Below are 104,920 nucleotides of genomic sequence, written 5' to 3'. Positions count from 1 at the left end.
ATAATCCAATATCTAGGATTTTTAACTCACTTTATAAAGTGAATAATATCAAGTATTTATAAATAAATTAAATGTAGATATTATAAGTATATTGTAAAAAGGAAAAAGCTTAGTGGTGCGAGATAATTGCCGACGAATAGCAACGAATGATGCAAAGCCGTTGGATTGTATTTTGTTTTTGATCTTGTTTTACTTTTTATTTATTTTAATGGTATAATAACACTACCCACCGTTTATCGTGTAAAGCCGCACTTAGATTTTTTCGCACTATATAGACATGCTCTTATAAAAAACTGTTAGTTTTTTACGGCAACAAATTTTAATGTTACTCACTTTAAAAGATCCAAGTTGAAAGTTTACAAATAAAATAACATATTGATATATTGTTCGAATTAAATCTTATAAAAAACTGTTAGTTTTTTACGGCAACAAATTTTAATGTTACTCACTTTAAAAGATCCAAATTGAAAGTTTACAAATAAAATAACATATTGATATATTGTTCGAATTAAACGTGGTTTGAATTGCATTAGTCCATTTATTTAATGACAAATATGGGAATTAGTCACTTTAGTCCCTGAATGGGAAAGGAGTAGTCACTTTAGTCCTTGAATGCAGAGAAATTGCAAAACAGTCCCTGAATGTAGACTCTGTTAGTCAATTTCAGGGACTAAAATGACTAACAGAGTCTACATTCAGGGACTAAATTGACTAACGTAATCTGCATTCAGGGACTAAATTGACTAACAGAGTATACATTCAGGGACTATTTTGCAATTTATCTGCAATCAGGGACTAAAGTGACGACTCATTTCTTATTCAAGGACTAAAGTGACTAATCTCCCTGACAAATATTACCAATTTTTAGATTAATATTTACTCATTCATTCTAGATTTGAACTTAGGATCTTCACCTTTTTTTCTTTTAGCTTAAATCAGTTGATTTACCTATTTTCTTGATTAGATTTGATTTTTACTATTCGTAATTGTATATTATATTATATAGGGTCTTGTTAACCAGTGCCCCCGGGGCACTGGTTAAGGAACCTAAAAAGGGAAATTTTAAAGTAAAAATAACACTTTTTATGCTTTTGAGGAGTTGACAGCACAAGTTCCAATGTAATACTTTCTACATTTGATTCCTTAACCAGTGCCACGGGGGCACCGGTTAACATTTCCCTATTATATATTATATTATATCAAACAATATAATACAAGTTAAATAGCATCGATATATATCTCAATATATTATACATACACATATTTATTCTTGTAAGTACACTTGTAAATGACCCAAAAATATTTGATATATTGAATCACAAGGTTAATCCTACAATTTTCACTTCTCCATGATTAATTAACATGTCTTTCGCCGTTACACTATTTTAAATGAAAAAATGGTAATAGTCATTTTGGTCTTTGAATATGTAACAAATTGTTACAATAGTCCATCAATATATCAAAATTGGAAAATAGTTCTTAATTATGCACTTTACTAGTCAAAATAGTCTATGACGCTTAAATAGTCTCTTAATACTCACAATGATTTTTTTTGATATAAGGACTGAAATGACAATAATTAAGTATATTGGAAGACTAATATGACAATATTAACGAAGTATTTTAATGTTGGGGACAATTTTGACTAACGAAGTGCACAATCATAAATTATTTTAAAATTTCGATACATTGAAAAACTATTATGATTACTCGTTACACATTCAAAGACCAAACAACATAAAAAAATAAAAAAAAAACATCAACCCATAATGTTTAAGATGCTTAAAGTCAACACTATAAAATAACAAAAATTATTTATAAAAAAAAACAAAAAGGAATTCTGTTTGAAACATATTAAATAGTAAAACGTACTACAATTATAATAATTAATATTAAAAAATATATTTCAATAAATAAAAAAATAATACAACATAATTTGAAAAATCATATTTGCATTTAGGAAACACATTGGGACTTGCTGTGATACAAAAATAACAAGAATCATTCTCTTTAGAGGAATAAGAATCATGTTATCTTTTAACAATTTTTAGGATAAAAAATAACCAAAAATAACTTTTTTTTTTTTTTTTAGATGTTACTATAATGTTATCCCTTTGACTTTTGGGTGAGATTTTGCAATAAATTGGTTTGGGCCGAATCTGGGCTTGTAGCTGAATCTTTGGCTTTGGATTTAGGTTTTGAAAATTTCTTTTTAAGCACTTAACAATTGCTTACAAGCTTCTCAAACTTCCATAAACACCCTAATAGTAATCAAGTACCGTTCGTCTGAACGGTAGTTAACTACCGCTTGAAATCAGTCATATTTGAGAATGGTAGTTGTTCAAATCACTATTTTCATTACCTGGTTCTATGTCTAATAATATCTTGATATTATTAGAAGTTAGAACTATTGAATTACCAACTTAATTTTCATTACCTGGTTTTATATTCATGTCCTTATTCTCAAAGTAATCAACTGATCCTGGAAATGTTATTTTAGGGACACATCTCGATTTTTTTTTGACACAATTATTTTTATTTGTTGTATTGTAGAATGTATCATTTTTCCTCCCATTAATCTATTTTTCTTCCTTTTAATCAGCTAATCCCTCGATATTATTTTGAGAAATTTGAAGTGTTTATTCTGCATGCTTATTTCCGATACTAAATATCCATTCCTAAATATGAGATATAGAACCAGGTAATTCAATAGTGATTCGAACAACTACCGTTCCTAAATATAGTTGGTTGAGTCTCCAACAATAATTAACTACCGTTCATAGGTGAATCTTAGTATAACTACCGTTTAAGGCATTTTCAAAAGTTTGAGGTATTTGTGAGCAATTGTTAGGTGTATAAAGAGCAATTTTCATAGGTTTTTAAACCTATAATGAAATGTATCCATTTGACAAAAAACCAAAAGAGTGGTTATGTAGAGTATTTAAGGTTTATATATCTTGACAAATAAAAACACTTCCGTTTATATGTTTTTTTTTTTACAAAAACAAAACGATATTCATTCATTCAAATCGATGGATTACATTATTCAACACCGCTAAAAATGTAAAGGATGAATCTGCGAACAAACTCACAGCATCCGAGTTAATAGCATATAACGGCATAATGCTACAAAAATATATGATAAAATAAAAGTGACCGGAATACTCATATGCCTCCGGATCTGCAACATTGATGCCCAAATCTTTAATTGAATAGTTGATCTTTCTATATGAATCAAATGAACACCGCAACAAGATGGGAAATCAAACAATGCCGCACAAGACGACGAACAACACACCACCACACTCAGATGGCGAAATCACGAAGAAAAAACCTAGATCTATGTAAAAATCACTTATTTAAATTGAAATAGAGAGAAAAAGATGAAGAGGGGTGATTTCAAGTCAAAAATTGACCCAAAACCACCCCTCAATGAAGAAGTTGGAAGAGAAAACCTAGAGAGAAAAACTAGGGCCGGTTTGTTGGAGATGGAGAGAGCTTGTTATCAAACAATGGAAAGTTAGAGATGTTGTTTATATACTTGTTTTATCTAAGATGGACTTATATACTTGTTTTTTGTCACTAGTAATGTTTACCCTCTCAATTCTAAACAAACTCACATATTCGGGGAAGTACACTTTCAGTTGATATACATTGTTAAAAATATACTTTAAGACAGTGCCTAGATTAGGTTTTTCTTCTATGTTAGAGGTAAAAATTGAAAATCATGTCATAATAATTTTGTTTTCAAATATGGAAAACAATATATGAAAACGAAACTATTATGACATAGCTTAATTTTGGTTCACATACATTTTGAATCATTTCACTCATTTTTTAAACGTATTTATGATTTTTCCTCATGTTATGTACAAGTTTTGAGTAGAAACATAAACTAGGTACTGGCTTAGTGTTTAAATTGTTTCACTCAATAGAAATGGTGGTTGATTTGTGTTCAGGAAATTATTTTGAGCTTGGATTTAGGTCAATAGCTACTTACTTTGGGTGATTATTATTTTTGGGTCCAATTAATAGTTGTTTAGTGTACACTTTTGTTAGGTTTTTGAAGTGCTTCTGGTAGGATTTGATTAAAATCTATATGATTTCGTGTAGGTGTAAGTTAACTTTGTTGGTCCATTAACATTTAACATCATCCTTGTTTCTTTAGTTATTTTCCTCGACCTTTATTTTTGTGAATTAAGGTTTGAAACGACCATAATAACCTAAGTTTATGATAAAAATTTGGAAAATGCTAACAAGTGTCCTAAGGGCATTGTTTAAGCATCTAAAAGTAGCAATTTTTGCATTGAAAATTGTACGGTTATGACTTTAAAAAGTGTTTGACTTGTATTTTCAAGACATAGTTTCTTGTTTTGGGTTCCTTAAACAATGCCCTTAGGGCACTTGTTAGCAAAACCCTAAAAATTTATGTCATTTTAGTCTCGGATGATTGAGGAGTCATGTGTAGATATAATTGGGTGTGTCCCAAACACTTAACGTTCAAAATCATTAACTCTATTGATGCTTGTAGACTATGGCTAATAATGATCAGGGGCAAACCCATGTTAGGTCTACTGTGATCACATGCACCCACTCAAATTTTGAAATTTTCGCTTATCATCTTACATGATTTGTCCTCTCAATTCTATAGATATTTGGTTGGATTTTTTCTTTCATTTTTACCATTCATTTAAATTATTTTATCATTTGTATAATATTATTTAAATTATCAATTAAAAAATTAGTTAAATCTCTCTTTAAAAAAAATTAAATCTCAATAAAATAGGAACAATCCACAACATGCTAGACACTATAAAAAGCATTATGTTGATCTTATATAAAAAAATAATGTGTTTTGGTGTAACATCTTTTCTTTCAATTTTAATTACTCTTCGCTTAATTATTTTTTTACCATTTTATCGTTCCTAATCAATAAAAGTGGAAAGATAGAAATATTAGTGTCCAACTTAAATTGTTAATGTGTATGTCTTACTAATTATAAAAGGGATGCATAGTTTTAGGGTGACTTTTTTTGTTTCATTTTTACCCTTTTTCTGAACTATTTTATTTAATATTTTTATTTTTTTATAATATTATTTAAATTATTCATTAAAAATAATAGTTACATTTCATTAAAATACGAACTATCCCACTACAATAGAAACAATATTGAACACTATAATAATAGCTTATTTAGTCTTATTTACGAAAAAATATTCGATCATAGTATATACCAATATATATTATTTTTTTAAAGAAGTATATACCAATATTGATATCCCTTTTGTATACAATTAAGCGCGGTAAAAGTGGTTATATGAGTAAGTTAGTGCTCGTTTTTTCCGTATTATTGTATAACAATACGTATGTAACTTTAGTATTATTATCAAAGTTTCTCACAACGTTGCGAATCAAAGTTCAAATCCTAACTAGAATATATTTTTGGTAAAAGTATATACCAATATTGATATCCCTTTTATATAGAATTAAGCGCAGTAAAAGTGGATATATGAGTAGTTGGTTAATGCTCATTTCTCCGTTATTATTGTATAATATGTATGTAGCTTCAGTATTATTATCAAAGTTTTTCGCAATGTTGTGAATCAAAATTCAAATCCTGACTAGATCAAGTGTCACATTTGGTGTCCAATAATTTTTTTTTTCTCTCGAATAATATTGCCTTTAGGAAGATAAAACCAACGGGAAAAAAAAAAAAGTTAACTGTGACATTAATTATTTTTTTTTTTTTTACAAGTACGCAGTTTTTTTTTTTATTTAGAAAACATGTTATCTATTATTTGTTTTATGGACTCATTTTGCTCATTTGACCCAAAGACTAGGGTTTCATGCATTGAAAATTGCTGTTTACACTCTTTTGAAGGTTAAAAAACACCATAAAATGACAAATTTAACCACAATTTTCTTCGACAGTTAACTACCACCAATTAAGATCTATCTGCAGTTAACTGCTGATAAGGTTATTTTGGTATTTTAGCGGTGTTTCCCAACATCCTTTGATGTGGGAACAACATTATTCTCATGCATTTATCCCAATCTCACTTAGAATATCCGATAATAAATAATGATTGATCATTAGACATTTTAAAATTGCTCGATTGATTACAAAAAGTTGATCAAAAGTTACAACCGGATAAAAAAATTCACAAAAAAATAACCAATTGAAAGTTACGACTCTATCAAAAACGAAATCAAGGTGCTATTGAGCAAATTTCTAACAAAATTGGCCAAAAGGGTTCCTGACAACTCACCATGTACAGCAAAGGGGATCTCATTCCTAATCTTCACATGAGAATATTTGTTCACTGTACTACCATTGCAGTTTACAGTGTGGCTCTTATTAAGATACTTTTGGAGGATGAAAAGTAAAATGAAAATCATTATTTATTATACTAACATTTACCACTATTTAATTAAATTAAAGTAGAAAACTAGTGAAGGGCATGAGTGCCCTGATGTGTAGAAAATAAATCAAAAAATAAATGTATGAAATTTCACCACGTGTCATTAGAGGAAGAATTTGTTCAAAATAGATAGATTAGTTAACTAGTTAATAGACTAAGAATGGATCCTTGAGTCACATAACAACAAACCCTATTTAAAAAATTACGAGTAGCCTAAATAAGTATAACTCTAATTTTTTATATTAAATAAAAGATTGTAAATCAGTTGGTGATGAGTAAGCAACTTATTCACTGATGTATACTAAAAATATAATGGGTAGCCTAAATTATAATTTTATTTTTGGTACAGGAAGCCTAATTGTTTTTTAGTTATGGTGAAAAGAATTTGAAGTCCTTTCTAGTAAAAAGTATGATTCCATTCTCAATCATTAAAATGAATCTCATTCTCTAACATGCTGCTGTCATACAGTATGATGAAAATTGTAAACAAAGAAAAATTATACTTCCACCACTTGGATTAGTCCCCCACATGAAGGGCATAAAAACCATTTCTTGAAAAAAAAATCTTGTAATAGTAAAACTAAAAATAAAAATGTCATATAATGACTAAAAAGAAACAAGTGATGTAAAATACAAGTGCAATAATCAATAAATAAAGTGAACATTTTGCACAGATGCTTTTTTTGCATGATTAACACTAACACATTTGTTGGTTGGCAAGAAAAAGAGGTTCAACCACCTATTCATCTCAACATCAAGGTGATAATAATAAGTGTATAAAAAAGATATACCAAGAACTGTGAAACATTAAATAGTGGGTTGCAAACACATAGGACAAAAGAAACTTATAGGGTAATGAAGAATGGTCCCAATTGAATTAATCTTCCTGATTAAAGGAAGAGAAATCATTTTAAGGTCATATTGTATATAAAGTGAATACCACATAAATAGGTAAATGAAAATCAGACATTAATCTATGAAGTACGGTTGGATGGATGGACAAGGTACCCAAACACATTATAGACCTTGAGGGGACCTCTTCTAAAAAAACTAATCAAAAGATAACACAGACAAAATCATTTCAAAACAGTTGTGACTTTGTTTTCACTTATGGTTGCAATCTAACATTCAGTTTTAAGCCAAATGAGGTCATAGATTGGATTTGAAACAATCAAAATATTATGCAATCAGTTAGCATATCTCAGTCGTTGAATCTAAGATCAGATAATTCAAATTCCAAGTTTCTGTTTGAAATATGATACGTAAAGTCAGAATATGAACCACCCGGTATTTACATTTACTCAACGACCCTAGTGACTGCAGTGACTGTAAACAATCCAAATCCCTACAAGCTCTAGTTAGATGAAAAATTTATGGATAATGACATGAACATCAACACACACAGACAATCTAAGCAACAAATTGTGACAAACATATTACAGGGAGAATGCAGACAACAACAAGCATTAAACAATGAAAATTCCTTGATTTATTGGTTTACATAGTTGGCTAAGAAAAATAAAACACAACATTTCTGTGTAAGACTACTAAGTAATCTCAAAAGAAATTTAAAATTATGAACCATGAAAGTAAGAAGTACATTCAAATAAACCATGTTAAAAAGATGACACTAAATTCTCAGCTGGGGGAAGCCATCCCAAATAACAATTAACTCGGTAAATGAAGCGACGGCGGAACATGGAAGCACCCTTCAAGGCAAAGTCAGATTGTGCATATTAGCATCTTCTGTTGAGTTAATTGAAAATTATCTCAAATTCCCTCAACAGCTCATAACAGCACAATTATACACGAACACCCCGACATGCTCCTTCAAACCGAGTACCTGCCAATCAATGATGCCATCCCTGACACCGGATTTAGGACACCATGAATTCAGCACGATAGCTTCACCTTCTGGACCCCTTTGTCCACCCACAACCAAAAGTTTATCTCCACAAGCCTTGAAAGCAAGGCCCCAGCCATTTGAAGAATCAGCCCGAACTGGGAGCCTCCCCAATTCATTCCAAGTGTTCTTTTGCTTGTTATACATCTTCACCATGTTAGTTAAGTGCTCAACTGCATACAACTGATTATCCACAACTGCCACAAGTGGAGGTGCTTGAGCACCCACATTAACATATGGATACATACCCTCTATTTTCCTCCAACTTCTTGTTGAAAGATCATATTCTTCTCCACAAGTTAATGAAACAGTTGTGCTCGACATTCCACCGATAACATAGAATTTACCATCCATAAAAAAACTAGAGCACAATCTACGCGGTGTGTGCATGTTTGGTAAAAGTTCCCATGTACATGATGCAGAGTCATACAACTCAGCAGACTTCAGAACATTTCCATATTTATCACTTCCACCGGCTACAATAGCAATTGAACCAAGACTACTAGATCCAAACAAACAGCGAGGTTGGTTCATCTCTGGACACTTCAACCAACGACGGCAAATCAAGCTATACTTCCAAATGGCGAACTCCATCAATTCCCTACCAAAAACCAAGAGTTCACAACCCACAGCCAAGGACTCTTTGTCCGCGTGGTTAAAACACTCATCGCACGGTATCTTAGGCAACGCCATCCATCTACCTATGGTAGGGTCAAACGCCACCCATCCTCTTGGATCGCAAACCAAATAAACCAAATGTTCCACAACTCCCAATTCTTTCCGCAATCCATATAAATAACCACTACTGATCAACCTACTATACCTTTTATTAATACAAGACAGTGACGCGTGATCGGATCTACCAACCCAAGCGAGACAATTGAGGGCAACGTCATCGATCAGACCAGGGAGAAGCGAATCATTTGGTCTATGTCTAGGAAAACCATCATTCACTCCTTCCCTCTGATCCATTTTAAGAAAACTATTCACTTTCTACTCATCATCCTGCAAACAACAATCCAAAACACAATTCCTTTATCATCTCAAGGAATCATCAACCAATCCAAAACAAAATCACCACACCATATGAAAAATCAATCTTAACAAACAAAAAAAAACCTTTTTATCCAATTAATTAAATCTATATCAGCATGCAACCAGTATCTATATAACTATATATCAATATCAATTATTTCCATCAATTAGATAGGAATCTAAAATTGACTTATTAATAAAAATCACCCCTTTTTAATAACTAATTTCAATTTATCCCAATTTAGTGATACATAAACATAAAAATCGTAATTTTGGGGAAAAGATAAACAGAAAAAAAAGATTTCAATACCAAATTGAATCACAAACAAGAATCAAAGCTCATCCAGCAAAGTTGCATGTATGATTTACAGCTCCGAGGAGACAGAATCATCTGCAAAAATGAACCAAAATAACAATAAATTAAACAACTTTGATTAAAAGGGTTAAAATTGGATTAAGAAAAATGAAATCGGGTCAAAAGGGTATTCGCTGATCCAATTAAAAACTGAATTTGGATCCAAATAAAAAAAAATGAGTTTTTTCTTCTTCTGTTGAAATTAAAAAAAAAATAAATAGAAAATATTGATTGATTGGTTGAACAGAATGTGTACCTGGAGGTGAAAGAGATCTGAGAAATTGAAGGAATTGGGTCAAAGCATGTTGAGGAAGAAGAAGAAGAAGAACAGAGAAAGTAGATAGCTTGCAAGTTTGGACAGAAAATGAAACTGTGGTACTTTTATTATTTGTGATTGTGATAACAGAACAGAACAGAGAGAGAGAGAGAGAGAAAGAGGTACACCTTCTTATATATATAATCTAAATTAAATATATAAGTCAAAATTGCATTAGTGCTTAATTTGACAAGTCGTTAACTTAATTTTTTTTGGTTACAAAAAGTTTAGGTGGATTCGGCTCCGGTCACCACCAGGGTCAGGGCACGCCTCCGGGCCCAAAGGGCACTTATAGAGGTACTTACAGATCACTCACTAACACTGCCCTCACATTGGCTAGAGGTACTTACAGATCACCCACCAACACTGCCCTCACATCGGCAGAGGGAATCGAACACACAACCTTCTGCAAGGAAGTGGCCCGTTCCTTACCAACTGAGCCAACATGTGTTGGTAGTCGTTAACTTAATTTAAGTTTTAAGTTTCAATATTAGTATTTTTTTTTTTAAGAATATTAGTATTTCTTTTATTAGTATTTTTTAATATTAGTATTTTTTTTTCCAATGTTATTGATATGAACTTTTGATCGTGATTAATCAGGTCGATGAGTTTTACCAAAATATGAATTGTTCTAGATAATTTAGTTTAATTTTTGAATGAAACAATTGTACTTACTTAAAGTCTAAATTCACGAATTATCAACAAAAAAAATTCTAAAAAAAACAAAGGATTAACACAAAATAGAAGATAATGTTGGCCGGGAGATAGGCAACGGTGCACATACTTTATTTTGGTGGGATCCTTGGATTGATGGGTTAGTTTTGAAGAATAGTTTTACCCGCCTTTTTGATCTTGCTATTAATAAAATGGCAACGGTGGCTGAAATGTATTCGCTTGGCTGGGGAGAAGAGGGGGAGGCTTGGAAGTGGCGTCGTTGTTTGTTTGCTTGGGAGGAGGAGAAGGTGCGAGAGTGTTGTGATATTTTAACTAATATTGTTTTGCAGCCTAATCATTCTGACAGGTGGATTTGGCACTTACATGCTTCAAGCAATTATAATGTCACAAGTGCTTATAACTTTCTGTTAACACCAACCAGCAACAACTTGTCAGCAACTCAAACGCCAGAAATCTGGAACAAGGAAGTGCCCCTCAAAATTAGTCTCTTTGCTTGGCGTCTGTTTCGAAATAGATTACCAACAACAGACAATCTAATTAAAAGACACATTTTACTTCCAAATGCTCAGTTATGCGTGGGTGGATGCGGTATGATGGAGGATGCAAAACACTTATTTCTCTCTTGTGATTTTTTTGGTAAACTTTGGTATGGTATCTCTCATTGGCTTAGTTACCACATTGTGTACCCTGAACATATGCCAGACCATTTTTATCAATTTGGCACCTTAGGAGGCTTCTCTAAAAACAATCGCTCTGCTTTTCATCTTATATGGTTATCTTGTGTGTGGGTGATTTGGCTTGAAAGGAATACTCGCTCTTTTCACCAAACAGAAGCTACAATTAACCAATTGCTAGATAAAGTTAAGCTTCAATCTTACTGGTGGCTGAAAGCAAATCGTCCTAGTTTTGTCTTCTCCTACCATTCTTGGTGGATAAATCCTTTGCCTTGCTTGGGAATTAATTTGTAACAGGGTAGCTCTTTTTTTTGGTTTTTTTCCTGTTTTGTTCCCCTATTTTATGATTGTATTTGATACTATTTCAGCTGAGTTTTTGGCACTCCTTGTGCTGAAATATTCAGGTGTTCAGTAATTAATTCCATTTTAGCTTCTTCAAAAAAAAAAACACAAAATAGAAGTTTGCATGATGATTTAACGATGTTTTTTCTTATGTACAAGACAAATTATTCGACGGAGATGATTTCTCCTCAACTAAGTGATTTTTTTTTCTATGCAATAGTGGTGGATGATACAATTACTCAAGATTAGTATTTGAAGGACTGGTTTTGACAAAAATATGTGGGGGTGGGGGTGGGGGTGTGAATATAACTAAAAAATTGAACTGAACGGTTGAACTTAACGGAACCATCACTAGCAATTTTTGAAATTGAACTGAAACAATTCAGTTCGATTCGAAACAGTTCGATTCAATTTTAAAATTTTTAAAATTTGATTTTGTTTGATTTTTATATTTTTTTTTTATGGTACCAATGATAACATTTCAGTTCAGATCAAATAGTCAGTTATTTTAAATTTAGTAAACAGTTCATTTTTCATCCCGAACCAAACCATGCTCGCTCTTACTCTTTACATACTATGTTTTACTTTGCTGTTGTGACCCTTCTTTTTAGTCTAATTACAATTTATTCTTTTTCTTTTTTGGTTGTTTTTTCATTCTTATTGCTTTGTCGTGTAGTTAAGAAGACCACCATGACATGAGTTTTTTCTAATCGATGATGACATGAGTTTGTTTTGCAAGTAGAATTATGGTGTTCTCTCATAACACCTCATATTTTTATTTTTAATAAAGAAGTAAATATAAAATTTATTTCTACACAAAGTAATACTTTTTTTTTTTTGAACAAGCCAAAATGAGATATATATTAACACACAAAAGTTTTGTTCCCTAGCACAAGGAGTGCAGAAGGAGACAAAACAAAGTTACAAAGTTACAACGTGCACAACGACAAGCCGTCCGTAGACAAAACTTAGATGCGGAAAAAACCTCAGCCTATCCCTAAACAAACAAGGGGGTACTGCCACCATAAGTGATAACCAAAAGGAAAGCACATATTTTTAGCTTTTAACCAACGCAGAGAATACATCTTAACCTTCTCCAAAAGCTGAATCATTGTGTTTGCTTTGTTAGCAAAAATTCGCTTGTTTCTTTCATTCCAAATAACCCAAATGCAACAAAGCCAAATCAAATGTAAGAATGACCGACGGGGGGCAAAACCACCTGAAGAAAAAACAAATTGATTGAAATGATCCGTAACCCGGAGAGGATCGACAGAATAAACACCAATCCAACACTTTATGAGCTTCCAAAGATCACCAAATATATTACAATGAATTATCAAGTGATCTATTGTTTCTTGTTGACCACATCCTGAAATGCATAGATGATTGTCATTATTGATAACACCTCGGCGCAACAAGTTGTCCTTTGTCGGCCATCTGTTGCGAATGAGACGCCAAGCGCAAATAGAGACTTTCAAAGGTACATATTTATGCCAAGGTGCAACCGAAGCAACATCAGTAGCATGTATCTCCTGCCTCGTAAGCATTTGATACGCTCCACGAACCGTGTAACCAACTACAGAGTCCGGGCGCCAAAGCCAAGCATCTGACTCAGATTCCTGCAAGGTAATGTTAGACAACAAATTCCTAATCTGCACCACTAATTCTTCCTCCCAGGCAAACAAACGACGTCTCCAACTCCAAGCCTCCCCATCCTCACCCCAACCTAAGGCATGCATGGCTCCTACCGACAGATCCTTATGAATTGATAAATCAAATAATCTCCTAAATCTCTCCATCAACGACACAGACCCCACCCAACAATCCGACCAAAAATAAGAGTTAAGACCATTACCAAGACGAATTGTAATATTCTCTTCAAACCGACTGCATCCTTCTACACCTAACCCCTCACGAATTTTGACAATATCCTTCCACCACGCTGACCCCAACCTTCCTCCCTCTCTAAGCCGCCCTCTCTCCACCCCATAACGGGACACTAGAACCTTAAACCACAACCCGTCTCTATCCACTAAGCACCTCCAACACCATTTGGTAAGAAGAGCAATGTTAAATTCTCTTAATCTCCTAACCCCCAAACCACCATCATCCTTATTCATACAAATAGAGTTCCAACTGACCCAAGCAATTTTTCTATTAACCTCACTCCCACCCCAAAAAAAATTAATAAGCAAAGATTCAATGGAAGAGATTGTACCTGCGGGAGCTCTGAAAAAGGAAAGTGCGTAGACAGGCAGTGAAGACAAGACGGTTTTGAGGAGAATCAAGCGGCCCCCAATAGACAAATTTCTGCTTTTCCACTCAGACAGTCTCGCTTTAATGCGATGGATAACCGGATCCCAAAAAGTTAAACGCCTTGGGTCTCCCCCAATAGGCAGGCCAAGATACAAGAAAGGAATACAACCCACTTTGCAAGACAAAATAGAAGCAGCTTCTAACATCCACGAGTTGTCAATGTTAATGCCAAACAAACTACTCTTATTATAATTAACCTTCAGGCCTGACATGTTTTCAAAGAGAGTCAGAACAGCCCTCAATGCTCGGACATTCGCCCAATTCTTGACACCTATCAACAACGTATCATCAGCGAATTGCAAATGAGAAAGATGAGTGGGATTCTGCACCCCTACTGAGTACCCGGTAAATAGATTCAAAGAGACCGCCGTCGTCATCAAAACATTCAAACCTTCTGCTGCGAGAAGGAAAAGAAAAGGGGACAGAGGATCACCCTGACGTAAACCCCTTTTCAAATGAAACTCATTCGTTGGGCTACCATTCACCAAAACCGAGGCTGTTGCTGTAGAAACACATTCCTTCATCCACTTCCTCCACAAGGTAGGGAAAGACATTCTCCCCATAACATCATCCAGATATCCCCAATCTACTGAGTCATAAGCTTTTTCAAAATCAACCTTAAACAATAACATCTCTTTCTTCAATTTGCGAGCTTCATCAACGGCTTCGTTAGCAATAAGAATACCATCAAGAATTTGCCTATCCTTAACAAAAGCAGTCTGGGTTTCAGAAACTACCTTGCCCATCACTTGTTTCAAGCGGTTAGCCAGCAATTTTGCCAAGATTTTATACAAACAACCGATTAATGCAATGGGTCTAAAATCATTCAGACGTTGGGGGCAATCGATCTTGGGGATAAGAGCAATAAAGGTGCTATTTATACCTTTTGATAAGCGACCATTTCGATGAAAATCAGAAATGAATCTCATGATGTCAAGCTTCAAGTCTAACCAGAAATCTTTGATGAAACCAAGATGAATTCCGTCAGGTCCAGGACTCTTGTAACTGTCACAATCCCACACAGCCGTCTTAACCTCTTCTTCACGGAACGGGCATGTCAAAAAGATACTATCATTTACGGATAGTCCACGAAAATGTAAGTCGGTCACCCTTGGTCTATTAATCAGAGGTGCTTGAAAATGAGACTGAAAATGATCAAACACAGCTTCCCGAACACTGTCAACACCCTCTACTAAATTTCCATTCACTACAACCGAAGAGATGGTATTACAACGACGTCTTCCAGACATGATCGCATGAAAATATTTAGAATTTGCATCCCCTTCCCGAAGCCATAATAACCGCGATTGTTGCCAAGAAATACTAGCATTAGTCCGAGATAAGGAGTGTAGTTCAGAAGATAATTCACGCAAAACATTCACTTCTTCGTCAGATAAAACATCTATCTCACCTTTAGAATCCAACAAATCAATCTGATTTTTTAAAGAAGACATTTTACCAGGTATATTGTGAGAATGAGATAAATGCCAATCTTTGAGGTCACCTTTGATCCTTTTCAATTTTTCCTTTAAGATGTAGCCCCCCCAACCATCCACCGGATAAGATTGTAATTTTGAACGAACAAACTGATTATACCCTGGGACATCTGCCCAACATTTCAACATCCTCACTGGTTTCGGACCCCAATTAAGATCGTCAACCGACAATACCAAAGGACAATGATCAGATAAGCCACGCAAAGCAGCAACTTGAAGGCAATTAGGCCACTTTGCACACCATTCCTCAGATAATAAAAATCTATCAATACGACTCATGGAATTTCCGTCCCCTTTATACCACGTGAAGCCACGACCATGTAAAGGTAAATCAATCAAAAAATTATTATCAATGAAAGCATTGAAAGGTGCACAATCCAATGTCTGAACCGCGGCCCCCCTAGACCTTCTTTCTTCCACATTCCGAACCGCATTGAAATCACCACACAAACAGATATTATATTCCCCCAAACGATGGAGATAATCAGATAAAGAGTTCCAAAGTAATTGTTTCGCACCATTATCACACGGTGCATAAATATTAAACAGATAGAATTCATCATTAGAATCAATAAACCGACCATGAATGAATATCACGTGATCAAAGCTAACCGACGACCATACCTCAACAATGTTGGTGTCCCACAGAATTAACAAGCCACCAGACGCCCCCACGGAAGGTCGAAAAGAATAAGAATGGGAAACAGAACCCCATAAGGATAAACTCAAAGCATCATCAACAACTGACAATTTCGTTTCTTGCAGACAAACAATCGAAGGATTCTTTTCAGCTATTAGTTTGCGAACTTCCGGTCTTTTTGCAAACCCACCCAGGCCCCTAACATTCCAAGATAGAATCTTCATTACAACCTCGTCCTCCCTTGAAAAAACCCCACCGCCCCCTACATTACTCAATCGACGACTCTGCTTTTTCCTTCCCCCCCCTTTTCTCCTTCTACACAAAGTAATACTAATAATGAATTTAATAGATCTCCGTAACTATAACTAAGTTGATATAAATAAATATTATAATATGTATGAGTGAAATTTTAATTTTTTATTTATTCATTTTGAGAGGTGAAGTTTTGTCTAATAGACAACTTGACAAAAGTAATAATAATAATAAAAAAAATGAATTTTCCTACCTTATGGCGTAAGTGGATTATGGAATGCGTCAGTACAGCCTCAACTTCTGTTCTGGTTAATGGTAGCCCAACAGATGAATTCAAATTTGAACGGGGGTTGAGAGAAGGTGACCCACTTTCACTTTTTCTATTTTTAATAGCAGCTGAAGGGCTAAATGTCATGATGAAGGCTCTAGTAGAGGCTGGCCTGTTCTCTGCCTACAAGGTTGGAGAAAATAATCATGTCTCCATCACTGATCTGCAATTTGCTGATGACACATTGTTGATTGGGGAGCGAAGCTGAGCCAATATTAGAGCTCTGAAAGCTATGCTTCTTCTCTTTGAGGTGACATCTGGTCTTAAGGTGAACTTCCACAAAAGTATGTTAGTTGGCGTTAATATTCATGATTCTTGGTTGGCAGATGCAGTCTCTGTTCTTAATTGTAAATTGGGCAGAGCCCCCTTCCTTTATCTGGGGTTGCCTATAAGTGGTGATCCTCGAAAACTAAAATTTTGGCAACCGTTGATTGACCGTATTAAGTCAAGATTATCAGGTTGGAAGAGTAGAAATCTTTCGTTGGATGGCCGTTTAGTTCTCCTAAAGTCTGTCTTGTCCTCTCTTCCGGTCTACTTTCTTTCCTTCTTCAAAGCTCCCGTAGGTATCGTTTCTTCCATTGAATCTATATTTAATTGTTTTTTTTTTTGGGTTGTGAGGAGGTTAGGAAAATTTCTTGGATTAACTGGGACACTATTTGTTCCAAAAAGGAGGAGGGAGGTTTAGGAGTGCGAAGGATTCGGGAATTTAATTTAGCATTACTTGGTAAATGGTGTTGGCGGATGCGGGTTGAAAATAGGAGTTTGTGGTATAGAGTTTTATTAGCTAGATACGGAGAGGTAGGAGGTAAAATCGCTGAGGAGGGGCGGTTTAACTCTGTTTGGTGGAATAATTTGATAAGTGTTAAAAATAGGGCTGGTGTGGGAGGTGGGAGTTGGTTTGATGATAATGTTGGGCGGGAGGTAGGAGATGGTGCCCAGACTTTATTTTGGTGGGATCCTTGGATTGACGGGCTAGTTTTGAAGAATAGTTTCAGCCGCCTTTTTGATCTTGCTACTAATAAAATGGCAACGGTGGCTTAAATGTATTCTTTTGGGTGGGGGGTTGAGGGTGAAGCTTGGCAGTGGCGGCGTCGTTTGTTGGCTTGGGAGGAAGAGAAAGTGCGGGAATGTTGTGATATTTTATCTAATATTGTTTTGCAGCCTACTAATTCAGACAGGTGGATTTGGCACTTGCATGCCTCCAACAGTTATAACGTCACAAGTGCTTATAATCATATGATGACATTCACCGGTAACAACTTGACAATTACACACATGACTGAAATTCGGAATAAGGAAGTGCCTCTGAAAATCAGCCTCTTCGCTTGGCGCTTGTTACGTGATAGATTACCAACAACAGACAATTTAATCAAAAGACATATTTTACATCCGAATGCGCATTTATGCGTGGGTGGATGCGGCATGGTAGAGAATGCAAAACACTTATTCCTCTCTTGTGATTTTTTTGGCAAACTTTGGTATGGTATTTCTCACTGGCTTGGTTACCACTTAGTGTTTCCTGAAAATGTGTCAGATCATTTATATCAATTTGGCACCTTTAGCGGATTCTCTAACAGCAAACGCTCAACTCTTAATCTTATTTAGCTATCTTGTGTATGGGTGATCTGGCTTGAAAGGAATGCTCGAATATTCCACCAAAAAGAAGCTTCTTTTAATCAATTGTTAGATAAAGTTAAGCTTCAATCATACTAATGACTGAAAGCGAACCACCCAAGTTTTGTTTTCTCCTACCATTCTTGGTGGTTGAACCCTTTACCTTGCTTGGGAATATTTATGTAAAAGGGTAGCTTTTTTTGTTCCTGTTTTGGCCGTTTTGGCATTCTTGTAATTGACTCTTTCAGCTGGGGTTTTGGCACTCCTTGTGCTGAAATCTCCGGCTTTCAGTAAAATAATCCATTTTAGTTTCTTAAAAAAAATAAATAATATAACCATCGTTATTAAGGTTAAATTTGGCGGGAAAACTATACTCTTACGGTGATTGAGATCTGAGAGGTGTCAACCATACATGTTTAATAATATCGTTAACATGAATATTTCAGGTGGCGAGAACCAAAGAAAAATAACTAAAATTATGCCAACAAATTTCCTATTGTGTCACTGGTTTATAAATTTAACATTGTTGAGTAATATTTAAATGGAATGAAATTGAATTTAACATTGTTGATTCATCAAAATTTTAAACGTAAATTAAACAAATTATCTAATCAATTGAATTAATCATATTTGTTTAACTGATGCCACGAGTGTATCATAAAGTTAGTGTCGATCAAACATTTTTGTTGTAGGGTAATTGTTTTTTTAAGCATGTCTCAATTGCCTGATTACTACAATTTAGGACCATGCAATTTCATATTTCCCCCTTAAGAAAATCCCACTAGGAGCTATCGTGATTAACGTTGATAGAAAAATTTGGTTTGAGGGCTTAGTCCATTTGTCAGCAAATTTGCAAGGAGTTAATATTCAGAGACACATATTTTATTTAAATGGACTTACGGTTAGAAACAATGGTTTCGGTAGGTTAATCTATACACAGTTTTGTTCTACTTTTAAATAGACCTTACAAGTAGACGGGTAAGATTGTACATTTCAAATCAGTCAATTATTAGATCAAATATTGAGTTAAAAAAAAAAGAAACAATCACAATATTGGTGTATTCAATTATTAAACTACTTATGTATGGTTATTGAAAGCTATTTTATAGTCATTTGTGATAGATTCTTGGTACTTTTTGTCGTTGTACATAGTGTACATAACAATGCTTTTAGAATATAAAGTAACATATAATTGAGAGTGATGCGAATAATATTATTATCACCGGAAAAAAATAGTTAAATGATCATTCATATTAGTCAAACCTTTTTAACATATAGATATAAATAAACAACTCATGGTAAATGGAGAAGTAATTAAATAGGCCTAATATATAAGGCATGAGTTGATAAAGAAAAAAAGGAAGATTAAGATTTTTTTGATCAAAAGATTAAGATTGAAAATTGAAAACTTGAATCCAACATCAGCACCAAAGATTTGACCTAGTCTACTCGTACTTATATCACTTTCTATCCTCTTTGAATAGTAATAGATGGAGTCTCACCTTTATCCAATGACTCATCTTCCTCCAAACCTACCTTATTTCTTTTTCGAATTGAATAATGGAAAACCTATGTAAGGTCTTCATAAAATCAACCTCAAGTTCCCACGTTTTCGTAGAAAATGGCTAATTAACGAAGGTGGATACATACTTAATTTACACTATAATTGGTTGGATAAAGAAAGCAATAATAGGAAATCAAAAGGAAAAAATGAGTGTGAAAAGTTAAATAATTTTTTAGTTGTTTGGTATAAAAGAAGAACAAAGAGTACATCTGATCTATGGTTGCTGGATTAAGATAAGATGATCTAAATTTCAAGCACGGTAATTATATTTCAAATAAAATTAAAATAAAGATAAAGATATTGTTTTTAAACTTTGTATTTTGATTTTAACTATTATTATTTAATTATAATTTCAAACGTTGGATCATTAAAAATAATTGACTTTGATTCTATGTGTTTTAAGTCATACAAATGATGGTTGGTTGATAGTGTAAATTATTTTACACAGACACTAATGTATCAACAATAATCTCATTATAATATTATTAATTTACTAAAATTGTTATACAAATTTCTTTTTTTTTTTGACAGATTGTTATACAAATTTCTAAATGTTAAAGTTTGACTGAATGTGTGATTGTGAATAGTACAAGTGTGATAGTTAGTGCTGATTTACCTCGACCCCAATAATTGATCTTGTGGTGAAGGTTTGGGATCTAATAATGTGTTTCTCTTTAGGTCTTGGGTTTGAATACATATATGCCCACATAATTTCTCTCTAGAGTCAATTTATACATAGTTTTATCCTGACTTCAATTAGACTCTCCGCTAGTGTACGATGACATTGGTCTTTAGGATAGTCGGTTATTAAACTGGATACTAAGTTTAAAAAAATATTGATATATTGATCCCTCCTAAAATTTAATGACTATACAGTGACGCAAGAAGTCATCATCTTGGCATGTAACCAAAATTTGTAACCGTCTTTTAAATATAAGTATAACTCCTAGTAAATACTTTTTTTTGTGCTAACTCTACTTCTAAATACTTTATTTTTATTAGACGTCAAACAATGAATATCATTTTTCTTTTAATAAATAATATATATGAATATGAAAAATATTTGATAAACACCCCAATAGATGCATGTATACACCTTACAAGAAAAAAGATAATTAAGAGAGCGATGCGATAAATCTAATAGATTGGTGATATGATGGAAAGAGGAAGATAAAAAAAGGGCAACCCGGTGCACTAGAGCTCCCGCATATGCAGGGTCCGGGAAGGGGTCCCACCATTTGGTGTATTGTACGCAGCCTTACCCTGTTTTACACAAGAGGCTGTTTCCAGGACTTGAACCCGTGACCTTTCAGTCACATGACAACAACTTTACCAGTTGCGCCAAGGTTACCCCTCGGAAAGAGGAAGATAAAGAAAAAATAAAATGTTGAACGAATGTTGTAAAAATTTAGGTGTCTATATATCATCGAAGAATGAACTGCATCACTACCTGCTCTTCAATGTTTCCACATGTTACTACAACCAACTACTATTACTTTTTAATCTTATCTAATCTACTGTATAATTCTTTGCTTTCACTAAAAAATAAATAAGTCGATCTTATGTGCACGTTTAGTATATGTAAATTAACCAAAGAAAAACATAAACGGCAGAGGTACAAACAAACATGGAAGACCTGATCAAGATTATATTTATATTAATAGAAATTGTTTAACATAATACTATATATTCATATTTCAGGAAATGCCAAAATATAGAGGGAGGAATTGGTAAAACCAAAAGCAATTAAGATGAGAAGGTGGATGCATGAGAATCTAATACGTTTTCTTTATTCCAAAATAGGAGAGTGATCGATCATCATGTGAATGTGTTTGTTTGTTTGTTAATGCCACTTGTCGACCCTCAAAAGCCTAAATAGTTTCTTTTTTGCAATATATATTACAGAAATAATTTATATTTATATTATATATACTGAAAATGCAAGTAATAAAAACAATGGAATCAAACTGAAAACCTTCTAAGGAAGGAGTATTTATGCCCCCTCTCTCTTTTTAAAGGACAATGAAGCATTTATTTCACTGGCGTATATAGCAGCAGACTACAGCTAAGATTGTGATTCATCATTCATCAACTCAACTATAGTCTATATTAAGTTCTCATAGCAAAGAGGTTTTCATTATTTTTGATTCAAGGGTCTATTTGATTTTCTACATAAATTTTTTCAATGATTTATTTTTATTTTTTTTTATTTTTAAAATGGCAGTTTCATTTTTTTTTTTATCCCAGTTTCATTATTCTTTTATTTTTAAAAATTAATATACAAGGAAGTAGTTTAAATATTAATATTAGTGTCATAGAGCATTGGTTCATTGTTGCGACTAACATTCTCCTAAACTCCTCAACACAATCCAACTACATGTTGACAAATCATTAAGATTGAGAGAATGTTGAATTTAATGACGGCCTCTAACGCATCCGAGCAAACACATGCAAACTTGAAACAAACTAAAAAAAACAAATAAAACACAAACTAAGAATCACAATGAGAAAAACATGAAACACTCTCAAACTAGGCTTTGATGGAGTTATCAAAACATAAAGTTGTCATGGCGGCTTTCAAGGGACGTTTGGAGGTCATTTCTGCAATTTTTTTTTTTTTAAAATCAAATTTTACTTAAAAACCATATCCGTGTTTAAGACGAACAAAGACCGGTAATTCAGAGAATACAAACTAAAAACGCCGTATATAGGCGGAATACCCAAAATAAACACCATAAAAAAAAACCTACACACAACACCTAGTCAAACCCTACATTCAACATCCCATGATGACAACACCCACCGAAATAAACATCACCTAAAACAAACTCCTTCGCGAATCGACCGCTGAAAAGCGATATCTATAACCACCTATCGCCACTACTCGTACTCCAAAAGAAAACACCTCTCTAAATTGAAGTTGAAACTACAAGTACCGAATTTAGAGGTTGTGGCTGAGGTGGAAGACGATTAACGGTAAAAAGCATGGATTAGTGGTTGGTGATTTGGTAGCAGAGACTAGAAAAGGGAAAGAAAAACAATGTTTTCGGACTCACCCAATATAAAAAGCATGCATGCATGTATGTATGAATTATTTTTTTATTTTTTTGAATCATGTATGTATGAAAGTTTGTTTCTACTATTTGTTTTTTCATTCAAACAAGACAAATGAAATTTGTTTTTCTCTTTCTTTAATCCAAAACAATAAGTAAAATTTACTTACTTTTTGTTTTCTTTTTTAATCTAATTTTATTTGTTTCTTTACCCCCACTTTTTTTCTCCCAAACTAATTGTTTATATGCTGCATCATCCTTTTATCTCATGTCAATTGCCAAGTGATATATACTTATATGGTCTAAAATGAAAACTTAATACATCATTAACTAATCTAATTAGAACATTTACATGCCACACATTTCATTTTTTGTCCATTTTGTTCAAACTTCATTTTCATTGCCAACACCACTCCAGTTCATCAATAAACAACATTATTTTTTTCCCAATAAATAAACAATTTTATGAAGATCAAGGCAAAAGTGTGATGCTACAAAGACTCCTAGATTTGACGGATAGTCAATTAAATTTGACATCTTAAATTTATTGCATGTCGTTTTTTATTTTGTTGATAAATTTATTTATTGCATGTCGTTCATAACCTTGGTGCTCTACAAACAAAAGACTGAATGAGCTATCAGTTATCTTTTGCTTTTAGACAGGAAATTTTGTTCACATATTTATGTTTTGAGGAAAATTTGGTACATATATTTTCATCATACTTATGTGTAATATCAGATTTCCATCATTGGAGCCCTAAACCTAATTAACACTTATAAGGAGTTTATGCTTAAAAACTTAAATTATTAAATAGTATGAAACATGTGTACAAAATTCTACCTAAATTACATCAATAAATGACATCAATTTGATGGTTTACTCTACTGGTTAAAAGGGAGAAATCATCCTGTAAATATAGCTAGTAGTCGGTTAGTAACTAATAATTTATAGAGATTGGTTTTCAGACATTAAATTTCTCACTTCTTCGTATTTCAAAGTGTGTGAATCTAACTATTAAAATACTTAAAAAAAAAATACTACTCCCTCCGTCCCAGAATATCTGACTCATTTACTAAAAAAATGTCCCAAAATAACTGAGCCATTTCAATTTTCAATACAACTTTCATCATTCCCAATACAATATAACTCTAATTAATACTACTTTCATCATTCTCAATTCAATATATTCAACTTTCCCCTTTATTTATACATTTTTCTTAATCTGTGTGAAAAACCAAACTGGCTCAGATAAACCGGGACGGAGGGAGTACAAACTATAGTTGACACACATGTTTAAACCCTTTGATCATCTAAATTTTTTGTTTATATATTAAAAAAGAGGAATGATATTTTGACAACCATTTTTAACAACTTTGGTGACAACTCTCTCTCTCATACTTTCATTGTACTTTTATTCTCTCTCTTCTGTTTTCTCTCTCTATTGTTACTGTCCAATAAGAATGGAGGAAAAAAGTTGTCTAAAAAAAGTGGTGATTTCGGCTAACATAGGTCCAGTCGGTCCGTCACTGATTGACATGATTCTTTATTTCTCTCAATGATACTTGCACCTTATCTCGACAACATCAAATCCTATACACTATTACTATTATTTACTCCCTCCGTTTTAAAATGAGTGTCGCTTTAGGCTTTGACACACAGATTAAGAAATAGAATGAAATAATCATTGGATATAACGCTTTTACTAAACTGCCCTTACTTTATAAGAAAAAGACAATTAAAGTTGCATTGAAAATTGTGTGAGAGAAAAGTTGGAGAGGGTAAAGTTGGAAGAAAAAAATTAAAGTTGTATTGGAAATGTAAAGCGACACTCATTTTGAAACAAACTTTTTTGGCTAAAGCGACACTCATTTTGAAACGGAGGGAGTATGATTTTTCATACTGTTCTCCCGTTACCAACGGCTTCTATTCTACTCTGGTACAGTAAAAAAATTCCTTATACTACTTTTAAAAAAAAAACAAAATGAGTAATGGTATTTTGGCATGCTTGGATTCAACATGAAAGCTCAATCAAACTATCCAAATTTTTACGCGTAACAGTATGACTTTGTCTCATTTGCATAAACAAAACGGATTCAACATGCTTGGATAGTTGGATGTCTAAAATGAATTTTTTTTTCTTCTACCCCTATCAACAAAAAAAATAATATGTCTGCCCCTAGTTGAAAACAATTGATCAAAATGCCCCTATTCTTCATTTTGGATGGCGAGCAGAACCAATTTTCAACAATCCCTGCAAGTTTGCAGGCTTTTTTTCTGAACAAACTGTATGTTCTCCGTTTCAAATGGAGAGCAAGGATTTTTATTTATTTTTTTTCTGTTCTTCTTTTCAAATGGCGAGCAAGCCATTTTTAGTTTTTTTTTTGTGTGTTGTATTTTTAAAATGGCAACCAAGCCATTGATTTTTTTTTTTGGGTACAACTTTTTGTTTTTGTTTTTTAGGTACATTTTTTTTGTTTTATCTAGGGGAATTAGCCACTTTAGTCCCTGAATAGGAAATGAGTCGTCACTTTAGTCCATGAATGCAGATAAATTGCAAAATAGTCCCTGAATGTAGACTATGTTAGTCAATTTAGTCCCTGAATGCAGAATCCGTTAATCAATTTAGTCCCTGAATGTAGACTCCGTTAGTCACTTTTGTCCCTGAAATTGATCAACAGAGTCTACATTCTGGGACTGTTTTGCAATTTCTCTGCATTCAGGGACTAAAGTGACTAAATGTCATTCTTAACTTTTTAATATGATTAAGATTTCTAGGAATAATGTTCCGGAAAATTTTATTCCTGCAATTGTAAATTTAATCCTTGAAACAAACACACCTAAAAAAATCAATGGCTTGGTTGCCATTTTAAAAATATAACACAAAAAAAAAAACTAAAAATGGCTTGCTCGCCATTTGAAAAGAAGAAGGGAAAAAAAATAAATAAAAATCCTTGCTCTCCATTTGAAATGGAGAACATACAGTTTGTTCAGAAAAAAACCTGCAAACTTGCAGGGATTGTTGAAAATTGGTTCTGCTCGCCATCCAAAATGAAGAATAGGGGCATTTTGATCAATTGTTTTCAACTAGGGGCAGACATATCATTTTTTTTGGTGATAGGGGTAGAAGAAAAAAAAATCGTCTAAAATAAACTTATAATCATACCTTTTAAAATTAAAATAGAAAATAATGATATCTTGTGTTTTAAGGACGCAAGTTAAAAATTCAAATGTAAAAAAAGAAATGCTTGTGTTCCAAGCGTACAAAAAGATAATTAAATTGTTATGGCCATCGTTCAAATTATTTTTTTGTTATAGCCTAGGTTTGAACCATATCAAGTAGGATATGAGACATTCATCATGATCAATTGACCTTAACAAATATTTATAATTAGTATGTCATATCATATATTTTTAATCACCGGTTCTTTTAGGCTTTTCTTGGCTCAAAGTTTTGAAGCCTAAAACCTTAGCTTTAGTTGCCTGACCTTATAGAGCCAAATCTGCATGATTAAGATAATGTTGCACGACTCATAAATTTGTGTTTTCTCATTGAATCAATAAATCTGATCATATATCATTTAATTTAAGGGTGAAATATATTTATCTATCGATGAAAATTAACAAGTGCATGATGTATGATTTACTTCACTTGTATATTATAAAACTAGTTTAATACTTAATATACCATATACTAGTACTAGTTAATAATTTCATTATATTCTATCATTTTTTTATCCCCTCTATGATGAAGACGAAAGACCAAAAACGACAACCAAACTAACAAAGATTTGCATATAATATCAGATCAGATACTATACTAAATACAATAATGATATTTTGACATCCATTTGATGACAACTTTGTTGACAACCTTGTTTTCTCATTTTTTATTGGTCAAAAACAATGGAGAGAGAAAAAGGAAGAGAGAGGATAACAATATCATGTGAATATGAGAGATAAAGTTGTCCAAAAGTTGTCAAAAAATGGTTGTCAAAATATCATTTCTCAATACAATATTTGAAAGTGTAAGTCTACACCTTATGTATACTGTTGACATTGTTGTGTAGTGCCGTACGAAACTTAAAAATGAATAAAAATGGAGAGAAGGAAAATAGTTGGTATTTGCAAAAGAAACCTTTCCCTTTCACCAAAACACACGTTTTGCTTTTTCCTCATGCACCGTTTGTTTCGTGCTGGCTAATAGCTAGAGAGCCGTGGAGAATTGGATATGTTAGTTAAAGTTGAGCAACTTGTAATGGTTAGTCAAATAATGGTAAAATTTCTAATACATTTTTTCAAATAAATATTTAGGTGAGATAGATTCTGAAACTTCATCAAAGTCAAGACAGACTTCAAGATTCAAAAACTATTCACAAATTACTCATCAAACATGTCTTCATATTGATAATAAGAGTTGAATTCACAACATTAAATGAATTAACTTCTTATCAACCGAATCAATTTTCATCAACTCTAATATATTTATTTGAAGATTAGAGTACAACTATAATGCATGATGGCATATATATTCATTAGAGTACAATATTCAACATCAAAATTTTGATATCAAATATGATTCTATCCGACTCGAGATATTAATAGTAGAGGATATCTAATACACACCGAACAAAATTTGACGTTTGACAATAAATTCTCTGCGTAAAAACATGGTTGAGCAGTGTGATGATTATTGATGATGACGAATAACACAGCCAAAAACTGCCTCCATTCTTGTCTTTTTCCATGGATGAGCAAAGACTTTTCTTTGAGAGTACAACACGTATACGACAACAACAACTTTATCTTATTATTATTATAGTACTCGTTGCAAATTGTTATAGTATCTTTTTGAGTTGGAAGTCCTCAGTACCAATCTCACGTATTTTGGGTAAAGAAGGCTAAAAGTAAGTACATTGCTAGAATTCAAAATTGAAAAATGTTTGTGGTCATTACCATGCTTAGTTATTATTATTATTATCTTTAAGAAGGAAAATAATATGGAAGAGTGCATTTGGTTTGAGAGGAATGGGTGGAGTAGCATTTGGATTGGGTTCGTGGAGGTTTGGCAAGAATGCACTCTATGAAAAATACCATATACTACTAGTATTATGAGACTTACACTAAGTGGATAAAAAGACTCAACATGCTACTTTGAGTCATGAGATTCTCTTGCTAAATAATGTACTTGTAATTTGGATTAGACTCTTTCTCATAAGCTTAAGTCAACAATTGGTAGGAGTCATAAGGTAATTTGGTGGTTTGGAGTAAGAACACAGGAATTTGAGTCATAAGAAGATAAAAAAAAAATCACAACAATTGGTGCATTTGTTAAAAGTTGGAATATGAAAAGAGTTGCATATAGGCTGAATTAAGCACCAAATACTAATGGACTAGTGAAACCGACAAGAGAGAAATAGGTTTACCATAGAGCGAAAGCCATCACATATAACGTTAGGGTCTTGTTCTTCTCCCATCTGTTTTTCCTCATTCCCGTCAAATAGCCGAGAGTAAGTTAACTCACATAGGACGGGAATGAGCAAAACAGATGGGAGAAGAACAATTCTCATAACGTTAAAAGTTTTATTTTATTATAAGAAATCTCAATTTTACCATACCAAAATGCTATTTTTACAATTGATCTAACAGTTTTTTTATTTTTGGTGTGAAATTTCTTTAATAGTTTAATGTTTAATTATTATTTTTTTGTTGGTAGAACTATTGTTTAATGGGTTGGATGTCCGAAAGACAACATAATGGTAATTTGGTGATCTACTAAAGGTATTTATAAAGGGATCTCCAAGAAGATTATATGTACTTGTACCAAATGTAATAAAAATTTAAAATTAAATTATGGGATTAAGATTTTTTTATTGAGAGCATGATATAAAGATTTTTGTTGCGAGAAACAACTTCAATTTATTTTTCAGATGTTAATGATTAAATTACTTAATACATAAAGTTTTTTTCATTGATAAAATGGAGTTAAGTTAAACATGAGTGATTGAAATATGCATGCACGTGACGTGACAAAAATCACATTTCAATATTGTACAAATCTAAGTACTTAAAATAGCAAATAAAAGCAGTACTTAAAAACCATGTTTAAGTGTATTTTAAGGGTCAACTGTCTAAATAGCAAATAAAACCAGTACACTTGCATGATTGTTTCTGTTCTTCATGTAGCTCCAAACAAACATTGACCCAAAAACAACAAAGTACAACATATGCTTCGTTGTTTATATGCAGCAAAAAGCGTACACGTAGAAGACCAAATACAATCAAAAGCATATAACAGAACACTCCATGTGATGATTTATACATATACTATTATGAATATAGTATAAATAAAGTAAACACAACTCAGCACATGCTCGAGAAAAAGCTCATTCTATGCAAGAGGACAAGACTCCTCTATTTTAGAGAATTGATCTCTTAACTACTATCTCCCTAAACACCAATTTCCAAATTCATAACACAAACAAAAGAGAGAAATATGAACCATATTTTCTGTAATTCCGAGGATTCTTTCGCGACTCTAATAATCATAACATACCAACTTAGGGTCAAATGGGATATAAAAAAGAAATAAGATTAATGGGCTTTGCCACTGTACATTGAGAAATCAACTTAAGTTAAATAATTTAGTGATAGAATCAATCATGCGCATTGCTCTCCTAGAAGTCTTCACTCACCACACTCTTGCGTTTGCACCAACACGAGTACTCACCAATTGGCCCGTCATTTCCAATAACCCAGACATGCTCGGCAACTTCAGCTAACGTCATTCTTTGTTCTGGATCTGCATAACACAAAATTCAAGTGAGAACCATAAAGATAATGTGCCACAAAAAATAAAACCAGGTCGGTAAAAATGTGTAGGAAGAGTGAAACAGTGCAAATTGATATATATAGAATGTGGATAAGAAGTTCAATTAAGTGCTGATGTATAATTATTTCTATACATACAAGTTTTTTAATTAAGTTCTGATATGTAGGATGAGTTTTCATATGCTATAATAGAAAAATTTATTGTAACAAGCTGAAAATAGTTTACAAACATATGATAAGTTGTTTTTATAAACACTCCAAAACATTTCGATGAACACTAATGTCAGTAAAAAATTTGAATAGAATGTTCATAAGCCAATCAAAACGCAGCATATATAGTTATATAGTTATGATATGCCCCTGTTGATAGGAGCTAACAGAAATTGAATGCCATGTACCTTTGCAAAGCAATCCTTCTATTAAGTTCTTTAACTGCGGGTTTATGTCATCCGGGATTTCTATAGGATTATTGACTATCTGGAAAAGTAAGAAAACATCAAGTTTAGATTTCTTTAGTATAGGCTGAAAATATGTAACATTAAGTTTATCTGTTTATGTAATAATATTAGAGGGTGGGAAGTTAATATAAATCTTACTCTGTCGTATGTATCTTGAAGCGTGTCTCCGAGAAATGGGTATTCACCCAATATCATACAGTATAAAGTAACTCCTACTGCCCATGTGTCTGATAATTTACCATGATAAGTAAGACCTAAATAACATCAACAAACAAAACTGAAATGAGAATATGTGTTTTCATAGGTTTCACAAGGCGAAGTATCTTGCAAGCTTGAAAAAAGATGTAACCTAAACAACATTCTGGTGCAGTGAAAACAGGAGTGCCAGGTGATCGACGAAGTTCATCGTTACCATTCTGCAAAATGAATACAAGCATGAGTTTTATCTTAGTTGGCACGATATATCTTAAGTAACATTAAATGTCACCAATATATCTTAGGAGGAAAAATGTCGAAGGGTTAGGGTGCATGAATATGCTTGAGGATGTAAAAAAGTAAATCATGCTAACATATATACCGTGATTGATTAATCCTTTTGAGGAAGAAAAATCATAACTTCATATAGGAACTACACCCATCATAAGATTAGCTAAACTGTTCTATTATATCTTTTTATATCAGTGTATTAGAAATTAACAGCACAAGAGGCTTGTATAAATTATGCAATTGGCACAATAATGAATTTCTAGTTTCAAGTGAAATATTCATCAGCTTTCATATCTTTCAACCAATGATTTTCAATTTCAATCACACAGGAAAAGGTTAATGTGGGTCCCGACTTCGATACTGTGACTTTCATTCGAGTTTCATACATAAAATAATGCTAAAGACTAAGAGTAAACTTATCATCTTTCATATCTTTCAAGAATCATTTAGTTCAGTTCAGTATTACCTCAAAAGCCTGGCTAACACTGAAATCCCCTATCTTTACAGTCCCATTGCGAGTAATCAACAGATTATCAGGTTTTATATCTCCATGCACAATATTCTGCGTCTCAAACAGTAAAATAGTTACCACCATGATTACACAGTCAAATTATTTCAAAGCATATAAAATGAATGAGTGTAACCATCTACAAATAAGAAGTTTTTCATGCATGCATATCTAATAACATGTATTTCTTTCTATTAGGATGCGAACAAATGTAACTGCAGACAACTTTAGACTTGAATGTCAAATTTAAGTTTCATACAGACAAACAACTAATTAGAAAAGCATTAAGGATAATGTGCATACAAAGTAAAGAAATTGCAACAGTATCTAGTTCTGTTATCCAATCCATTAAAAATGTTATTTTTATAAAAAAAAACCGCTAAAATGTGAAATGCATGAACTAAACAAGCTGAGATTGGGAAAACAACAAGCACTGCGTGAGCGTGTGTCTTAGAGAGAGAGATGAGTCAACATTAACACACGAAATGATCGGTTGAGAGATAATACATGAGCATGAAGATATGTTAATCCCGAGACTATATCGCGCATGTATTTCCTAGCGGTTTCTTCACCTATGGCACATTGTCGACCAGAACCCTCACAAACCCATTTGCCTTCCACATATTCAAGTACTGTACAAGTAAACATTAGCAGTTAAGCACAGAACATTACTCACTACAAAGCAAAATCAATAAGAAATGAATTGTGAGTACCCATGTAGAAGTCATCCGACTCTGGGTCATCAATCACCTCGATGAGATTGACTATATTAGGATGTTCTAGCATTTTCATGATAAGAACCTGAAAATAAAGCAAGCATGCATCTTGAACTACTGAAGGGACACTAAACAATGACTAAAACAATAGAGTTAACAAAGGTAATAAATCATAAGATGCATAAAACAGGAAGCAAATAAATCATAAAACCTTGGCAAAAAACTAGTATATAGACATGCTACTGTTCAATCAGAAAACCAAATGACAATATATTCCACAAGAAAATTAATGAACGTATAGAAGATGCCAACATTTATATTTTCTGAGATTGACCTATATGCATCCTACTGTATAAAAAGAACAAGTGACAATAAATTCCACAATAATGGACATCTAAGAGCTGAAATTAAGTAGTATTTTCCATATACTCTTAGTAGATATAAACTGGAAAATGAAGCAGTTGCCCCTCTAGGTGATAAGCAACTAGTTGACCAGATTCGGTATATATTCACACTTAAAACACATTTCTAACATACATTATGATTGAGTGTATTAATAAGAAGCCAATGCCCCAACCATGTAATGGGGATACCTCCAGTCTTGATTAAAAGAAAGATACTAGAAGAAATATACCTCACGTAGTACATCAGTCATGGCAGTCTCGGATGGAGCAACTCGAAGCTTCCGTAAGTGAGACTTATGAAAAGACTGCAGTTCAAAACAATTAACTTCAATAAATCATCAGCAATGCTCTTATCTTGATAATAACAATACAAACATGCATGTTGCCATTGATTGTTTTATGGGTTCTTTTCAATCTCTTACTATAACACGTCCTCAATTACTCAGTCACACTAGCTAGTCCAACTATATACCTCTGTCACACTTCCCTATTATCAGGAAAACTGACTTCTGCTCTGTTAAAAAAACTTTCAATCATAAAGTGGTCTGCCTGTTAACACTAAAAGTTTCCTTACCTTAATAGCATAATGCTGTCCATCAACGCTACTTTGATAAAGAGCCTGCAATGCATATCAGGGAAGGGAGTCAGGAAAGCAAGCTCATTGAGAAAAGAGAAAGAGTAATTCCACAAACACTTCACTTACCACTTTGCCATAGCTACCGGAACCAATCTTATACTCTCGAACATACTCATTTAACATCTTGTTCCCGTTTTCATCCTAAAAGAGTGACATAATTTAAATAAAGGTGAGTTATGACCGAAAATATATCCAATACCAATACAATAGATAAGTTTTGCCTCAATACAAATAACCATGTGACTCAAAGCAAAACTAACATACAGGATAAAAAACTTATCTATACTAGTCAACCTTAACATGAGTACAGTTTAAAGTCCAACATGAAGTCAAGTTACCAAACTTTGCTAAAAATAGTGTCAAACAATAGTATCAAACAAATTTAACACAGTTCAGCTAAGGCTCTGGAAACCTTTTAGAGAAATCAAAACACATGACAACAGTTTTCACTAATATTGAACTGAAAATCATTCGTGCATCCACACCCGTCAATCTAGTTTAGATGTTTCATTACCACTAAAGATTGAAAGAAACTTCAGAGCAAAAACAGAAAAGCAATTCCGACAGTTACCTCTGATCGAACAAGCTTGACAGTCTCCTTAACAGGAAAAGGCCTACAAATCATGCCATTCTCCGCTCTAAAGTTCAAAATTTCCTCGGAACGATTGGGTAAATTTTGCGGCTCACTGTCATCTCCGCTGGTTGTATTACTAGTATAATCACCACTATAGGACACCTCATCATACTCAGTTTCTCCATCCGTCAAAAGCCCTTGGGAGAGAAATTTTTTGATGCCGCGTTTCGTCCGTCCACGTCTCGGTTGTTTTTTTATCAACCCAAAGCAACTCCAGCAGCCAATCATTTTCGTAAATGAAAAACTCCTATAATCTGCCATCACAGCATCAACCTAACTCACTCACCCCAAATGGCCAAATCAAATATCTTCCTAACAACTAACTTTTCTTCTGACCCTGCAACACATAAATCTCTCATCAAAAGGGGGTTTTCAACATAAGAAAGAAAAAATACAACTATATTGGGCTCTAGTAATTAATGAGCTCACAAATCGTTGTGGAGAACCCGAGTTCAATTCCAGGGTGGAACAATTCTTGGCCAGACTTTACTTAACTTCCGGCCGAACTCCGGATTACCAAGTCCCTGAACTCCGGATTACCAAGTCCCTTCCCTCAGGAACCGGAGGGTTAACGCAAAACATATGAAAGCAAAATAGGATTTTACCATAACTATACACAAAATATGATCATGATGATGATTACCTTAAAGGAAAAGGAAGGGCTTCAAGCCCAATAGAACATGGCTATTCTAAGGGGTGCCATTCAGCTAGATGGAGAAAACCACTAGAGAAATTGTAACAACAACGATTGACACCCAACATTGTGATAGCTCCAGTTTCTAACGAAGGTTGTAGGCTCAGCCCACAACTCACCACCAATAATTCGTTGACCTTTTTCTCTGAACAGAAACAAGAAAAAAAAATTAAAAAATATAAACAAAAGTCACACATTTTTATTAAATAACAATGTTTAAAGAGACAAAATTTGTACAAATAAAAGGTTAAATAAATTCATACATCATCAAAATGAAACATCAATGATATAAGATATCATAAGATAATAAAAATGATTAAAAATTACATTTTTATTTTTTGTTGATTGGTTTTTGATGGAAAATGACAGAAATGGAAGAACCCTTTTGACCCAGAAGCTCCAAAAGCCTGAAATTGCAGCAACAATGGACGGCCTTTGGAGTAAAACGCGAAACCCTAATTTGAAAATTCAATCGAGAATTGATGAAATTGTACCCTAGAAACGAATCGGTGAAGAAAAAAAATGGTGAATTGGAATTGAAATTGGGAATGAGGAGGAGAAGAAAATGGTGGAATGGAAGGAGAGAAACCCAAACCCTATGTGTAAAGAAACCAATTTGGGATCAGAAAAAATGGTTAAATACAGCGAAATATATCAAATTGCAAAGCTAAAGAGGGGTGTAATTACAATTTTTAATTTTTTTTTCCTTTAAAAAAAACAATTTTAATTTTTTTTATCTTATCATTTAAAAAAAAAACAAATGATATTCGATCATTCAAATTGATATAGTACATCGATACAATTCAAATTCGATAAAACAAAAATGATGATTTGTAAACAAACTTATAACATCCATGTTAATAGCATAAAACACGACATAGTACAAAAGCCTACACATATGAATATACTAAAGTCTTCGAAATACTCATGTCTCCGAATCTGCAACGTGAACGACGCCAAAATAATTGATTGGATCTGCACTGGATCGAAGCTGATATGACAATCTGAACTGAACAAATACTTGAACGAAATAAGAAAGACAAACAACGCCACACAAAGACGACGAACAAAATAACATCGCACTAAGACGACGAAATCACAAAATAAAAACGTCATGGATGTGAAAATCACTTATTTCAATAAAAGGGAAAGAAAAAAAAACGAGTTTTTTTAGAGGTTATTAGAGAAATATATTTGTAGAGTAAAATACCGATATTGTTATACGGAACAACATACATCTTATGTTGTGTTTCAAATTTGAATTCGAGATTTTTCATTTGGTGTATTTATTTATAATAGTGGTTATTCACAAACAAAATTTTGTGTATACACACAATTTAATACCCGACATAGTATAAACGTATAGTTTATTTTAAAAATATGATTTTGGTCGGAAATAAAGTGATAAGCACCATAAAAAAGATACACATTGAAAAAGAATGATTTCGGCTCGAAACCCAGTATCCAAAAAAATGTCTAAAACAAATTATCTTGGAATTGTCAATTAGATTAGGTTTTATAGACAAATCATCATTTTTTTTCTAATTCAATGAAAAACAAACTAGATTGACAAGTATTTTGTAGGATTATTCAAAAAAAAATTGTGTCATTATTCGTTCAAATTTAGGAGGAGAAAAGTAGCAATGGAAAAAGGTTGTAACAGGTTGGCCACGATGGGATACCTCGTTATCAGTCTCAATAAAGGGCACCCATGTTATTTCATTATCAGACTATAAAATACATTTAATTACAAGAAATGAACTTTTTTTGTTCTTTAAGTTAAGATGATTAACTTATTCAAAAGTTAATAACAATCTTTTTATTATAATATAGTATCAAAGTAGCAACTATTCATCATTTGGACTTACAATATTAGAGCTGTTAATCTCAGTTTGGTCCAATGTGCTCGTATTTTAAAATCTAATGCCAATTTTTGTCACAAATTTGTGTACTGAAAAAAGTGAAATTTATATTTCGGACAAGTCAAATTTTAAGTTTGTCGGTTCAAAAAAAAAAAAATACTGCAAAGAAATTTGAAGAAATACTTAATTGAACTCACATGAATTTTTTTAAAGAGTAGCTCATAAATTTGCGTTTGAAAGTACACGAAAAAAAAAAAAGGCAAAGTAATTTTGATTCAAGAAATCAATATGCTACATTAAGGTTTCGTTTATTAAGCATCAAAATAACAACTTTTTTTCTTTCTTTAATATGCAACAAACAGACTCTAAATAGTAGTGTATTTTGTGTATCCAAGACCTATGAAGCACGAACACCTCTTAGATTAGACGTGTTCCAGTGTCGGACACGTGTCGTATCCGACACCGACACGACACTGACACTTGTAATTACACTGAATTATGTGATTTTTTTCCAAATTATTAGCTGTGTTGGCTTGTCAGTGTCCGTGTCGTGTCCGGTGTCCGTGTCCGTATCCGTGCTTCATAGTTCAAGACTAATAAAAGCCAACCATATTGTTTCCTACGACAACCCATTTTCTTAAATCACAGTGTGCTTGCTATAAGTTTCTGAAATTTCATGTAGTTTCTTAAACCTACCACAATGTGCTATAATTTTTTTGCTTTTGTACTCCAAAATGTGCACTTATATTCCTCAATAGTGGAAGGTTCAATTTATCCAAAAGTTCACAACATTCTAATGACAGTTGGACATATTAAAGATTGAAAATTTCAAATACATTATTTTCCAACTAATAATCCAACTTGGTTCATACTCCAAAAGTCCAAATTTTCTACTTTTCACTGTTCAGGTTCCTCACACTGAGTGCAACTTGTATTACAAGTATATGGGACCATTACCATCCTTTTCACTACTACAACAACAAAAGAACACCATTTTATCACGTATCAAACATCATATGGACCACATTTTTGTTTCTTTTATTGCAAGTGGTACTACACTATTCTAGGTGAAAAATAAGAAATTGGGATGTTCCTAGAATACAATTCTAATTTAGATAGGGAAGAAGAATTGAAGACAAGAGTGGAAGACAATTGAGGAGTGCTCTTGGAGCAACATGTTACATGTTTGTCTATGCACAAGTAGCTTCAACAGCTAAACTCTTTGGCACTCCTCTACAAGGGTCTCCAAATGTATTAGTTGATACTCCAATACTACAACTTCTTGATCCAATGCAGGCCTGTTAATTAGATGATTTTAGTATGTTACAACAACTCTGGTTCAAAAGAAAACATATATGAAAAACACAAACAAAGAACACAAGCGATTGTCCCGTGAGTATAACTCAGGTGGTAAAATGTTTTAGGGACATTTGATGTGTTGGAACGCAGGTTCGAACCCACAATTCTCCACTTCTCAGAACAAGGTGTGTGTGTGTGAGTTTCGCCGCTAACCAGCTTAAAACCAACAACAACAAAAACAAAAAAAAACAAGATTTGATCGTGAAGTTCGGCCAATTGTGCCTACATCTACAGCTGCAAAGTGGTTACATATTACTGCTTGTGTTTAAATACTATGAGTTGATTAGTTGATTTTCTATTATTCTCACCAGCTCAAGCAACCTACTCACATATCAGTAAACTATGAGCCATACCCAACATAGTCAATCTAAACCACAGTGAAACATAACAAATTAGAAAGGGAACAAGAATCCAGATAAACACCTTCTTTACAATTGACAGCGCCTTATTGCTGCTGCAGCGTCCGTGGTAGAAGTTTCCACACGTCCCTAGTGGTGTTCCATAGCTTGCAAATTTGATGGAAGAGATTACCTGATTATGATTAGGACAGTTGAGTAACAGTGCAGGCCCTACTTTTCCCCCTGATGCTGTATCATGGTTCCACAAGTCTATTTGAGGTGGGTGAGAATCAGATACATGTGAACACACACTTTCTAGCTGTTTTGTAGCAAAAGATATTTGTGTTGGATCGCCTCCATTTTCCTCAAACAATACAAGAGTGTTGCCGTTTGGTTTCAAAAACGATCGTGGTACATGGTATCTGCGAGATGGGATTCTTGTCTCAGTAACATCATTGATCAAGATTATTTTCATGTTTAAACTTTTTTTCATTGAAAATTTGCAACACTTACAATGTCTGTGATGGTTTTCCACAATTCTTGCGACATTTGGAGGAAGTATAAGGTCCTCTATAGTTGCATGAGTCTGTGCAACCGGCATTTGAAGCGACATATGTAGGCCAGTACCGCCCAATGCTTTGTCCATTTACCCAAGCCTCACCTTTTCCCATTCCCGTGAAGTCAATCGCAACTGGATTACTGCCGGATGGAGCATCAAAGTTTGTCTAGTGCAACATGTATTACATTGGTTAGTACTTAGTAGTAAAAAAACATTTTTCATATAGTAGCATTCCCTTAATATGAAATTCCCAAACTTATATCAAGGGAAACAAAAAATTGAAAATAAAATTACCTTGTACCAAACCAATGGTTGGTTCTTAGGGAAAGTAGACTGTGAATTCCACCCTCCGGAACTTCCACTAGACAGACCTAAATCTTCACCTTTTAGGCCAATCTGTATAGAAAAAATTAACTCCATTATCCGTTAAAGTGATTCAATAAAGAAAGAACAAAAAATAGTCTTTGAACAAAAGTTAAGAGTGACCTGGTATGTCCACTTCTGAGAGGAGAGATCAAGAGTGTTGTTGCCATTCTTCAAACCTTTCAATATCACGGGACCGGTGATCCCTGCTCCCACTGTGTCAAAAAAGGCTCCATAGTTCTGATGTGTATATAGTTCATATTAGATATCGTAATGAGAGAAATCATTGGAGGAGCAAGCCAGTCTATGCACGGTTGAATATAATGAGCAAATGCATGATTAGAAACTAAAAACAAAAAAAGCTGAACCTGAAGTCCAACTGTTATACTCAGTAGATCAATTTTGTTCTTTCCAGAAACTAGTGCGATCGGGATGTCCACATTAAGCTTAGCTTTGTCACTGTTTCCTGCTTGACTCCCTGAAAAGTTGTCAATAATATCATAGAATAGTTAATTTTTTTTTTTGGTTACACGAGCTAAAGGAAAAGAAAAAGGAAAAAAGAAGAAGCTAGACTAGTTCCTTATGAAGGACACTCCTAAGAAATCTGCTAAAATAGCAGATGATAGTAGAAGAACTTCTATGAGAAACTGATATTCATAACTTGATTTAACATCAACCTTGGTTTTTGTTGGATTATGGCACAGGCCCAATTGGAGTGTAGGAACATAGTTGGTTAGTTTGTGATTATAGTGTGGAGGCCCATGGTCCAAAAGTTCGAACCAGTGGTCTCAAACTTTCCAACACCTATAAACACCTTAACTTTTCTTTATCCTCCTATGTGGGAAGTTTTTTTTAATTTCCAACAGTTTTGTTTGAGATTCAATAAAACAAAGGCTCTCTGATACATCCAGATATTTACCTGCAAGCTTGCCGTTTATGAATGCATGAAGGGCATGGCCAAGTGATTCAATGTGCAGGACAGTTTGAGAACCAGGATCATCCGCAAGATCAAGGCTTTAAAAAATACAAGAGAAGTGTTATCAAGAAGTACATAATCATCGGTCAGAGCAAATATCTTTCAAATTTGGAGGCTTGTGTGTACCTTAATGAGTACCACAAATAGTCACTTCTATCAGCTGTGGTATTTATTTGCTCAAGTAATCCAGTTTTAGACAATATATCATCCTTCGAGATACCCACAGGTTCGTTTATCCAACTCCATTTTGAACTAGAAGTTTCTAAAGAACCGATATCTTCAGTTACGAAGTTTGAAATTGCAGATACAGAATTAATCTGCCATAAAAAACATGTTATTTTTATTACATCCTACTTACTTTGGACTAACAAATAAGAGAAAACACTTTGGCTATAGATCGAATTATTAGAATATAAAATATTCATTGTATAATTATACAATGAATATTTTATATTCTAGTAAGAATAATCAAAAAAATGAATATTAATCACACTTTTTTAGCAACTCTAGTCAATTAAACTATCTATTTTGACTGCGATAACCATCATTATTGAAGCAACTTAACACAAATGAAGGTATGACCAACCTTTGCAGTATTAAGCACTACATTCTTGCAATCTGGTAAGATGCTCACAGACCATGCAGGCAAGTCATATGAATTGCCACTGAAATTTACAGTTTTATCATTTTTAGTGTCCACGTTGGCGAGAAAGGCAGCACATACAGATCCTGTCTTATAAACTGCCGCCTGTGGTTTAAATAGTAAAAGACTGTTAGATCTAATCTAGTTAGTGCCCCAGATAGTGATTGTAGAAAAATTGCACTCAATGCAGGGAATTTTCAAGAGGAATAAACTTACAAGATTGGCAAACCAGATGAATTTTAGTTACAGAATAAATTCTATCGTGAGACGCGGAATAAGATATTTCAAACGGACAAATATTTCAATACATACCACCTATACCTCTAGGTTTTGACCAAGAGATGAAATCTTGGGATCTGTAGCTATTAGTGCTTCTTCACAAAGCTTTATGGCCTTGTGTACATCTTTAAGATGACCCCACTTTCGCTGCCTAATAATTCCTGCAGCATATAGTAGAGATATTAAACACACACACAAAATTGTCCAGTGCAATTTCTCTTCTACATAAAAGAAATAAACTATATGCATGTAATATTATTAATTTATCTTCGATGTATTACCAGTGGTGCATTTGTGATGGCTGATAATAATATAGAGTTTCAATAGATTAACAAAGAAACGGCTAGGGTTTCAATATTGTATCAATGGCATAACATTACAAAAGAATACTATAGAGTATATATAAAACCTAATGGACTCTAAACTAACAGGCCGAATAGCATAGCCTACTTTATTATCTAACAATGACTACAACATGAACAATAGATATTCGGTATGAAGGTTGAAGGTGTCATACCATACTCATCAATCGGTGCATCATAATCATAACTTGTAGCTATAAAAGGTCCGCCGGTACTTCGGTCAAAGTTGGTTCCTCCATGGTACTGTTTTTGAGCAAGCAATAAAAATGACAGTATCAGCGAATTCCTCCTAGAGCTAATTTTTTCCCTGAAGTACTACTATCATCTAAAATTGAACTTGTGAACAACGTTTCAGGTTGCAATACCATATAGTAATTTTGAAATGTTCCACCACGTTGGAAAAAGCGTGCCACAGCAAATGCAAGATCTTCCACAGGTCTAAAAGGAACAGCACCACCAAATGAAAGAAACCTACCATTCCAAATAATTCAAAAGATTGAGAAGATAACAAAAAGAACTACTAGAACAAGAAAGGAGATACACAATCCATTATACACATTTGGAGGAACATATTTCATTGAAATGATTTATATAAAAAGGACAGTAAGTCGCTAACCATCCACTCCAATTCTCAGTCCACATTTTCGGCTTTGTATTAGAGTTTGGTGTGAATTGATCACAGTAAAATCCATTGCATGTATTAATCTGCGAGTGGTTAGCAAACTAAGATTACTCTTTTCCAAAAGATAGACAATCTAGTAAACCATAAACCGAAAAATAAGTTGGCATATTAAAACGTAAAACTTACGATTGGATCAGGAGCATCTCCTTGCTGACACATGACCCAAGGAACACCTGTATCAAGAGATGTGGCCATTTTTGCAGCCCAGTTGACGTATGATTTACCAGCAGAACCATAGTGACTTTCAACGTTTCCATACTCATTTTCAATCTGGCATTAGAAAGCACAAATACTCTCACATTAACAATATAAGCTTTGACCTTAATGTCTACAAAAATATATTAACTATACTTCAAAAAGACCATGTATTTAATGATAAAAAACCTGTGATAAAATTATAGGTCCTCCTTGTGATGCATACAGTTTCTCTTGCTTCATGAGATCGACAATCTTAGCAGTGAATCGCTTCATTTCGGCCTGAAGACAAAGTTTCCAGGCAAGTGAACCCAGATTTAAGGAAAAAAGCATGAAGCAGCAGGGTGAAGGTTACCTTACCTTAAATGGTTCATTGTCAGTTCGGAACTTAATCCCTGGAATGAAGTGAAGCCAAAGAGGGAAACCACTGTTAAGAAGTTAAAGCCCTCAATTAGACATGAACAACCGAGAAAAATAATACACAGAAAGGACCAAACTTTACCCATAGTTCCATTCAGCACACGCATATGGACCGATCCGGAGATGCACATATAGTCCTGCCTCAGCCACTGCCTTTACAAATTTCACTAAATCCTTCCTCCCATCAAAATCATACTGCAAAAATCCATTTCATTTCAATGAATCATAATAGTCTTTCTAACCTTAATCTATGTCTTTTCATTCAAAACTAGATCAAGACCATGTTTAGATAAACAACTTAAATTAAGCACTTATACCATATAAGTTCTTGTATATAAGTTATTTTTATTGACAAAACATAAATAAGTCAAATTACTTTCATACAAATAAGTTGTTTTCATAGTCTTTCTTAAACAGTCTTAGAAGTGTTTATGTCAGTACATAAGCTCAGATAAGTCAATTCAAACACGTCCCAAAAAGGTGTTCAACATTTTATGCGTTCAACAATTAGAAATTCTGCTTAACATATAGTCATATACATTTTTTAAACTACTAATTATATCTGCAATACAAACTTTTTTTCACACATTAACATATGCAATGCTGAAAGCAAGTGGAATAAGAAAGAAAGTGGTAAGAATGTGAGAGAAGAAATGAAGCAAAGAGAACCTGGCCTTTAACAGGTTCATGTAAGTTCCAGAAAACATAGGTTTCAATGACATCAAGTCCTCCATCTTTAGATTTCTGAATAAGGTCTGGCCACATCTGTAATAACAGCAACAACAAATTTAAGACTGTTTAAAATCAAATACAACGCAAAAACACACAAACAGGATGAAAGAGAGACATATATAAAACCTGTGGAGTACTACGAGGGTAGTGAATAGAACCAGAAATCAAGACCCTACGTTTACCATCAATGACCAATGCTCTATGATCATAATCCACATTGGTGCAATACATTGTTGGTAGGAGCCAGAGCAGAACCAACACAATTTCAGTGGCTCTCATGATAATTATTTTGGAAGAATGAATGATCCAAAAAGAGAAAATGAAACTCACTAGTGAAGGAAAGAATGAATGGACTTTGGTTTGGTTTGGATTATATGTTACACATGTGTTTGTGTTTTTCTGTCACGTGGGTGTGAAATGTAAGTGATAATGGTTTGAAAGAAGAACAAGAGTAAGGTGCTACAGGTACTGTATAACATGTGTAATGTGCATTCTATGAGGAGAAGGTAATGCCAGGTGTAAGCTGTTTGTTGACAAAACAAAAAAGGTTGTCGGTGGTGACATTGTTGTCTTCCTAGGCTACAATCATGTCGTGTCTTTTTTACTGCATTAACAAAAATTGTTTATATTAATCTATGTTGTAACAGTTTCTATTATTGTTTAACCAACTCTACACATCACATTAATTATTTTTTTCTTTCTTCCTGATCACAGAAAATGGCTAGCATTTGTTTTTTGATAAGCAAATTGGCTGGCATATTAATTGTGAGAAAAAAGAACTAATTAAGGGGCAGTTGAGCGTCCAAGTGAGCAACCTAACTAACTCACCAGCATGATTACCAAGAATTAATACCATCATCTCCTAAAAATAAATAAATTAATACCATCAAGTTAGCGGGAAAAAAATACATGCATAAAATAATTTTATACCGTAGTTTAATAGCACCGTATACTTCACTTTAATGGTATGATGTGAAGAAATAGTTGATTCTTATTGATTGTAAGTGTCGGTCCAACATAATACGAGATCTTTTTTGTTGCAATATTATGAGATTTTTTTTTTTTTGAGGAAACTCATTGTTGCAATATTATGAGATGTTTTAATAATTAAATGAAAAAAAAAGGAAATCGTTAAATCATTTTCTGGTCCTGATGCATAAAGGGACACGACTATTATTGGATGGTGACATTTTGTTAGAGTAAGCAAAGCTGAATTCAGCGGTTGATAACTTGCTTCAATTGTACCCCCACATCTAATCTAATTCGCACCTAAATCTGACAAATGAGTACTTCCTTTTCTTTATTTTTCTCTAACTTTGATAGGGAGAAATACTTAGTTAGACACAACACTAAATTTTACATGTTAGACACACATTCATGAAACTAAAAAAAATAAAAGAAAATTATTAAAGTGATATTGATTGGTGATATTGATTGATGTGACTATTTTATTTATCTTTTAATTTTTTTTATTTACGTATATGCGTCTAAATTTTATGCCAAAATACTTGTGCCTACATAAGATTATCTCCTTTGATAGGTCCATTGCTTTAATACTTTGCTTATTTCCTTTCTTTCTATTTGTTCTCTTTTTCTATGCAAATTAAACTGACTTTTTTGTTGATATTTATTGGTTGTTACACCCATTTCAATAATGATGACCTCGGAGGCATGATCAATATAAGTGAAATATACAAAATTTATATAATTTGAGTACTTTATAAGAAACAATTGAGTTATATTTTCCCAAGCTGGAAGGGAAATCCTTATTAAATCAATATTGCAGTCTATTTCTTCATATGTGATGAGTGTTTTTCTCCTCCCATGATCACTCAATAATGAAATTGAGAGAATGTTAAACTCTTTTGGTGGGGTCGTAATTCAGCAAATTCTCGAGGCTTGCACTGGCTATCTTGGGAAAGACTTTCCACTCCTTATTAGATGTTCGATGGAATGGGTTTTAAAAGTTTTAAGGCATTTAATATGGCTATGGTTGGCAAGCAGGCTTGGAAGTTGGTTTCTAATCCAGAGTCTTTATTCACACGTTTACTCAAAGCTAAATACTTTCCTATAGGTGATTACTTTGGAGATGGTATTGGCCATAATCCTAGTTATGTTTGGCGTAGTATCTGGAGTGTGAAAGATGTAATTCGGAGGAATTTGCATTGGAGTATTGGTACAAGAGAACGAATACTAGTCTGGGACTATCCTTGACTTTGGACCGTATTTTGCCGACCACTCCTCAACATTTGGAGTGACCATATATCATTGTTGCGGACTTGATGGTTACACATCCGAAGCAAGAGAACATGGAACTAATTAATATTTTTTTTATAATAATACAACCAAAAGTATTTTGAATACTCCATTGTTGGCTTCAATGATTAATGATGTGCCTACTTGGAAATTAGAGAAGGATGGTGGTTACACAGTTAGGAGTGCATACAAGGACATTATGAATCACAATGTGGCAGCTTTACAACATCGTGTGCCGGGAACTGGAATTGTGTTTGGAAGCTTAAATTGCCACCAAAGGTTAAAAATTTCTTGTGAAGAGCATGTCGTAATTGTTTGCCTACAAGAGTTCGGTTGCAATCAAAAGGTGTTCAGTGTCCTGATCAATGCGCAGTGTGTGAAGAAAGTGTTGAAGATAGTACTCATTTGATTTTCATATGTAGTAAAAGTATGCTTTGTTGGCAGCACACCAGATTATGGAGTCTCTTGATGGCTTTCTTTGATCCAGATACAAATTTCGTGACAAATTTGTTTGCTATTTTAACCCATCTGGATCAACAACAAAAACAAGTCTTTAGTGTGACCCTATGGAGTATCTGGAAGCATAGAAATAACTATATGTGAATGTGCAAGATCTTTTCTTACTAGTTGGATGAATGTCCAACATATTCGAAATCATACTACCACGCATCCCACTCCTCAAAGGAGATCTGCAGTAGCATAAACCAAGTCTAGGTAGGTATAAATGTAATGTAGATGCTTCATTTTCCCATTCTTTGAATCAGGTTGGCCTTGGTATGTGTATTCGAGATGATGAAGGTAGGTTTGTGTTGGCTAAAACTGAATGGATGACTCCACTCCTTGAAGTGGATTTGGGCGAGGCTTTAGGTTTATTATCAGCAATGTATTGGGTGCGTGATCTGCAATTGGGTATTGTGGATTTTGAGCTTGGTTCCAAAACTGTGGTGGATAGTCTTTATGGTAGTAAAAGCGGCGTTTCTAATTACAGTGCAATGATCAATCGCTATAAACGCCTGTTAGCTTCTGATTTAGCAACCTCTAATGTTAGGTTTATTAGGAGACAAGCCAACGAAGTCGCTCATAGTTTTGCTAAAGTGGCTCCGCGTCATGCCAGTTTCCATATTCATATTAAGATGCCATCTTGTATCTCTCCTATTATTATGGATGAAATGCAATAAGTTTCTTTTGTAAAAAAAAAATGAGTTATATTTTCCCCTAAAAATAATTGAGTTATATTTTGTCCCGTAAAAAAAATAACTCACTTCTGTGCTTTAATTCTAAGAAATATTAATAATTTTTCAGGATTATGAATTGTTATTATATCCTCTTGTTTAATTCCTATAAATATTCTTCCCTATATTTTTTCAACAAATATTCTTCTTAGTTAAAAAAACACAAATATTCTTCCTTTTTTTTTTTTTTTAAGGATTTGGTGATTTTTATTTTTATAGAAAAATATCATTGGTAGTATAAATAAATAAATGGGTCAAATATGTTTTTTTTTTCTCTCTTTAAATATGTCAAATTTTCATTTTAGTTCCTCTAAAAAATTTCTTCAACTTTTAGTCCCCAAAAAGTTTTCCATCTTCACTTGGGGTCCTTTCTTTATAGTAAACTCATATGCAAAAAAAAAAATGAATAAAATTTTGCAGAAAAATTTAATATATTATAAGAATCTCTCCCAAAAATATTAGAATTTTTTTAACAAAACATGAATTAAATATAATTTTTTATATTTTTGTAGTTAAAAATTCATATTTAATTTATGTTTTGTTAAAAAATTCTAAATTTTTTTGGGAGATATTTTTACAATACTCTACACAATTTTGCACAATTTCATTAAAAAAAAATACAAAATTAACTTAAAAATAAGGACCAAAAGTAGTGATTGAAAATTTTATAGGGACTAAAAGTTGAAGGAAATTTTTAAAGGGACTAAAACGAAAAATTGATATATTTATAGGGACAAAAAACACATTTAATCCACATTCTTAAAGGGACCAACATATGATAAAACATTAATATATTGGTTTACGCTTGAAGTCATTCATGCAATAATAGAGGTATGTGTCTCGTTGGAACATGAAGATTTGTTAAATCCTTAACATCTTCAGGCTATTCTATTGTTAGACGCCCTGTAAATGCATGACCTTCCATTCTATTAGGTAGCATGTGGTTGTGAACTCCACATTTAACCTTAACTTTTCATCCCATACCATTTTTCAACGGTGTTGATCTAATTTTGATTGGGCAACCACACTTTTTAGAAGCACTTTATGTTGAGGTTTCAACTTGCTTATTCCTTCGACCTTATCACAATTCAAATGATTTGTTATTTCTTCCATTTTTTTTGTCTCTGTATCTGCACTACAAGAAAATTGCGTTTTAGAGTCATCATAAAAATGGATGCAAAAAGACAAATTATGGACGCTAATAGCCTTTTAGCATCAATATAGAGGCCAAAAAATTAATGACAATAAAAGCTTGAATGCAAAACACTAGCTTCCTACCGATGCTAACTAACATCTACTAAAGTGGACGCTAAAATTGAAGCTAAATGCCTATTAAAAGTGTATATAACTGTGACGTTACTTAGCATTTGGAAACCGTTGACGCAAAATTTAGCGTAATGTAAATGGTAAGAATAAATTTAAAATACTTAGTTATGCTAGGTTTAGAGTTGATTTTGTGGATGTTACTAACCCAAAAACTTAATTTTGAAATTAGTTATATTAACGATTTAAAAACTTCTCTAGGTGATTGATGAGATATTTATGGTCCAAGTTTGAGTTATTCATAAGCTAGAATTGTGATGATGTGCCACGTTTAAAAAAGATCCACACATTCTTTATGTGTTTATCTATGAATCATAAAATTCAATGCATTCATTTTTATCACATTAACCTTTGAACTACTATTATATTTTTTTTTATTCCATAACTCTTTTTTTTTTTTTTTTTAACTATGACCATTCACTCACACATTATACATAGAACCACTAATATGATCTCAATATTTAAAGTTTCTACTAATTAGACTATTTGTCCTACATTAAAAAAGATTGTGTATAATCCCCGTGAGCTTAGCTCAGTTGGTATGGATATCACATTTTATATGCAGGGGCCGGGGTTCGAACCTCGGACACTCCACTTCTCCACAATTAAATTGTGTGAGCTCTAGCCACTAGGCTACTTGACCAAAAAAAAAAAAAAGATTGTGTATAAGTATGTAATTTCTTTCACCAAATTTTGGGTTTTGTTCTTCACCACTTTCAAGCAATAATTGGATAGTTCATCTTCAATTTTGTATTACTCTTATTCCACTCACTTTTACTCTTCATCTCTTTATTATTCTACTCACTTTTACTCTTCATCTCTTGATTATTATTTGGTTTCTATGACATTATCGGGAGTCAAGTTACTCTTAGATTGGTCAACTATTTAATCAATATTTTTTTCATCGATATGATGTTTGTTTGTCTATTTGCCAGACTTTCTTTTATTCCTTAATGTGTATGTGGGAATTTTTTTATGTGAATTAGGAAAATAGGATAAATGATGCTTCTTTTTTCATTTTGTTGCATCCTTGCTGTTCATGAAGAAGTTTATGAAAAATGGTTGTTCATCATCACTTGCTATTTTAGTTTTTCTTCATTTTTTCACTCTTCATCTCTTGGCTATTTATTGGTTTTTATGACATTAAAAAGATTCAAGTTACTTTTAGGATGACGAAATAGTTTAACCCTACTTTTTTTTTCGTCGTAGATATAATGTTGGTTAGTCTATTTTTTATTTTATTTTATGTTGTTCCTTAATGCAGATTTGACAATTTTTTCATTTGAATTGGGAAGTCTATGAAAGATGAAGCTCATAAGTATTTATTTATTTTTCTTAAAAAAAAGTATTTATTCATTTTGTAAACAAAAAGTATTTATTCATAAGTATATGTTTTTAATCCTAACTAATAATGAGCTGAGGATCCTCTTTTGTAAAAAAAAAAAAAAACAAGAAGAAGAAGAGCGGATAGAGAAAGAATGGGTGAAGAGAAAGGGAAATTGGAAAACTTAGAGGCGAAGATAGAAGAAATGGGTGAAGAGAAAGGGAAATTGGAAAACCAAAACCTAGCGTTGGTGACTGAGAGAGAAGAAATGGGTGAAGAGAAAGGGAAAGGGAGAGGGAAATCGGAAGAAGTTGCGTTAGAGGCTGAGATAGAAGAAAAGGGTGAAGATAGAGGGAAATTGGAAAACCTAGGGTTAGAGGCTAAGATAGAAGAATTGGGTGAAGAGAAGGAGAAATTAGAAAACCAGGGTTAGAGGCTAATATAGAAGAATTGGGCGAAGAGAAAGAGAAATTGGAAAACCTAGGGTTAGAGGCTAATATAGAAGAATTGGGCGAAGAGAAGGAGAAATTAGAAAACCTAGGGTTAGAGGCTAATATAGAAGAATTGGTCGAAGAGAAAGAGAAATTGGAAAACCTAGGGTTAGAGGCTAATATAGAAGAATTGCGTGAAGATAAAGCGAAATTGGAAAACCTAGGGTTAGAGGCTAATAAAGAAGAATTGCGTGAAGATAAAGGGAAATCAGAAAAACTAGGGTTAGAGGCTGAGATAGAAGAGAAAGGGAAATTGAAAGAAGGTCCACCATCGAAATTTGTATGTTCAAAATGTCACGTAAAATTCCAGATAATATGTCAAGCTACATGCTCTCATTGGTTTTGTAGAACCTGTACAATGGTTGATTGGGAACAATCTCCAGACATTGAACCATGTAAATGTCCACAGTGTCATCGACCCATTACCCTTTTGGTTCCTACTGAAAACAACAACTACTACGATTATGGCAACAAGTATCGTCATGACCCTGAAGTTCTGATTGGAATTCAGACTTATAACTGTATTTTTAGTGATCAATCTAAAGCTCCTATTACTCAGAGACTCCTTGATCTTCCTTTTCTCTTGCGTACGCTTTTCAAGGATTTCGTTGAGCCTAACACGTCTCTTCCTTTTCTTTTCAGAGCTCGTGTCTTCGTTACTATGATACTGATTGTTATATACATCCTTAGCCCCATTGACATCATCTCAGAAGGAATATTCGGAATAGTTGGTCTCTTGGATGATCTCATAATTACATTAATCTTCTTCCTACATGTTGCTGCCCTTTATAGATCAATACTATGCCTCCGTCATGGGCGTAATTTTCGTTTTGAATAGGCTGTTGCACCTGCAAATCAAGAGTTGGTGGAAAGGCAGACACCAACAAACAAAAAAGGCGGACTGAAATAGGGTAGCCTTGGAGGCTTGGACAATGAGAAAGAAATCCTTGTATCTGCTGTTTTTTCTTCTGAGAAATATTATGAGCAATCTATTAGGATACAAAGAAATATGCTTATTATTTCTATATGATCATTCTTGTAATGAACTTGTTAGCTTAGAGGCAGTTTTTCATTCTTCAAAATCCTTAATGGTCTACTTGAAACCTTTATCCCATTTATAATTGTTTTGTTTGAGTTATATCTCTCTTCCGTTATGCTCTTGTATATGTTCTTTTGCGTCCATTCCAAAAACTATACATGAGGCACTTTCTCATTAAGGATAGAGCCAAGCTATGATTCATGAGATGAACTCTAGAATCCAACCATACTTGGAATCTTGTCCCCTCTTCTCCAAAGAAATCTATAGTTTGTTGTCGGTGGGTATTCACAATCAACGTCTGAGAACCCATCACTTAATAGTATTTAATCTGGGGCTGTATATTTTATTCTTACTTTAGATGAGGGAAATTCAAGAAGTTGTGCTTCAACAGTTGAGGCAACGTTGTGGTTTTGTCCCTGAGTTTTTTTTTTGTCTTCTCGTCACATCCCAAAGGAAGAGCAAAAACGAAACCATAGTATGTTAATTAAAACAGGCATCCGTCGCGTTCTTTACCGAGAAGTTGGATAACCTAAAATATTAAGACTTATGTAAATTTTATCTACAACTTGCGACAAAATATTTTAAAACAAATTTGTGACCGTGCAACGTGCGGGTCTAAGTCTAGTTCGGTTTTAATAGACATTCATCTACTAACCAAAGAGGTATTCATGATATCAAGCAACATTTGTTTCAACACTTTCAAAACAAGGACTTGGGTCGACTAAAATATTTTCTTAGAATTGAAGTAGATCGGACAAAATCACATATTACCATCTCTCAGAGAAAGTATGTTCTTGACATCTTGGAGGAGACTCAGATGTTTGATTGCAAATCCAGTGACACATCTATTGATCCAAATACTAAACTTATGCAAAATCAGGGTAGTCTTTCTGAGACAATTTGCAACAACGAAGGGTCAACCATAATGTCATAATAAAAAAAAAATTGCAACCAAGTCAAAATTTGAGTTTGACATGACACAAAAATTAAGCCAATTCGGTTCATGAAATTAACATGCTGTATTCAGGTTTCTACTTTATAGTATTATATTTTGTGTATCCAAGACTAAGAAGAGTCCACCATAATGTTTCCAATTACAACCATTTTCTTAAATCTCAATGTGCTATAAACTTATCACAATGTGAGTTTTTTGTATTTGTATTCCTAAATTGCACTTGTCCAAATGGTCACAATATAATGATGCCAGTATTTGTTTCTTTTATTACAAGTGGTACTAAACTATTCTAATTGAAAAATAAAAAGAAATTGGGATGGTCCTAGAATACAATTCTAATTTAGATAAGGAAGAAGAATTTAAGATATGAGTTGAAGATAATCGAGGAGTACTTCGACCAACATGTTACATGTCTGTATGGCTATAAGCACAAGTAGCTTCAACAGCTAAACTCTTTGGCACTCCTCTACAAGGGTCTCCAAATGTATCAGTTGATACTCCAACACTACAACTTCTTGATCCAATGCAGGCCTGTCAATAAGATAATTTTAGTATGTTACAACAACTCTGGTTCAAAAGAAAACATATATGAAAAACACAAACAAATAACACAAAAGATTGTCCCGTAAGTACAACTTAGACTGTAAAACGCTGTAGGGACATTTGATATGTTGGAGCGCAGGTTTGAACCTACAATTCTCCACTTCTCTGCACATAGTGTGTATGAGTTTCGCCGCTAACCACTTTAAAACCAACGGAAAAAACTAAGATTTGATAACAGAGTTTGGCCAATTGTGTCTATGTCTACAAATGCACAGTGGTTGTAGTGGTTTTCTATTGTTCAAGCATAGGGTTACATATTAGTGCTTGTGTTTAAATACTATTAGTTGATTAGTTGATTTTCTATTATTCTCACCAGCTCAAGCAACCTACTCACATATCAGTAAACTATGAGCCATACCCAACATAGTCGATCTAAACCAAAGTGAAACATAACAAATTAGCAAGGGAACAGGAATCCAGATAAACACCTTCTTTACAATTGACATCGCCTTATTGCTTCTGCAGCGTCCGTGGTAGAAGTTTCCACATGTCCCTAGTGGTGTTCCATAGCTTGCAAATTTAATGGAAGAGATTACCTGATTATGATTAGGACACTTGAGGAACAGTGCAGGCCCTACTTTTTCCCCTGATTCTGTATCTTGGTTCCACAAGTCTATTTGAGGTGGGTGTGAATCAGATACATGTGCACACAAACTTTCTAGCTGTTTTGTAGCAAAAGCTATTTGCGTTGGATCACCACCACTTTCCTCAAACAATACAAGAGTGTTGCCGTTTGGTTTCAAAAACGATCGTGGTACATGGTATCTGTGAGATGGGATTAATGTCTCAGTCACATCATAGATCAAGATTTTTTTTCATGTTTATGCTCTATTTCATTTAAAATTTGCAACACTTACAATGTCTGTGATGGTTTTCCACAATTCATGTGACATTTGGTTTGAGTAAAAGGTCCTCTGTAGTTGCATGAGTCTGTGCAATCGGCATTTGAAGCAACATATGTAGGCCAGTATCGCCCAATGCTTTGTCCATTTACCCAAGCCTCACCTTTTCCCATCCCCGTGAAGTCAATCGCAACTGGATTACTGCCGGATGGAGCATCAAAGTTTGTCTAATGCAACACGTATGACTTTGGTTAGTAGCAAAAAACATTTTTCATATAGTGGCATTCTTTTAATTTGAGATTCCATAACTTATATCAAGTGAAAAAATAAATTGAAAATAAAATTACCTTGTACCAAATCAATGGTTGGTTCTTAGGGAAAGTAGTCTGTGAATTCCACGCTCCGGAACTTCCACTAGAGAGACCTAAATCTTCACCTTTTAGGCCAATCTGTATCAATAGAATTAACTCCATTAACAATGAATCCCCATTAAGACTAATATAGTCTTTGATCAAAAGTTAAGACTGACCTGGTATGTCCACTTCCGATAGGAGAGATCAAGAGTGTTGTTGCCATTCTTCAAACCTTTCAATATCACGGGACCGGTGATCCCCGCTCCCCATGTGTCAAAAAAAGCTCCATAGTTCTGATGTGCATATGGTTCATGTTAGCTTAGATATAGTAATGAGAGAAATCATTGGAGGACTAAGCTATTCTATGCATAATTGGAAACTAAAAACAAGAAAAGCTGAACCTGAAGTCCAACTGTTAAACTCAGCAGATCAATTTTATTCTTTCCAGAAATTACTGTGATTGGGATGTCCACATTAAGCTTAGGTTTGTCTTTGTTTCCGGTTTGACTCCCTAAGAATTCATCAATAATATCATAGAAAGTTATTATTTAATAATTCAAGAACTTAATTGAAACAATAGATTTGAACATTTTTGGACGGAACATCCATGATCAACTATCCCTCGAAAAAAAAATCCATGATCAACTCATATTTTTAACTTGTTTTAAAATCAACCTTGACTTCATTTGAGTTTCAAAATATAAAAACCATAAAATCCTAATGAATAATTACCTGCAAGCTTGCCGTTTACGAAGGCATGAAGGGCATGGCCGAGCGATTCAATGTGAAGGAAAGTTTGAGAACCAGGATCATCCTTAAGATCAACGCTTCAAAAGAATACAATAGAAGTGTTATCAAGAAGTACAGAATCATCTATCAGGGCAAATATCTTTCGAACGTGAAGGCTCGTGTACCTTAATGAGTACCACAAGTAGTCACTTCTATCAGCGGTGATATTTATTTGCTCAAGTAATCCAGTTTTTGAAAATATATCATCCTTCGAAATACCCACAGGTTCTTTTATCCAACTCCATTTTGAACTTGAAGTTTCTAAAGAACTGATATCTTCTTTTGAAGATTCAGTTACGAAGTTTGAAATCACAGATGCAGAATTAATCTGCCATAATAAAAATGTTATTTTTATTACATCCTACTTACTTTGGACTAATAAATAAGAGAAAACACCCTGTTTATAGATAGGTTAATCACACAATGAATAATAATCACACTTTTTAGCAACTCTATTGAATTAAACTATCTATTTTGATTGCGATAATCGTAGTTATTGAAGCAACTTAATATAAATGAAGGCAAGACAAACCTTTGCAGTATTAAGCACTACATTCTTGCAATCTGGTAAGATGCTCACAGACCATGCAGGCAAGTGATATGAATTGCCTCTGAAATTTACAGTTTTATCAGATTTAGTGTCCACGTTGGCGAGAAAGGCAGCACATACAGATCCTGTCTTATAAATTGCCGCCTGCGGTTTAAATAGTAAAAGACTGTTAAGACCTAATCTGGTTAGTGCCTAAAATAGTGGTTGTGGCAAAATTGCACTCAATCCAGGGAATTTTCCAGAGAAAGAAACTTACAAGATTGACAAACCAGATGAATTTTAGTTACAAAATATATTCTATCCTAAGACGCGAAATAAGATGTTTCAAACCGACAAAAATTTCAATATAAACCACCTATACCTCTAGGTTTGGACCAAGAGAAGTAATCTTGGGTTCTGTAGCTATTAATGCTTCTTCACAAAGCTTTATGGCCTTGTGCAAATCTTTAAGATGACTCCACTTCGGCTGCCTAATAATTCCTGCAGCATATAGCAAAGAAATTAAAAAGTACAAAATTGTCCGTAATTTCTATTCTTCATATAAGAAATAAACTATGCATGTGATACTATTAATTTATCTTCTTTGATGTATTACCAGTGTTGCATTTGTGACGGCTACAACATGAACAATAGATTTCAGTATGAAGGTTGAAGGACATACCATACTCATCAATTGGGGCATCAAAATCATAACTTGTAGCAATGAATGGTCCGCCAGTACTTCGGTCAAAGTTGGTTCCTCCATGGTACTGTTTTTAGTCAAGCAATGAAAAATGATACAGTATCAGCTAATTCCTCTTAGAGCCAATTTTTCCGTGAAGTAATATTATCATATTAAATTGAACTTGTGAACAACGTTTCAGGTTGCAATACCATATAGTAATTTTGAAATGTACCGCCTCGTTGGAAAAAGCGTGCGACAGCAAATGCGAGATCTTCCACAGGTCTGTGAGGAAATCCACCACCAAATAAAAGATACCTACCATTCCAAAGAATTCAAGTAAGATTTGGAAAATAACAAAAACAATTCGATTAAATTATTTATATAAAAAAGGATGCTAAGTTGCTAACCATGCACTCCAATTTTCAGTCCACATTTTTGGCTTTGTTTTAGAGTTTGGTGTGAATTGATCGCAGTAAAATCCATTGCAGGTATTAATCTTCATGCAGTTCAAGTAAAAATCAAGTAAGATGAATGCAGACAGCATACTAAGATTGCTCTTTTCTGGAAGACAGGCAACCTAGTAAACCATAAACCAAAAAACAATTAACGTAGACATATCAAAACATGAAACTTACGATTGGATCAGGAGCATCTTCTTGCTGACACATGACCCAAGGAACACCTGTATCAAGAGATGTAGCCATTTTTGCTGCCCAATTGATGTATGATTTACCAGCAGAACCATAGGCTGAATCGATGTCTCCATACTCATTTTCAATCTGGCATTAGAAAGCACAAATACTCTCACATTAACAAATATACACTTTGACCTTAATATCTGGAAAAATATATTCACTATACTTGTATTCAATGATAAAAAACCTGAGATAAAATTATAGGTCCTCCTTGTGGTGCATACAGTTTCTCTTGCTTCATGAGATCGACAATCTTAGCGGTGAATCGCTTCATTTCGGCCTGAAGACAAAGTTTCCTGGCAAGTGAACTCAGATTTAAGGACAAAAGCATGAAACACTAGGGTGAAGGTTACCTTACCTTAAATGGTTCATTGTCAGTTCGGAACTTAATCCCTGGAATGAAGTGAAGCCAAAGAGGGAAACCACTGTCAAGAAGTTAAAGCCCTCAATTAGACATGAATACCCCAGAAAAATATACACATAAATTACAAAACTTTACCCGTAGTTCCATTCAGCACAAACATATGGACCAATACGGAGATGCACATATAGACCTGCCTCAGCCACTGCTTTCACAAATTTCACCAAATCCTTCCTCCCATCAAAATCATACTGCAAAAATCCATTTCATTTCAATGTGTTAAGATAGTCTTTCTAAGCTTATAGTAGGTCTAGACCATGTTTGGATAAACTGATATTCTATTTACAAAAGATAAAACAAAGTCATATTGTTTTCATATAATTAATATGTTTCATTATCTATCTTGGAGATATTATGTCAGTAGATAAACTCAAATAAGTCAATCCAAACTTGTTGAGTCATGCTTTCAACAATTAGCAATTCGGCTTAACATAGACATTTGTTTTCTTTTCCTGCAAGCAATGAACAAATGCAATGCAATGCTCAAAGAAAATGGTAAGAATGTGAGAGAAGAAATGAAGCAAAGAGAACCTGGCCTTTAACAGGTTCATGTAAGTTCCAGAAAACATAGGTTTCAATGACATCAAGTCCTCCATCTTTAGATTTCTGAATAAGGTCTGGCCACATCTGTAATAACAGCAACAACAAATTCAACACTGTTTAAAATCAAATACAATGCAAAAACACACAAACAGGATGAAAGAGAGACATATATAAAACCTGTGGAGTACTACGAGGGTAGTGAATAGAACCAGAAATCAAGACCCTACGTTTACCATCAATGACCAATGCTCTATGATCATAATCCACATTGGTGCATAACATCGTTGGTAGGAACCAAAGCATGACCAACACAATTGTAGTGGCTTTCATGGTAATTGTTTTGGAATTAAGAATGAACCAAAAAGAGAAAAAAGAAACTCACTAGGGAAGGAAGGAAGGAACTTTGGTTTGGTTTGGTTTATTTGTTACACATGTGTTTGTGTTTTTTTGGTCACGTGGGTGTGAAATGTAAGTGATGATGCTTTGAAGAAGAACAAGAGTACTATAACGAATACTATATACCATAAGCATTGCATCATCGGAGCATTTTTTTTTTTCTCCTTCGTGGATAATGATATTGCCTTATCAATTTAACGAATTAATTTAAAAAACGAAATTGTTAAATAATCTTTTCCTTCTTATCCAAAAAGTGACAACGACTGTTATAGGACTTGCCATTTTGTTGGAGTAAACACACCAGAATTCAACAATTGATTACTTGCCTTAATTCTACCCGCAACTCTAATTCCCACCTAAATATGCCATCTTGATAGGTTCATTGCTTAGTTTCTTTCTATCTATTTGTTATTGAGTTATTTTTGCGCTTTAACGGTAAGAAGTATAAATAAATTTTCAAGATTATCAATCAACTGTTTAAATTCTCTTGTTTATGATAACTGAAATTCACATGCATATTTAGCGAGTTCTGTAGGTAATAAAATTAATTCCTATAAATATATAAATATTCTTCCCTTTAATTTTTCAACAAATATTCTTCGTTTTATTAAGGATTTGATCTTTTATTTTTATAGCTAAATAACATAGGTGGTATAATCCCTCAAAAAAAAAAAACATAGGTGGTATAAATAAATATATTCAGAATTACTAACAAATGATAAAGAAAAAATATATTGTTTTGGGCTTGAACTGTGCTATGTGAGGTTGGAAAATTACTCTTTAAACTTTCATTTTTTCTTCCGGTCATATCGAAAAGACCAAAATACCTCAAACGATAGTTTTTTTTTTTGAACAAGTCCTCTTACGAAAGTTAACTACGGCTGTTGACAACTAACAGCAGTTAACTTTGTTGGAAAATTTATTTTGGGCTCTGTTTGGTAAAAATAGTGGATAGCTAATAAGGAAGCTGATAACTATTATTCGATGACAGATGACTGATAGCTTATAGCTGATAGTTTATAGATGATGACTGATAATTGATAAGCTAACTGAAATATTTGATAAAATTAACGGTTCAACTAGTTGATAAATGTAAAATGACATAAAGGGTATTCTTAATTCATTATAAAAATTTATATCAATTAATATTTAAGTATTTGGTCGAAATTTTCCTTTAAAAAAATACGTTAAATTTATTAATTTAATATATCCTTTATATCATATATTAAATTAAATTTTATTCACTAAAATTTTATTTTATATTTATTATCATTTTAAGTGTTTCTACTTTATAAAACAATGAAATGTAACAATAAATAGTTACCAGAATGTATTATTATTATTTTTCTTGAAGGACCAGAATCTATTACTATTATATGTATTATTAACAACAATGAATATTTATACCGAATAATATCTTCTTGGAAAAAAAATATAAGTTATTCTATGCATGATAAATGGACGTAAAATAATTCCATTTAGTTCAAATAACGAAAGGTATAATTTCATTAAAATGTAACAACAATAAATAGTTATATTTTTGAAAGAATAATGAAAAATACACCGAAAGTATATTGTTCTGTCAAAATTAAAAGAAAAAAAAAACCTGAACGTATATTGTATATAGAAAATTACAACTAAAAGCAATCTGGTGTATTTATTTATTAGCAAGGGATAACAATGTTTTCCCAAAAAAAAGGGATAGTAGTATTTATCACGGAGCAATATTATAATAAATTGCAATGGATAAAAATGGAATTTAAATGAAATAATAAGGGTAAAAATTGAAAAAAAAAAAAAAAACGAGAAGCTATATGCTATAAATTCAAACATTACTTTTTTTTTTTTGAAGAAAGAAGAAATTCAAACATTACTTGAAATAGCGTTTGAAAAATAAGCTATAAACTCCTGAAATAAACTATAAATTCGTGAAAATATGACAATTATCAAACAGAGCTTTTTTAGACATACAAATTTATCTGTTATAAGCTAGTTTTTTGGCTTTATAAAACAGACCCTTAATAGTTCAATGGCACTTACGTGACCTTCACACCTTCTCTAGCAATAGAGATTTGCACCAAAGTGGTGGAACCAAGAGAGTAATTGTGTGGCTAGGGTTCAACAAGTGGACCAGTGGCCGAAGAAAGAAAGGCTATATTATATCAGGGAAGTTTGAGGTTTGTAATAGATTGGTTCTTTAAGTTATTTTAGTCACACATAAGTCATTTAAGTTTGAAATTTGTAACAAATTGATCCTTTTAAGTTATTTTGGTCACACATAAGTCCTTTAAGTTTGTAAACGTTTTCAATTTAGTCCTTCTGTCAACCAAACATTACAAAAACGATAATGTGTCAGAAGGACTAAATCGAAAATGTATACAAACTTAAAGGACTTATGTGTGATCAAAATAACTTAAAACCAATCAGTTACAAACCTCAATTATTTTTTTTAGCAAATAAACCTCAAACTTAAAGAACTTATGTGTGTGACCAAAATAACTTAAAAATCAATTTATTACAAACATCAACTTCCCCAATTTAATTTAGCCAAAAAGAAAGGATCACATATATAGTTGGCACATACACGAACTGTGCTTCTTTTGGACGACCATGATTCACTTGTACATCAAAACAAATCTAAGTTGTGAACCGCACTTAAGTGCCATTGAACTATTAAATGAAAATTCAAAGTGCCATTGAACTATTAAATGAAAATTCAACTATCAAGAATTGTGATTGTTTAGTAATTCACGTATAGGTTGAATGTTGGAAGCCCATTCACGTATCATGAATTGTGATTGATGAATAACAAGTTCTGTTCATATAGTAATCCTTTGACATCATCTAATTAGGATTAGGATTCCTTGTTAGCGTGGGAAATTGCTCTTTTGGCCCCTTATATGCTCACCCCCCCATCCCAAATTTCCTAATTTACCCTTATAAAATTATCGGGAGTTGTGTTTCGAAAGGCTCGGAAGATATACTCGTTTTAGTTGTTTTGAAACTTTACAAACCTAAACTTTGAGAAAGAAAACTCTATTCATCGTTCAATCCTTTATCATTGACGAACCAATGTTAAAGAAATCGTATTTGTTGACATATTTCTTCTAAAACCCAACAAGGGCGAACTTTCTTTGATATTAATTTTGTAGAAGTTTAGGTTTGTTTAGTTGTTGATGAAATAGAAATTGTTTTAGGTTTGATTAGCAAAATATTAGTAATAGGAATAATTGAACTATTGTTTATGTATAGATTGTTTGCAATTAGTGAAATGTTTTATTCAAATTTTGTTTAAGAATGTTAATGTAGTTTTTGTTCTCTAAGTGTTGGACAAAGTGCTTAAATGATAATTTTGTTTGAGTTTTTCTATCATGTGCAAATTTGCACATGTTAAGAAGTTTAAAATAGAAATTTTCATGTTGTTTGTTTTAGATATGACACATGGACAAGAGGCCTTGCATAGTTTCGTACGCACATACGCAGAGAGCATGTAGCAAATAATCCTCATGGTCATGGTAAGAGGGTACGAAACTCTGCCTAAATCTTTAGTTCTGGATATGTTGAGGTTGAAGTGTCATCACCACTGTCAAAGATGCCACCACCACCACCACAGGACCCTGACATGGGAGTAGCCGAGCATGGATTTGGTGGAGGATCACTTATTGATGTGAGATTTGAGTCCGAATTCACAACAATATTTATTCCTCTAAGAACCATTTATTTTAGATAATTTAAATAAACTTTAAATTAAAAAAAAAAAGAACTAACTCAAAAAGATTCTATAAAAGAAATTAAATACTTGTTATAACTTGGAGTCATCAGGTTGCATGAATGTTGAATTCTTCCAAAATTCATAGGAATAAATAAACACTAATATAATATGATTTGCACACAATAGGTATAATATGTATCTATATAAGGCTCTAATTTCAATTGATGTAATTTAAAAGTATAACCAATAAACATCAATACAAAATTAAAACTTATCTACATATTAAAGATAGAGAAAGAAGAATTGTATTCTCAATTCGTTAGAGTGTCGTGCTGATAACATGTTATAAAACTCAACCTACTTTGATTGGCCTGATAGCATTGACTTGGGACCTTGGAGTGTGCTCTTCCTCAAGGTCTCAAGTTTGATTCTCTCTTGTGTAAATTTGGGTGGACTTCAAAAAAAATGTTATAAAACTCCTAAATAAGAACAAGCGTAGAGATGAAGGAGAGAAAGTGTAATTATTCTCTTATGATATCTTTTCAATTATAAGTGAGCCCTATTTATAGAGGAATACAATGATATGGTCCATTAAGTAACGAGGATCTACCAACAATAAACAGGTATCCACGAGTATAATAAATACTCCCTCCGTCTCTAAATAATAGTCGTTTAAGGTTGATGCACGATTATTAAGGAAATGATTAAATGTGTTGATTTTGATGGTAAAATTAGTATCATTTACTAAAACACCATTATTAATTGTAGTTAGTGGAATAATTAAGTTGGATAAAGTTCAATAAATAAGGGTATTATAATGGAAAAAAAATAATAAATGCTGCATTGGTATTCTAAAGTGACAATTATTTTGAGAAGAAGAAAAATGGGTAAAGAGACAATTATTGTGAGACAGAGGGATTATGTATTTAACTACATGTTACTTTATGGATACAGACACAAATTTCATGATACCCGTGCCAGCAAGTACGCGTACCCGATAATAAATTAAGTAAATTATTAAAATATCCTTGTATGTATAAAAGTTTGATGTCTCAAAAAACCCTTGTTTACTGTACGACAACCCTTCTCTTCTAAGTTCTTTAAAAAAAGATCTTCTCTTCAAAGTGAAGTTATTGAAGTTTGGAATGCATATGAAATTTGGATGTTTTTATGCTTTTATTCTACTTCAAGAATTTGTATGGATTATGTAAGAATCACGAATTTTGTAAGAATTTATGGTATGATTTATGAATTTTGAATGGATTATGTATTATGTTTAAAAGTTGAAGTTTTTTGGTAATTAAAAAAAATGTTATTCTTTGTACCAAAAATATTCAATTTTTTATTGACATTCATCTACTAACCAAACATGTATTCATGATCTCAAGCAATATTTGTTTCGACACTTTCAAACCAAGGACTTGGGTCAACTAAAATATTTTCTTGGAGTTGAAGTAGCTCGGTCAAAATTAGGTATTGCCATCTCTTAGAGAAAGTATGCTTTTGACATCTTGGAGGAGATTGTGATGTTAGATTGCAAACCCATTGACACATCTATGGACCCAAATGTTAAGCTTATGCCAAAACGTGGTACTTTTAATCATACTCAAGTAGACACCGAAAATTGGTTAAACTACCTTATTGTGATTAGACCTAACATATCCTTATTGTGAACTCTCATGATATGTTAGGTCTAGTCAGTTCCTCAATTCTTCTTGTGACAATCATTGGTACGCAACGATTTAAATCATGATATATATACAAGGATCTCCATGAAGAGGAATAATTTATGAAGATAAATGTCACACTAATGATGTTGCATAAACATACGCGTTTTGGGTTGGTTGTCCTAGTGATCAATGTTCAACCTTTGGTTATTGTATTCTTATTGGAGGGAATCTTATTTCTTGGAAACGCAAGGTGTTGCTACTAGGTTCAGTGCAGAGGATGAATACCGAACTATGACTCTCACTACATGTGAACTTATTTTGTTGAAACAACTTCTTGATGAGTTAAAGTTTTGCAAATCCGAGTCTCATTTGTAATAATTAACTTTTGCATCTAATCTAGTCTTCCACGAACGAACAAAACACATAGAGATTGATTGTCACTTTATTTGTGAGAAGATACTTTATAGACAAATTGTTATATTATTTGTGAACTCCAGTGATAAGTTGGCGATTTTTGCTCTCCACCCAGCACATTTTGCTCGCACCCTGCAGCCATGCCCAAAATGCCCATGCGCATGTTAAGTCATGTGACGCAAGTTAATCTAAATTATTAATCTAAATTATTTTCTTAACTTTATTCTAAATTATTTTCTTAACTTTATTTTGAAATTATTTTGTTTACATTAATCTAAATTATTTTCTTAACTTTATTATTCTAAATTATTGATTTGATATTATTCTTTAAATAAATACAAATATAAATAAAGGTAAATACAACATTAGAAACTAAAAGCAAATATAAAATAAAGGAACAAAATTGAGGCATAAATAATATCTCATTTTATTAATAATTCATACATTACAATAATTCATACAATAAGTTTGAACTTATTCACTATATCTACTTATTTTCTCCTTGGGGTAAAAAGTAATCAATCTTCGTGGGCTAAAATAGTGAGCAGCCTTCTTGGGAAAAATACATCATCAACCCTTTGGGATAAATTTAAATCTGGTTTTTTTTTTACCACAAGAAGTTCTTTTTACCCACGGTAAAAAGTTTTTGCGGTTAAAAAAGCAGGTTTAAAATTATCCCACGGGTCACTTCCCCAAGTCGGCTATTCACTATTTTACCCCGACGAAAATTGATCACTTTTTACCCTAAAGAGAATATTGAAAAGAAAAAAAAGAAAGAAGAGAAATAGAGGGAGAGAGTGAGGAGGGGGAGAAAGTAATATGGTGTGAGGAATTAGGGAAGTATGGAGGGGTATTTATAGGTAGAAATGGGAGCCTAGGTTCTAACTACCATAAATGTGGTAAAAAAAAACGTGTAAAGTTTGTTAAAAACATGTGGATTGAAGGTTGAAAACCTGACCACCGTCCAAAAAACGTGTGTTCTTGAGGACAGACCACCGGCCAACGTGCGTGAGTTAACTCGCGCATAGGCCAGTGGTGCGTGACTTAAGTCACGCATTGCTTACAACGTGCGTTAGTTAAGTCACGCTGCGTGACTTAACTAACGCAAGAGTATATTTGGAAGCAATGCAGGGCGCGAGCAAAACGTGCTGGGTGGAGAGCAAAATTCTAAGTTGGCTGATACACCAAAGGCCCGCATAGATCTTATATATGTACCATACGATACATATGCAGAAGCCTAAAGGGGAGGGTTGAGATATTAACGAAATTTGCTTTCTCTCATTTCCATTCTGTAGATACTTTATACACCTCTTTCTGATTATTGCTTTGATTCTCATCCCTATAATTTAGGGGTCTTAATTATACTCTTTGCACTATAAATACATAAGGTTGGACGTTTAATATCTCAAGCATTTCAGATGAATTCATACTCCATTTGTCAAGTGTTACATCCTTCAAAACTATGAGTACCACAAGCTAAAATGGAAAATGAATTTTCTTAAACACCCTCCCAAATCTTCTGATTCCGCCCATACCAAATAGACCACGGTGCACCTCACACTGTTCGATAGATGCTACATAGCTGAGGATAGAGTGGAGAAAATCATCAGTTTTTCAGAGTCATAGTGAATCATTTAAATTATACTTTCTCATAGTGAATCATTTAAATTATACTTTCTTGTTTATAAAAAATATTGGCACTTTATTCATATATTTTTTTTATTTTTTCAAATGGATGGTTCATTGAATTTTATCATATTTATGAAAAAAAATATAAAAGAAAAAGAAAATGCTTGATGGTAAAAAAAAAATGAAACTGATGAACAAAAGACAGACAATGTGGCTGATAATAGCATTCAGTTTTTCATTTCTAATCACCTTTTATAGTTGTAAAACATCTTGTAGGAGCCTTTTTTTTAATATAAACAACCACTATAATTAGTTTATGGTAGACCATATTTTTTTAATTTTTTTTTAAACTTTAGCCGTTAGATCCTCCAATTTTATTAGGTTTAACAGCGATCTACTGAATCTTTTACAATGGATCATTATCTCAAAGCAACCTTAAACTTGACCTTTCAACAACTCATATGCCAGAAGGATAATTCAAGATCAAGTCAAAATGACTGTGTGTTGGTTTTAAATTTGAATGTTACTCTGATTCAAAATATATGGAATGACATGTAATTTGAATCAAACGAGTAACATTCAAATTTAAAACCATAATTTATATTTTTTTTTTATCATTAATGAATGATATTTTTGTTAATTGACTTATATTTCCTATTCTCCATACGATATTAATTATATTTTTTGATTTGTTTAAAATTGTCAAATTAAATAACATAAAATTTAAGACACTGGGAGAATGTACTAAGTTTAATATAGCTTGTTTGAAGCTTTCAGTCAATTGTGTTACCAAAAAAAAAGAAGCTTTCAGTCAATTGAAGCTTAGCCTAATTAATGTTTTATAGACTGATGGCAATGTACATATACCAATATACCATATGGTTTGTGATTTTGAACCTCAAATGAGCCAAAATATTTATACCTTATCTGATCACATAATGCAATAAAATGAACCTCAAATGAGCCAAAATAATTTATACCTTATCTGATCACATAATGCAATAAAATAAAAACTTAAACAAAAGGGGTTAAAATAATTGCTCCGGAAAACAAACTAGCCAACCCAAAATATCATCATCATCAAACTTCCTAAAACTGGAAAAAAGTAAATAAAGAAATAAAATATAGAACTTGTTCCTTAAGATAGCAGCAAATACTTGATTCTTTCACCTTTTTTTTTTCAGAACAATTTCAACTTATAAGTGAATGCTAAGCAATCATACTCATCTTTTTTTGCCCACACAACCACTTGAGATTTCCTTCTGTTTTTGCTACCTTCCTAAGCAAAATCCAAGTGGCTACTACAGAAATGTCTCATCTCTCTCATTTGACACACCACCTTTCAATAATGTCCAACAAAATTAGTCAAAAAAATAAAATAAAAAAATAATGTCCAACCAAATATATATGCTACTAATAATATTTCCTCCTTCCCATAAAAAAAAAGTTTGAATTCTTTTTTAGTTTCCACTTATACGAAAAAGTCATACATTTTAAAATGTATAAATTGTTTATTTTACTTTTATACATGTTCAATATAAATATATTTATCCCAAATAAGTGGATCTCATTATTTTTTTAAAAGTATTTAATGTAGGGTCATATTTAAAATAAAATGTTAACATATATCATTTAGAGCCCTTTATTCTGCTTTTTTTTAAAATAAAATAAAAAAAACAATTGTAAATTTTTTGATTCCTTTGTTATAGATTTTTTAAAAAAAAATTATAAAATTTGATTTGTTTTTTTTTTTATGAATTTTTTATTTTATTACTCGTGATAATGAACATTGATTATTTTTTATCATAAAATGTAAAAAAAATTAATATGATTATTATAAACAATGAAATGATGTTTTTCTTATAACACTCCTCTTTCTTAAAATATAAAAGTCTACAAATCCTCTTTATTTCATTAAAATGATCATTAATTTAATACTTTAAAAAACAAATATATATACTGCTACCGTAGAAGCTTATATTTTTCTTTTGTTCATATTAATTGGACAGGACTTATTATAACAGCTAAATTTTACTAATTAAACATTCCACCTAATTTTAAGATAACCCCTTTGAATCCTCAATAAATTTGATCACTCACTCCCTCATTCCCACTTCAAGGTCCACTTCTCCATTCTCTTCTCCCCTTTCAACAAACTCAAGATGGTGAAGATGAACTATCCTCTCTTCACACTCTCACTTCTCCTAATAGTCCTCTTCTATCCCACCACCACAAATTCAGCAGTTGAATCACCAGCACCATCACCATCATCAGCCCCAACAGACATTATCAGAATCCTCAAAAAAGCCGGCGGATTCACCACCCTTATCCGCCTCCTCCAAACCACTCAAGTAGCCACACAAATCAATGCACAACTCCTAAACTCAAACAATGGACTAACACTCTTTGCACCAAATGACAATTCCTTTTCTACCCTCAAACCTGGTTTTCTCAATTCTCTTAATGATCAACAAAAGAATGAACTCATTCAATTCCATGAACTACCCTCATTTGTTTCACTCTCAAATTTTGATACTTTAAGCAATCCAGTTAGAACACAAGCTGGTGATGATCCTGAGAGATTAGCATTGAACATAACAAGTTCAGGGACTCAAGTGAATTTAACAACTGGTGTTGTTAATGCTACTGTTGGTGGTAGTGTTTTTTCTGATCATCAACTTGCTATTTATCAAGTTGATAAAGTTCTTCTTCCTAAGGATTTCTTCATTCCCAAGTCTCCTCCACCGGCTCCGGCTCCAGAAAAGAGTAAAGATTCTAAGAAAAAATCTGCAGAGGGTCCTGGTCCTGCTTCTGCAGATGATAGTGATAAATCTTCTGCTATGAGTTTGAAGGACAAAAATGGAATGATGTTCATATTTGCAGTTGCTACAGTTGTTGCTGCAACTTTATTTTCATTGTGACAATGATAAAAAAATTGAAAAAAGTTACCAACTCAGTAAGCAGGAAATGCTGCAACTTTATTTTCATTTCATGAATTTCATTTTTATGTGTTGGATTGGTTGGGAATTTTGTAGCACTTTCCAATGATTGTTAATTTTTCTTTTTGCTTTCCCTTTTGCTTAAGAGTCAAGTAAGTTTGTGGTAAAAATTGTATTCAATTTTGAAGGCTTTATTTCCTTCTTTATTAGCTGGCATTCCTTCACAATTCACATAGTAAAAACTGATATCTTGTGTTATAATGGGAAATTTTGTGTCCTCTTGTAAGTTGCAATTGGTGAACTTGTGAAAATACTCAATTCATTATGTACCAAGGGTAATTCCATAGGGTCACGTTATATTTTTCTTTTTATATTTATTTTGCCTTCATAATGTTAAATTTAAAGTACTAAAAGTAAATATTTTCAATAAGAAAAGAAGGGAATCGTAAAAGAAATAAAAATCTATAGAAACTACAAGGTTTTGAGGACTGCAATCTGATATTAATTCTGAATGAAAAGTATTGCTTGTCTTGTTAAAGACTTATGAGAGGGATCATTTTGCTCCTTAGTTGTTTTTGAGTATCATTGTCTGGTCTTGTTGAAGACTTCTCATATGGACCCCATCTTCTTGCTCTAGAAGTTAGGCTTATACTCAAGTTGAGCCTCAAAACTGAAGTCACATCCATTTTTATTTATCGTCTAGCCTTGTGATCCATGTCTAAACCCTAGTCTTAGAGGCGTAATTTTACGACATTAGTTGTACTTGAATTTAAGAGGGTCGAGCCTTTATGCTACTTAAACTCCTCTCTCCTTTTAGTTTTGGTTTGAACTCAAACAAAGTAAAGAGACCTTGTTTTCACCTCACATTACTTATAAATCTTTTGTCTCACTATTTTTTTCGTCTGAGACTAATAATAAGGCCCTAAAGTAAATATTTCCAATAAAGAAATTTTTTTGTACTCGTTAAAAAATCGAAAACTTGTACAAAGTAACAATGAGTTAACGAGTGCAATTCTGTATTATGGATTGTTTGGCAGACATATAAACAAGAAGTTGGAATATATGGAGGTTACTGATACATAAATACATTGTAGTGCACTGTGGTGCCCCAACGCAACCTTTAGGTGTAGCAAGTTCATGAATTCATGACCTCTTTATCACCTCGAAACAAAACATTACGTTGACTAACAACAAATCAGAAAACAAAATATGAACAACTAAAAGTGATGAAGATGACACACAAATTGATTGCGGAATTCGGTCAATTGTGCTTACATCCAATAATAGTGTTTGGTTTGATTTTGATTAATCACTAATTAGAGTTACCACTTGAGTTTAAATACTACGTCTCAATTCTGCTCCGTTCACCGGACTTTCTATTTCACTCATTGCCCTTTCAACTCCACTTACTTGAGTTCCACTTATTGCTAAATACCATACACAAATATATGTTGGAACATTTTATTATTTAATTATATTCCGATATGATTGTCCCTGTGAGTTTAACTCAGTTGGTTGGGACAATGCATAAAATATGCAAGGTCCGAGGTTCAAACACCGGCCCACTACTAAAAAAATATTCCGATATGATTATGTGGGTAAATATCGTAATAATAATAATTATATTAGCTATTTATCAATTGTGAGCCTTAATTAATTAGTGATCAACAATATTTAATTAGTTGATATGACCTTGTCTTGTAAAAAAAAAAAAAAATAGTTGGATGACCCACCCTGATGGTCATCCAATATATAAAAGAGGTTATGATCTCAATACACACTACAACCGCCGTTAACCATATTGATGTTATCACGCTGTTTACGTTGGATTTTCGTAAACAACCGCTGGTTTACAAATGGTAACTTGCAAGATCAACCAGTAAATCTTAGGACATATTGTGTTTGTTCTTGTTGTTAGAAATTCTGCGTTTTTGATGTCAAAAATATAAGAAATATGATGAAAACAATCGAATTCAATCCACTTGAACTCAATCGAACTTAATAAAGTAAAGTGCAAGAACACTTAAAGAACAAAGGGTAAATTGCATTGATTAAACAAAGGTTGGTACACAGATTCATACATTGCAACTTGTGACTCGTTTCTCGCTTCCATACGGATACTTTGAGTATAAGTTTGTATGACGGAATTGTGACCCGTTTTTCCTATGAAAAACTACTATTTATACTAAGTCTAGAAATAACTACACTTCTTTGAAATTCAAACTACAACTGCCACAAGTCGACAGTTTTACTTATTTGAAAACAAACTTAAAATAAAAACTGACTTAAAGAATAACTGTTGATAACCACCTTCGAAAACTGCTTTATCGAAGTCTTCTAGCATCTTCGAACCCATATTTGCTTTCAACACAACACTCTGTTCGAATCTTCTTTAAATCTAGGTCAACTATACTTTGACCACATTTATTACAGCTAGTAAAATATATTGGCTAACAAATTGCCCCCCAGAAACGCCATTTTCGATTTCACCGAAGGAGAAAAAGACGTTTTTGAAAAAAAACTAACATTCTCCATCGAAATGAATGATGTCAGTATTTAATTCAAAACTAATTCAAATTTCCTTTAAATACTGACCCCACAACCTTAGTTAGTGGGCCACGTTCTCTATCATTGGAAAAGACAACACTTTAATGGTAAAACTGTTAAAATAAGATCTTGACATGTGTCATGATCAAAGGTCCATATAGAAGCAAACTCACCTTTACTCTTTTCACTTTTCACCATTTCATTTTCACTTTCACTGTTCCTCTTCTCCGCCAAAAAAGTTCTCTCGAAGAAAAAACTTTGAACTTTCTGCAACTCCTATCTTTAAACACGAACTATTCATCAAATTCTCACAAAAACACTTAAACAATGACGAACGCAGCAGGAACCTCTCATGTGTATCGCGAAGAACCCATTGATTTTACTAAAGAAATCGTTAATGCTGCTCCTGCTTTTATGAACGAACCAGAGATCAATGAAGCTGAAAAAGCTATCTGGAAAACCCAGGTAATCATCCCTTGTACTGATACTCCATATGCATTTTTAGGCCCCATTTCTCTAGAACCTGAAACTCCAGAGATTAACTCTCTTTTCCCATGCATTGAAACTCAACCTCCTTTAATTTTCACAAAAGGTCCTTTTGACCTAAGTTTTGTAAAATCCAAAATTAGGACTGAACCGAAAACTTATCCAGAATACATTGCTTGGTTAGACAAAGTTCAAAAACAAAAGGGCCAATTTTGGAAAGAGAAAGGGATTTTTGATCTCATCCAAATATCTCGATATGGTCCAAAATACCATAATGAATTGATATTTGCTGCTTTACATTTTTGGAACCCATCGAACAACAGCCTTCACTTGAAATGTGGAATGCTCACTCCTACCCTTTTAGATGTGGCTGGTCTTACTAGCTTAAAACCAACTGGATACACCTTTAATCCAGATGTTACCACTTCTCAATACTCAGTAAATTTCGATAGCCCTGCCTATGGTTTATTTATAGCTAACAACCATGATACCGAATGTGCTGAAGTATCTGCAGATGAACATGTAGCTTTTTTGACCTACTGGTTATCTATGCATGTTTTTTGCTCGAGGTCAGTACAAGTCCCTAAGAAATTCATGTGTCTAGCTAGTCAGTTGCATGAAGGAACAGATATCTGTTTAAGCAAACTGATTCTGGGTTCTTTATATGAAACCCTTAACCAAACAACTAATAATCTTAGAGATTATCCCCAAACTGGTGGAAATTTAGTTGTATCAGGACCCATATGGTTGTTTCAACTATGGCTTTTAGCCACTTTTGGATCAAAACTTGCTTCGATCCTACCTTCCTCTTACACATCAGCATACTCAGACAAGACCACTGAAGGTATAGGCTTAGCTATGTTTCACCCCGATGGGAACAAGTCTTCACAACAACTTTTTGAAAATGCTTATACAACCCTGCTTGATTGTTTCATTTTCACCCCTATGATGGCACCATTTACCACTAGGAAATATGGACCTAACTGGTTCAAAGAGGACTTTCCTACTACTTCGAAAAAAGCCAATAAAACAGAAATCAATGCTATATGGGAAGCTTATTTGACCCCTACCTATCTATCTAGCAGACTTACACCTGGTAGCCCTTATGGAGTATATGGTTATCAACCTAACCATGTAGCTAGACAGTTTGGTATGGTTCAATCAAAACCCAGCTCCTTGTTCAAAAGTATAAGTGAATGGAAAATTCCTCTGATCGAACCTGTGTGGAAATCCATAATTCAAGCCAAGAGAACAACTGTGTTCGAGCCTACATATTTCTCAACATCATTTGCATGCTCTGAAGCATTCTTTCGATGGTGGCGAAATTATTACATACGCCAATCCAATCGAGGGAATCCCGATGAATTGCTGCCTCAACTGACCAGTACTTTTCACACTTTGCAGAACAAAGACAAGAAGACTAGAGGTACGCACATTAAAGAAATTCAGCAATTTCAAAGATATTATCAAACAACATATGACCCTTTACATCCAAAGAGGACAGTATATTATGCTGCTCAAACTCTGAGAGATAAAGTTCGAGAGAAAATTTCAGAAACAATTTTTCCCCCTGGAACACCCAATAAATATCTTTATGTTTTAGAAAAGAAAATGAGACTAGCAAGACTTCCATCTTGTAATCTTGCTTTGGCCTTCAGGCCACCATACCCAAAATGGTTACTTTATAATTTCAAATTCCCACAAAATAATTTAGTAACCTATGCTAAATGCAATTTATACCAATATAATGGTGAACTTGGCTATGAATTATCCCAAGTTCGAATCGAAACTCCCAGTATCATGGGTATGATTTTTTCTTTCGCTAAAACACATTAATACTATTGTTAAAAGAAATAGTACTTATCTGTATAATCACATATTTCAGCTTTGCCTTTAACTCCAGGAGAAGCAAAGCTCGATGATGCCAGCACCCAGAACACTTCGAAAAGCAAGTCTGACAAGAAGAAAAAGAAAGCTTCCCAAACTAAAGAAGTTGAATCGAAGAAATCTGAGGCTGCATCGAAGGAACCTCCTAAATCAAAGGAACCCAAAGTGAAAACAACTTCATCAAAAGGACATTCTAGATCGAAGAGCAAGAAAGAACAAGCAACTGTCGATCTCTCTGATGATGATAGTGAGGTGGAGATAACTAAAGAACAGATCGAAGCTTCCAAAGTAACACTTCCCAAAGTCCATACTGAAGGAAGAAGGAAAAGAAAACAAGAACAAATATCACTTGTCCAAGAAAAGGAAGTCGAAGTGGAAGCTTCTGAAAGTTCTCCCCCCATCTCACCATCTAAACCATTCAAACGTCGTCGAAAGACTTCTCATTCTAGTGCTCATTCACATGTTGGTGATAATGGTTCGAAGGTATTTTATCGAAACCATATTTTATACGAAATATCTCTAAATGTCTTGTTTTTTAAGCATCTATCTTATTCTTTTTAGGGTATCGAACAAGAACAAACTAATCCATCACAACATGGGCAAGTTCTTCCTTCTTCGAAGACCACTTCACCAATTGCTGAAGACAAAGAGGATGAGCATGATGATGCTAGCAGTCCAGAAGGTCTTAAAGTGGATCCTCCTCAACAACAACAGGCAGAAACACCCACTGATGACTTGGTAAATGATGAATCACTTAACAATGACCAATCTCATTCTGCACCCACCCTTGGAGATAATGTATCGAACTTTGCTACTGAAGATACAAACATAACTACTCAACAAGATGCTCCTGGTGATGCAGAGATGATTGCTCAACAAGATGCCCCTATGATCGATCTGGAAGAAATCGATCGATTGGCCAAAGATGATCCTTTCAATGCCTTTGCCTTGATAGCTAAGAGTAATACTCTTTTCTCAACTAGCACTGGCCAAACTTCTGATTCATCCAAGGGAAATCCCTCTGAGACTTCAAAGAACAACCTGCTAGCAGAATTTCAAAAGAAGATCATCGAAGCCAACTTGCTAGAGTTGATTGAAAAAGATGCTGGAGCTCTTGCTGAAATCAAGAGTTTATTTGAAAAACTTGGTGCTCTCCCAACTGGTTGGAAGTTTCGAAACCTGTTTAATTATCTTGAACCAATGTTGGAGAGTGCTAATCAAAATTTCCAGAAGAGGAAAACTGGTCAAGCTCAAATGGCAGAGAAGAAAGCGCATCATGATCAAATTGTGATCGAACTGTCATCCTTCCAAGAGAAATTTAGAATTCTTCAACAAGAGCGAAACAATGCGAAGCAGCAAGTGGTTGACATCGATGCCAAGATTAAAGAACTGGAAGCTCAGAAAGCTGAAATTTTGGCTAAGGATGAAGCCAGAAATCGAGAAGCCAATGAAGCTGTTAACAAATTCAAGCTCTCCAAGGAACTAGAGTCTACCATTGCTCAACTTGCAAATGACAACCATGCTCTCGATACCCAATTGGCTGAATACAAAAGCCAAATTGAGAAACTCATCTCATCATTTGAGATTTAGTTCTGTTTCCATTTTATTCTCTAAGACTTTTATTTTATTTCAGCCTTATCGAATATCTTGGTCTATAATGTTTTTATAACAATTTGTGGACCATTTTCTATTTCGAACGACAATTTCTTTTCAATCATCGAAATTCCTTTCTTATTTTCTTGTATCGAATTTAAATTTTATTTAAATCCAAATAAGATTGGAACAATTTCCAAGACATTTTAATGATGAGGAAACAAAAAAGTAACTTTTTGTTTAACCCAACAAGTTAAACTTGCCTAGGAAGTTGAAAAGAAATAAAACAAATAAATGGCCTTTTAACACAAATTAATCCTTTTTTAAAATAAAACCTTTAAAACTTCCTTCAGATTACGAAGTTAAGTAACCATTGGCCATCGGAATAACTGTTCCCACGTGTCATCATCTTCAAAGCAAGAAGAACCGTTTGATTGAGCCACTTCTTTCAACTTCCCTCCATTATAAATATGATTTTCCCTTTTATAAAAATCACTCTTTTTCTTTGTTTCGTCTTCGTCTGAAAAAATCCTTCTTACTCAAAGCTTTTCTTTCTTAAATCATCATGACCACCATTGATAATCTGAGTGATGATCTTTTAGTCAAGATTGCTGCAAAGATTGCTGCTCAAAGCAGGAAAGATCTTTTCGCTTTTCGCCATACCAATAGCAGGCATTGGCGCATCAGTGAGGATTCTGAAGTTTCTAGGGCTTTTGGAAATGATGTCCTCTACTTCCTCTACGACCCCAATGAATGGTACAACAATGCTATGGTGGCTCATTCTAAGTTTGCTTTTAAACTTAGACTCTGGAATCATGGCAACGCCATGTTCTGTATTCTTCGAAGCACTCAACACATGTTGGATGCTAATCCAAACGTTGAAGAAATGAAACGCCTCCTTACTACTGCTATCAATGCCACTGGCTCTCTGAGTGCAAGGTACTACCTTCTTCTCATCAATGCGCTCTCCATGCCTATGCCAGAAAACATCCTCGAAGACTTCAAAGATCTTGCATGGACACATCGATTGGCAGAATTTCGAAGCGACATTTTGGGAGGAACTTCGAGTTATCGATTTCGCTGTCCTTGGTGGAATAGGCCCATGCCTATTTGGCTTACTAGGCGTCGTTTTTGCAACAACTACCACAACTGTGCAGGAGATGGGAGAATTGGAGGCTGGTATTCACTTCTACCTGGGCCAGATCATGACTACTACCTGGTCAATGCTTGCTTCAGGTGTCGTCTCGATACAGAAATTCGCTGGTTTCTCGATCGTTTTGGGATTGTAACTGAATGGTGAAAACCATTTCTAAATGCTTTCTAGACTTTAAGTACTTTGTGTTTTCTTTTGTAATGGTTTTTCCATTTTAAGCATTTCAATGTAACCTGCCCATCAGTTGGCATTTTTAAATTAATGCCAAGTTTTTATTTCGAATCAAATTACTCTTGTGTAATTTTAATTTCTTGTAACATCGGTTTATATTTTTTCAAATATTTACCGTTTATGCGTAGAATTCTCTGATCTTCTTGTAGTTCCTCGATCTCATACGCATTATTCGAAAAAACTCTTAGAATTTTCCATGGTCCTTCCCAACTAGGAGACCATTTTCCTAAACATCGATCCTTTTTATCCATAGGCAAAATAACTTTCCAAACTAAGTCTCCTTGCAGGAATAATTTCGATTTAACTCTTTTGTTATAGGCTTTTGCTATTCTTTCTTTTTGCTTTGTAAGCGCTTCTAAAGCCATCAATCTTTCTTCATCAATATCTACTAATTCATCCAACATCATATCCAAATATTGATTTGTTGGAATTTCGATTTGTCTTTGAATTCGAGTAGATTGAAGTAAGATTTCTGTTGGCAATACAGCATCATGGCCATATGTTAATCGAAAAGGAGTAGTATTTATAGATTCTTTAGGAGAAGTTCGAACTGCCCATAAAGCTTCATAAAGAAACTCATGCCATTCTTTGGGTTTTTTCTTTTGGCTAGCTTTTCTTTTGATTATAGTAATCAAATTCTTATTTGCTGCTTCTACCTGACCATTTGCCTGAGCATAATATGGTGTTGAAGTCAACAATTTATATCCCATTTCTTCAGCAAATTTTACCATCTTTCGACCAGTGAATACAGATCCTTGATCTGTAGTAATAGTTTCTGGTATGCCAAATCTATAAACAATAAATTTTTGAATGAAGTTTATAACTTCATCTTGAGTAACATCTTTTAGTGGAACAGCTTCTATCCATTTAGTGAAATAATCTATTCCAACCAAAATATATTTGTAGCCTTTGGATGACTTAGGTTTGATTTCCCCAATTACATCTAAGGCCCATCCTCTGAATGGCCAAGGTTTTACTATTGAATGTAATTCACTAGCTGGTACTTTTTGAATTCCAGCATGTTCTTGACATTCTTTACAACCTTTAGCAAAGTTTATGCAATCTTTTAACATGGTTGGCCAATAAACACCTTGTCGAAACAAAAGCCATTTTATTTTATGGCCTGCTTGATGTGTACCACAAGCACCACTATGAGTATTCGATACAGCCAAATATGCTTCTGCTTCACTAAGGCATTTAAGTAAAACTCCTTCTGGAGTCTTTTTAAATAATTCATTGCCTATTATCACATAACTCAAGGCTCTATATTTGACTTTTCTACAAGTTGTGCCATCTGGATTTTCCAAAAAATTGACTATGGGTTTTCGCCAATCATCATCATCCAAATTGTTAATGACCAAAATTTCAGAAAATTTTGCACTCTGAAGGTATCCTTGAGATGTTTCCATGCCCCCAAGTTTTGGTCTTAACAATTTGTTAGGCACAATGTCCATCGAATTACGCTTTGTTTTAATTTCAATAACCTCTTGCTCTTGTTCCTTCGAAAGTTTGTACCCAGAAGCCAATTGAGCTAAATCATTAGCTTCTTGATTTTCTGCTCTAGGAACATGTTGAACTTCAATTTGAACAAAATGTTTAAGTAATGCATTAACTATAGTGTAATACATTATCAAAGTTTCTTTGAGGCATTTATATTCTTTTGTTATTTGCTTTATTACTAATTCAGAATCACCTCTAATAATTAAACATTTTGCCCCCAGTCCGAGCAAAATCTCTAAACCATTTATTAAGGCTTCATATTCTGCCTCATTATTCGAACAATATTGGCTAATTCGAAATTTATATTTGGTTACCTCATTTGTTGGTGAAACAATAACTATACCTATTCCAGAACCATTTTTATGACTAGACCCATCGAAATACAATGTCCATGGAAATGTTTCGATGCCCCCAGTCACAGGTTCTTCAATGGAATGATCAGCAATAAAATCAGCCACTATTTGGCCTTTCACAGTTTTCAAAGATTGATAAGTTAAAGAATATTCTGTGAGTGCCAAAGCCCATTTACCAACTCTACTATGCAGAATAGGTTTAGATAACATGTGCTTAATAATATCGAAATGGGAATAAACATAAACATCAAAAGGCTTTATATAATGTTTAAGTTTCATACATGAGAAATATAAACAAAGACATAGTTTCTCACTAGGATGATATCTTGTTTCAACATCACTTAAAACTCTACTAAGATAATAAATGGCTCTTTCTATACCATTTTCATCCTCCTGTGCTAACATACTCCCTATAGTTCTTTCAGATGATGCTATATATAACTTCATCTTTTTGTTTTTCAACAAAGGTGAAAGAATAGGAGGATTAGATAAATATGACTTTATGTCTTCAAATGCCTTTTGATGTTCAGGCTCCCATCTAAAAGTTTCCTCTTTCTTTAATCGAAGTAATGACGAGAATGCTTGCGCTCTGCCACTGAGATTAGAGATAAATCTTCTGAGGAAATTTATTTTGCCTAATAAAGACTGCAACTCTTTTTTGGTAGAGGGTGCTTTAGCCTCCATTATAGCTTTAGTCTTATTTTGATTGATTTCGATGCCCTTTTTATGGACAACAAATCCTAAAAAATCACCTGCACAAACACCAAACGCACATTTTAATGGATTCATTTTTAATCCATATTGTCTCATCCTTTCGAATGATAACCGTAAATGTTCTAAGTGTTTGCTTTCAGAAGATGATTTCACAACAATATCATCAATGTAAATTTGCATAAAATCTTCAATAAAATCATGAAACATTGAATTCATTGCTCTTTGATATATAGCACCAGCATTTTTAAGACCAAATGGCATTACTATCCACTCATAACATCCTAATGCCCCTGGGCATCGAAATGCTGTTTTAGAAACATCTTCTTCAGCAATAAATATTTGATTATAACCTGAATAACCATCAAGCATACTCAAATATTCGAAACCTGCTGCAGAATCTACCAACATTTCTGCTACTGGCATAGGATATTCATCTTTGGGAGTAGCGAGATTTAAATCTCTAAAATCAATACAAACTCTTATACTACCATTTTTCTTTTTAACAGGAACTACATTAGCTAACCAATCAACATACCTTGCAGGCCTGATGAAGCCACATTTGAGGAGTCTTTCGATTTCTTCTTTTATTTTTGGTAGAATCTCTGGTGCAAACCTTCTTGGAATTTGCTTCACTGGTTTCTTGTCTGTCCTGATTGGCAATTGCAACTCTACTACCTTTCTACTCAAACCAGGCATCTCATGATAATCCCAAGCAAAGCAATCCTTGTAATTTTTCAAAAGCGCCACAATTCGATCTTTGAAGCTCTTAGGAATCTTTGAACTTATGTATGTTGGTCTTTTTACAGAACCATCTCCTATATCCACTTCTTCAAGAGGATCTTGGGCCTTCATTTTTATTGTAGATCCCATTGGATCTTCTTCAAAACCCAAAGGTTCATCATCATAAATACAATCTAATTTTTTATCATCAATGAGGTCATCAGAATTATTTTCCACTGAAGCATCGAAGACCTCTTCTTCTTTGGCTGTTTCAGCCAAATCGAAGTTTTTCTCGGCTACATAAGCCGTAATCTTTTCCCATATGCTGGGCTCAACCATTGATCACTTATTGATATCCCACCTAGTTGGTGAGATTCCATTTGCTGAACATCCTTGGTCATCAGTGACCCTCTTGTACGAAGTACTTCTTGTCTTCAGCAAATCTTTTTCCTTTACAGGTATCTTCTCATGGCAATCTTCGTTGTTTACCACTACGAAGTCATCGTCGAATGCAGTTTTCCAACGAAAACCCCATTCTGGTGCAAGTTTTACAAAGAATTTTTCTTCTTTAGTCATAGAACTTGATGCATCATTTTCCATGAATGGTGCAATAAATTGAAGCTGTTTGTCAAAGTTCTTTTTGTTGATATCTTGATTATCAACTTCAGCTTTAAAATAATAACTCTGATCAGCCTCAATATTCTCTACCAAACCATCTTTCCTCCAAATCACAATCCTTTGATGCATTGTAGAAGGAACTGCACCTACAGCATGGATCCATTCCCTTCCTAATAATGCATTGAAATTGGCTTTAGAAGGAACTACCAAAAACACAGTTGCTCTGGTTATGCTTCCTACTACCAATTCTAGTTCGATAGCACCAAGAGATTGTCCAGTAGATCCCTCATAATTAGTGAGCACTACATTATGTGGTTTCAAATCACATTCAGAAATACCAAGTTTCCTTAGAAAAGATTGTGGTAAGAGATTAACAGTAGCACCACCATCTACCAACACTTTGTTAATTCCAACACCATTTAATTTAGCTTGAATAAACAAAGGCTTTAAATGAAGCTTCATGTTATCATCAGGTTTCTCGAACACTGCATGTTGATCTTCGATGCAGCCATTATTCATAACATAATAACATAGAGGTCTATGACGAGCCATTTCCTCAGTGAAATCACATTCATCATCATGATTGGCCTTCGAAGATACATCATGTGCATATTCAATTGGTAGTACAGAAACCACACATATAATGTCAAGACTTGGTTCAGAATCTGAAAAAGTAGAAGTTAGAATATCATCATCCCCTTTAGGGATGTTTAAAGCAGAAGATAATGGAGGGAAAATTCTTTCAGTAGCTGGTTTTTTAACCATTTCGAAAACTATTGGTTGTTTTCCCTTACTTTTGTCACCATTAGTGACATCTTTTAAAACTCCTTCCTTTTTCTGGCGTTGAAAACGGCGCCATTGAGTTCTAGTCATAGGATTCTTACCTTTATAGTTATTTTTGTAAGCATACTTGTTAGGATTAGAACTCTCTGGTTGGTCTGGAACTTTGACAGCTCTTTTTACCCATTTTGTTGGTGGTGCTGGAGGCGCAGAATGACCAGTTTTCTTGCCTCCAGAGAAAACCCAAGTATCAATAGGAGACTTCGATGAAGGAACTAACGTCTTCTTATGGTTCTTCATTTGATACTTCTCTGAAGTTTTTATCTTGTAAGGAACACCTCTTTTGTTAAAGCCAAACTTAGAACGGTTCTCGAACCACCCTCCTTTACGTTTTGTTTGAGGTTGATATCCTTCAACTGATTTCGCAGCTTCTTTATCGAACACTGCACTACATCGAGGACAAAGCATAGCATTGGTGTTAGATATTTTACATCGGTTTAAAAAATCAACCAAATCTTCTTCAGCCTTTGGATATGCTTTCTCCATTTCCTTGGCCAATTGATCATCAGTAACCACTGGCTCTTCAATTCGATGGTCCTCAGTAACCATTTCTACATCAATATTATCTGAAATTTCCACCATATTGATAGAAATATCAGCAAACATGGACTCTGCCTTTTTCATAGGATCTCCATCCACTTGTTGTTTTGGTTTTTCTCCGAATTTTAGCCTCCCTTCATCAAGAGCTTTTTGTACAGAATCCCTGAAACGAGTACATCGAGATAGGTTATGACCTAAAAAACCATGGAATTTACAAAATCCTCTTTTCTTCCTTTGTTCCAAAGGAGGTAACTTCATATTAGGTGGCACCAATATTATGCCATCATTAACTAATAGATCAAAAATTTCTTCACTTTTAGTAATATCAAAGGTATAAGTTTTAGAAGGATATTTGTCACTCTTGGGATCTTCAGGATTTTTTCCATTGGATGGCCTCAACATTTTACAAGCATATGGAGGTCCATCTTTTAATTCTGCCAGGTTTATATCATTGTCTTCAACGATATCTAAACCCCAATCGAATTCGGGTTCACTATCTCCTGTTTCTATATAGGCAATTTTTTCTTTTTTAGAAAATTTGTTATGAGTTCTAGTTTTTTCAGCTTTAAGTCTTTCAACTTGTCGAACTCTGTCTGCCAATTGGGCCATGTCTCTTAAGTACTGGGTATCTAATTTCTTTCGAACAGAATAATCGAGGCCACCAGCAGCCATTTCGACTAATTCATATTCTGGAACAGAAGTAAAACATCTAGCCTTAAGGAGACGAAACCTATTGAGATAATCATCTATTGACTCATGACTTTTACGTCGAACACTGGCCAATTCTTTCAAACTAATCTTAGATTGACCCATGTAAAATTGTTCATGAAAAGCTTTTTCTAATTGGTTCCAACTATAAATTGAATGAGGAGGTAAAGTTGTAAACCAAGTAAAAGCATTTTTTGTCAAAGAACTTGGGAAATATTTCATTCTCAAATTTTCATTTTCTGCAATATTTCCTGCTTCCATGAGAAACCTAGCAATGTGTTCGACAGTAGATTCATCAGTTTCTCCAGCAAATTTGGTAAACTTTGGAATTTTCCAATTTCTAGGCAATTCAGCATCTAAAACATACTCAGACAAAGGAGACACAAAATTTGGTCGACGTAAACCCATATTAAAACCACTTTGGGCTAACAAGGCCTCGACAATACCCGCTATATTATTCTGACCATCGAAATTGTTCCGACGGGCTTGTAAAACCACTTGATCGGCATCCTGGTTTCTATTAACCAAAATGGGTTGCCTTTCAGGTTCTGCCTGAACTTGTGGTCGTACTACTTGTGGTTGGACAATATTTTCATGATTTCGAACCATTGGTTCATCAGCAATTATTTCAATTGCCCTCACATTTCGATTTTGAGGCAATGGGTTATTTTGGATTGGTGGAGCGCCAAAGAAATTGGCAATTCTTTCCATTTGATCAGACAACCGTTGATAACTAGTGTTGGTGTCTCGAATTAAAGGATTTATGACAGTACCAATTTGTTGGGTCATCATATTAACCATATCATGATTAGTTTCTTCCATAGTTTGCCTAATGGCAGCCATAGAAGCGTTGGTTAAATTTTGTTGGGGACTTCTATATGTTGTAGATACCCCAGGACCAAAAAGTGGTGGTAATGAAACATTTAAATTCTCTGAAAACATATTACCACTAGTTTGTAAGCCTTGCATCAATGATGATGGCATACCATATGGCATTGATCTATGATCCCAAACTCCTTGAATAGAAGTATTATTTGGATAATCATGTGAAGTTTGGGTAACCATCGAAGGCATGGCTTGAGAAATTACTGTGGCCATCGAAGGCATGGCCTGAGACGATGTTTGAATGACTGTATTACTAGTTGGAATAGCCTGGGATGTTCTAACATTCCCTGGGGATGAAACATCATCTTCAACCGTCACTTGATCCACATCTTCATTTGAAGATGTTGGATTTGTTTTCTTTTGGTTGTTAGCGCGTGTCATATTAAGAAGCAATTTCTTGTTTCTTAATTGCATACACAACAAAACAGACCAGAATTAAAAGAAACTCTAACAAAAACTATAAACAAAAACACAAACGGTCCCACTGGGCGTGCCAATTTGTTTACGTTGGATTTTCGTAAACAACCGCTGGTTTACAAATGGTAACTTGCAAGATCAACCAGTAAATCTTAGGACATATTGTGTTTGTTCTTGTTGTTAGAAATTCTGCGTTTTTGATGTCAAAAATATAAGAAATATGATGAAAACAATCGAATTCAATCCACTTGAACTCAATCGAACTTAATAAAGTAAAGTGCAAGAACACTTAAAGAACAAAGGGTAAATTGCATTGATTAAACAAAGGTTGGTACACAGATTCATACATTGCAACTTGTGACTCGTTTCTCGCTTCCATACGGATACTTTGAGTATAAGTTTGTATGACGGAATTGTGACCCGTTTTTCCTATGAAAAACTACTATTTATACTAAGTCTAGAAATAACTACACTTCTTTGAAATTCAAACTACAACTGCCACAAGTCGACAGTTTTACTTATTTGAAAACAAACTTAAAATAAAAACTGACTTAAAGAATAACTGTTGATAACCACCTTCGAAAACTGCTTTATCGAAGTCTTCTAGCATCTTCGAACCCATATTTGCTTTCAACACAACACTCTGTTCGAATCTTCTTTAAATCTAGGTCAACTATACTTTGACCACATTTATTACAGCTAGTAAAATATATTGGCTAACACACGCATGCCCTCTCTTTTTATCATTGTTGTCGAGAGGACTGCTATCAAAGTTTATTCCTAATACCTCATCATTAGTATCCTTAATAAATCAAACATGTCGTCGTTCATATTCATGTTCAATCAGAGGGTCTTATGTTTTGATTTATTGGAATCTCTTAGTTAAAATATACTGTGTCTAAGTTTTAAGTTTCACCCTAATTTTATGAACCCTGGTTTTAAATTTGGGGTTTTTTGTTTGATTCGGTGATATTTGATGACAGTCCGTCATATCACATTTTTAGAGTCTTTTTAATTAAGTTTTAATTCTATTTCTATTAGTTAATATTTAATTTAGAGTAATTTTAAATAAATTGTAATTTTATTTTATTGAATCTAGATTATTGATGACAGTTAGTCATACATTATTTTTAGAGTCTTTTCATAGTCATTTTGTGAGTCTTTAGATGAGTTTATGTTAGTTTTAATTGAGAGAGTTGCAAATAATATTATGCATATATTTATATATATTATATGATATACATATATGTATGTGATATAATATATTATTATATATACTATAGTATTATTTATATCTTTGTGTGCGTGTATGTTGGACAATGGAACCAAGGAATATGTGGGTCTTAGTGCTAGCTGCCCATAATGAATAAAATAAAAATCAATTGGCCTTTCATGATAAAAAGGAACGGCTGAAAGGAAAAGAAAGGGAAATGGTTTGAAACAATAAAAAAGCAGCCGCACAAGACAAGGTCTGTCACGTTTTGGAAGGCAACTAGGCCACAAAGGAATTATCATTTGTTATTATTGAGTCTAGTGGATAGTCACGTTGGCAAACAATTGGAAGGTAAATAGGCCACAAGGAAGCAATTATAAGAAGCGCTACACAACAGCAAGGAAGGAGCATCACGCCATGGAATAAGGGAAAGGAAAACACGTTTTGGGCAGTAGCTCATTTTGGGGAGAATTTTGGTTTGTCATTTATTTAGAGAGAAACACAAAGCAAGGTAGTTAGAAGTAGGTTTAATACTTGATTCATTGAGACATCATGAGTTTTGTTATGAAATCTTCATCTTCTTCCATCCTATGCAAAGTTGTCATAGACATATGCAGCTGCTTCTAAACCTTGTGGTTCTAAGGTATTCAACCTAGCTATTATGTAATTTCTTGATCATTTAATATATGGTTCTAGTATTTATTCAATATTGTTGTTATTCTCGTCTTTAATATTTTCATCGAGATTCAAGATGATTTGGACACGAACTCTTGAATCTAGAACTGGAATAACAATCTATCTTAAATTATCACTCTTGACACGTTTGACTAATCTTTGATAATCACATTAAATCAAGAACTTAATGCTTTCGGACATTTAATCGGTTGGGAAATCGTCGATTAAGTTATCCGATCGACTTTGTTATCTTTTAAGTGTTTGGGAAATCGATGTTTAAAACGATAACTTAGAAATAACAATATCACTTTGGACACGAAGGATATTGTAGAAATGATTGTGATAATATTGTTTAATATGCTAGAACCTGTTAATTGATCGAGAGATTACAGTTGTTACGCTTGGTTGATGTCTCTGACCTCAAGTGAAATGACTCTAATCTCTTCTCATTTTATTTTTATGCTAAATAGTTTAAATAGGTTTACACAAACAAGCATTTTAAATTCATACACTTAGAACAATATTGATTGTTGAATGGTTTGAATATCGCGCTAGTCCCTGTGGAGACGATACACAAAAATACTTACTTTTGATTGTTGTAAAAATACTACATCAATATTCATGGAGTATTAATCCATCTCCACTTTCATTATCTAGTATCGATTGAGAATTTTAAACTGCCGTGTAGGATACAATTTTAAGTTATACATATTTTTCCTTAAAAAAAAAAAAAGTTATACTGATATTTATACTTAAAATTTGTTTTTTTTTTGAAGGATTAAAATTTGGATTGTTATTTAGTTGAATTCAACTTTCTTTAAGTGTTTCGGGTGTGAAATAATTTGATAAAAACGTAAGTATTTGATATTTCACCATATAATCAGTGTTCTGTTTTTGTTTAATGAAATATTGTTTTGAATTCATCTTTTGGTTTGGTTTTGGATATTTATTATAATCATGAAATTTGGATAAAAAAGCCAATTCTCATTTGGTTTGAGCTTTTATGCCTATATCTTTTATGTTTTTGTCGGACTTCATCCCATTTTTTTGAGAGATCATCCAATTTTTTTTTTGAAGGAAGATCATCCAATTACGTTTTTTGTTTCAAAACATAAGTATATGATTTTGTTTTTTCTCAATCGTTGGGAATGAAACCATGAAGGCAATGCTCATTTTTGTGAGATGCACTTGGAGATGAATGTTAATGTACCCATAATAATTGATCAATTATATTTTGGTTTGATTAATTATATATGTATTTTTTATGCCGTTCATTGCCATCAAATAAAGATTTGAATTTTATTTTGATGATTTGATTTTAAACCAAATCTTTTTTGCTTGGCATAAGTTTTAGAGTAAATTACACTTCCCACCACTCAAATGCTTGAATTACACTCCCCTCCCCTCTTATGTTAAAATATACACTTCCCTCCCCTCTTATTCAAAACATATTAGAAATTTTTTCACTCCCCTCCCTTAAGAGAAGCTTGAATTACATTCCTCTACCCTCTTATGTTAAAATCTACACTTTACTCCCTCAATATTTTTTTATTTCTAATAATCTTGCAAAAAAAAACATAATCTAACACACTTCCAAAAAAATAGTATTGCGGGTCTATTTTAATATAATAAAAAATTGAATACATATTTTTCGCTATTTTTTATTCACAATTTCATTAACATGTAGTTTTAAACTCTATTATAAAATATGAAACAACCCAAAATAAAATTAAAATATGTGAAAAATTACTAAAGACAATAAAACATGGTTATTTAAAAGTTAACTTTATACTCTAAATTATAAAATCAATAGCAAAATATTTAAATAATTATAAAATCAATAGCAAAATATTTAAATTTACGTATCATTGACATTTAAATTATAAAGAAATGAATAATTTTTTTAAATGGTGGTTCAAAATTAATATATCATAAAAATATTTATTTATGTTAAAATAGATTAAAGTGTAGTGTCTATTTAATTATTAAGGGAGGGAGTTGTAATTCAAGCATCTTATAAGGGAGGGAAATATAAATTTTATTTTTCAAGGGAGGGGAGTGTGTATTTTAACATAAGAGGGAGAGGGAAGTGTAATTCAAGCATCTTTGAGGGGAGGAGAGTGTAATTTACTTTAAGTTTTATTGATAAAATTGATTCACACAGATTTTGTACTTAAAAGTCTATTTTGAGAAATAAGATAAATTAGGTTGTGTTATATATATATATATAAGGTGGATCTGGATCCTCTCAATCCGGCTATTCTTTCAATCCTCTCAACAATAAAATCCAAACATTGTATTAATCTAACGGATGAAAAACTGATAGAACAAATTATTAAAACAAAACATGTTTCGCATAATAGAACACAAGTGCACAACCTTATTATATTGCACGAAACCGTTCTCGCCGAAATTGTAGTGAACCGTTCTTCAATTGTTTTTTATTGATTTCTTAAGAGTTATTATGGCTTCTTCTAGTTTGTGTCTGCAAATCCAAATTGTGATGCCACAAAGCAATTTCTCTTTCAACCGACTATATTCTTGTGATATCGCTAATTATTTGTAGCACTATACAATCATTTGAATTAAGAGGCCAACAACATCACCCTCAACATGTAATTTAACGTTATAGCAAGAAAATAAATAAAAAATTGAGAACAAAGGGGACTGATTGTGTAGCAAAAGCTTCCAGTAAAAAAAAACAACGAAAGTCAAAGTAAATTAATATCACTTTTTTTAATTATTTTAAGTCTTTTGTTTCTCAACCATTAGATCAATCCAAGGGCTGTGAATAGTGCAGGAGAGATTGAAGGAGAGAGCACAGCAAGAGAGGATCCGCTCGCATATAAGGTAGGATCTGTTGACACCATGTGTAAGTCTTTAGACTTACACTAAATCTCAACCGTTATAATTATTTGATCTAACGGCCAGTATTAAGTTAATAATAAATAAAAAGGAAGCACATTAAAATGCTAGTAGGAGATTATCACTATATGAGATACTTCTTGATTCCTCATTAATTATTTGAAATATACTTTCTGGGACAAGGATACGCTATTGCTCAGCTTGTTCATCAAATAATTATAATCAAAAAGTATCGTTGACCTAAATCTCACAAAACAGTGGATTGGACATTTGAAATATTATAGAAAATCAAGATTGATAATTGCTTGATTACTGTTGTTTTATATTATTATGAATTTTGTGGTGCAAGGAAGAAGCACCACCATCAATTTTACAATTGTTAACAAGGAAAACCAAGATTCGCCATCAATTTTACAGAAAAAAGAAAGGGGGTAGATGCGGACACTGCAATCAGAGAGGCATAAACCATAACTAATAATAATTAATGAGAAATCAAGGAGTATCTCATAATAATCTCCTATTAGCATCTTAATCTGCATTCTTTTAATTATAACAGTTGAGATTTGGTGTAAGTTTAAAGACTTACACATGGTGTAATACAATTTTTTGGTTGTTCTTTGCAGAATAATTGATCGGAAATCAATTGACTCCAATTGCAGAATAATGCAAAGATGCAGAACAAAAATCCAGACGTTGAATAATTCATCGGTGTAATTCAAGGTGTATCATATAGCGGTAGATTGAATTAAGTTTCCTGAGAATGAAAGAAGAGAAGTTCATTAACGTAATTAGGTATTTAGAAGGAAGGTGTATAATAGGGTCACACCACTAATATTAAAATCAAGTTTAAAACTGTTAGATTAAATTAAAATAGAAGGTGGGGATTTGGAGTAACTCTATTGAGTTACTCTTGGAGTCAAAATATCTCTCATATATATATATATGAGAGAAAGAGAGAGAAACTCTTAATGTGGTTTGAAATTACTTAAAAGGACATGTCTTTAATGACAATAAAAATAGAGAAAAAGGGTATTTTTTGTCAAAAGTAGATAGGTGTAGGATGCTAATGCACACCTTCTAAAATTGAAGATAGGTGTGTATTAGCATTCCCCTTCTAAAATTGAAGTAGGTGTGTATTAGCATTCCCCTTCAAAATATCTCTCATATATATATGGGGAATGTTAATACACACCCACTTCAATTTTAGAAGGTATGCATTAGCATCCTACACCTATCTACTTTTGACAAAAAATACCCTTTTTCTCTATTTTATTGTCATTAAAGACATGTCCTTTTAAGTAATTTCTTAACACACTTTTTTTCTCTTTTTCCGAAAAAAAAAACCTTCACCTGGTTTTGTTGGAGCAGAAGGTGGAGATGCCATAGAAACCGACCGTAAGCAATTTTTTTTTAACAAACCAACCGTAAGCAATTGAAATCAACCATGATCCAAATTTAATCCAATTATTAACAAAAAAACAAATCTTCATGTTCTTAGATCAAAACAACAAGGTCGGTGCTGGTGTTGTTATCAACGTCGTTCTACCGGCATGCATTTCCGACCTTCCAGCACTGCTCTCAAATGGAATACGGCGGCGCAGAATTTCGTTGGCAACGGCGGCGCATAGCTGGAGATTTGGGACCTGTGTTGTGTGTTACAGCAATTGAGTGAGCGCGTGGGAGGAATTTTGAGAGAAAGAGAGAGAAACTCTTAATGTGGTTTGAAATTACTTAAAAGGACATGTCTTTAATGACAATAAAAATAGAGAAAAAGGGTATTTTTTGTCAAAAGTAGATAGGTGTAGGATGCTAATGCACACCTTCTAAAATTGAAGTAGGTGTGTATTAGCATTCCCCTATATATATATATAGGTTAATAGTGTTTTACCCCTGTAATATATATTAGAGAAATTCTTGTGTGAACTCTCACCAAACACATAGTTATTTCCGGTTTACCCCCTAAAAAAAATTCGGTTTGAAATTCATCCTTAAAAAAAAAAAAATCGGATAACCACCCTCCTACATTCAACTCACCAAATGCGCATATGTGGCGCTAACATGGTTTTTCTTTTTATTTTTTGTTTTTTTTACTTGCCACGTGTAAAAAACTTATTTTTCTTTTTTTAATTTTAATTAAAGTTTTAAGATTTTAATTTCGAAAAAAACTTAAATTTTGTTTTATAAAAATACCCAAAAACACACAATTAGAAAGGGAATATCAAAAGGTTTTCTTCTTTAGACCCTTGTCATTGCTAACATTCAGAAACATTGAGTTTTCGCATTCAAACAAAAACCCTAAGTTCTCCAACACAAACCCAGAGAATATGAAACCCAAAAATTCAAAGAAAACAATGACTGACGATGCGAAGAAGATGACGGTTGCGAAAAACATGAAGGATACGAACGAAGGAGAGAAGACGAAGACGAAGGATGCGAAGAAAATGAAGAAGACGAACGAAGGAGAATCGACGGTGAAGAACAACGCTGGTGCTCTAGTTGCTGATGTAAGTTTCTTTCTTTGAGAACTTAGTTAAATCCCTTTCCTTTCTGGTATTTATGTTTGAATCTGCATGTCGTTACTTTGTTTATTGTTGTTGTGGTCCGTAAACGAGAAAAAGGAGGATACTTCTGTGTGTATTATTAGGTGCCAGTCGTGGGGGGTACTTATTTGTTTGGTTGGGTGAGAGCAGAATGTGTTTTATGGAATGCAATGTACATCAGCATCTGACTCAACAACTGGAAACACCGGTGAGCGAAGGAGCTAAGAGTTTCAGAGAACTCTCAGACCGTCGAAGACCGTTTAAATGGTAGGTGGTTCATTTTTTGTTGTTGTTGTTGTATACGTTGGAATGATAATATGGCCTGAAAAATTGATTAGTGATTAATTCCTAACTATTTTAATTGTTTTTTTTAAGAAGCCTAAGTATTTTAATTGTGATTTTGAATATTTTCACTAAGTAGTCTTTTTTTGTTATATAAGCAAGGGAGCGTAGTTCACATATAGATGCAAGGGAGCCTTATTCGCATATGGATGCAAGAGGATCGTCTAGTACTAGAAATGTTTGATGTTAATTTTAATGTTCATTTAGTATAGATAACATTTAGGCTCTTCTAACAATATCTTTGACTGCTCTCAAGTTTCTCACTCTAAGAGACAAAAACTGTAGGCTGTAGACAAATCCTCTCTCCAATAAAAAAAAGGAGTTCAATTTGAAGAGAAGCTATTAAAATAAATATTCATTAGCTGAAATAAGTGTAAGCAAACAAGTCCTTAAGCTTGTAACTAACTTGTGATGAGTCATCACAATTAGATATAACTATATGCAGCTTCTCCTATATTCACTGTAACCCAATGCAACCGGTACCATCTCAACATTCTAGAAAACATTCTATCCCCAACATTATAACATAACATCTCATGTAACAATATTCAAATCTCAACTCTTTCAACATTCATTTCAATAATGATTACTCAAAAAGCAGTGTTATTTAACCCGACAAAAATTATGCCGAATTCATCCCGAAAAACAATTGCTCAATTATATCTATCCCAAGCCGGAAAACAGGGGAGAGGGTGGGGTATAGTTTAGGGAAGTTAATAACCAAAATAGTGCTCGTGAGACTTTCGTGAAAATATTCTCGCTATAACTAGCATTAACGTTACTCAAAACATTGCATCTTAAGCCTAACTCCAACTATCCATAATGAAATAAGCAAAATTAAATAAGTGTTGGTCTTACCTTTTCATAAGAGAAAATCTCAACGCCTGAACAAATTGTTGCAGAAACCGGTTGAGCTGCAACCGCTTGTTTCAAACTTAATTCACTACTTCCACAAAATTCGAATCCATACAGCCTTACACGTTTTCCCTTTAGACAATTGTTTTAATAAATAATAATGAAAAACAAGATAAAAAAAATAGCTATATCAATAGGGAAGTGCATTTTAATGTTGAAATGTAGTAAAAGAAATAAATACCTTTTCAGATCGGCACTTATAGTTTTCGTATTCTATATTCCAGTAAGCCACATTCATCTTGAGGAGTGACTAGCTTATCAAGCAGCTCCTGTCTTGACAAACGAATAGTTGTGCCCGTTAGCATTTTGTAACAGACCTTAATGACAACTAACACCGCGTAAATTCAGCACCGAGCTACACATATACAAAATATAATAATATCACTAAACATATTCATAATTTACAACAACGTAATAACATTTAATTAATAGAAACATTCATGTACCTCCTTGGTCCGAAACAATTGGCAATATGTCTTCGTTCCTTCAATCAACGCTATTTAATAGCTCTTGGATAGTGTTTCCTGAAGCAAGAGTTTGAAACTTTAATTAGTAACTGAAACACCACTTAGTGATTTAAACACCAATTACAAAATTGTATAAAGTAATCTTCATACCTGAGTCAGATTTGAGAACTTCATTAGATCCAGTAGTTAAAATGGCATCGGAAAAAAATCTTCTCAAAAGCTACATTTAAATACAACATATAGCGTTAACGTTATTATACAATAATAATCATTAAACACAAACATACTTCAATATTTATAAATGTTGTTTTTCGAATTTAAAAATATATACCGAACGAAATTGCCGGGGTGAGTCACGATCAGGTCGCTTTCTTTAAGACGTTTCGCGGCACTACCCTAGTTTGTGCAAGGTAGACTAACAACCGCACCGCCTCCAGGATAAAACAGCCCAGATCACTGTTACGATTACGTATGCACAGTATGTAATCGCTCAAGAATTTACACCTCAAATATGGTTTAATCGTCCGATTAAAAACCACTCGAATATGGTACGTAACCACTCTAATCGAAATCGAAGGGACAAAAAGGAGTAGAAGAAGAAGAACGATTCGTTAACACAAATCGAAGGGAGAAGAGAGGAAAAGCACAGGAAGCATCAACTGTGAATTTCGGTGTAAAGAATGAGTGGGGCGAGCTCTCCTTTTATAGGCAGAGTTCGTAACCTAAAAGAAGAGACTTGCTGATCAAGTCGGCTTGATCCTCAAGTCACGCGTTTAGGTTTTCCTAATTGGATACGCGAGTTGGATCGGTTTAAGTACGCGTTTTGGGTCGGGTCGGTTCGTAACACATTCATTTGTTACGCGTAACGCTTTCGTATAATGAAAAATTAATTAATTAATTTAACATTTTCAAGTGACAAAAAAATATATATCATTTTTTTTATCACGCGGATGATATATATATTTTGTAGGCGTTCACCCGTTCACAAAAGTGGGTACCCCAAGGGCACACACTTGGAGGTCACTCTTCTCATATATAAACACTTACTAGTTGGGGTGACTCTCTAAAAGTCACATACCCACACACTAGTTTTTCATAGTGTTTTTCTTTCCAATTTTCTCACTAGAATTAACTAGTGTTCCAACAATAAATTTATAACAATAATAGTCATTACCATGGAACTATTTTCCGCGTTAGCATTTTGTAACGGGTCTCAATAGCACCTAACACTGCGTAAATCCAGCACCGAGTTGCACATACACAAAATATAATAATATCATTGATCATATTCATAATTTACAACAACACAAAAACATTTAATTAATAGAAACATACATGTCCATCCTTGGTCCGAAATAAATGGCAATATGCCTTTCATTTCTTCAATCAACGTTATTTGGTAGCTCTTAGACATTGTTTCCTTAAGTAAGATTTTGAAACTTTAATTAGTAATTGAAACACCACTTAGTGATTGAAACACCAATTACAAAATTGTATAAAGTAATCTTCATTCTTGAGTAAGATTTGAGAATTTCATTAGATCCAGGAGTTGAAATGGCAGTGAAAAACAATCTTCCCTAAAGCTACATTTAAATACAACATATAGATTTAGCGTTATTATACACTAATAATCATTAAACACCAACATACTTCAATATTTGTAAATTTATAACCATAATAATCATTACCATGGACTTATTTTCTGCGTTAGCATTTTGTAACGGGGCTCAATGGCACTTAACACCACATAAATTCAACACCAAGCTGCACATATACAAAATATAATAATATCACTAATCATATTCATAATTTACAACAACATAAAAACATTTAATTAAGAGAAACATACATTTACATCCTTGGTCCGAAACAATTGGCAACATGCCTTCGTTCCTCCAATCAACACTATTTGGTAGCTCTTGGATATTGTTTCCTGAAGCAACAGTTTGAAACTTTAATTAGTAATTGAAACACCATTTAGTGATTGAAACACATACTACAAAATTGTATAAATTAATCTTCATACCTGAGTCAGATTTGAGAACTCCATTAGACCTAGAGTTAAAATGGCAGTGGAAAACAATTTTTCCAAGATCTACATTTAAATACAACATATAACGCTAGCGTTATTATACAATAATAATCATTAAACACCAATATATATACTTCAATATTTATAAATTTATAACAATAATAATCATCATCATGGGCTTATTTTCTGCGTTAGCATTTTGTAACGAACCTCAATGGCTCCTAACACTACGCAAATCCAGCACCGAGCTGGACATATACAAAATATAATAATATTACTAATCATATTCTTAATTTACAACAACACAAAAACATTTAATTAATAGAAACATACATGTACATCCTTGGTCCGAAACAATTGGAAATATGCCTTCGTTCGTCCAATCAATGCTTTCTGAAGCAAGAGTTTGAAACTTTAATTAGTGATTGAAACACCACTTAGTGATTGAAACATTTACAAAATTGTATAAAGTAATATTCATACCTAAGTTAGATTTGAGAACTCCATTAGATCGAGGAGTTAAAATGGCAGTGGAAAACAATCTTCCCAAAAGCTACATTCAAATACAACATATAGCGTTGTCGTTATTATACAATAATATTCATTAAAAATTATTAAAAAAACAATATTAATTAAACACCAACATACATCAATATTTATAAATTTATAAAAATAATCATTACCATGGACTTATTTTCTGATATTAATATGTCAGATTTGAGAACTTCAGATCTCTTAATTAAAATGGCAGTGGAAAACAATTTTTCCAAAAGCCACATTTAAATATAATTTTCCCAAAAGCTACATTTAAATTCAACATATAACGTAATTATACAGTAATAATCATTATACACCAACATACTATTGGAAATTTAGGTCTTAATAAAAAACATATTTCATAAAACATTTTCAACAATTATGAATCAATATCATAAGCAAACAAAACATATTGAACATGATTATGATCAGATCTACGACATGTTTGATTTATAAAGGATATTAAGAATTAGGGTATTAGGAAATTATGAATACCTGAATGAAGCTTTAATGACAACCTTTTCAACAACAATAATAAACAAAGAGTAGGTGATATGAAACAAACAGCAAGGTTAGCGGCGGCTGATTTGGTTCTTCCTCAATCAGTACTTTTATGCCTCAAGTTCTCTTCAGATGGGGAGAAGAGAGTTTGTAGTGTATGGTGTATTGGGGACCATAACCTCTTTTATATTGGATGACCATTAGGGTTTTCCATTATTCCGTTAATGGACCATCCAGACATCCACCTATATTGAGTCCATATCAACTAATTAAATATTTAATTAATTATCCCATTAAAAATCTAATAGCCTTATTACTTAATTTGATCACTAATCAATTAAGGCTCACAATTGATAAATAACTAATATAATTATTATTACGATATTTGTCCACATAATGATATCGGAATATAATTAAATAATAAAATATTCCAACACATACTTCAATATTTATGAATTTATAACAATAATAATCAATACGATATATTTTTTGCTAAATAAAGTTGGACCAAAGCTTAACCTTTTGGTGATTCGAGTGAACATATCTGAGATGAAAAAAAAAAAGATCAGCTGCCTGAGAAATATGGTAATGGTCCAGTTTGTTTTGCATTTATAATTGGGGTTCAAAGTGACTATTTGCCCAATTATAAATGCAAAACAAAGGGTTCCATAGGGTCACGTTATATATATTTTTTTCATTTTCTTTTTATATTTATTTGCCTTCATAATGTTAAATTTAAAGTCTTATAAGTAAATATTTTCAATAAGAATAGAATGAAATCGTTAAAAAAAACCTATACAAACTAGGAGGAGTTGAGGACTGCAATTTGATATTAATTCTGAAGTGAAAAGTATTGCTTGTCTTCTTAAAAACTTATGAAAGGGATCACTTTGCTCCTTAGTTGTTTTTGAGCATCATTGTCAGGTTTTGTTGAAAACTTCTCATATGGAACCCATCTTCTAGCTCTAGAAGTTGTATTTTTGTTTATAGGCTTATACTCAAGTTGAGCCTCAAAACTGAAGTCACATGTCTCCATTTTTATTTATCGTCTAGCCTTGTGATCCATGTCTAAACCCTAGACTCTTAGAGGCGTAATTTTACGACATTAGTTGGACTTGAATTCAAGAGGGTCGGGCCTTTAGGCTACTTAAACTCCTCTCTTCTTTTTACTTTTTGTATGAACTCAAACAAAAGAAAGAGACCTCATTTTCACCTCACATTGCTTATAAATCTTTAGTCTCGCTATTTTATCCAATGTGAGATTTTTATTTTAAACACTCCCCCCGAGTCCAACTAAATTAGTCTATTTAGTGACGCATTGTAATTTTTGTACCATTTTTGAATTAATATTTTCTTTTTTTTCTTTTTTTCTTTTCTTTTGAGCTTATCCTAGCGGGGCCAAAATGTGTAGCTACATATACCCCTCTTTTTTTAGTTGATGTTATGTCCCGAGACCTAGTTCAAATTTTAGATATTTCTTTTTTGAATATGCTTGGTAGTCGGTACAAGCTACTAGGCCACATCAGAGTATGATAAGATGCTGAAATATTTAGGACATACACAATTGAAGGATGACATTGGCCTTTATATAGTAGTCTAGATTTCTTGAACTTTTACCCCACTTTGTTTATAAATCATTGATCTCACTATTTTATTCCGTGTGAAACTAATATAATAAGGCCCTAAGAGTAAATATTTCCAATAAAAAAAAATAAACTTGTTAAAAAATAGAAAACTTGTACAAAGTACAAGGAGTTAACGAGTGCAATTTTGTATTATGGATTGTTGGGTAGACATAACAAGAAGTTGGAATATATTGAGGCTACAAGACAACCTTTATGTGTAGCAAGTTCATGAATCCATGGCATTTTTATCACCTCAAATTTCTATATTTCCCTCGCGAACCACCAAACCATACAAAACAGTATGTTGACCAACAACAAATCGGAAAACAAAATATGAACAACTAAAAATGATGGAGATGACACACAATTTGATTGCGGAATTCGGTCCATTGTGCCTACATCCGATAATAGTGTTTGGTTTCATTTTGATCAAACGTTACTTAGAGTTACAAGTTACAACTTGAGTTTAAATACTACGACTCAATTCTGCTCCGCTCACCGGACTTTCGGTTTCACTCATTGCCCTTTCAACTCCACTTACTCGTGTTCCACTTATTGCTAAATACCATACCCAAATATATGTGCAAAACATGTGATGAATAATATCACAAGTCAATTTTTGTCCAAAAAAGTTTATCTTACAGGTCAGTTATACATTTTCTATAACCTCTATACTGTTAATATGATTTGAGAAACAATAATATTAATCTCATTTCAAAGTTAACGGCTCACCACATAAAAACTTCACACAATAATTCAAGTAACCAAAAGAGATGCAATGCCAATAATAATAAGATAAAATATCCTTATTCACCATGACAGATTATTGATACCACCAAAATCACAACTATAGAACTATAACATTACACCTACCCATCATTTCCTTGGCCTTTATATAAATCCACCTCTCCTTACCCTCCAATCAACACACCCAACATACAAATTAACAAAAAAAAAAAACCAATCATTTACATAATTACATTCCTCCACAATCTTCAATTATCAAGCCAAACATGAACCAAATTATCTTTTCCTTCTCACTCTTTCTACTCATGTTCTCCTCATTGTATTCTCCCAACACGGCAGCAACAGCACCAGCACCAGCAGCGTCACCGAAACATGCCCCGGCACCAAAAGCAGCATCACCAACATCGACAAAACCATTAGTCCCGACATTACCAGACACTTCTGATTCCACCCCGGATGACATAACAAAAATCCTCAAAAAGGCGAAAACATTCACAATCCTAACCCGTCTCCTAAAAACAACACAAATCGTGGACAACCTAAACTCACAACTCATATCACCAAAAAGCGGCGGATTAACAATCTTAGCACCGGATGACTCAGCTTTCTCGCATCTCAAAGCAGGGTTCTTCAACTCGCTAAACGAAAACAAAAAAACCGAACTATTACAATTCCACATTCTTCCACAGTTTGTTGATAGCAATAACTTTGATTCTCTTAGTAACCCTGTTGAGACAGTAGCTGGTAAAGACCCTTTAAAGCTTCCATTGAACATCGAATCGTTTGGTACCAGTGTTAGTCTTTCAACTGGTGTGGTTAATGCTACTGTTACTGGTGTAGTCTATCAAGATAACAAGCTTGCTATATATCGTTTGGATAAGGTTTTGCTTCCTCTTGATTTCTTTGGGACTAAGGCACCTGCTGCTGCTCCTGTTGCTGCGGAAGCAATAGCACCGAAAGCTGATAAGACAAAGTCTTCTTCTGAAGAAGATGAGGATGATACAACAACTCAGGATAAAAAAAGTTCTGGAGCAGTGAGTTTACTTGGAATGCAAGGAACAACATTGAAGTCTATTGGAGTAGCTTTTGTTGCAGTGGCAATGTTATGGAGTTGAAGAACATCATTCATCACCCATTTGGCAGCTGCATATGAATGATTTCAAACAATTAACCATATTTTAATTTATTTTTTTCCAGTTCTGTTCTGTTGTTGGTTTGAACCATGTTCATTTTATTCCTTGTAAAAATGTTTGAATTTGAATATGAATATCCATTGAGTAATTTGATTTAATCTATATATGCATCAAAAATTGAAACAATCTCTATGGATATATTGGATGAAAAGAAACTTCAGGATAGCATTGATTGAAGTCCAATGTAAAGTTCAAACATTATGTTTTAGTTTCTATAAAATTTACTTTTAGTTCCTGTAAAAAAATCTACAACTTTTAGTTACATACAATATTTTACATCAACAATTTTAGTCCCTATTTAAATTAACATAATTTGAGGATTTGTTGGAATATTACCAAATTTTGTGGATACACAATGCGTTATGATAGGAGCCTCTAATAAAAATATTTCAAAATTTGATTTCTAGATCTAAAAGTTTGTTCTTTTGTTTCTTGATCTTTTATTGCTTAAAAACTTCAAATTTAATTCGTCCATTATGAAAAAAATTGTAAAGTTTTGTTGATGGATATATATTCATAATGTTCTAAACATGTTGACTAATTGATTTTTTTAGTACAAAGTAATTTAAAAAAAAAAAAAAACAGGAGCTCATTCTCAATTTCACAAGAGTGTCTTCCTTTTTGTATTTGGTGTTTTTCTTTTGCAAAAATACTTTGGGTAAGTACACACAAGGGTCTATAGAGGGACTTGGATTTGTTGCAGGCACGCAGTTAAGCATCATTGATCGTCCGATCAAGATCAGACAATTCTGATTTAATCTCAACATATTTGAAGTTATAAATTAAAAATTAAATTCATTTTTTATGGACCGTTCAATCAAATCGGACGGTCGATGATGTTTGACTACATGAACTTGATGATTGCGGTAAATCCATCCAGGTCCATATATAGAGTAGAGGCCAATTGGAAATTGCTCAAAATAGGTTAAGTTTTGAGCTACATTCATGAGCTTCCGCACGTTTTTACTATTGAAACAATGATTTGATTAATGTTGATGGAACATAAACAAGAGAAGTTAGCGAATCATTGTCTCAAAATTCAATTTATATACATTTTCTCTTGTTTTTGTTGAGTGTGGACATTCATTACATCATTGTATCATTGTCTAAGCCAACTGCGGAAATGGAAAAGTGGAGATTGGGAATATAGCTCATTTGTCATGACATTCACAATTAAAGAAAAATCTAGTAAAAACTAAAATTTTAAATACATGTAACATATCATCTAAGAATTGGTGGAGCAACTTCCAACACATATTTCATACAAATAAAAATAAATTGGAAGAGTGACATATAACACCATAATAATATCTGTGTTAAGAAAATTTAGTGAGAAACTTGTGAAGTGTGTTAAATAGACTACTTAGGAGTTGATTTTTCTTATAAGATGAGCTGAATCGATCACCACACTTTCTCATAATAGCCCACAACTACATTTATTTCTCTTATTATTAAATTAATATAAAAAACAAAATGACACATTAAAATAAGGAAGTTCTTTTAATTTTAATATTTTTGTTGTATGAAGTCAAATTAGCCTACTAAAATTGTCACTCGAGGAATTAATGTTGATATTGTTAAGTTAAACATCTTCATCCTTTCAAAAAAAAAAAAAGTTGAACATCTTCATCTAACCTCGCAGCTGTGTGCGTGAGTTTCATAAAATATTTTATACTTTTTCGACAAATATAAAAAAAAATTTAAAAGTAATTGGATTTTAGAATGATTTATAAACTTTTAAATAAAAGCAACACATGCATGCATCTATCTAACTCATATTTTATCATCTCACCCCTACATCAAATTGACCTCTCACTCTATTTTCCCTATATGGAGTACACTCACAAGCAAAAATAGTAAATAAAACTAAAATAGCTCCACTGATTCAATCTTTGGTGACCAGCCATCTTAATATCCTTACCAAATTAAGAGATATACACAACAAAATCACATTGCACACATCCAATTTTCTCACATCTAATGGATCTCTGCACCTCACTCTGCCTATCAATCTTAATAGACTCAACACCAAAATATCCCAATCATTATAACAATATTATTAAGTTCACAAATCACAATTAACCAAACCACTCACCAGCCAATAATTGTCCACAAAATTCAATATAAAACAACATAAATCAATATCTCTAAAATTCATCAATCCTTCACTCATTACAAGCACAATTCCATCCTTTCAAAACACCAAAACTTTTTCATATACCCCAAAATGATGACATATAAAAAACAATGCATCTCACTAACACTACTAGTCATTTCCCTCTTTTGTTCCAACACTTTAGCAGCATTATCTCCTGCCACGTCACCAATTCAATCACCCCCTACCCAACCAATTTCATCCCCAACAAAACCCTTAGTCCCCACATTTCCACCAAATGACAATACTACCCCTGAAACCCCCACCCCCACAACAGACATAGTTCAAATCCTTAAACAAGCCAATTCATTCAATATTTTCCTCCGTCTCATGAAAACAACTCAACTAATCAGCCAGCTCAACTCACAGCTCCTAACCATAAAATCCGGCGGCTTAACGATCCTCGCACCCGACGATTCCGCCTTCTCAGAACTCAAACCAGGGTTCCTCAACTCACTCTCCAATGAAAAAAAACTTGAACTACTTCAATTCCATGTTATTTCTGATTTTGTATCTAGCTCAAACTTTGATACTTTAACCAACCCTGTAAGAACACTTGCTGGAAACAAACCTGGAAAAGTTGAACTTAACGTGATTAGTTATGGTGGAAATGTGAACATTTCAACGGGAAGTGTTAACACCACGATTAATGGAATCATATATACCGATAAACATCTTGCTATTTATAAAGTTGGTAAAGTGCTTATTCCATCAGAATTTTCTCCTGCTAAGAAAATTGTTGCTGAGGTTCCGGCTTTGGCGCCTGCACCAGCTATTGCTGATGCTAAGGCGCCGACGCCTGAAAAAGAAAAACCATCATCATCTCAAGATTCAACAACGTCGCAGGTTGTTCCTGCTGTGACTTCTAGTGCTATGAGGATTGACATGAGTGGAACTTGGGTGGCACATGTTGTTGGAATTGTCTTCGTGGGAGGTTTTTACAACAAAAACTAATAGGTCGTATGATCTATGTCTAAATATATACCAATATTAAACAAGCTACACTATGGTACATTGATGTTTGAGTGTTTATGATTGTTTATGGAAGGTGAAATTATGGGAATGTTTATATATTTCTTGTATGAATTCATTCAAATATATAAAAGAGTCTTATGTTTACATTTGATTCAAATGCGTGTTCTTGTAGCTAGCTATAATTTGGTAATCTTAATATTTTTTTAGCTTAAAGCATCTTCAACCTACCTTGCATTTTTGGGTTTCCCTAATATGAAAAAAAACGGTTCAAATGTGGTTTAATTGTTGTTGCGGCGTGAATTTATTTTTTATGAGATTTTTTTATTGAAATCTGATTTTCTGGGTTTGTAAGATGAAGATTTTGGTTTGTTTATGAGTTTGATGAGTTTTTTTTTTTTTTTTTTTGAGTTTTTGATTATTATTTTTTATAAAAAGGATAACTATATTGACATTTTATAATATAAAGGACTAAATCGGGACAGAAAAAAGATAAAGGACGACAATATTACCCAAAATTAAGTTAAGTGACGAATTGTGTAATTTTGCCTTATTTTTCATTAACATCAAATAATATTATTTATGGGGTTTGCTAGGATACACCCACTAGTTTTTATTAAGGTGTGTTTTAGCAAATATATAACTAAAAAGTTGTTAAATACACCTTAAGGTGAATGTTGCTAAAACACACCTTATAGAAAATAAGTGGGTGTATGTTAGCAACTCCTATAGGCATTTGCTAGGATACACCCACTTATTTTTTAGAAGGTGTGTTTTAGCAAGTTATAACTAAAAAATAGTTAAATACACCTTAAGGTGTAGCTTGCTAAAACACTCCCACATAAAAACTAGTGGGTGTGTTCTAGCAAACCCCATTATTTATTACTTATTTTATGATTCAAGTACTATATTTTCTTAATTCTGCATGATACCATTTAGTCTTATTATAATCTTGATAGCATTTATTAAGGCCAAATGATATCATTTATATATGCAATTTCAAACCAAATTATTTGGTTATCTCTGTGTTTAATGATTTCTATAGTTGACGAATGATTTGATTTCAAGAAACAAATGATTATTAACCCTAATTTTGGAATTTGATCATCTAAGATAAATGTTCAATCCATAATAATGATTTTACAAATATTGAATTATCTATTGTGATAAATAAAATTAATGTTCGATAAAACTTTCAATAAACACGAACTCACCTAAAACATTAGGGTTTTGTTAATTTATCATAATTCTAGACAAACGATTGTAGCTTTTGGATGAAGTAGTGAAAAAGAAATAATTTGAAAGACCTACAATCACCTTTTAATTCCTGATTTTTATCCAAAGTAATTTATATTCTGTTAATTCAAACTATATACCCCTAGATTTTACATCCCTAATACATAATTGCTAAGTAGAGGTTAAGAATCCATGTGGATACAAACTTATTTTTATTACTTAACTAGTTACAAACCCGTGCTTCGCACGGGTTTAATAACGTATTCGATAAAAAAATTCTTCGAAAGAAGAGATGTTAAAATGACGGAACATTGTGATTCATCATAAAATATGTATGAGCTGATTAAAAGAGCATATAATCAGTTTATGAGAGTAGGAATTGACATGATATTTAGGATGAAAATAATTGAAACCAATAAAGGAACCAATGATGTGTGAATTATGATTACATATTATCCAAAATTATAAAAAGTAGTGTTGTTGTTATAGAGTACCAAAAAAGGATTGACACCCATATTTACATCAGATGAAATCAACCAAAGAAGTAGCATCGGTGAGTGAAGATAATATAGTCTAGGATTCGAGTTAAGGTGATTTGTTGAAAGTGCGGATCATGAACACCAAATCTTTATTTGGGAACGAATTGAACATGCATATTTTTAGGTCGCTTCTCGAGATCAAAAATTAGGTTATCACCTATACCTCTAACATATGTTCTCGACAAAAGTTGAACCACTGGCCGCCTAAGTATTTTTCGTAACTTGCTCTCTTTGGTGTTATCAAGCGACACTTATACCTTTTTGAACTTGTTTGTCGATGAGTGTGATTGTTTTTCGTGTATTATAAAGATTTGTTGTAGGAAAAAAGCATGTTCTATTTTGTTTAAGAGATTAGGAAAACAACATTATAATTAACATGATACTAATTGGAACCAATGAAGGAACCAACAATGTGCAGATTAACGTTACATAATAGTTAGGTTTATAAAAGAGACTGCAAGTGTCATAAACTAACCAAAAAGGGATTTTTGCCAATATTTACATCAGACAAAATGAAAAGAACAAATGACATCCCAAAGTCAAGATAGTTTACGATTACAGTCCAAAGCGATACGTCAAAATAGTAAAAGTTCAAATAGTTCAGCAGCAAAGATCTACTTTGGAACAACTCGAACGTGCAAGTTCTTCGGTGGCTTTTCGAGATCAAAGATGAGCTTACCACCTTCTTCCATCACACGTTCTCTGCAGAAATTGAACCAATGCCCACCAAAGTATTTTTCATAGCTTTCTCTTTCGGCGGTAATGAGGCGACACTTATACTTTCTTTGTGTCTGGTCATCAATGAGACTGATTGTTTTGCACTTTCCTTTCAGAATTGTTCTTGACACCTCGTTTGGGAAATGCTAAATAGGGAAATAACTGCAATATTAGTGTAATGCATATTAATATGGATAAGATAGTTACATATAATTTATAAAATAAAGGTAGTATAACTGATTTTAAGCTAAAAAAAATTGTACCATGACTTCTAATTTATCTTCCTATAAAGTCTAGATAAATGCATGCATGTGCATTATATGTACCCCGTTGACCTATTAACATTGTTGAAACAAATGGAAATTAAGCATCACTCCCGCATGTACATCTATAGCTGGAACCATTTGACATTGATGTCTTCGAACATTTGGTGCAACTCTCATAATACCATCCAAACTGGTTAGGATTGAATTTAGTTGTTTTCCAAATAGTGATG

The 104,920-nt window shown here is 33.2% G+C and overlaps 7 protein-coding genes, 1 long non-coding RNA gene and 3 pseudogenes across 13 annotated transcripts; 7 read left to right on the top strand and 4 right to left on the bottom strand.

Annotated features, from left to right (window-relative positions):
• Window positions 1-7,888: 7,888 nt before the first annotated feature.
• On the bottom strand, window positions 7,889-10,132 carry LOC146950767 (Galactose oxidase/kelch repeat superfamily protein). The gene is made up of 3 exons (XM_085746729.1): window positions 9,972-10,132; window positions 9,671-9,751; window positions 7,889-9,330 (listed from the first exon to the last, which is right to left on the bottom strand). The coding sequence occupies exon 3, from the start codon at window positions 9,295-9,297 to the stop codon at window positions 8,203-8,205; it is 1,095 nt and encodes a 364-aa protein (XP_085602855.1). The 5' UTR covers window positions 9,298-9,330; window positions 9,671-9,751; window positions 9,972-10,132; the 3' UTR covers window positions 7,889-8,202.
• Window positions 10,133-10,635: 503 nt separating this feature from the next.
• Window positions 10,636-11,835, top strand: LOC146950766 (uncharacterized). The gene is made up of 2 exons (XM_085748668.1): window positions 10,636-10,639; window positions 10,776-11,835. The coding sequence occupies exons 1-2, from the start codon at window positions 10,636-10,638 to the stop codon at window positions 11,672-11,674; spliced, it is 903 nt and encodes a 300-aa protein (XP_085604794.1). The 3' UTR covers window positions 11,675-11,835.
• Window positions 11,836-17,251: 5,416 nt separating this feature from the next.
• On the top strand, window positions 17,252-18,716 carry LOC146950765 (uncharacterized; annotated as a pseudogene).
• Window positions 18,717-29,275: 10,559 nt separating this feature from the next.
• LOC146950764 (serine/threonine-protein kinase GRIK1-like) lies at window positions 29,276-34,955 on the bottom strand. 2 transcript variants are annotated; one of them, XM_085746725.1, is made up of 13 exons: window positions 34,679-34,955; window positions 34,301-34,496; window positions 33,595-34,204; window positions 33,090-33,164; window positions 32,961-33,005; window positions 32,617-32,691; window positions 31,980-32,067; window positions 31,774-31,898; window positions 31,225-31,320; window positions 30,622-30,688; window positions 30,411-30,526; window positions 30,213-30,291; window positions 29,276-29,785 (listed from the first exon to the last, which is right to left on the bottom strand). In XM_085746725.1, the coding sequence occupies exons 3-13, from the start codon at window positions 33,916-33,918 to the stop codon at window positions 29,661-29,663; spliced, it is 1,215 nt and encodes a 404-aa protein (XP_085602851.1). In that variant the 5' UTR covers window positions 33,919-34,204; window positions 34,301-34,496; window positions 34,679-34,955; the 3' UTR covers window positions 29,276-29,660. The 2 variants fall into 2 exon arrangements, with proteins under 2 accessions (XP_085602851.1, XP_085602850.1); XM_085746724.1 differs by having other exon boundaries at window positions 33,595-33,994.
• A 2,098-nt stretch (window positions 34,956-37,053) lies between these two features.
• On the bottom strand, window positions 37,054-43,568 carry LOC146950763 (beta-galactosidase 8-like). Its single transcript, XM_085746723.1, has 19 exons — window positions 43,248-43,568; window positions 43,059-43,154; window positions 42,472-42,584; window positions 42,330-42,396; window positions 42,159-42,251; window positions 41,901-42,044; window positions 41,709-41,797; window positions 41,458-41,563; window positions 41,248-41,335; window positions 40,773-40,891; window positions 40,395-40,556; window positions 39,935-40,125; window positions 39,752-39,846; window positions 39,201-39,310; window positions 38,956-39,072; window positions 38,764-38,865; window positions 38,424-38,635; window positions 37,996-38,332; window positions 37,054-37,511 (listed from the first exon to the last, which is right to left on the bottom strand). The coding sequence occupies exons 1-19, from the start codon at window positions 43,398-43,400 to the stop codon at window positions 37,404-37,406; spliced, it is 2,502 nt and encodes an 833-aa protein (XP_085602849.1). The 5' UTR covers window positions 43,401-43,568; the 3' UTR covers window positions 37,054-37,403.
• A 5,842-nt stretch (window positions 43,569-49,410) lies between these two features.
• On the top strand, window positions 49,411-50,901 carry LOC146950762 (uncharacterized). Its single transcript, XM_085748667.1, has 2 exons — window positions 49,411-49,628; window positions 49,661-50,901. The coding sequence occupies exons 1-2, from the start codon at window positions 49,411-49,413 to the stop codon at window positions 50,583-50,585; spliced, it is 1,143 nt and encodes a 380-aa protein (XP_085604793.1). The 3' UTR covers window positions 50,586-50,901.
• Window positions 50,902-51,786: 885 nt separating this feature from the next.
• LOC146950761 (beta-galactosidase 8-like) lies at window positions 51,787-57,702 on the bottom strand. The gene is made up of 19 exons (XM_085746722.1): window positions 57,379-57,702; window positions 57,190-57,285; window positions 56,737-56,849; window positions 56,596-56,662; window positions 56,425-56,517; window positions 56,178-56,321; window positions 55,950-56,038; window positions 55,752-55,857; window positions 55,540-55,627; window positions 55,240-55,358; window positions 54,861-55,022; window positions 54,454-54,656; window positions 54,272-54,366; window positions 53,941-54,050; window positions 53,716-53,832; window positions 53,534-53,635; window positions 53,202-53,413; window positions 52,773-53,109; window positions 51,787-52,272 (listed from the first exon to the last, which is right to left on the bottom strand). The coding sequence occupies exons 1-19, from the start codon at window positions 57,529-57,531 to the stop codon at window positions 52,147-52,149; spliced, it is 2,532 nt and encodes an 843-aa protein (XP_085602848.1). The 5' UTR covers window positions 57,532-57,702; the 3' UTR covers window positions 51,787-52,146.
• Window positions 57,703-67,068: 9,366 nt separating this feature from the next.
• Window positions 67,069-68,300, top strand: LOC146950760 (fasciclin-like arabinogalactan protein 12 pseudogene; annotated as a pseudogene). Its single transcript, XR_015027694.1, has one exon. The product of XR_015027694.1 is annotated as a fasciclin-like arabinogalactan protein 12 pseudogene (transcript).
• Window positions 68,301-84,131: 15,831 nt separating this feature from the next.
• Window positions 84,132-91,252, top strand: LOC146950759 (uncharacterized). 3 transcript variants are annotated; one of them, XR_015027693.1, is made up of 4 exons: window positions 84,132-87,891; window positions 88,530-90,410; window positions 90,551-90,713; window positions 90,887-91,252. It is a non-coding gene; the product is annotated as an uncharacterized LOC146950759 (long non-coding RNA). The 3 variants fall into 3 exon arrangements; XR_015027692.1 differs by having other exon boundaries at window positions 88,530-90,713; window positions 90,891-91,252; XR_015027691.1 differs by having other exon boundaries at window positions 88,530-90,713.
• A 6,530-nt stretch (window positions 91,253-97,782) lies between these two features.
• LOC146950758 (fasciclin-like arabinogalactan protein 11 pseudogene) lies at window positions 97,783-98,903 on the top strand (annotated as a pseudogene). The gene has a single exon (XR_015027690.1). The product of XR_015027690.1 is annotated as a fasciclin-like arabinogalactan protein 11 pseudogene (transcript).
• A 1,996-nt stretch (window positions 98,904-100,899) lies between these two features.
• LOC146950757 (fasciclin-like arabinogalactan protein 11) lies at window positions 100,900-102,092 on the top strand. Its single transcript, XM_085746721.1, has one exon. It carries the CDS (start codon window positions 101,033-101,035, stop codon window positions 101,912-101,914), a length of 882 nt encoding a protein of 293 aa, XP_085602847.1. The 5' UTR covers window positions 100,900-101,032; the 3' UTR covers window positions 101,915-102,092.
• The last annotated feature ends 2,828 nt before the right edge of the window (window positions 102,093-104,920 follow it).

This window comes from Medicago sativa, chromosome 2, assembly GCF_051527215.1.
Source record: "Medicago sativa cultivar Bolivia chromosome 2, Bolivia_mono, whole genome shotgun sequence".
Taxonomy (NCBI): Eukaryota; Viridiplantae; Streptophyta; class Magnoliopsida; order Fabales; family Fabaceae; genus Medicago; species Medicago sativa.
Note: the sequence above shows the minus strand (reverse complement) of the source record. Positions and strands in the feature narration are given on the sequence as shown.

What these genes read in the sequence shown, in the direction of transcription:
- LOC146950767 (XM_085746729.1), bottom strand. Translation starts at nt 9,297, where the DNA reads ATGGATCAGAGGGAAGGAGTGAATGATGGTTTTCCTAGACATAGACCA.
- LOC146950764 (XM_085746725.1), bottom strand. Translation starts at nt 33,918, where the DNA reads ATGGCAGATTATAGGAGTTTTTCATTTACGAAAATGATTGGCTGCTGG. An exon ending in GTCGGATGACTTCTACATGG is followed by an intron (nt 31,899 to 31,979) that starts GTACTCACAATT and finishes TTACTTGTACAG; the next exon opens with TACTTGAATATGTGGAAGGC. An exon ending in TAACATATCTTCATGCTCAT is followed by an intron (nt 31,321 to 31,773) that starts GTATTATCTCTC and finishes TTTGAGACGCAG; the next exon opens with AATATTGTGCATGGAGATAT.
- LOC146950763 (XM_085746723.1), bottom strand. Translation starts at nt 43,400, where the DNA reads ATGAGAGCCACTGAAATTGTGTTGGTTCTGCTCTGGCTCCTACCAACA. An exon ending in ATGAACCTGTTAAAGGCCAG is followed by an intron (nt 42,585 to 43,058) that starts GTTCTCTTTGCT and finishes GGATTTTTGCAG; the next exon opens with TATGATTTTGATGGGAGGAA. An exon ending in GACCTATAATTTTATCACAG is followed by an intron (nt 42,045 to 42,158) that starts GTTTTTTATCAT and finishes TTCTAATGCCAG; the next exon opens with ATTGAAAATGAGTATGGAAA.
- LOC146950762 (XM_085748667.1), top strand. Translation starts at nt 49,411, where the DNA reads ATGGGTGAAGAGAAAGGGAAATTGGAAAACTTAGAGGCGAAGATAGAA. An exon ending in GGGAAATTGGAAAACCTAGG is followed by an intron (nt 49,629 to 49,660) that starts GTTAGAGGCTAA and finishes AATTGGGTGAAG; the next exon opens with AGAAGGAGAAATTAGAAAAC.
- LOC146950761 (XM_085746722.1), bottom strand. Translation starts at nt 57,531, where the DNA reads ATGAAAGCCACTACAATTGTGTTGGTCATGCTTTGGTTCCTACCAACG. An exon ending in CTGACAATGAACCATTTAAG is followed by an intron (nt 56,518 to 56,595) that starts GTAAGGTAACCT and finishes CTTTGTCTTCAG; the next exon opens with GCCGAAATGAAGCGATTCAC. An exon ending in ACTGAAAATTGGAGTGCATG is followed by an intron (nt 55,858 to 55,949) that starts GTTAGCAACTTA and finishes TTGGAATGGTAG; the next exon opens with GTATCTTTTATTTGGTGGTG.
- LOC146950757 (XM_085746721.1), top strand. Translation starts at nt 101,033, where the DNA reads ATGATGACATATAAAAAACAATGCATCTCACTAACACTACTAGTCATT.